The following is a 144,179-nucleotide window of genomic DNA, read 5'->3' as shown; positions in this document are numbered from 1 at the left end:
GTGAGGAGAATACACAATGATATCAGTGATTACAGGTGACGTCTTCTCTATAGTCTTTCCTTATCTAATTCAGATGGTACATACCACCGGGACTTGTTTCAGCTAAATGCTCTCTCTGCAGAACTTGATGCCCAGACGTCTCCTCACTATGTCAGCGGATTCTGATCCTCTATATAAAAACAATAATTATTATAATACTGCCAAACACTGTATTCTTCGAATATAATACTGGCACATACCTTCTGAATATAATTCTGACACACTGTACCTCCTGAATATACAACACACTGCACCCTCTGAATATAATACCGCCACACACCGTACCCTCTGAATATAATACTATCACACACCGTACCCTCTGAATATAATACTACCACACACTGCGCCATCTAAATATAATACTACCACACACTGTGCCCTCTGAATATAACACTACCACACACTGTGCCCTCTAAATTTAATACTAACAAACACTGCACTCTCTGAATATAACTTGCTGTGCAGTGCACCCTCTGAATAAAATACCCAAATGTATTGTGGCCCATAAAAAAATGTACAACCCCAGAAATTCCTCATAATCTACAATATACTTCTGAAATGCAGAACACTCTGTGCCTTCACATATAGTAATAATGCCCCATCTTGTGCCCCTACATTTAATAATTATGACCCGTCCTGTTCCCCCCACATAATAATGCCCTGTGCCCCTAACATATATTGCCCCCTGTGCTGTGCCCTTCACATATAATTCCCCGTTCTTTGCCCCTCACATATAATGCCCCCATCATGCGTCCCTCACATATAATGCCCCCTGTGCTGTGCCCCTCCCATATAATGCCCCCCGTGCTGTGCCCTTCACATATAATGTTCCCTGTGCTGTTCCCCTCACATATAATGCCCCCTGTGCTGTGCCTCTCACATATAATGCCCCCCATGCTGTGCCCCTCACATATAATGCTCCTGTCATATGCCCCACACATATAATGCCCCCTGTGCTGTGCCCTTCACATATAATGCCCCCGTTCTTTGCCCCTCACATATAATGCCCTCATCATGCGCCCCTCACATATAATGCCCCCTGTCCTGTCCAGTCAGGGGGCATTATATGTGAGGGGCACAGCACAGGGGGCATTATATGTTTGGGGCACATGACAGAAGCATTATATGTGAGGGGCACAGGACAGGGGGCATTATATGTGAGGGGCGCATGATGGCGCATTATATATGAGGGGCACAGGATGGGGGCATTATATATGAGGGGCGCATGATGGGGGCATTATTTGTGAGGGGCACAGCACAGGGGGCATTATATGTGTGGGGCACAGCACAGGGGGCATTATATGTGATGGGCACAGAACAAGGGGCATTATATGTGTGGGGCACAGCACGGGCATTATATGTGAGGAGAACAGCACAGGGGACATTATGTGTGGGGCACAGCACAAGGGGCATTATATGTGTGGGGCACAGCACAGGGGGCATTATATGTGTGGGGCACAGCACAGGGGGCATTATGTGTGGGGCACAGCACAGGGGGCATTATATGATATAATGCCCCCTGTGCTGTGCCCCACACATAATGCCCCCTGTACTGTGCCCCACACATATAATGCTGTGCTGTGCCCCTCACATATAATGCCCCCTGTGCTGTGCCCACACATATAAATTATATGTGTGTGGGGCACAGCACAGGGGGCATTATATGTGTGGGGCACAGCACAGGGGGTATTATATGTGTGGGGTACAGCACAGGGGGCAATATATCATTTAATGCCCCCTGTGCTGTGCCCCACACATATAATACCCCCTGTGCTGTGCCCCACACATATAATGCCCCCTGTGCTGTGCCCCCCACACATATAATTTATATGTGTGGGCACAGCACAGGGGGCATTATATGTGAGGGGCACAGCACAGGGGGCCCCCCTGTCATGTGCTCTTAACATATAGTGCCCCCAGTGCTTTGCCCTGCAGCACCTCACATTAAAAATTCCCCTTTCTCTCCCCCCCCCCCCCCCCTAAGTTTTTAAATCCCCCTCCCCCTCCGATACAGTGCCCTTAGCAGTGGCACATATCCCAAATCCCCTGGGCCCTGAGCATACTCTTCTTACTTACTGTATGCTGGCCGCGGGGACGGGATTTCAGGGCGCCGGCGCGATGATGTGACGTCATCGCGCCGGCCTGCAGAGGATCGCGTCCCCGCAACTCACACGCTGTGTACTCACAGCGTGTGACTGCCTAGGTTAGTGAATGGTGGAGCGGAAGCTTACAGCTTCGGCTCCACCATTCTAGGGGGCGGGGGACAGCAATCTCGGGGGGGGGGGGCAATTGCCCTGTTGCCCCCCCCCCCCCCCCTGGATTCGCCACTGATTAGTGGTGTACCCCAAGGTTCAGTACTGGGCCCGCTGTTGTTTAATTTATTTATCAATGATATAGAGGATGGCATTAACAGCTCTGTTTCTATCTTTGCAGATGACACCAAGCTTTGTAGCACGGTACAGTCTATAGAGGATGTGTATAGGTTACAAGATGACTTGGATAGACTAAGTGTCTGGGCATCCACTTGGCAAATGAGGTTCAATGTGGATAAATGTGAAGTTATGCATCTGGGGACTAATAACCTGCATGCATCGTATGTCTTAGGGGGGATTAAACTGGCAGAGTCACTGGTAGAGAAGGATCTGGGTGTACTTGTAGATCACAGAATAGCATGCAATGTCAGGTTGCTGCTTCCAAGGCCGGCAGGATATTGTCATGTATAAAAAGAGGCATGGACTCGAGGGACAGGGACATAATAATCCCCCTTTATGAAGAATTGGTACGGCCTCATCTGGAATATGCTGTTCAGTTTTGGGCACTAGTCCATAAAAGGGACACTGTGGAGCTGGAAAGGGTGCAGAGACGCGCGACTAAACTAATAAGGGGCATGGAACATCTTAGCTATGAGGAGCGATTAACCTCTTAAGGACCCAGCCATTTTACACCTTAGGACCCGGCCATTTTTTGAACATCTGACCACTGTCACTTTAAACATTAATAACTCTGGAATACTTTTAGTTATCATTCTGATTCCGAGATAGTTTTTTCGTGACATATTCTACTTTAACATAGTGGTAAAACAATTTTGTAACTTGCATCCTTTCTTGGTGAAAAATTTGAAAATTTTATGAAAAATTTGAAAATGTTGCATTTTTCTAACTTTGAAGCTCTCTGTTTGTAAGGAAAATGGATATTCAAAATATTTTAATTTTTTTTTCACATATACAATATGTCTACTTTATGTTTGCATCATAAAATTGACAAGTTTTTACTTTTGGAAGACACCAGAGGGCTTCAAAGTTCAGCAGCAATTTTCCAATTTTTCACAAAATTTCCAAACTCACTATTTTTCAGGGACCAGTTCAGGTTTGAACTGGATTTGAAGGGTCTTCATCTTAGAAATACCCCACAAATGACCCCATTATAAAAACTGCACCCCCCAAAGTATACAAAATGATATTCGGTCAGCCTTTTTCCATAGCAGGAAAGTGAAAGAGAAAATTCACAATCTTCATTTTTTACACTCGCATGTTCTTGTAGACCCAATTTTAGAATTTTTACGAGGGGTAAAAGGAGAAAATGTATACTTATATTTGTAGCCCAATTTCTCTCGAGTAAGCACATACCTCATATGTCTATGTAAAGTGTTCGGTGGGCGCAGTAGAGGGCTCAGAACCGAAGGAGTGACAAGGGGATTTTGGAGAGTACGTTTTTCTGAAATGGTTTTTGGGGGGCATGTTGCATTTAGGAAGCCCCTATGGTGCCAGAACAGCAAAAAAAAAACACATGGCATACCATTTTGGAAACAAGACCCCTTGAGGAACGTAACAAGGAATTAAGTGACCCTTAATACCCCACATGTGTTTCACGACTTTTGCATATGTAAAAAAATAAAATAAAATTTCACTAAAATGTGTGATTCCCCCCAAATTTCACATTTTTGAAAGGGTTAATAGCAGAAAATACCCCCCAAAATTTGTAACCCCATCTCTTCTGAGTATGGAGGTACCCCATAAGTTGACCTGAAGTGCACTACGGGCGAACTACAATGCTCAGAAGAGAAGGAGTCATATTTGGCTTTTTGAGAGCAAATTTTGCTCGGGGGCATGTCCCATATAGGAAGCCTCTATGGTTCCAGGACAGCAAAAAATACCCACATGGCATACCATTTTGGAAACTAGACCCCTTGAGGAACGTAACAAGGAATAAAGTGAGCCTTAATACCCCACACGGGTTTCACGACTTTTGCATACGTAAAAAAAAAAAAATTTCATTAAAATGGGTGTTTCCCCCCAAATTTCAAATTTTTGCAAGGGTTAATAGCAAAAAATACCCCCCAAAATTTGAAACCCCATCTCTTCTGAGTATGGAGGTACCCTATAAGTTGACCTGAAGTGCACTACGAGCGAACTACAATGCTCAGAAGAGAAGGAGTCATATTTGGCTTTTTGAGAGCAAATTTTGCTCGGGGGGCATGTCGCATTTAGGAAGCCCCTATGGTGCAAGGACAGCAAAATAACCCCCACATGGCATACCATTTTGGAAACTAGACCCCTTGAGGAACGTAACAAGGGGTACAGTGAGTGGTCTGTACAACATTTTTAATTTGCACAGCCCACTGTTCCAAAGATCTGTCAGACACCTGTGGGGTGTAAATTCTCACTGCACCCCTCATTACATTCCATGAGGGGTGTAGTTTCCGAAATGGGGTCACATGTGGGGTTTAGTTTTTTTTGCGTTTGTCAAAACCGCTGTAACAATCAGCCACCCCTGTGCAAATCACCTCAAATGTACATGGTGCACTCTCCCTTCTGGGCCTTGTTGTGCGCCCCCAGAGCACTTTACGCCCACATATGGGGTATCTCCGTAGTCGGGAGAAATTGCATTACAAATTTTGGGGGGCTTTTTTCCCTTTTACCTCTTGTCAAAATGAAAAGTATAGGGCAACACCAGCATGTTAGTGTAAAAAATTTATTTTTTACACTAACATGCTGGTGTAGACCCCAACTTCACATTTTCAAGAGGTGAAAGGAGAAAAAGCCCCCCAAAATTTGTTAGGCAATTTCTCCCGAGTACGGCGATATCCCATATGTGACCCTAAACTGTTGCCTTGAAATACGACAGGGCTCCAAAGTGAGAGCGCCATGCGCATTTGAGGCCTAAATTAGGGATTTGCATAGGAGTGAACATAGGGTTATTCTACGCCAGTGATTCCCAAACAGGGTGCCTCAAGCTGTTGCAAAACTCCCAGCATGCTTGGACAGTCAATTGCTGTCCAGAAATGCTGGGAGTTGTTTTGCAACAGCTGGAGGCTCCATTTTGGAAACAGTGGCGTACCAGACATTTTTCATTTTTATTGAGGGGGGAGGGGGGCTGTGTAGGGGTATGTGTATATGTAGAGTTTTTTACTTTTTATTTTATTTTGTGTTAGTGTAGTGTAGTGTAGTGTTTTTAGGGTACAGTCACATGGGCGGGGGGGTTACAGCGAGTTTGAGCTGCCGCGCAAAATTTGCTGCATCGCAAACTTGCAGCCTGATACTCACTGTAAGCCCCCTGCCCATGTGAATGTATCCTGTACATTCACAGGGGGGGGGGGGACCTCCAGCTGTTGCAAAACTACAACTCCCAGCATGCACAGTCTATCAGTGCATGCTGGTAGTTATAGTTTTGCAACAGCTGGAGGCACACGGGTTGGGAAACACTGAGTTAGGAAACAGACAATGTTTCCCAACCAGTGTGCCTCCAGTTGTTGCAAAACCACAACTCTCAGCATTCTCAGGCATGCTGGGAGTAGTAGTTCGGCAACATCTTTAGAGCCAGATGTTGCCGAACTACAACTCCCAGCATGCTTGGAGTTGTAGTTTTGCAACATCTGGAGGACTACAGTTTGCAGACCACTAATGCAGTGGTTCCCAATCTGTGCCCTTCCAGATGTTGTAAAACTACAACTCCCAGTATGCCAAAACTGTCCAGGCATGCTGGGAGTTGTAGTTCTGCAACATCTGAAGGGCCAGATGTTACAGAACTTCAACTCCCAGCATGCCTGGACAGTAAGGGCATGCTGAGGATGTGTAGTTTTGTAACATCTGGAAGGGCACAGTGGTCTCCAAACTGTGGACCTCCAGATGTTGCAAAACTGCAACTCCCAGCATGCCCAGACGCCAAGGGCTGTCTGGGCATGCTGGGAGTTGTAGTTTACAGGGTCCCATTACAGCAATGCATGTCGCTTTACGGCGACGTGCATTGCTGTAAAGGGCCCGACCGCGGCTGAAGATCCACTCACCTGTTGCCGCCGCCGCTGCCGTCTTCATTGCAGGGATCCGGGTCTTCAGGGACAAGGTAAGTACCGGGGCCGGTCCCCAGCACTCCCCCGTCCCCCGCCGCGTCCTCTGGTCTTCCTCCCGTCCTCTCCGGACTTCAAGGGGCCGGGCAGGACGGGAGGAAGTAACCGCCCCCCCTCCTGCGATTGGTCGGTTAACTAACCGACAGATCGCAGGGGATCGGAGGAGGTGGCAGGCTTGCCACCTCGCTCCTAGTCTTCAGCATGGTCCTGGCTGTCTGTGACAGCCGAGATCATGCGAAATTACCGGGCGGTCGGGTCCCAGAGACCCGATCAGCCCGGTATCGCCGCAGATCGCAAGGGCGATTTCCCTTGCGATTTGCGGCGATCGCTGACATGGGGGGCCTACATGGCCCCCCTCGGCGTTTGCCCTGGATGCCTGCTGAAGGATTTCAGCAGGCATCCAGTTCCGATCTCTGCCCGGTGCGCGGCAGAGACCGGAAAACGCCAGGGCGTATGGATACGCCCTGGGTCCTTAAGGCCCAGGGTGTGAGGGCGTATCCATACGCCCTGGGTCCTTAAGAGGTTAAAGGAGTTACAATTGTTTAGTCTTGAGAAGAGACGTTTAAGGGAGGATATGATAAATGTATATAAGTATATTAATGGCCCATACAAAAAATATGGAGAAAAACTGTTCCAGGTTAGACCCCCCCCAAAGGACGAGGGGGCACTCCCTCTGTTAATAAAAGGTTTAGTCTCAAGGGGCAACACGCCTTCTTTGCCATAAGAACTGTGAATTTATGGAACAGTCTACCTCAGTAACTGGTCACAGCAGAAAAAAATAACAGCTTTAAAACAGGGTTAGATACATTCCTGGAACAAAATAACATTAATGCTTATGAAGAAATATAAAATCCCATCCCTTCCCCAATATCTCGCCACACCCCTACCCATCAATCCACTGGTTGAACTTGATGGACGTATGTCTTTTTTCACCGTACTAACTATGTAACTATGTAGAACAGACAGTGTTGAATCTCCTTTCACAACCACATGAAGCTGCAAAAAAACGCTGCTGGGAAGAATCTTATATAGTGAAAGGGTGGGCAACTTTCCTATTGGTTGCTAGGGATTTTGATAACCTCTAACAACTGTATTTGCATCCTTCTCATTGGCCCACAAGCTAAAAGAAGGAAGGGATCAGTGTCCTCTGGAAGTGTCGATATTCACGAATGTTTGCATATTTGCATATACGAAATATTCCCGCTCCACACCGACTCACACAGTAAATAATATTGGAGCCTTCTTTGGACCACAAGCTGGAAGCAGGGAGGGATCATCACTTTATTTTTTACACAGTACACATCATTCTTGTGATGTGTACTGTGGGGAAAAAAAAAATAGCACTATATTCTAAATACTCGTGAAATCGCGTATGCTGTGAAGCCACATGGATTCTGTGGACTGAAGCCATGGGCAATTAAGTGTTCAATGATCGTAATTATTTATCAGTATTCCTGTAATGTTTCTTTTTTGAAGTGTGTTACTAATCTTTTTCCTTTTTCAGATTACATTATTTTTGTTATTTCTTATTGATTTCATAGTACCTACTTGTTACCCGCCTTGATTCCACTCTTTCAAGAATGGGATGCATATCTGTGATTTCTTCTACCTTGTTGTTGGAATGCTTTTATTCTACTAAAGTTTTTACAGGTGTAGTAGCCCTTTGGGGGGGGGGGATATAATACAGTGGGGGTGTTGCGTCGGTATATGAGGGGTTCATTTAACCCCTGTCACTCGTGACGCCAGGGTGAGGGTTAATATGCTGAGGTAAATCTTTGGCCTATCGCCACCCTTCCCAGAAATGATAGGTGCATGCTTAAATGAATGAAGGTCCACAATAGGGATGAACTTGAACTTGCATAAACTTTACTGAAGTACTTGCGGTACATCCAATTAACGGCAACAGTCTTAGTAATACAGTCTCTATACAGCTTACCAATGATTGACAGATGCTGCGGACCATTGACTTATCCAAGGATTAATAGAATTAGGATTTGTGCAGAGATCCGTCCGGAGTTAGGGGTCTGTTTCGGTCCGGTGATCTTGCGAAGTTAACAGGGATTGAGATAATTCACAGTTTTGTATGAATGGCAGTTGCCGCAAGGCTTGGGCATAGTCACTGCGGAAGTTAGCTGCGCAGATCCGTCCTCATCAGCAGCGCAGGAACAAGAGCTGCTGCCTGCTTGACAGCACAGGAACAAGAGCGTGATTAATTGCCGCCGCTCCCTTATATGGGCAGGGGCAGGGCCGTTTTGGATTGGTCCGTGTCAGCTGTCACTCACCGTTACAAGGCATGGTGGGTGAACACGTCACTGGGACCTCCTAAGATCCTAAAGCAAAACCATAGAGTTTTCCACCTTATCACATGACCTGCAGGTCCTGTTACGCTACAAACAGGTAGACAATTCAATATACAAATTTTTTTATACTTATAACTTTATAAATATCAGATAGAACTACTATACATTTAGTGGCTGAGAGGTGACAAGGGGAAGACTAGAAAAGAGGGACCCCGACGTCCTAGGGACTCTGACTATGGGGACCTCTACATAGGTAACGTATAAAATACGGTACCGGGATACCACACAGGTATGTCACAAGAAGATGCCCATAAAGTAGGAGCATGTTTGTGACATCAGCATTTTGAACAAGCGCCAAACTAGATGGGAAACAGCAGTCCCTCCATGTCTACCAAACCTGTTTGGCTTTTTCAAATGACAGAAAATAAAGACTAGAAGTTTTAAACATACTGTGGCGGTAAGTGTTCTCTCCACTTGTTTCTTCATGCTGGTTTCTTTGTTGCTACTACAGATATTATAAAGATATGTTCTCACTAAGTGTTTTGAGCCTCATCTTGAGCCTCAAAAAATTAGCATTTGTGTTTGGTCCTTAACCAGCCTCATGGAGAGTTTGCCATTCTAGACATTTTTTTTCATTTGGAAAATCCTTCCATGTACTCTGTTTTTATATTAGTATTTTTGAAAAATAATGGACCAGCATCCACAACCAAAAGAAGTGGTTGTGCAGATGCACAGACAGCATTTGCCACGCCTATTGCAGATGGTTTTAACCCCTTAAGGACCAAGCTCATTTTCACCTTAAGGACCAGAGCGTTTTTTGCCCATCTGACCACTGTCACTTTAAGCATTATTAACTCTGGGATGCTTTTACATTTAATTCTGATTCTGAGATTGTTTTTTTGTGACATATTCTACTTTATATTAGTGGTAAATTTTTCTCAATACTTGCATCATTTCTTTTAAAAAAAAAAAATCCAAAATGTTATGAAAAAATTGAAAATTTAGCATTTTTCTAACTTTGAAGCTCTCTGCTTGTAAGGAAAATAGGCATTCCAAATAAATTATATATTGATTCACATAAACAATATGTCTACTTTATGTTGGCATCATAAAGTTGACATGTCTTTACTTTTGGAAGACATCAGAGGGCTTCAAAGTTCAGCAGCAATTTTCCAATTTTTCACAAAATTTTCAAAATCTGAATTTTTCAGGGACCAGTTCAGGTTTGAAGTGTATTTGAAGCAGGGACGTTGCTATGCCTCCAAAAGATCCGGGGCAAGGGCCATGGGCATGGCCGAGGGCGGAGCCAAAAAAGGAGGGGCAATGGAACGGGTCCGCTCAGTGGGTGGGGCCACTCTGGAGTATAATACAGGATATAACTCAGGATCAGTACAGGATAAGTAATGTAATGTATGTACACAGTGACCTCACCAGCAGAATAGTGAGTACAACTCTGGAGTATAATACAGGATATAACTCAGGATCAGTACAGGATAAGTAATGTAATGTATGTACACAGTGACCTCACCAGCAGAATAGTGAGTACAGCTCTGGAGTATAATACAGGATATAACTTACGATCAGTACAGGATAAGTAATGTAATGTATGTACTGAGTGACCTCACTAGCAGAATAGTGAGTATAGTGAGTGGGGTCACTGTATGAAATTACATTACTTACCCTGTACATGGGTTTACATTATTAGTGTCTATACTGTATACCAGTATTTCCTAACTAAAGTGCTTCCAGCTGTTGAAAAACTACTGCTTTTGCAACAGCTGGAGGCACCCTGGTTGCCCCCTCTTTCTATTACATAGTTAGTATGGTTGAAAAAAGACATACGTCCATCAAGTCCAACCAGGGAATTGAAGGGAAGGGTGTAAGGGGATAAGGGAAAGGGATATAGTTTTATAATTCTGCATAAGCATTAATGTTATTTTGTTCCAGGAATGTATTGTATCAGTGCCTCTATTATACAGTAGCCCGACCCCCCCCCCCCCCCCCCCCCGTGTTACATACACTTTGTACAGATACACACTCACACACATGCACTTTATATATTCATACACAAGCACATTACATAGACACACAGATATACACACATACATATATATCTACACACACATGCTCACACACATATGTACATGTAGGGACACTTGCTGTAAAAAAAAAAAAAAAAATCCTCTATTCAGTCACCATCTTCCTTGTAGATCTTTCCCCTGTGCACAGGCAGCCAGGGCCGGACTGAGACCAGAAATAGGCCCGAGCATACTAGAATATGCCACCCATTTATTTTTTGGTGGGGGTCCCAGCAGTCAGACCCCACCAAAATAAAATGGGCTGCATACTCTAAAACCCCCGGGTGGATCTCCAGCTGTTGTAAAGCTGCAACTCCCATCATGTCTGGAGCCTCAGGCATTATGGGAGTTGTAGTTTTGTATCAGCTGGAGACCACAGATTGGAGTAGTGTCACCCATCATCACTGCAGGACTTAAAAGTGACTACAGCAGTGATGGGACAGTTAGGAGAATACACAAGGATATCACTGACCTGAGTGACGTCTTCTCTGTTGGTCCAGATATCAGGTCTACTTCCAGCTCCATCTTCTCTGTAGAGTCTGACGCCTGGCCATCATTGGTTCCTCACTATGTCAGCAGATCTACATCCTCTGTATGAAGACAATGATTATTATAACTCTACCAAATACTATGACATCTGAAAATTATTCTGCCATACACCGTACCCCCGAATATAAAACAACCTTCCACTGTACCCCTGAATATAATACGGCCACACACTTTACCCTCTGAATATAATACAGCCAACCACTGTACCCCTGAATAACATACAGCCAACCACTGTACCCCTGAATATAATACTGCCAACCACTGTACCCCTGAATATAATAATGCCAACCACTGTACCCCTGAATATAGTACTGCCAACCACTGTACCCCTGAATAATATACAGCCAACCACTGTACCCCTGAATATAATACTGCCAACCACTGTACCCCTGAATAATATACAGCCAACCACTGTACCATTGAGTAATATACAGCCAACCACTGTACCCCTGAATAATATACAGCCAACCACTGTACCCCTGAATATAATACTGCCAACCACTGTACCCCTGAATAATATACAGCCAACCACTGTACCCCTAAATATAATACAGCCCACCACTGTACCCCTGAATAATATACAGCCAACCACTGTACCCCGGAATATAATACTGCCAATCACTGTACCCCTGAATAATATACAGCCAACCACTGTACCCCTAAATATAATACTGCCAACCACTGTACCCCTGAATAATATACAGCCTACCACTGTACCCCTGAATATAATACAGCCCACCACTGTACCCCTGAATAATATACAGCCAACCACTGTACCCCTGAATATAATACTGCCAATCACTGTACCCCTGAATATAATACTGCCAACCACTGTACCCCTGAATATAATACTGCCAACCACTGTACCCCTGAATAATATACAGCCAACCACTGTACCCCTGAATATAATACAGCCCACCACTGTACCCCTGAATAATATACAGCCAACCACTGTACCATTGAGTAATATACAGCCAACCATTTAACCCAAGAATGTAATACGACCAACCACTATACCTCTGAATATAATACTGCCAACAACGGTACCCCTGAATATAATACAGCCAACCGCTGTACCCCTGAATGTAATACGACCAACCACTGTACCCCTAAATTTAATATGACCACACATTGTACGCCTAAATATAATACTGCCAACCACTTTACCCCTGAATATAATACGGCCACACACTGTACCCCTGAACTTAATATGGCTACACACTGTACCCCTGAACATAATATGGCCACACACTGTTTCTTCTGTATGGCAGAATCCCCCCCCCCCCCCCTGTACTTTCCTCACCCAGACTCCAAAGTCCCCCAAGACCCATCTTTCCCCTCCTCCTTCAGATCCCTAAGGGCTCGTCCACACTGCAGACATTCAACCGGTGGAATGTCTGCCTTCTGAAGGCGCTGCTGGCAATGCATTCTGGGTGAATTCTGCCCACAGAATGAACATTCTAATGGTTGGACGTCCATTCCAATGGCAGAATTGCCCTGTAGTAATTCCGCAATGTGCACAATGCATTAGTATCCCGGAATTTCACTGGCAGAATGTCCACAGTGTGGATGAGCCCTAAGTCCCCCCCAGACCCATATCTACCCTTTTCTTTCAGACACTTAAATCCCCCAGACACATCTGCCTCCTCCAGACCCCTAAGTCCTCATTTAGACCCCTCTGCTGTCCAGACCCCTAAGTCCCCCTTTAGAAAAGGGTCGCCACCTTTCTTGCAAAAAAAATACCAGCCATACTGTTTAGCATAATTAATTTTATATGCGTGACATCACAGGATACACATATGCAGGGAAATTTTGTTCTATTCTGACCCCTATAACTTTTTTATTTCTCCTTATACATCCTGTATAAGGTAATTTTTTTTGCACCCCGATCTGTAGTTTTTAACGGTTCCATTTTTGTTTTGATGTGGCCTTTTGATCACCTTCTTTTGTCTTTTTGATTCAATTCTGGAGTTGCAGTTAGTTACTAACTACAATCCCCAGCATGCCCTGATACAGCCTGTGGCTCAGCAGCTGCCCCAAACAAAAACTACAACTCCCAGCATGTTGGACTATATAGTAGAATACAGTATGGGTCAGTGTTTCCCAACCAGGCGTGCCTCCAGCTGTTGCAAAACTACAACTCCCAGCATGTTGGACTATAAAGTAGTATATAGTATGGGTCAGTGTTTCTCAACCAGGGGTGCCTCCAGCTGTTGCAAAACTGCAACTCCCAGCATGCCCAGACAGCCAACAGCTGTCCGGGCATGCTGGGAATTGTAGTTTTGCAACAGCTGGAGGCACTCTGGTTGGGAAACAATGGTATAGTATATGGTGCAACATGCAGGGAGTTATAGGATTGGTTGGATAAATATCGGCCAGATGGCAACCCTACTTTAGACCCCTAAGTTCCCCCCAGACCCCTCTGCTCCCTGCCCCCTCCTCCTGTACATTCCTTTGCCCCTTTCTAGACCCCTTTGCCACCACTCCTTTGCACTGTTCTGTCCCTCCACAGACCCCCTCCTCCACAATCTTTTGACCCCTGACCCCTCTGTGTTAACCCCCCCCCCCCCCCCCCCCCGTTTGCCTTTCCGGGCTGCAGGTGACACAAGGCAGGCTGTATATCATGTCGGGGTGGGCCGCTGGTCACGCCTGGCTGCTCCTGTAGTGATTACAGCTCCGAGCTTCCGTCCTGCTCGGAGCGAACAGCCGGGGCCGGGAGCACGCCTGCGCACAGACTTCTGCTACTCTTAAAGTAGCAGTGTCTCGACTCCCTGCCCGGGCCTAATAAACTGAGGTCCCCTTCTGCGCACCTTGGGTGCAGAGGACAGATCGGCCCCACTGTTTAATAAATATATATTTAAAAAATTTAAAGATTCAAAAGAAAAAAGTCCAGGGCAGCTGACATTCGGGGCCTGTGTGCTAACATCCGGGGCCCCGGCCCCGGATGAAATGACCTAGTGACGCCCCTGATTTGAAGGGCCTTCATATTAGAAATACCCCACAAATGATCCCATTATAAAAACTGCACCCCTCAAAGTATTCAAAATGACATTCAGAAAGTGTGTTAACCCTTTAGGTGTTTCATAGGAATAGCAGCAAAGTGAAGGAGAAAATGCAAAATCTTCATTTTTTACACTCGCATGTTCTTATAGACCCAGTTTTTTAATTTTTACACGGGGTAATAGTAGAAAAATCCCCCCAAAATGTGTAACCCAATTTCTCTTGAGTAAGGAAATACCTCATATGTGTATGTCAAGTGTTTATTTATTTTTTTGCATTTATGTCAGAACCGCAGAAAAATCAGCCACCCCTTTGAAAATCACTAATTTGGGCCTCAAATGTACATGGTGCACTCTCCGCAGAGAATTTTACGCCCACATATGGGGTATTTCCGAGAAATTGCGTTACAAATCTTGGGGGTCTTTTTTTCCTTTTACCTCTTAATAAAATAAAAAGTATGGGGCAAACCAGAATGTTATTGTAAACATTTTTATTTATTTACACTAACAGGCTGGTGTAGCCCTGAACTTTTCCTTTTCATAAGGGGTAAAAGGAGAAAAAGACCCCCAAAATTTTTAGTGCAATTTCTCCCGAGTACGGAAATACCCCATATGTGGCCCTAAACTGTTTCCTTGAAATACGACAGGCCTCCAAAGTGAGAGAGTGCCATGCACATTTGAGGACTAAATTAGGGATTGTATAGGGGTGGAAATAGGGGTATGCTACGCCAGTGATTCCCAAACAGGGTGCCTCCAGCTGTTGCTAAACTTCCAGGATTCCTGGGCAGTCAGTGGCTGTTCAGAAATGCTGGGAGTTGTTTTTTGCAACAGCTGGAGGCTCCGTTTTGTTAACACTGCCGTACGATAGGTTTTTCATTTTTATTGGGGGGGGGCAGTTTAAGGGGGTGTATATGTAGTGTTTTACCCTTTATTATGTGTTAGTGAAGTGTAGTGTTTTTAGGGTACATTCGCACTGGCGGGTTATGGTGAGTATCCCGCTAGGTGTTTGCGCTGCGGCGAAATATTTGCCGCAGCTCAAACTTGACACAGGAAACTCACTGTAAACCCGCCCGTGTGCATGTACCCTGTACATTCACATGGGGGGGGGGGGCAAACCTCCAGCTGTATCAAAACTACAACTCCGAGCATGTAATGGCAGACCGTGCATGCTGGGAGTTGTAGTTTTGCCACAGCTGGAGGCACACAGGTTGGAAAACCTTCATTTAGGTTCTGTAACCTAACTCAGTATTTTCCAACCAGTGTTCCTCCAGCTGTTGCAAAACTACAACTCCCAGCATGTACTGATCGCTGACGGGCATGCTGTGAGACATAGTTATGAAACAGCTGGAGGTACACAACTACAACTCCCAGCATACCGAGACAGCTGTTTGGGCATGCTGGGATTTACAGTTTTGCAACATTTGGAGGGCTACAGTTTAGAGACCACTGCACAGTGATCTTCAAACTGTGGCCATCCAGATGTTGCAAAACTACAAATCCCAGCATGCCCAGACAGCAACCTGCTGTGTGGGCATGCTAGGAGTTGTTGTTTTGCAAGATCTAGAGGGCCACAGTTTAGAGATCACTGCACAGTGATCTTCAAACTGTGACCCTCCAGCTGTTGCAAAGCTACAAATCCCAGCATGCCCAAACAGCTGTCTGGGCATGCTGGGACTTGTAGTTTTACAACATCTGGAGGGCTACAATTTAGAGACCACTGTATAGTGGTCCCAAACTGTAGCCCTCCTGATATTGCTAGGCAACTCACCGGCTTCCGTAGGATCCAGGGAGCCACATCGCCGTCCTCTTCTGCCACCGATCCCCGCCGACGATCGCCACCCGCTGCAGCCGCCGATGTGTAAGTGGACCTTTGGCGCCGGTCCTCGTCAGTTTCTCGTTCTGCCCGGCCTTTTGTGGGTGGGCAGAACAGGGAAACCGAAAGTTAACCCCCCCGCCCCCGATCTGCTATTGGTCGTTGCTTCTAGATGACCAATAGCAGGGATAGAAGGGGTGGCACCCCTACCACCTCACTCCTATCCTCTGTTTTTCAATTCTTGGACAACCCCGATCCCCCTTATTTTCCGGGTCACTGAGTAACCGGAGACCCGTATGACCCGGAATAGCTGCAAATCGCCGGTCACCACGAAAACAGCAGTCACCCGGGTCCCCGGGTACGCCCTTGGTCCTTAAGTACCAGAGGTCGTCAAGAGGTTAAAGGGGTTATGCAGGAATCGAAAAACAGTGATAATTTCTTCTAAAGATCTCTCCCTGTCTGTCTCCAGTTTGGGTGTGGTTCTGCAGCTCAGTTCCATTGAAGTGAATGGAGCCAAGTTGTAATACCACACCCAAAGTGGAGACAGACATGGAGACGTTTTGAAAGAAAATAGGTCTGTCTTTCAATTCCTGCATAACCCCTTTCAATATGATAAGATGCCGGTACCTGCGGAGGGTAGGTATTTTATTTTCGATGTCTCTGCAAAGTCACCATCTTTCAAAATTAGATAATTGTACAAATCTATTGTCAATTATGCTTCTTGTGTTTTCACTGATTCATGCATGTTATCAAGAGGGGTCATATACTGTATGTTATCATTAAAGGGGTATTCCAGCCAAATACATCCTATCCAAAGGATAGGGGATAAGACGTCTGATCGCAGGGGACCCGCCATTGGGAGCACCTGCATTCTATGTGGGGCTTCTTCTCCAATCTCAGAAACCTCTGTGTTTCCGGGACTGGAGATGTGATGTCATGCCATGCCCCCTCCATCCATGTCTATGTCTAGTCTAGTTTAATTTAGTATAAATGCTGCCTATGTCAGTTCACAGTCTAATGTAAATGCTGCTCCTGGTCAGTCCACAGTCTAGTGTAAACACTGCCCTTGGTAAGTCCAGTCCACCACAAACATTGACACAGTCCACTGTAAATGCTAAATGCAGTCAGTCCTCATTCTATTTTAAATACTTCCCCTGGTCTGTCCACAGTCTAATGTAAATGCTGCCCCAGGTCTTTTTGCAGTCTAATGTAAAATTTACCCCTGGTCTGTCCATGGTCTGATGGAAACACTGCCCCTGGTCAGTGCACAGTCTAGTGTAAATGCTGCCCCTGGTCAGTGCACAGTCTAGTGTAAATGCTGCCCCTGGTCAGTGCACAGTCAAGTGTAAATGCTGCCCCTGGTCAGTGCAGAGTCTAGTGTAAATGCTGCCCCATGTCAGTGCACAGTCTAGTGTAAATGCTGCCCCTGGTCAGTGTAAAGTCTAGTGTAGCGGGTCAAGTTTCTAGGAAAGTGGATGGAGGAAATAAAAAGGGGTAACACAAACTAATTTCCTGGAACAGACATACTCCAGGGCTCAGGGGTTAAAGTTCTTGCTTGCTTATACAATACTAACATAACATCACTGTGAGATGCAGCTACCTACTGATCATATCATAACATTATCCTCTGAAACAAGGGAAAGATCATAATTCTAGGTCCCTGTACCGCCAGAGCTATGTCTCCATCTATAGCTGCTTTTCTCCACTATTTATGGCTTTATTTTTTAGCCTCCAGTGCTCTGTTAATGCCTGACTGTGGAGGACTCTGCCAACTTCAAAGTGTAAAAGGTTCTGGTACATGTGCCCTGGGTGCCCTTCCTTTAATCCGGCCCTGATTGTGCAGGATTTGGGCTGAATGATAACCCAACCCTGCAATAGTCACCATGTATCACCCAGGAACACTTCAAGCTCCTTTTCTATTAAAGGCAATACCTTAAAAGGGTACTCCGGTGCTTAGACATCTTATCCCCTATCCAAAGGATAGGGGATAAGATGCCTGATCGGGGGAGTCCCGCCGCTGTGGACCCTCGTGACCTTGCACGCAGCACCCGGTTTATAATCAGTCCCCGGAGCGCGTTCACTCCGGGTCTGATTATCGGCGACTACAGGGCGGGCGGCGTGTGACGTCACGCCTCTGCCCCTCAATGCAAGCCTATGGGAGGGGGCGTGTGAGCTCTCACGCCCCCTCCCATAGACTTGCATTGAGGGGCGGAGCGTGACATCACATGGGGACGGAGGCATGACGTCACACGCCACCCACCCTGTAGTCGCCGGTAATCAGACCCGGAGCGAACACAATCCGGGGACTGATTACAAATGGGGTGCCGCGTGCAAGATCACGTGGGTCCCCAGCGACGGGACTCCCGCGATCAGGCATCTTATCCCCTATCCTTTGGATAGGGGATAAGATGTCTAAGCACCGGAGTACCCCTTTAAACATAGGTCCTAATACCAGGCATCTTTATTGGTCCAAAACCACCATTTGCTAAAATAAACCCCTGTCAGTGGCCCATGGATCCTTGATTTGGAAAGACTGCTCTAGACACATGTATGCTACTTTCTCTTAACCCTTTGAGGACCAGGCTGTGTTCTAATAATACAACAGGAAATATAATCAAACAACCCTGGGCTCCTTTAATCACCCTGGGCTGTCTGCCAATACTAAGTGTAGGCAGGGCCAGTGTTAGGGAGGGCAGGGCAACACAGACAGTTGCCCAGGGCCCCCTTCCAAAGGAAGGCCCCTGAAAAGCTTTAGGGCAATACTAACAATACTGCATTCTGCTACAATTTGCACAAAATTGTGGTAAAATTGCAGCGTTTTGCCGCGATTTTGAGCAAATTGCGGCAAAACACAGTAGTGTTAGTATTTCCCTAAAGCTGTCTGGGCTGCAAAGAGCCCATAGACAGCACTAACAGACTTACTATTGATCTAACAACCTTATACTGTCACTTTGTTTTTTATACAGTAATAGTCACCACACACAGATAAACAGTGATCTTCTCAATAATACCTACCAGTAATAGCTCCCACATATACTATAAGGCTATGTTTACATGACAGAATGTCCACACGGAGAATCTCTGTGCAATGACTCCTATAGGCTAGGACTCCTGACTATCGCAGGTCTTGGAAGATCCATAGTAAGTCTGTGCTGTGTATGAGCTATGTGCAATGGATAAAGAAAGGAGAAGGTAATAGGGGAAAGTATGGAGAGGGGGGTTAAAGGGGTATTCCAGGCAAAACCTTTTTTTATATATATCAACTGGCTCCAGAAAGTTAAACAGAATTGTAAATTACTTCTATTAAAAAATATTTTTCATATAGTTATTAGCTTCTGTAGTTTTCTGTCTAACTGCTCAATGATGATGTCACGGCCCGGGAGCTGTGCATGATGGGAGAATATCCCCATAGGAACTGCACAGCTCCCGGGACATGAGTCACCAGAGAGAAGTTAGACAGAAAACAACAACTCAACTTCAGAAGCTAATAACTATTGGAAGGATTAAGATTTTTTTATAGAAGTAATTTACAAATCTGTTTAACTTTCGGAGCCAGTTGATATATAAAAAAAAAATTTTTTGGCCTGGAATACCCCTTTAACTATTTAATTACAGCGCATATATTGCTGCCTACACAGTATAAAACAAGTAACAGGGAGGGGTGATTTCAGATTTTACCCCGTGAATAAAATGAGTGCTTTTACTGACAGGCAGCACTAAGAAGATCACTGTTACAGTATATGTGGGCGCTATTACTGACAGGCTGCACTGAGGACATCACTTTTATAGTATATGTGGGCTCTATTACTGACAGGCAGCACTAAGAAGATCACTGTTACAGTATATGTGGGCCCTATTACAGACAGGCAGCACTGAGGACATCACTGTTATAGTATATGTGGGCTCTATTACTGACAGGCAGCACTGAGAAGATCACTGTTACAGTATATGTGGGCCCTATTACAGACAGGCAGCACTGAGGACATCACTGTTATAGTATATGTGGGCTCTATTACTGACAGGCAGCACTGAGAAGATCACTGTTACAGTATATGTGGGACCTATTACAGACAGGCAGCACTGAGGACATCACTGTTATAGTATATGTGGGCGCTATTACAGACAGGCTGCACTGAGGACATCACTGTTATAGTATATGTGGGCTCTATTACTGACAGGCAGCACTGAGAAGATCACTGTTACAGTATATGTGGGCGCTATTACTGACAGGCTGCACTGAGGACATCACTGTTATAGTATATGTGGGCTCTATTACTGACAGGCAGCACTAAGAAGATCACTGTTACAGTATATGTGGGCGCTATTACTGACAGGCTGCACTGAGGACATCACTGTTATAGTATATGTGGGCTCTATTACTGACAGGCAGCACTAAGAAGATCACTGTTACAGTATGTGTGGGCGCTATTACTGACAGGCAGCACTGAGAAGATCACTGTTAGGTCATGTTCACACGTCAGAATTTCCACGCCGGATTCAGCATTGCAGCAGCAGAGTCCTGTTGAATTCAACAGGATTCTGCTGCTCTGTGCACATGGCAGAATTTCCATGCCAGATGTTTCTGGCACAGAAATAAAATTTTCTGTGTTTGCACAAAAAATTTACACGTTCACTCTTTGTACGGAGTCCACACAGAATGCTTAGCTGGCTATGAGACGGCGCATTCCTGTGTGGTCCTGTGTGGTCATTCCTGTGTGCCCGCAGTTTGCGAAATTTCCACACAGAGATTCTCCATGTGGACATTCCGTTGTGTGAACATAGCCTTATAGTATATGTGGGTGCTATTACTGATAGGTAGCATTGAGAATATCACTGTTTATCTGTGTGTGGTGACTATTACTGTATAAAAAAACAATGTGACAGTATTAGGTTAGGGTTACATGGCAAAAACGGGTCGCACATTCAAAGATCACCATGTTGTTCTCCTTAAATCGTGCTGAATCTCAGCTAATCTAAGTAAATGTAGACACACGTAGATACATCCAGCACAAATCAGTTCTTGCTCTTTAGGTGGTTTATTAAACCCTTAAAACAGCATCATAAAATATATGGCTTTCTGTGACCCTGTTGTTTCCTGTGACCCTGAGTTTTCCTGTAACCATACATTTTATGATGCTGTTTTGCTCTTGATTTCTCTTTGTGTGTCTTTACAAGTTGCTGTTGCTCCACAGCTGTACGTGCACTTTGTTCTTGCAAAGGGAGGAGCTGAGCTGATTTGCACTAAATGGGGTCACGTTGCAACCCCCAAATTACCATAGTTACAAATTCATCCTAGATGGAATTATTACGTTTGTCATGTTGTAGTCACAGCCATTTGGGGTTTGCAGCACAATTTATCACATTAGATGAGATGCAGCACAATTCAGGGAGGGCAACATAGAGATATTTACATGCAATCTGGGGGCCCCATTTTTTATTTTTGCCTAGGGCCAAACTTAGTCTAAAACCGGCCCTGATTGTAGGTCTTGATTGCGTCACAATGATGCAATAAATGCTTTTTCCTTTTGTACACTACAATGAGATTATTCTGATCTCATCCATTAGAGTAAGGCAGCGTCTTACAGCTGCTGCTGCACTTCTTATCATACAGGCACACTTTCAACGTGATCAGCTCGTCATGATGCAGCAACTGCCTGCCATTCCCGACAAGTATATTCACTAAACATCATGAAGGGGTTAAAGTAAAGAAATATAATGATGGTGTCTAAGGTCTTGTCATGTTGACAGGCCATGTCTGTAACAGCTGAGTCATGGAGCTCATTTGAATACATTGTGTCCTACAATTGCCATACATGATCAATTCTTCTGAAAAGCGATTTCGTGAATGAAGATAGTGCACACACCTTATACATGTAATACCTTATACAGGTTTTGTGCTGACAAAGACAATTATTAATTAGGCCAAACAAGGACTTTAACCCACCGGCTGAAATATCCCCCTCCCTCCCTCTTCTCTGACTGGAAAAAGGTTTATGTGACGCAGAGAAAAAATATTTCAATGGATTTAATATTATTATCAGAACATTTCCTCAGGATTATTGCAGTACATCAAAAGCAAACAACATCCATACACATAAAGTAAAAAAAAGTGTATTTTGTCTGCTTGTCTCTCTCTTGTATATATATTTGTATGTATGACTAGCATGGGATGTCGAACTATAGTAATGACCAGATCCCGGACGAAATGTCCCAGGCTGTCTCATTATGCTAATACTATAAGAGAATGCAGCTAAATGTACAGCGATAAAAGGCTGAAGTCAACGAAAAGAGAGAAAAAGCTTCCATTTCCTTGTATGAATGAAGGGATTCTCCTTAGAGTAGCTTTAAAGTGCATCTGTGGCCACAGCCATTCCCCAGGCAGCATCTTCTGACGCCACGCCTTAAGAATCCATCCCTGGAATGCTCAGCACCACTCTGGGGTTCCAATCACAGTCTGCACCATGTTCTGGAATAAACCACCGTGCACATCATCAACGTGGGGAGAGGTACCTCCCATGGGGTGGTATCACATACCAGAGCATCTTTGGTTCCTCCCATTCAGCCCCCCTGCAATTCTTGAGAAATGGCAGCGTCCACTGTCTTACAAATTCCCCCTCCCACGTGCTGCTTGTGCTCTGTGTGCCTGGGTGTAGCAAGTGCATGGGCAGCAGCATCCTGCCTTGTCCTGACTGATGCTGCATCTATCCGCACAGCTTCTGCTAGAACATCATGCCAAGCTCTTCTCCGCAGTCACAAGGTGAGCCCAAAGCTGGATGCCCTGACCTTCCCTCCTCTTCTATGTCTTCTCCCTTATTGTTACTTTCTTTGCAGAGTACACATCCAGCTGTGAGATGACAATTCTATCTAAATTAATCCCGTCATCCAGCAAAGCACTTTTCCCACTGCAAAGCAATTCTTTGTTATGTCACATTCTGCTGTTCCCACCCTAATGGATATTTTTAGCCTGGATCTGGATCCCACCTCTTGCTTATTAATTGGCTACATAATCTTATGCTTGTGGAAAACAAAAGAATCCCCCATTTCAGGGTTTTTAAGGACCAAGCTTGATAATAAAGAAAAAAGAAAATATAATTCAGTGACAAAAATTTACATTTTGTCATATTTGTTTAATTTATGTAAAAGTAATAGAAAAAATGTTGTTACTGTATTCAACTTCTCCAACATATTTTAAGTTAGCTGATATTGATTGTTTCGTGCAGTGCCTATAGATGTAAACAGAAATATGCGTCATCTCAGGTGTTTTGGTATTAGTCATATATGATATGTTAATATATTGGCTATGTTTGATATATTTTGGTGTTTATAAGTGTTCTTCAAGAAAATGACAGTGGCAAGGCAAGGCTCTGGTGTCAGTAAAGGCAGATGAAGTGGCTTGTGTGGGAGCTGTCATGCCCACAGACCATGATTCTACAGCAGACTAGAGAGATTGTGAAGTGAGTAGTTGGTGATCTGGGCGTGCCTAGAAGACATCGGAGAGGACCTGCTCATGTATGTGGTGGTGGTGGCACTGTCTGGACTAAACGTCTGCTGACTGTAAAATGAAGTTAGGCGTAGGCAGGGAGGATGTCTTTTACCTAGCAGTGTTCAGCAACCTAAAGCTACATGAAATGCACACTGCCCACATGTGACATTGTGTATGGTATGTGCAATGCTGGCTGTATATCACACTGGGAAAAGTACTCAAAGACCAGCGTGATGCTGTATATCCTAACTGATACTGTATGTATGCATTGTATCATCATGTCATCCGTGCCCTGTTATGTGCGGAGACGTTTATATAATTGTATTGGAGCAAAATAAATGGGCACCAATAAAAATGACCATAAATTATATAGATTTTAAACAAACGTAATCATGTATATTCATAGATTAAAATTACATATAATTTGTGAACAGAGATTTCTATTCCCACCCCTACACTCCCTACTGAATGTTTAGCAAACATGCAAGTGTAGCTTTCTACTGTTACAACCTTGCAAGGGGAACTGGATTTAGGGCCTAATTATCAAGAGTCAATTTGTGGTTTTAACATTGAAACTAAGGAAGACATAGACTGATCATTATATATAGGTAAATATCATGAATAAAACTTCATGTTTAAAGAGGCCTTTAGTTTAAGGTGGAACAACAGTGATGATATTGAAGCGATAAAGCTGACTTGATGCATGTTGCACAGCACTGGTACTAGTGTGACTATGGCGTAGAGGAAAAATTTTCATTTTAAGAATTTTCCAGAGTGGCACCCCCTCGTGTCTATCAGTATGAATATGTGCAGAACATTCCAGAACATACGCAGGAGTATATTTTACAGGATAAACAAATAGCTTGTTAAGTGCTGGAAATAAAGCATGGACAATTGAACTGACTTATTCAGGTTTCTCGCCAAGGTATTGTTTTGTGTGCTAGACTATCTATAGCTTTACGTGATCAAGCTTGTATTTGGCTAATATTGTTACAGTTCAGTTACAATCCTAAATGACCTTCAGAGTTATTGGAAAGTCTATAAGAATACAAAAGGCGTAGGCACCTAGTTGGTTGACAGCCCAATATGGCTGCCATACTGGTGATTAGAAGTGGTGGTGTAATTGTTGCATGACTTAGCAGCTTAGATAACAGAGAAATGGAAAATCATTGCCAAGATTTAAAAAAAAAAGAGAAAATATTTGTCAAATGATGTTTCGTCCATGATTTGTAAAGAATACGCATTATTAATACATTCAGTTGATGCTTGCATCTAGTTTCTAAATAGTGAGCCACTCCCTAGTGCTCCATGTGTCAGGAAATCCAGTTGGCCTGTGTCTGGATACAGTAATTTTAATTTGATCACAATACAAGAAATTATTATTATAATTAATATATATATATATATATATATATATATATATATATATATATATATACAGATATAGATATATATATATATATATATATATATATATATATATATATATACTATATATTTTTTTCTCTCCTAATGTTTTATGTACCAGTTCACCCCAGCATCTCATATACGTTATAGGCATTGTAAAGAAAAACGGAGTCAATTGGCATTTACAGATTTACATGTTGATAAATCGTAAGTGGATTGTTAGCTTTTTCTGGTTCTTTATTCACTATTAAGCTTGCTTTATGAGCTTTCCTTATATATTTAATATTAAGGTAGATATTGAGGCAGATATATAGCATGTGTCACTTCTTTTTTCCTCCTGTGCAGACATTGTGGTTACATAAATGTGTTTGTATTGATCTTGCAGCATCTGAAGATATGTGCCTGAGGATTGAACAATGGCCCCTTCAGTCTTTGCTCATTTAGTTTTTCTTGTTTGCAGTGATAACCATGTACTGTATTCTGGGTGTGAACCATCACTAGGCACAAGTAAAAGCATTATTCTTAAAAATTGCTATTCCAGCATTTCAGGATTATCTGAGAAAAGGAACATTAAGAACTGTGTGTTGAAATATATTCCTTTATATATCCCTTTGCCCTCCTACTATCTTAAAGGAGTGGTTTGTCCAAGAGGAATTGATTCTATAATAGTTGTGGATTGATGCTCATGCACTGCAGTTGGAAGTTGACCTTTACCCACTTATATATTGTTTTTATTTGAATTGGAATCAATGTGTCCTTGTCCACCAGGTACCCACATTTGTAATCGAGATATCTGATTTTTTGGTATTACTAAATCTCTGTTGCATATGTAGTCTGTATTTATAGCCTGATGGTGATAATGCATTAACGTACATTCTTCCATTTGACGTCAGTATCGAACCTCACCTGCTTGTGTGGGAGACACGTAATGAGCAATGCAGTACAAGGCTGGAAAGAACTAGAAGACATTTAAAAGCATCTCTATTTGACCACATGAAATTATTGTACATTTGGTCTGTAATGAAGCTAAAGGACAGAGATATAGAAGTGTTGCATGAAACACAGAAATCGTGTTTGTGTTCAGTTTTGTAACATTTGGTTAGCATATGACTTCATCCTTAGTTATGATTAAGTGACATATTTTAAAGTTTCTTGGAAGGAATATATCCATTTACAATTACTGTTTAACCAGTATTGCTTTACCTGATATTGGTTAGGTGAAATTGGTACTGAAAATTCTTAAAATGGAAAGTTCATGTAGGCTTGGGGCCTTTTTATTTCTGACGGTATCCCGTTCAGACGTAGATAATGCAACAAGTCAAGCTTTATTCTAATAGTCAAGATACTGTCTCTGTCATACAGAACATGTACAAAAGGTACAATGTTGGTAAGGTTATGCAACTACAGAATTTTTATCACATTTTGGTTCAGTCAGGGTTTTGTGCATAAAAAAGAAAAAGAAAGAAAGATAGCTATTGATTGCTTTAGCCAGTTAGTATAAGGAACATAGCAACATTTCTCTATGACCATTTCTACATGAAAGTCAAATCAACGATAGACATAAAGCAAAGAGAATTCTAGGATTCTATAATGCTCAGGCCTTTTGTAAAGTGTGTGTCGATGTATAAGCTTAAATGTGTGATATTTGGGTTGAAGATTTACTTCATTATTTTTTATGTTCACTTTGCCTTCGAGTCAAAAATAATTTATTGCTTTAAAAAAAATGGAAAAACTGATTATATATATATATATATATATATATATATATATATATATAGCCTATGAGATGAAATCTGCATTTGCCATTAGTAATACAATGCAGATGTAGTTCTACTGTGGAAAATGAAATATTAACATATTTGGTTTTGAAGATGCTTCATTGCCCTAGTGATGATCATTCTGCAAAGTCATTCAGTTTTATATGACAAAGCGGAGTTTTATCTAGCAACAGGTTTCCTATTCTTATCATATAATATGAAAAATACATAGCTGTATGTTACAATCATCAGTCTGTAAATGGATGATTTATACTGGATAAGGAGTTTTGCTATTTGCTTTAGCACAGTGAAAATACATGCAGCGTCTAGGGTGGGGCTCATTGCAGTATTCAACTGTGTGATCTGCTGGCAAAGAAGGGTGAAACGGACTAAAGCTGTTTAAGCATTGCTATCTATGTTAACCTTTTATAGGCACATCCTGTAACAAATCTTATCATAATCTGAAAAAAACTATAATAATATATATATACAAAATTTTCAGTCCTTCTTTACTAATTTATTAGTGCAACAACAATGGCTGTTTCTAGCCTACTGAGTGTTTAAACTCAGCTATATCTGGGTAAAATATTAGAAGATGTAGAAACTATACGTGTGAATTCTTTGAATCATTTTAAAAGTATAAATCACGTTTTACAATATATATTTTCATATCTTTTTAAAGGTATTATCATATTAACAGAAGTCAATTTAATACTGATATTCCTTTAGAAAATAATATTCTGGAATGGTAAAATGATAAAAAAAAAATAAGTTCTGTCTTTTATTGACTTGTTGGGTCTTTTTTATCAGTATTTTCAGAATGAAAATAAGTTATTTATTGTGTTTATAAGTGACTTTATATTCATTACAGATATTGTCCCTATATAATATTATTTATTAATATTCTTTTCTTTTGTTACTAAAAACAATAACCTGTACAAATCAATCTTGTAAAATGTGTTTCATTCATTTAATTAATTGGTCTAGTTCGAACTGAACCAGTTAGGGTTTTTTTTAAACAAAACCTGGTTTTGCAAAAACATGTTAAATATATTTTTATATAAAATGTAAGTTTTAGTGTTTTTTTTAACAAACTAAATCTTGTCTTTCATGGGGGAGTCCCAGAAAGCTTAAAGTTACACTGCTAAATTCACCAAGTTTTAACCAAGTTTTCTTTTATTATAAATATGAACATAGGTAGATAAAAGAACAATTAATTGCAGGAGTTTATATAGATACATATGTATGATATGTAGGCACATTACATGAACTTTATATTATATCACATAAACAAAAAATGTAAAGTTGAATTTAAACTTTTGAAGTTTCTGCTTAAAAACTTGTTGCAGTGTTCAACCCCAAAAATGATATCGAAATGATGGTCAAATAAAAAAAATTTAAGCTTAATAAATGAACTCTGCAAACATTGACAGATATGTATCTTGGCTTTAATAAAAGCTGTTAAATATAGGGTAAGACTAAAAACTTTACTATTTGTATATTACTACTATTAAAAATGAAGTATCTAGTAACATGAGTACCACACGTGTACCAGTAAATCTTATTTAAAAGGAGTTGTTATATTTTATGTATCATTATGTCTTAGAGTGGGATTTTGCTTTTTTCAGATAAAAAAAAAACAGTTATTCATGTAACAAAACAGTTTTCAGTTATACCTGACAATAATTTTCTCCAAAAAATGAACTATTAGTTAAAGTTCAGAATCAAAATAGAAATTCAGATTTTAAAAGAAAGATTATTGCGATTACAAGTTTTAAATAGCAGATCTTGTTTGTATGTAGCAGTGACTGCCATATGTAAAGAAAATGCAAAAAATACAGAATCATATTCTCTACAATTAATAATGTATCGCATATGGGAATGTAAAATTTCAGTGATGTCAAAATGCTTGATAGGGTGTGGCCTGCTGAATAGAAACTAGCGATGAGAGAAAAGCATGTCTTTGTTCATACACTCTGCAATACAGGTAAACCTATACATGTATACGTACTTATATGATATCTATATCAGCCAACACTGGTTATTCCTCTAGTAACCTCTGAATAAACAGTCATTGCTTGGGATTCTGACTTACTGATGTTCATGATAATAGATACTAACAGGAATTTGCCAATACAATAGATATTTTATTAGTAATATCTTTATGACTTCTCAAATTTCCCTTTAGTCGGAAAAACACTGCCAACCTGTATAGTTCCAGCAAAATGTCACTTTGATACTGTAAATCCACATATGCTTGTTATATCCAAACCTGTAGTATAAGCATGGTTATATAAATAGCAGAGGAATGGTAAACAGAGAAATACACCATAATGAACTGTGATGTAACATAGTAACATAGTTCACAAGGTTCAAAAAAGACCATCGAGTTCAACCTATAACCCTAATGAGTCCCTACTGAGTTGATCCAGAGGAAGGTAAAAAGAAAAAAAAACATATTAGAGGTAAAAATTCCTTCCGGACTCCAAATATCGCACTCAGAATAGATCCCTGGATCAATGTTCTGTCCCTATAAATCTAGATGTATAGTGCTACATTACATTTGTGCACCTGGATGGCAAAGCCTGTGTCAGTATGACAAACAGGATTGTTGCACTGCAGTTGTATTATACAATTTGTGATTCTGTCCTATAGAGCGTTGTTTGTGTTGTCAGACACTGCAAGTGCTTGGCTGTTCAGACAGTAGCTAGGCAAATTCATATGCTTTCAATTGCTCCCCTGCTGTGCAGGTTTCCTTATAATATCAGAGTGAAGCCTGATACCAGGACCAGATTACACATCTCTAGTGGTTGTGTTAGAAAGCTGAGGAAAAGGTTCTGTACACCTTACAAGAATGACGGCAATGCACACGACTGCAAGTTTTCCTTTCCATTCTTTTATTCTCTAGGAAGACAAAAAAAATCCCTTTCAGCTCTGTTACCTCCTGGAGAGAACTAATTTTCCAGTAGTCAAGCTCAATCTGGATAAATAATTAGACAGAAAGAAGGACAAAGACTGATGTTTTTTAATTTATTATAGTCAAAGCATTCGATTTAGAAGGATAGAACTGCATAGACAGACATACAGTAAGTATATATGGATGCAGTGCTGTAGAAGAGGCCTACTTGCATGACTTGCAGTGATGTACAGAGAAGACCCATTCATCCCCAGAGACCAGGTGCAGCTTAAGGTCCTTTCATATGGTTAATTGTACAAGATGAAAAGGAAAAAAAAAGGGCAGTATACATTATTAAAGAGAGGAGTGTGTTGTTAATGTGATATCTACATATTGTTCCCAGTGCCGTACTGCAAAGTATGACAAAATGCATATTTTCTAGCTGACTAAATAATGATAATAGAAATGCATTACTATACAGTAAAAAGGACAAACAATACCATATCCAGCAATTAGATAATTTTTTATAGAATATAGAATGTGCTCCTATAATACAATACATAGAGGGTATGTATTTCATGCATTTTATTTAAATGTAAATGCCATATAAAGCTTTAGACAGCATGCTTGGCAGTCTTTGACAGTCTGATAACACATTACTCCCTAGAGATTCTCTCTGGTTTCTCTCTTGAGAATGTATGATAATTCAGGGGCTGACATACCATATGTGTGACTTGTGAAGCTATACAGAGGCCAGTAGCTAAGTATGCACCCTGTCACCTAAAAACAGCATCCTACTGTCTAAGAGACTGTATGTAGGGGGCTGATCTCAAGAATTGTATAGCCCAGAATGAATGGTGGATTGTTAGAGACATACCTTGGTGCAATATGATGAGCTATTGAAGAACATGGGGCCCATATACTGTTCTAGCACAGGGGCCCTTTGCTGTCTATTATTATCACATACTGTACCATATAGAATATGCAAATGCCTAAATCCTCTACACAGTGACATAGATCATCTTCTATTTAGTCATTCTATGTGTAAAATTACCACCACCTTTACAGCACTAGGAATTCCTACTATATACATTGTGAAGGCAAGAACAAGGCTGGTGGTGCATACATTCTTCTTTGTGCATGAGTAATGGCAGGCGAACATGCATATGAAAAAAGACAAAGCAGTGAAAAAAATTAACACACAATAGCTGATGTCTGAGCCCCCAATCAAACCTAGCTCGGTGTTTTTTTTCCTGTAACAGGCCATGCAAGAGTTAATGCAAGGATGCAGTTCATCTCATTCCCACCAGTACCTGCACAACACCCACATAGGGATCAGATAAAAATAGGTCAGCGTCTCAAACGGTGGGTCTCCAAACACATGATGCTTGACTGGTCTACACCTACCAAGTCTGAATGTCCCCCGGGGAATTCCTGAATTAAAAAAAAAAAAAGAAAGAAAGAAAAAAAAATAAGGAGGGTGGGAAGGATGGTAAGCATCATAAGAACGATTCTTCGACATTCTTCATTCCCAGGCTCTCTTCTTGAGGTGAACTGCAGTCTGAATCTCAGCAGACAGGGAGTCAGCCGTGTGTGCGATTTAGAACAAATTGCTGCGAGGATTCACCATTCTAGCCATCTATCTTGCCTTTTGCCTTGATTTCCCAGTCAAATAATCAGCGTTTTAACTTCTTATCAGCCTTGTGCATGCTGCTATGCATGTCACACCATCCTCGCATTGCTGCATCTTTAAATAAAGAGTCTGGTTCCTCTACCCCACCCTTATATGATCTTGCCGTCTTCAATATCCTATATGTGCGGTGGCAGCTTTAATGGAAAGGAGCCTTTGTCTGCCTCGCTGCTTTAATGCAGATGTTTACTGCCTTGCATTGATTTCTTATTGGCTGGCAAATCTATACAGCAAGGTTGATGCAGTTTCTTATTACAGCTGGCAAGACTGATCCAGACATATATATGTGTGTATATATATATATATATATATATATATATATATATGAATAATCTTCAATTTTTCACTTGTTCTATATTCAATAAAGGAAAGGAGAAAAAAAAGGGTCAGTTTTGTTGTAATGAAGCCATTAACATGTATTAATAATGCAGACAGGGTAAGTAGCTGGTACTGGTTCTTCTCCCAGAGGGAAAGAGGAGGGAGGAGGATTGAACGTAAAACAGATGTGCACTAAATCATCCTTGATCCGGGATGACACTGTCCATGGGAGGTGTCCCAGTGACTCTTCAGTTTATTTTATGCAGCAAACTGATCACTGTACTGTAAGCCAATGAATATGGTGGTAGCCAGCCATAATGCAGAGGAGAAGGGAGTAAGGGGAGCAGTGATGAGGCCTGCCATATTAACCAACTGAACTTGTAGGTTCTAAATTCAGTGCTGAAGAGGTTAAGAATTATTTTCCATGCTTTGGATAGGTGAGCTATAGAAAAGTGGTTATGCTTTCACATTCACTCAGCTATCAAGTGTTCTGCATAGGGTGGATACATCGCTGATCTATTTGCTTATATAGACGTTTAGCTGTATAAAGGTAAGGATTTGTGTTACATTTCTGCTATTGTTCTGAGAATTGAATATTGTATGCATTGTTCTCCGAGCGCTATATATAGAACAAAAATAATCGCATGCATTTCTATTGAAATTTATTAAATTGACTTATTTTTCAACCATGACCATTGAAGGAATAAGCTTATGACCGTACACTCATAGTGGTTTCCTTAGATCAGCTTTGGAAAATGTAAATAGGAAAAACTGACGTCTATCATTTTATTTTTAGAGAATTCATTGCTCTGTTTTGTAAAGTAATTCTTCAGGTTAAGGAAAGGGAATGATAAATCTTAAGGCTAGCGAATAGTTAAAAATAATTGACTGTGGAATATAGTTCATGTTTGTCATGTGTTCATCAAAGTTGTGGATTCTTCCCATTCTCAATAATGGGTTCTAAACATGAAACAATTAGTATTTTATTTTGATTCCTACTGTACAATATGTCAGACAAGGAATATTATACTAATCTAGCTGAAATATATGCATACTGCATTTTGAATATAGTTAGAAATACCTAGTCTGATATCGAATGGTGACTTTAGAAACACACAGTTTTGGAAACCATAGCAAGTGGCTTAGTGCTACAGTTTTTTAAGGGTTAGCTTCTGGCATATAGATATTAATTGAGTTACTTGTAAAATTAAAGAATTACCCATGTGATTAACTGGCACATCCATCCATTAACACACTGGATTGCTGAAGCTTACTTTTATTCACAGTCATTTTCTCCACCGCCTCAATTTCATACATTCGACAGGATGATGGTGGAATGTGTGAATTTTCATCTAGGACAAGTTATGTTTACGGTACCTTCTATATCGCATTTATATTTCATCAGGATAAGACTGATCCTTTTTTGTCATGTAATGAAAGCATTGATGTTTCAGTACTGTATTAGATGGAGAAATGGAATCGCACAGACGTATAAGGATAAAGAATGAATTCTGAAAACAAATACTTTGTATCACGCCACCTATAATTATGTATGGATATACGAATACCATCATGGGGCTGTATAGAAGAGACATACAGACATTAATGAGCAAACAGGTGGAGTAGATTGTAGTTTATCAATAGTTAAATAGTCACGAATACTGAAGTTAAGGTTTCACTTGATACGCCATCTTTATATGATTGAAAGAGTGCGATCATTGAATGTATAGGACACCAAATCAGTTTAACCTCACAGTATTAACAGTAAAGATGGGATTGGAGTGTTGTTTTTAGAAGAAGATACGATAAGTCAGCACGTTCTACTGAAATTATCATTTGTTAGCTGCAGTGCATAGGACTAGATAGTAAAAAAAAGAAATGCAATAACCCAACCCTTTTTTTTTTCAAGTATTCTTCTATGAGGTCAGCATTATTTTCCAATTCTTAGCAATTTAGCAATCATTTTTGTCTATATAGTACACTAGGCTATTATTATACAATGATGTAGGGGCTGAAGTGTATGCCTATTATATACCTATTTTGGTTGATGTGACATATATTGGGTGTCCGCCATCTTGCTTCCTTTTCAGAGGAAGAGGGAGTGGTGTCTCTCCACACTGCACTTGTTCTGCTCGAAGTCCTATCTAAATGTAGCAAGTGATAGATCAGTGATATAGAACTTATGTTTCCTGCCTCACATTGGGCAGTCTCAGGGCACTTCTATGTGATGCAGCTTTAGACTGTCTCTCCTTCCTATATGTGATAGGTTCTCCCTGTTAGCTCTTACATAGAGGATACAAGGGAGAGCAGTGTGGTGCTGAATCTCCTAGTATACACTTAAGATCCTACACACAACATAACACACAGTTAAGTCAATCAATATGTGAGGGAGCTTATACTGTAGATTTGTAGTTTATCATTTTAACCCCTTCAGGACCAAGCCCATTTTGGCCTTAAGGACCAGAGCGTTTTTTGCACATCTGACCACTGTCACTTTAAACATTAACGTGACATATTCTACTTTAACATAGTGGTAAATTTTTGTGGTAACTTGCATCCTTTCTTGGTGAAAAATCCGTAAATTTGATGAAAAATTTGAAAATTTTGCATTTTTCTAACTTTGAAGCTTTCTGCTTGTAAGGAAAATGGATATTATGAATAATTATTTTTTTTTGATTCACATATACAATATGTCTACTTTATGTTTGCATCATAAAATTGACAAGTTTTTACTTTTGGAAGACACCAGAGGGCTTCAAAGTTCAGCAGCAATTTTCCAATTTTTCACAGAATTTTCAAACTCGATATTTTTCAGGGACCAGTTCAGTTTTGAAGTGGATTTGAAAGGTCTTCATATTAGAAATACCCCATAAAAAAACCCATTATAAAAACTGCACCCCCCCCCACAAAGTATTCAAAATGACATTCAGTCAGTGTTTTAACCCTTTAGGTGTTTCACAGGAATAGCAGCAAAGTGAAGGAGAAAATTCTAAATCTTCATTTTTTACACTCACATGTTCTTGTAGACCCAATTTTTGAATTTTTGCAAGTGGTAAAAGGAGAAAATGTTTACTTGTATTTGTAGCATGGGATAAAGTGAGCCTTAATACCCCACAGGTGTTTCATGACTTGCAAATGTAAAAAAAAAAAATTTTTTTACCTAAAATGCTTGTTTTCCCAAAAATTTTACATTTTTAAAAAGGGTAATAGCAGAAAATACCCCTCAAAATTTGAAGCCCAATTTCTCCCGATTCAGAAAACACCCCATATGGGGGTGAAAAGTGCTCTGCTGGCGCACTGCAGGTCTCAGAAGAGGAGTAGTCACATTTGGCTTTTTGGAAGTAAATTTTGCTCTGGGGGCATGCCACATTTAGGAAGCCCCAATGGTGCCAGGACAGCAAAAAAAAACACATGGCATACCATTTTGGAAACTAGACCCCTCGGGGAATATAACAAGGGGTTAAGTGTACCTTTATACCCCACAGGTGTTTCACGACTTTTGCATATGTAAAAAAAAAAATTATAATTTTTACCTAAAATGCTTGTTTTCCCAAAAATTTTACATTTTTAAAAAGGGTAAAAGCAGAAAATACCCCCCAAAATTTGTAACACAATTTCTCCCGAGTACGGCGATACCCCATATGTGACCCTAAACTGTTGCCTTGAAATACGACGGGGCTCCAAAGTGAGATCGCCATGCGCATTTGAGGCCTAAATTAGGGACTTGCAAAGGGGTGGACATAGGGGTATTCTACGCCAGTGATTCCCAAACAGGGTGCCTCCAGCTGTTGCAAAACTCCCAGCATGCCTGGACAGTCAACGGCTGTCCGACAATACTGGGAGTAGTTGTTTTGAAACAGCTGGAGGCTCCGTTTTGGAAACAGTGGGGTACCAGATGTTTTTCATTTTTATTGGGGAGGGGAGCTGTGTATGGGTATGTGTATATGTAGTGTTTTTTACTTTTTATTTTATTTTGTGTTAGTGTAGTGTTTTTAGGGTACAGTTGCACAGGCGGGGGTTCACAGTAGTTTCTCGCTGGCAGTTTGAGCTGCGGCAGAAAATTTGCCGCAGCTCAAACTTGCAGCCGGATACTTACTGTAAAACTCCGACCATGTGAGTGTACCCTGTACGTTCCCATTGGGGGGGGGGACATCCAGCTGTTGCAAAACTACAACTCCCAGCATGCGCTGACAGACTGTACATGCTGAGAGTTTTAGTTTTGCAACAGCTGTAGGCACACTGGTTATGTATCACTGAGTTTGTGACCTAACTCAGTGTTTCACAACCAGTGTGCCTCCAGCTGTTGCAAAACTACAACTCCCAGCATGTACGGTGCATGGTGTACAGTGACTGCTGAGAGTTGTAGTTTGCAACAGCTGGAGGAACACCGGTCATGAAACACTGAGTTAGGTAAAAAAAAAACTCTGAGTTCCACAACCATTGTGCCTTCAGCTGTTGCAAAACTACAACTCTCAGCAGTCACCGACAGCCAACGGGCATGCTGGGAGTTGTAGTTATGCAACCAGCAGATGCACCACTACAACTCCCAGCATGCACTTTAGCTGTTTGTGCAAGCTGGGAGTTGTAGTTATACAACAGCTGAAGGTACACTTTTCCATAGAGAAAATGTGCCTCCAGCTGTTGCAAAACTATAAGTCCCAGCATGCCCTTTTTGCATGCTAGGAGCTGTTGCTAAGCAACAGCAGGAGGCTGTCACTCACCTCCTGCTGCTGCTCCGGGACACAGGTCAGTCCCTCGCCGCTGCTGCCGCCGCTCCTGGGGCCCCGATCCCAACATTGACGCCGGGGATCGGGGTCCCCATCTCCCTGGGTCCACGTCCCGTACCCGCTCATGTCCTCCGGAAGAGGGGCGGAGCGGGTTGCGGGAGTGACACCAGCAGCAGGCGCCCTGATTGGTCGGCCGGTAAACCGGCCGATGAATCAGGGCGATCATGAGGTGGCACCAGTGCCACCTCACCCCTGCAGGCTATGGCTGTTCGGGGCCGTCAGAGACGGCCCCAATCAGCCAGTAATTCCGGGTCACCGGGTCACTGGAGACCCGATTAACCTGGAATCGCTGCAGATCGCTGGACTGAATTGTCCTGCGATCTGCGGCCATCGCCGACATGGGGGGCATAATGACCCCCCTGGGCGATATGCCGGGATGTCTGCTGAACGATTTCAGCAGGCATCCGGCTCCGGTCCCCAACCGGCTAGCGGTGGGGACCGGAATTCCCACGGGCGTATGGATACGCCCTCAGTCCTTAAGGACTCGGAATGCAGGGCGTTCTGTCCTGAAGAGGTTAAAGACTTGCCTACTATATTACTGCACTGCTGGTGTTTTGGCTATGACAGAAATTATATCTTTATTAGCACTAGAGAACAAGGAGCTAGGAACATGAAGGTCGGAGCTTGGTGGTGATGAAAGGTATTTGACAGCTGCCAGGAGGGATTTGATAGATCATAACGTAATAAAGTAATTTACAGGAAGTCAGTCACTCACTCTCACAAGGCAGACTGACTTACTTTCCACACAGAAGAGCAAGATCTGTATTGGTGGACACACTGGGGATGAAATGACACATGCCGTTTCCTAAAGGGTTTAAAGAGAGCTATTTTAAAGAGTTTGTCTTGTTTTAAAAAATTCTGCTTAGGATGGAGGTGGAGTCTTACCTCAGGGACTGCCATGTTGGACATGGCTATTGTCTTTACAGGGGAAACCTGAGAAGAAGACCAGAAGACATCTCTCTGCGTTCCAATTTCAGTATTACAGCCATTACTACCTATAAAAACCTCTACATTACAATTATCATTTTAAAGTAATATATACTGATAATACAATGTGATGGTACCAGTACAACCAGTACACTGATTCCCTCACTAGCTACAGCAAACATAGTCAGAGATAAAGTTTTAGAACTACAGCTCTTCAGCTCTATAACATTCAAATGTGTCCTACTTGGTTTAAAAAAATTGGATTTGTGAATTGGCATTTTTTTATTGATGTAAGGTGTGAGGGAGGGGGCATAAAAAAATCAAACCTTACACATACAACCCCCCTGGTCACATTAAGCACAGAAGAATTTTTTTTATGTTAATTTTCAAACTTGTGGCTCAAGTAAAAAAAAAAAAGAAAATACTTGGTGCAAAAGGTTCCTCAGGTGTATTTACCCCTTATTGACATAACTTATTTTAGTCCTATATGGGGTATTGTCTGGTGGCAAAAGGTATTCAAGTATTTTTATTAAAAGAAATAAGGCATGTGTGACAATGAATTCACCTTTATTAGAAGCTGTGTAGCCTGTGTAGGTGCTTTTGGAAACATTTTGGGGTACATATGACTTACTGAATATTTTTATTTCTGTTGTTGTAATGCAAAGTGCTCATAAAATAGCTATTGTGGCATCTACTATGTGAGATAAATAACATAAATGTTATAGTACAGGTTGTTACAGTTATACCAATAATGTATCACTTATTCTTTTTATTTATTTTGAAGTTGTTGTTTCTTTTTTATTTCAGTTAATCCATTTTGGTGCCACAGTCAGCTTTGGCTGAGGCATCACAGGAGTTGAACTTCCAGCTAGTGGAGTCAATAAACAACCTATTTAGGTTTGTAGTAATTACTAGATTAGCAAAACCTCATCTTATTACTCTTTTTCTTAAAAGAAAAAAAAAACACCAACTTTGAAGGCAAGTACACTTTGTGATTGCTAAGGGGGGTAATAACATGAACAAGAGTTTATAATACCACTCCCCCAGGGATCATCTGAAGCCATGCAGAAGGAGAATCACAGATCTTCCTACTTTCCATGCATGCTACTAGCTTGTCTATGCTTTTTATTGAGGTTGAACCTGCCCAAATTTGGGCTTAACCGCAGATTAAACAAGATCAAGCACTGCTCTAGCCCGAGCTAGAGACTTTAGTGTAGCAGCTCCCTCTGCCAACATACTGCCCCGATCATGCTCCAGTTGAATAAGCTCAGCTTGGGATGGTCAATAGGGGGTGTTTCCCACTATTAAGAGTTATCAGCTCTCCACAGAGTAGGCACTACTTAATGGAATGATAATGTCCAACAGGCTCATACTGTATGATCTCTAGAAGGTGGAATTGCTATCACCTGTTTACTTCTCTTTGTATTTGGTTATTATCATTATTTATGCTGTCATTACATACAGTACTGTGTAGTACTACTAGGATGAGTACATGTAATGTGTAGTAATCTTAGTGATGTGGAAAAAAGCAATCTGACTTATCTCCTTTTATCTCAGTATAGTCTGGTGACCCTCCATACACTTAAAGTCAATAAAATTCAGAAAAAAATTATTTTAGCCACATCTACTGTATAGTTATTAAACATTTTTTCTAAGGGTTATCTTAGCTACTTTACCAACTTTTGGGTCCAAATACTTGAAGTGAATTATATTTTTTTATGGAAAGCAGTCAGTCCATGATAATGTTTTTTTGTTTTCCCAGAGGCAAGCAATATGGCCCTATTGTAAGGAAACAGTGTTAAACAATGTACCGCTATAGTGTGCATTCTATCACTGCATGCTTATTGTCAGTGTCACTCTTGCTTTTCTGATCATCAGGTATTAATACAAAGTTAAAAGCTGCAAATATCATTAACCAAAAAAACCTCCTCAATCACATTCATGTCCACGGTAGTAGTGTCCATCTGGACTGAGCTCTGGAAAATGGATATTTTGTATCACAGGCAGCAGACTGAGGCTATTACAGTCAGAGACAATCGCGAACAGCTAGATATCTACTAGTAGTAGAAAACAAATTTCTTGTAACGATTAACTGAAATATTTCTAAAACAATACAAAGCTATTACAAAGTTATTACAGTATTACTGTGGCTTTAAAAAATCTTGGCATCATATGTGGTCCCATATTTCTGAAAAAAAAGTGGGGGGGGGCAGAACAAATAATAGGATATTAATTATGTGCAGATTCAGATGGGAGCACTGTTCATTATTGGATTTGGAGAGCATATACAGTATATGTGTATAAGCCATACAACTGTCACTTAAAAAGATTATCTGATGTACCATGCCATTGTCAAAAACAATTATTCTGCTTCAGTAATGTCTCATACTTCTCGAATTATTTTTGTTTTACAAATGTCATTATATAAATGTTAAAGATCTGATGAAAAGGCATGTTTTATCCAAAATAAAATAGTTTCTTGGGGTATGTAATTCATAATGAACACGTCTTGTATCTGTAGGTTCTTTATAAAAAAAAAAAAAAACAATCATTGCTACAATAGGCATAATGAATATACAGCTATACAGCCCAACAATAAAATCAAAGAGAACCCACTTAATAATGCATCACTTTATTTATATCATATATATATATAAAAAAAAAAAAAAGATCTGTGTGTGGAAATATGCATTTAAAGTGGTATTCCAGGCAAAAACATTGTATCCTCTATCCAATGCTGAGACCCCCCCCGCGATCTCCCTGCAGCACGTGCTTTCAATACGGGTGCTGAATCTCCAGTTTCGGAAACCTCCGAGTTTCCGGGACTGGGGACGTGACGTAACGCCACGCCCCCTCTATTCATGTCTATGGATGTTTCAAGATTAGGTATTTTTATTTATTAACAATTGGTTAAATAAAAAATACCCATTCTTGAAACATACATTGCCTGATTCCATCCGGAGAAGTTAGAGGGGGAATTTTTTATCATTCTTTTGCCTTATCATTTGGGGATGGACTACGGCCCATGCCCACATCCCCACGGCTCTGCAGCACTCCTAGGTACACACAAGACATTTCTACCCACTATGTTAGGTTACATGCACATTTATTTTGCGCTCTAGGTGAGCATACTACAGCCCTCTAATTTTTACCGGATTTTCGGAGATAATGCACTAGGCGCCCCGTGTGGTCTTGTTTTCTATTTTTTGTACTCACTTGACAGGGCATGGATTAACATGTGACATACTGCAGCAAAACTTAGTTGTAGATTTTGTTTAAGAAGTAAACTTCCAATTGGCACATCAGCATTCCCCTTATTATCCACACAGTTTTTTTTTTTTTTGCAATGGCGTTTTCCTGACATTTGTTCCTCCTTGACTTCTTACAACCAAAACATTTCCATCAACACAGCCAAAAGGGTCTTTTTTTTATTGAGGGACAACTTGTAATTTTAATGATTCTCTTCATTTTGCCATATAATGTATTGTGAAAATGAAACTTATTTAGGAAATAAAAAGGGATCAACCTTCAAATTAGCCATTTTGTGTAGGGTTTGTTTTTACAGCACAACATGCTTACTTTATTGTGCATATCAGCACAGTAACTGCTATTCAAAACCCTATTTTTTTTTTCCCACCTACTGAGGTTTGTGAGGGAAGGGTGAGCTGTAGTGGTTGTTAAAGGGGTACTCCGGTAGAAAACATTTTTATTTTTATATTTTTAAATCAACTGGCCCCAGAAAGTTAAACAGATTTGTAAATTACTTCTATTTAAAAATCTTAATCCTTCCAGTACTTATTGACTGCCATATAATACAGAGGAAGTTCTTTTCTTTTTGAATTTTTTTTTTGTCTGTCCACAGTGCTCTCTGCTGACACCTCTGTCCATGTTAGGAACTGTCCAGAGCAGGATAGGTTTGCTATAGGGAATTGTTCCTGCTATGGACAGTTCCTGACATGGACAGGGTTGTTAGCACAGAGCACTGAGGACAGACAGAAAAAAAATCAAAAAGAAAAATCTTTCTCTGTATTATACAGAAGCTGATAAGTACTGGAAGGATTAAGATTTTTAAATAGAAGTAATTTACAAATCTGCTTAACTTTCTGGCACCAGTTCCACCAGAGTACCCCTTTAATACCATTTTGGGGTATGTGTGAAGCCTCAACAGCGTGGCGCAATTGAGCACCGATAACACTGATCAATGAATGCTATGCTATGGCATAGCATTGAACAGTGTATGCAACTTGAAGAATGCATGTAATAGTCCCCTATGGGGACTTAAAAAAAAGTTTTAAAAAAGTTTAAGAAATTGTGATTTCACCCCTTCCCTAATAAAAGTTTGAATAACCCCCTTTTGCCATAAAAAAACAAACAAATAAATATGTAAACAAAAATAAACATAAATATATGTGGTATCTCCATGTGTGTAAATGTCTGAACTATAAAAAGATAATGTTAATTAAACCATTAATTAAACCGTGCAGTCAATGGCATGCAGTCATATGGGTCTGTAAGTGGAAAATTGAAAGCGTTATGATTTTTAAAGGTGTGGTGGAAAAAAAAGTGCAAAAATGGAAAAAACTGATGTCTAAATAGTTTTTTAATGCAATTTGGGGGGGCTAGGGTCAGGATGTAGGTGGCCAAAAATCTGCAATTCCATTATTGGATATAGTTTCTTCTCTGAAGGCATTAACAGTAAAGGATAAATAACATTATATTTTAATTGTTCAGGCATTTCTAAATGAAGCAATTCCGAATGTGTTTTTTTTTTTTTTTTTTCATATAATAAATAAGAAAATTGGTTGTTTGGTCTTTTTTTTTCTTCAGTAGGATGTACTGAGTATTAAGATGGCAGGCCTTGGGGCTTTTACTAGATACCTGGCCGCTATCTAAACCACTCTGCACTGCCAAATGATGTCATATGGAGCCATTAGAGTAGAGAGGGGACTGACATCCGGTGCTTGACCCACCTTTTCACGTTATAAATGTCAGGATGTGGTTAATTCACCAGATTTATACACTTCCAGTGTATACTGTGTTTGCTCACAATACTTTTTGTGTCATTTTGGGTAATAGGTGAGGGGGATAGGTCCTTACAAAGGGCAGTATAGTGTTATAACTATAACTTGATGATAGTAGAAAACTGTCTTTACATCTTTGGTTTCATCGGGCAAATATTGTAATGCTGTATTTGTTATCTAACTGTTGGTGTCAATTCAAGTGTATGTCTACCTATAGTTACCCATCAAGCATTTTTAACATGTTTCTGGTTTGGGCTTAGTAATGTTGTGTAACTGTATCCTACACTTACACTGAATGTAAATTTCAGCAGTCATGAAATCATTTACACCATTTCCTAACCTAGATCACATTGTTGCTATGTAACAGCCCCAGGCACATTCTTCATGATATGTTACTATTCAGAAACCTAAGAAAGAATGCAGTGATATTAGACACAAAGTAGGCACAAAGTCACTTGATTTTTTTTATTTTTTTTTGCCAAGTTCCTGCTTTAAGGAAGGAAATTCCGGGGCATTTAGCATTGTTTTGGCACCCTTTTTTGTGTCTTTTAAATGGTTTCCTGACTTGGTAGGCTGGGCATCTTATTATTGTTTTTGTGCTTCTTTTTTTTTCTTTGCAATTTGCGCTTGCTTCATAATTTTTGTTTTTGCACTTTGAGGGGTAGTGGCTTAGTGGGCACAGATAGATATGTGGCATTTATTATCTGTAAAAATATTTTTTTTTTAATAAACAAAATGTGCAAGTATACTTTATTCCCTAGACAAAGTAGGATGTGGAAAGTTGGATGTTGCTTGTTTTTTCCCCTTGTTGCACATGCTTTTTAAAATGTATTTATGTTGTGTGCGTAATTTCTTAAATTAGACATAGAAATGAAAAAAAGGTCCCAATTTTCAAAAAAATGTATCAATACGTAGACCTGTGTCTTTCATAATCCTAGGAAATTGGTGGATTTTATGTATATCTATAAAGTTTAGCAATTGAAATACTGTTAATATTATTTTTTAAGAGGCCTATTCTGTAGGTCAGTTTTCTGAAACTGTGGCCCTCCACATGTTCCAAAACTTCAACTCCTAGTTTTGAACCATCTGGAGGGCCACAGTTGGAGACCGCTGATGTAGATTTGCCTAGTCAGTCAGTTGGTCCAGTAAATATTCTGGTCAATAACAATTCTATTGAAACCCATGCCATGCCAGTCAAACTTTTGTTAGACCAGCCATAACAGTAGCATGTTAGGTCACCAACATTACAAGGCAATCTCTATTTATACTCCAGGGATACTATACTAAGAATTAATATGATACACAAGCAATATCTTCATGAAGTATAGAGCTACTTCTACCGCCACAGCATGACTTGTCTCTCAACCTGACTTTTTATATGGTCAGTCACACAGGACTCACACAGCTTGCTCTGTGAGAATAGCCTCCTGTCAGTTGTACTTGATGGTGTAACTTGTGAGATCATAGCAATAAATACTGTTGTTTTGTTAGAGTTTTGGGCTCTAATATGATAGTAGGAACTCATATGATTCCTAGATGTCACAATATGTCTATGGAACAACAGCAGGCCCAGCAGAAAGGGGTACTCCCCTTGTAACTTACTTCCATTTATAAAAAAAAAAACTTAAACCTTATCAGCTGCTGTATGCTCTACAGGAAGTTCTTTTCTTTTTGAATTTCCTTTCTGTCACAGTGCTCTCTACTGACAGCTCTGTCTATGTCAGGAATTGTCCAGATCAGGAGCAATATGATACCATTTGTCTTCTCTTTAAAAACATATCCTTCTACAAGTTATGCGGCTTTTCTCTTTAGCTGTCAATGATTTTACCTATATTGGTTGCTAGATATCCAGTACAGTACATGCAGTACACCCAACGTCTATGGTCAAAACAAAATATGACTGTGTGTAGCACATACAATACATTATAACTTTGACATGACGTTGCAAATTATGCCATTTCACTTGGCGAACAATTCTGCAGATAGGAAGAAAACAAGCCAGATGAAAAAATACCTATTACAGCAAATCCTCTATGTCATGGTAGAGCTCGATTTTAACTCTATTTACAACTGTACAAAACTGAAGAAATCAGAAGAGAAGATTTAAAGGGGATTTTATTCTGGTGGCCCAGTATGGGAGTTGTTACACCATTACCTTGCTGCCCTGTCAGGCAGCCTCCATGCAGTGTCCCCTGCATCTGTTCTACTGTAATTGTATATTATCCCCTATGTTATGTAAATAAGAATGTTGTATCTTTAAGAAAGGTTAACATGTGATCACCAGTTGTCATGTGAAGTCAAGGGTGACCAATGGGACCCCACAGTCTGGGGCAGTCTCCCCCATAAAAGCCCTGGGAGGAGTCTCTTCTCTCTCTTATTTCCTGAGTCTTTACTGAGGTGCAGTGTGTCTGGAGCCATAGGAGGCTTCAAGTCAAGTCTGAAGCCACAAGTTACAAGTCTACAAGTAAGCGAAAGTCACAGCTTTGTCTGTCTCCAGTCAAGTCAAATCAGTCACTGTCATCTATTGTCAAGTCAACGTGGCCTGCACTAAATTGTCCAAAACTACAGCAAGTCCCAGCAAGCCCTTAAGGCCTCTGAAGTCACTGGTCACTTCCGTGGGCCCTGCTGCACTGTATAGACTGTACCATCTGTCACTCAGTAAAGCTACCATTGTCCATAACTTGGCGTCAAGAGTCATTATTGCTCCCGTACCTAACCCAGCATCCAGCGGTATACCTTCAGGTGGTATTGAGGGTAAACCGCGCCCTGGCAACCTGAATACAAGGGGTTAATGCCTTCTGCCCCTAGGGTAATTCCATCTGCCCTGCATCACACCCCATACCACATTATGTTATTGTGTTTGATAGGAAAATCTAAAAGCAATTTGATGGATAGAAAATTAGATAGATGATTGGGGTAGGTCAAATTGTATCAGATCAATAGAGCATTTTATAGACTCTAATTTATAGATGGAGCATTTAGCAATCTTTTTAGAGGAGCGACATGAAATGTTGTCATGATGTTGGGAAAAGTGTATCAGAAAGCCAGTAGCAGCAATAATATAATTTGTGTTAGTCCTCATTACCACTAAACTTTTTTTTTATGATGGTGCATGTGAACAATTCCTTAAAGGAGCCCTTTAGACAAAATGCTGTGTTATGTCTAGAGTGGGCCCAAGGAAGCAGTGCAAGAACACCAATGACAAAGAAGCCATAAGTCATGTACTGGGCATAGCACAGTGTATTAGTTTTGTTTTTAATACACATAATGTGTCATGGTTTTTGTTGTGAACAGAAGTCATGATACAGTGATCCCTCAACTTACAATGGCCTCAACATAAAATAGTTTCAACATACAGTGGTCTTTTCTGGACCATTGTAACTTGAAACCAGACTCAACATACAATGCTATGGACAGTCCAGATCTGCGAAACGTGTCAATGGCTGGAAGAACTGACCAATCAGAATGAGCATTTCACTAGTAAAACCCCTGTATTACTGAAGTGCATGCACTGACTGGCTGTCTGGTAGCGCCCCCTACAGTATAGGGAGGTACTACATGTTCTGTACTACTCCTAACCTATGCCACAGTTAGCTGCTCCTTTGGACACCAAGTAAAGACGGCTCCATTTTTTTTTTTAGGACTGTGTGTACTGTACAGGACCCTGAAGAAGCGCCTGTCCTCTTCATAGACAGTGATTTACAGCTCCCAGCAGATCTTTCTTACTTTTATATGCAAGGACTTGCTTTTATCTGTATTAGTTATCTGTTTATTTTAGTTTAATCCTCACTTTTTCCTATTTTTGGATGACATTTGGTGGCTTCAGAACCAATTACCAGGTTTCCATAGAGTTATGGTCTCAACATACAATGATTTCAACATACAATGGTTGTCCTGGAAGCAATTAATATTGTAACTTGAGGGACCACTCTACAGTGCTTGATCCATCCTGTGACATTGACTTATAGGGTCTGTGTGGTGCTGCATGGTTCACTAGTTATCCCATAAAACATAAGAATCTGTGACCGAAGCTCCTCATGGAGCTTCAAATACAAATGTAAGCCAGTACTAAGTGTGCCAAATAATGTTTAAACCAGCACTAAGGAAATGCAACTGATCGAGCTTCTAAGTCAAAAGGTGGAAACATGTAAGAGTCCACCTCCGACAGCTCAGCTCTGACATCACACCTGTATGACCGCTGCTCATTCAGCAAGCAAAAGACCTAAATGCAGGTAACACAAAATGTAAATGTCAGCTACTATCAGTAACCAGACACTCACTGTTAATGACAGGCAGCGAGGATTCCAGCGAATCATTAACCCTTTAGACGCCATGATCAATGCCGATCATGGGGTATAAAGTGAAACTAACAATCTCCGGTAACGCAGAGGGGCTCATGGGAACCCTGCAACACGATCGCCGGGGTTTCATGAGATAAAACAGCGGAGGAGGATCCCCTTACCTGCCTCCTACCACCGATTGCAGATTCACTGATGTAGCCTGACTTAGCCAGGCTATTTTATTGGATCGCTGATCACACTGTATAATGCTATGCCATAGGCATAGCATTATGCTGTAAATACAATCTAATGCTTGCATATTAAAGTCTTAAAGACTTAATAGTTAAAAAAAAAATTATGTAAAAACCCCTCTCCTAAAAAAAATTCAATTACATTTATTTTCGCATTTTACAAAAAAAAGGAAAAAAAGAAAAAGTAAAAAGTTTACATATTTGGTATCGCCACATGGGTACATGTCCAAACTTTTAAAATGTAAAAATTACATGTAAAAATTCAAACATCAAAAACACTGATTTTTATTCACATCATATATCAGAAAAAAAATTATAAGAAGTGAAAAAAAAATCCCATCAAAGCAAAAATGGTACAGATGATCATGAAGCAAAAATTAGCCCTCATACATTCCCGTGTACGGAAAACTAAAAAAAGTTATAGGGGTCAGAAAAGGACAATTTTATGCATATGAATTTTGTTGAAAAAAGTTAGCATTTTTTTAGTAGTACAATAATAGAAAAAATATATAAATTGGGTATTTGTTTTTAATTGCATTGACCTACAAAATAAAGATAATGTATATTTTTTTACCATAAAGTGCACTGCGTAAAAACCAAACCCCCAAAAGTTGCAAAGTTGCAGTTTTCTTATAAATTTCCGCCCGCAAATATAATTTTTTTTTTGTTTCATGGTACATCTTATGGTAAAATGAAGAGGTCTTCCAAAAAACAAGCCCTCATATGGATCTGTAGGTGAAAAATTTATGGATTATGAATTTTTAAAGGAGAGGAGGAAAAAAAACTAAAACGCAAAAATGAAAATTGGCCTGGTCCTTAAGGTCAAATGGGCTTCGTCCTTAAAGGGGTACTCCAATGGAAAAAAAATGTTTTTAATCAACTGGTGCCAGAAAGTTAAACAGATTTGTATATTACTGCTATTAAAAGATCTTAATCCTTCCAGTACTTATTAGCCTCTGTATGATCCACAGGAAGTTGTTTTCTTTTTGAATTTCCTTTCTGCCTGGCCACAGTGCTCTCTGCTGACACCTCTGTCCATTTTAGAAACTGTCCAGAGTAGAAGCAAAGGCCCATAGAAAACCAATACTGCTCTGGACAGTTCCTAAAACGGTAAGAGGTGTCAGCAGAGAGCACTGTGGTCAGACAGACAGAAAGGAAATTCAAAGAGAAAAGAACTTCATGTGGAGCATACAGCAGCTAATAAGTACTGGAAGGATTAAGATTTTTTTGATAGAAGTAATTTACAAATCTGTTTAATTTTCTGGCACCAGTTGATTAATTTTTTTTTCCAGTGTAGTACCCCTTTAAGGTGTTAAGGCTACTTTCACACTGCCCTGTAAAACCCACAAAATATATGCTAAATGTATCCATACGCCCCTATATACTGTAAGACTGGTAAACCACTGGTACAGTCCACTGCACTTTTTCCATACCATAAAACAACACTTTCAAAACAGCTTTACAAGGATGTTATTGTGTACTACACAGTGTTGTGAATCCTATAAAGCAGCCGAGGGCAGCGGACTTAAAGGGGTTCACCCTTTGGGATCCTATGATATCTTGAGAACAGAAGTCTTAGGTCCAACAAGCGCACTGCTGCTCCATTCATTGTCTATGAGCCAAGCGCTGTGCTGACATAAGTGTTCCTGATGGGTCAGTATTTGTACAAGCTTACATCTTATTTGTTACTAATACTTTTTCATATATATTTTTTTTATGTCAATGCACATGTTCTTGGCATTATAATCTATAAGGATTTTTTTCTTTTCATACATCTTGTGCATCTTTATTACAAATGTCTTTACTAAGCTTTAGGTGTCAAGGTATTTTGATACCTTTCTTTTTGTGTTTTCAAATTTCCATGTCAAAGGTGATGAAGGTCCAAATAGAGCCAATAAGTAAATGCATCATAATTGCTTTGATTAGGATATTAGCTTGCAGCAGGATTGATTGTGACAGCAGACGTGACATTTCTGAATACAGATTACCTCTATTTTTAGACAGCATGCTGATATTTACTTATTCTGTGTACCCAGGGAAGCAGCACTAAGAGAATAGCATGGACCAGTCAGACTAATGCTTCCCCATATTTTATTGCAGTAGAAAACACTTGTATTCTCTGAGATTACAATACAGTAAGAGAACAAACAAATTTTGGGCAATTTCAATAAAAAAGTTGTAAAGCAAAATGGCAATTTAGTTATATTTGTGTAATCATTTAAATATCAAACCCATGACAAGGAATCAAATATTTTGGGGTAACAAAAAAAAAAAAAAAAAAAAGCTTCATCTTGTGGAGATGTGATTTGCCATCCCAGCCAACAGAAACCCTTGACAATAAACCTACTCCCAGTAGACTCCTACTGATAATTATAAATTAGTTCAGCTTTCAGGTGCTCCGGTGGGCTGGAAAAGGTGGATACAGTCCTAGGAGAATCTTTCCTAGGACTGTATCCACCTTTTCCTGCCCACCGGAGCACCTGAAAGCTGAACTAATTCATGCAGGATAAGTCATCAACTGCCGAGCCGAGAAGTTCGTGACGAATCGAATTTACTGTAAGTTCGCTCATCTCTACTGATAATCTATAGCTCTATAGTGTGGAAACAACTGTACTTCATACTATGGTATCATTACAACAATATCCTGATATACTATAATTACTGAAAGTCCTCCATTAAATAAGAAGCAAAATACCTAACTAAAATTCAAAAATATCCGTATCCTTGTGGTCATTTTTGAATTATCTGATGACCACATTTTGTTTGTCAGTATGGTCAATAAATAATGCAACACTTTAGCATCAATTGCTGAGAAAATTATTCAAAGATGGCAACCTATATGGCAGCAAATACTGTTGCCATTTTAACAAAAAATGGGGTATTTAATTTGAAAAGTTATAGTAATGAAATGTCCCCAGCTGTGTACCTTTACCGTATGCGACAGGAATAGTTTCCAGCATATGCATTAACTTATCCTCAGATGGCCATTACCTGATGTGGGATGGAATAGAGCAGAATTATGTTCTGTTGCATTGAGGTGGATCCAGTAAAAAATGTATACTGTCCAGGATAATATTTTTTTAACACAAGAAGCTATATTTGATATTTTTGATGGGTATTTCTAAGGGATATCCCTTTATTGTGTCCTTGATACTCTACACAAGAGCTCCCCAACCTTATGTAATGTATGAGCCACATCCAGGTTTCAGACATGGTCAGAAGCAATGGTGTAGTGTGGGGTGCCAGCCCCCATAGCAAGGCAGGTATTGCTCTTCCTAACCTAGTCTGGGCTCACCACATTAAGTGTACAGTTACCAGCCCAGGTGCTCAGAATCCCAGCATAGCAATTGTAAAGTACTGTAAAAGAATAGATAGTCCCTGTTCCTGAACTTACATTCGGTGGCTCACTACACCATCAACAAACAAAGCCTCATACAAAAAACAACTGAAATTTAGACCAAAAACAAAAATAATAAAATATATTATATGTTCCATTGTTGTCAATGGAAAATTGTCTGTTCATGTACACAAAAACTGCCCACATAATAAAAATCAGCTGTAAAAATTTAAAAAAATTGCCCGAAAAACAATAACAACTTGACAGACTTTTTAAGCAATTCGTATAAAATTGCAATATGCTAAAATATATATGATTTTTAATGGCTACAAAAACAGCCTAAAAACAGCATGTGCACTTAGCCTAAATGTGCCTGGGAGATCCTCTCATGGCTATGTAAGTAATGTATACATAACGTATATGCGTACTCAGGTCAAGAATAGCTTGCTGTAATTCCAAATACAATATATTTCCCCTGACTGGTTAGGGTATTTAAAGGGGCTTTTCACTGTAAAAAAAAATTGATATGTTGCTGGAGCTGGTGTAAAAATAGAAAAAGAGATACTTACCTAACTTGGTCCCCTCAGCTCTCATTCCAGAGCCTTCTGGCCCCCCGCTTCTCACCATGTATCCATGCTTCCAAGAGAAGCTGTCTTAGCAGAATATTCCCACTCAGCCAATCACTGGTCAAGATAGGACATCATGATAAGCTGAGGAAGCAACCTCTCTGAAGTCTTGTGTCAGAAGCAGAGGGAAGCACTGAGCAGTGGGGGACACGAAGGCACTGGAACGGGAGCTGCAAAGGATCAGGGTAGGTAAGTATCACTTTTTTTTTTACCAGTCCCAGCAACATATTAAACATTTGATCATACTGAAACTCTTCTTTGATGTTGACTTCTTTATTTTGTATGCCATAATCTACATCAATATTTTTCTCTTCTTTTCTTTTACAGTTATAACTTGACGGTTAGTGAAAAGAGAAGACATTTGCAGCTCTGAATTGTAAGATATTTTGAAGGTATGTGCACTTAACACTTTAGGGGAGATTTATCGAAATCTGTCTAGAGGGAAAGTTTCTGAGTTGCCCATAGCAACCAATCAGATTGCTTCTTTCATTTCTAAGAAGGCCTCTGAAAATGGAAATAAGCGATCTGATTGGTTGCTATGGGAAACTCAGCAACTTTTCCTCTGGACAGGTTTTGATAAATCTCCCCCTTAATTTCTTTTGGTTAGAAGAAGCACTTTTCAAGTTCATTTCAGTGGCTTTAATACATTTCATAGACTTCAGCTTTGTTTTTATCACTTTTAGTATTAATATTTTAATTGTATATTCTAGATGATCAGTGTAAATAAGTTATAAATTGAAACAGCTTTTTCCTGAAAAGAAAAGCAAAAAAATTGACACGTGATGCTTCTATAACATTTAAATAAGTAGAACATTTTTTTTCTGATGGCTATATTAACCCCTTAAGGACCACGGGTTTTTCCGTTTTTGCACTTTTGTTTTTTTCTCATCACCTTCTAAAAATCATAACGCTTTCAATTTTGCACCTACAGACTCATATGAGGGCTTATTTTTTGCACCACAATTGTATTTTGTAATGACATCAATGATTTCACCACAAAATTTATGGCGAACCCAGAAAAAAAATATTTGCGGGGCAAAATTGGGAAAAAAAATTTCATTTTGTAAATTTTGGGGTCTTCCAATTCTACTCAGTGCACTTTTCGGTAAAAATGACACCATATATTTATTCTGTAGATCCATACGGTTACAATGATACCCTTATGACTTGATAAAGGGAGGAATCCCGAAAGCTTGTCTCTACAAAATCTTGTTAGTCCAATAAAAAAGGTATTACAAGATACTGCAACTACCGATGATTTTGCTTTTTGCATCACTGGACTAATACGGCTACTCCTAACTAATCTATATATATATATATATATATATATATATATATATATTTTTTTTTTTTTTTTTTTTCTTCTTTATTTCACTACATTAAAAAAATTATAACTACATGCACCAAATTTAGTATGTTTAAAATTGTCCTCTTCTGACCCCTATAACTTTTTTTATTTTTCTGTATACGGGGTGATATGAGGACTAATTTTTGGCGCCATGATCTGTAGTTTTTATCGGTACCATTTTTGTTTTGATGGGACTTTTTGATCGCTTTTTATAATTTTTTTAGAGTGTACAAAGGGACCAAAAACACGTGTACACCATTGACCATGCGGTTTAATTAATTATATATTTTTATAGTTCGGGCATTTACGCACACGGTGATACCACATATGTTTATTTTTTATTATGTTTATATATTTTTTATATGGAATTTGGGAAAAGGGGGGTGTTTTAAACTTTTAGTAAGGAAGGGGTTTATGTGTTTTTTTTTACTTTTATTAAACTTTTTAGGAGGAATCATTAGATTCCTCATACAGATCAATGTGGTTCCATAGAACCACATTGATCTGTGTGATCTGTGCTCCATTGATAAAACCTGGCTCTGCCGGGCATATGGTTTTTACGTTGTTCTGTGCATTTGTTCACTACAATGACACGGTGTGTACATCTAGGAGCTCTCATACACGGCATATGTTTGCAGATTATTCTGTTCATAAACTTAGTGCATTTACACTGTTCATACATCCACAGCTTGTATGCAGTACATACATGCAGAGCATTAATACAGTGTATTTGTTATTATTATCATAACTTGCATGCATCACCTTCTTAGCTTTATTGTGGTATTATTGCTTCACGCTTACGTAAGTTAGAGTTTCCATTTATACGCTACAACGCTACTAACAGTTTGTGTCATCAACACGCATGACAAGGTTGTTTGCATGCATTCTCATTTAGGGGTATATCTGTCATGCCTGCCATGTTTGCATGGGAACACACCGAGCAGTTATTGTTACTGGCACCACTTCAGTTTTATAGCCGTCAGGCCTGCCACATCTGCAGGGGGGGGGGGTGCACCGCGCAGTTATTGTTACTGACACGTCTTCAGAGAAATAACATCACACCATACAGGTGGTTGTTCGGGGGGGGGGGGGGTAGATGCACTACTCTGGTTGTTGTTACTGACATGTTTTCAGAGCAGTAACCTTTTGACACATAGGCGGTGTACACCCGGCATACCTGCCATGTCTGCAGGGGGAAGCACTGCGTCACTACGTCTACAGGTACATTTCATTTCCACAGGTTACGATTCCAGATTGACGCGTTAGTTAGGTTCTCCACTCAGGTTTTGTAATTTCTTGTAATTTCTTGTCCTTAGGCATCAATCTCCTAGTTATGTTCATTTACGTGCTATACTTGTAACGCCTGCCACGTCTGCAGGAGGGGGGCATGTACTACATGATTGTTGTTACTGACACTTATTCAGACCAAAAACCTCCCATTGCATTGGGGGCTTGTATGCTGGTGCCTGCCATGGTTTCAGGGAGATGCGTTGTATAGTTGATGTGAATTGACACGGGTTAAGTACATTCAATTAGTCATTTAGGGGATTGTATATTTGGGCCTGCCATGGTTGCAGGGGGTTGTGCTGTACAGAGCATTGTTACTAATACATTTCAGATTATTTGGCAGATGCATATAATAGTTACTTTCAGGGGAAGTATTCACATTACATTGTCTAGCCTATAGGCACTTGCCATACTCCACACAGGTAAGCCTGTTAATTGTACACATCAGCTTGGACCGATTTCTGTATCGGGGCATCCTTCTGAGTGGGAGTGTTCAGCAGTGTCTCAGATCCAGGTACTAACTCAAATATTGCATAATTCTGTCATTCTAACATAGTTCAACATATGGCATGGGATGGTTAATGCTGCAGTCGTGGTATTGTTATGAGAGTCATGCACTTGTCTTTCACCCTATCTGGGATATTTTTGCCCTCTATAGGTGTGCCCTTGGACGTGTTTAATGGCACACCTCTGAACGCTTTTACTAGGTTAATGTTAGTTATATAGGTGTATGTATGTATGTGTATGTATACATATATGTGTATGTGCTTGTGTACATACGTGTGTACATATATGTATATATGTAAATAGGTAGGTTCGCTACGTTGCAGCCACAAGCTCGAGTATTAGCCACGAGCACAAGTGTTAAGCCTGTAAAGGCTGTATTTGTGCGAGGCGCTGGAGTTCTATGCTCCTACCCTGCACCTAGAGGTTCAGGTCTGGGCCAGGCAGCGTGGGTATATAATGCCCCCTGCGCCTCTAGGCGGGGCATTCATATTTTTTGGATCCCTCCCACCCTCCCTTGTCATATATATATATATATATATATATATATATATACTGTATGCTCTCTCCTCCTCTCTCTTCTCTTAGTGATACAATAACCACAGGGATCATTAACTGCTCCTCAACTATGACTGCATATGGCCCTCTATGACTCTTGGGCCCCATAACTGCTGCTATGCCCTCCATTCCAAAATCTATGTAATTACTTGAGATGAAACAATATTTTTGGATCTCCCAGATATTGGCCATTTATAGGTCTAATCCGACCATTAACCACTTCTCACTTGAGTGGAGATAGAGCTCTTTACTCTGTAGCACCCCATAACAGCTGCTATGAACAGTGCTGTATGCACCATTAGACACTCATAGGCCTGTGCCTAGGGCAGCAGTGTTGAGGGGGGGGGGGCAGCATTTCAGTGAGTTTAAAAAAAAAAAACGACAAATAGACAAATATTTTTTATGTAGCTGCTCCTGCCATGTTGTGGCCTGGAGAAGAAATATCAATTTCCCCCCTTTGGATGAATCACAAGGGGTCGCAACTGCTGCAAATTTTCCCTGAAGATATCAGACACAGGTTATAAGTATGCTGTGGAACTGCCTGTGTATAGAAATGGGATCCACAGTAGATCTGCAAATCTCCATGTATAACGTGCGGTCTTTGCTGCATATTTGGACAGATCTGCATATAAAAAAAAATTTGGAATCCCCCTAATGGAGTATATTGACTCCAAAAGCCTTGAGCAGAATGACCCTAAATACGGTCCAAGCCATAAATGCTAACCTGGTGTTTATTAGTGTTGCTTGCGAATATTAGCAATGCAAATTTTATTCGCGAATATCGCATATTCGTGAATTCGCGAATTTTCGCGAATATAGCACTATATATTCGTAATTATGAATATTCGTTTTATTTTTTTTTTATTTTCACAGTACTCATCACAGTGATCACCCTTCTCTTCTTCCAGCTTGTGTGGTGTAAAGAAGGCTCTAATACTACTGTGTGAGACTGGTGTGTGAATTTTCGCATATGCGAAAATAAAATGCGAATATTAAGAATATGAAAATTTTGCGAATATATGACGAATATTCGTCCATATATTCGCGAAATATTGCAAATTCGAATATGGCTTATGCCGCTCAACACTAGTGTTTATGTCGCTTCTGCAATCAAACCATAAAGCTCAGAGCTTGTTGTAGCTCTCAGATATGGACTGTTATAGGCCCAGTCCTTGTATTTGGCAAAATAACTAAACCATGGATGGCTGCCAACAGAGGCATCACATAGCTTTGAATTTGTGAAGGGACAGCTACATCTGCTGCTTTAAACAGTCCTACATATAAACTCCATCTTACATAACCAGGACAAAATGCATGTGCTAGTATATAGTTGCTGGAAAAGTGCAGTGGCCGGCATTTATCATTGTAGGTGTAAGTGAAGCATTTATCATTGTAGGTGTAAGTGAAGCATTTTTCTACACCTTTTTTTTTTGTGAGCTGGTAATGTGAAGGAGCACCACATTTACTAAATGGTCGCAGGGCATTTGATAAATTTTCAGAAATTTCTCTCTTCACTAACACCAAAAAGCTAAGTCTGGGCTGGTGTAGTTTTTGAGACTTTTCAGTGGCTTTGCACCTTTTCACAAAAAGGCGCAGTTGATAAAAACCCTTCCATATCATGTGTATTGCCAAAATCTGTGGATTGGAACTCAAAATCAGCAGAAATGTGTAAACCAAAAGGCGCGAAAAAGGCCCAAATAAACCCTTTTCTAAAAGCGCCTTTTCTAGACACAAAAAAACAGTCTAAAGTCAATGAGAAATGTCAGCAAATATGTTTAAACTTTATATCTAAATATGTTAACTTACAATTTAGCAACAAATGTCTTAATATACTTCTAAGTGTGATATTCTTATAGTACGGCAATTTTGCAATCATGAAACTGCATAGTTGAACAGTTGGAACATACGCGTTATCTATTCATATGTTGCTTTGTATAACATGTTCTTCGCTATAGTTTCTAATATCCATGGCAACAAAAGCAGAACAATATGCTCATTTTCACCTTATAAAAAGTGTTTTGACTGCGCTCTTCTATCCCCATATAAATTGTTTCAGATTTTCTAAAGGGCCATATAATTGATAGATGCAGATACATATTATGTCAGTGGTTTTCAATGCAGGACTGCAGGATGTACTGTACTTAGTCTTTCTCTTCTATCCATGTGCTAAACTGTGCCATTTAAGTTGTTATAAGTTTTAATAGAAATAATATAAAAGCCTGAGCACAATGTATTTACCCTTATAGTGAAAACAAAAGATTTTCTTTCCCTCAAAGCTTCTCCATTGATTTTTCCTTCTTTATCTAAGTTGTGACTTATTTCCTTGTGCATTTTTCTAAAAATGGGCACTATCAGAATCAAAAACATTTTATATGTTGTACATCTTGGCGAAACATTAACCTATCTAATTAATGTCATAAAAAAAACTATTTTCTCCTTTTTATAGAAATCAGGGCTTACAAAAAAGACCATAAGGGGTCAAGTGCTCACTCCTGTCCTATCAGATTCCTGTCTGAAAACAAAAGGGAGGGGGTTATAGAGCAGCCGTCACTGATTGAATTAGGAGACACAGCACAACATACAAAGGGTGGATGAGAATGCTTGGTAAATGAGGGCAAGCTCAGTGTTGGCCTCGGACACACCCCTTCCTGAGCAGTAGATTTTAAATTGAGTAAGCAGCAGAACAGCACAATACAAAAGCTAGACACATGAAAAAAAAGACATGTAAAGCATCTGCATAACCTAGTGAGCAACATATATAAGCATTATTTTTTTCTGTGATATGACAGGTACGCTTTAAGGCAAATACAGCTGGTCCATAATAATACTCTTGGTTTGTGTAGGATTGACACCAGACAGATACCTAACAGACCCTCATTAAAGTCAGGGGATCCATCTGGCTTTACTGGTGTCTGATATGCATAGAACCAGCCGAATACATTTTCCTGCCCCAAACTGAGCCTCAAAGCAGATGTGAACCTAGTCTTTCTTAAGTAAACTGAAGAAAAAATCTAAGAGAACCAAAACCGATGTACCTCTTCTATCCTCCATGGGTTGGATTACATTTCCTTTTGAGATAAAAAAAACAAACATTTTAAATATTTTGTGTCCAAATCCTAGCCCCTGTATATTAGTACCCTTGCCAAGGTAAGATGACTTGGTACATCAAGGGCAAGTGCCCGCAAGTCCCCTACAGTTCTGCTGTGCCCTGCAAACGGCCATGATAGGAACGCTGCTGTGGCACTCATTAATATAATTAGCCATTTTAACTCCTGTGCAGGGTGGACATTTTAGAGGGAACATTACCCCCTCCCCCTCAAAAAGACATATTTAAAGTTTTGATTGGTCAGGGATTGGGTGTTTAGACTCTGACCGATCAGTAAATTCAGCCGGGAGAAGTCGGGTGACCGAGAGAGTCCATAATGTAAGTCTATGGCACCATCTCGATCTCCAAGACACAGAGTGGGAAAAGAAGCGTGAGGCTGCAGTCTTTAATCCCTATTCTTTCTACAGGTCGGTTGAATCATGACCAGTAAAACGTTTTGACATGTCCCTAGAACATGTAGATTTTTTTTTTATAATGACAGGTGCACTTTAAAGGGGTATTCCGGCCGAAGTATAGGATTGTGGAGGGCCTGCTGCTGAGACCCATGGTGATCTCCATGCAGCACCTGCCTTCTCTGGGGCAGCAGCCCCGCATTGAATTCGTGAGATGCTCAGAGATCACTGGGGTCCCAGCAGTGGGCCCCCCCCCCCCATGATCAAACATCTTATCTTTGGATAGGGGATAAGATGTCTTTGGCCAGAATACCCCTTTAAGGACCTGTAAAGAGTTGTTAAAATGGCAAGAAAGTGCCTTTTGATGTATTTATTTGAAAACTACTAATACATTTACTACAGTTAACATTTAACTAAGCTTTAATAATTTACTAGATGATTAAAATAGTTATACTATGATAATGTGAGGTAGGAAAAGAAACGAATCACACATAAAGAACGTCTTTCATTACCATTGTCTTTCTCACGCTTTGAAGTTTCCATGACGACTCCTAGGCCTCTTCCTTGCTGCCTGTATGGTGTATTAGAGAGTACACCAAGCAGATGAAGATAAATGAGGCTTACATCCCTTAACAGAAGCATACCCACTACTAACTACATATAGCAATTAACATAAATTACTGACTGTTAGTCTGCAGGGAAGTTAATTAATGGCTCCCATAATCTGCATTTACTGTGCTGCAACGCTTGCCTGTGCCATAATAATGATAAGGGCTTAGTCCTATTCTGTAAGCCACTTGACAGATATTTTGATGAAAATTCTTTTGCTTTAGATACTTTGTTTTTGTAGGGCCATTGTCTGCCCAGTTGAGAATTAAGCTAAAGGCTGTTCTTATTTACAGAAGACAACTGATGCTAAATTACACCACGCTCTCAGAATTACACGATTTATTAAGATGTTCTGTTTAATGTATCATAAATCACAAATGTTTCATTGTTTAGAAAAAATATCATCTTTACAGTGTCATACATAGGTACCCAATGCATATGTAATCTAAAGAAGAACAACCAGACATATATTCAGACCCCAATATCCATTATGATATTAATTTTTAAATAGATTTTTAGTATTTCCTTCATGTGTTTGTCAGAAACTTACCTGACCACACTTCTGTGAGGTGTCCTCTCTGGTCCCTATGCGTGGCTCATCTCTTCTGCCATATGGCCACATGAACAAGCGTTGTGTGGTGTTGTGCTGCCCATCTTGGTGATACAGTGGCAGGTACAGTGGTCAGGATCCATAAAAAGCTGAATAATTTGGCATCCTAATTGGCCCAATTGCCTGTTGCCTGACTCTGACTCTTTTTGGTGCCGATTTGGTCTCCCATATGTTATGATATGTCGTTACATCCTTGTATGTTTTGGTGATGCAACCTCTGTAATTTTATATTGTTTGTCACCATCTTAACCAGAATGGTCCTGATTTACTAATGGAGTGGTGTGTAGTTTTCTTTGTGGGTTTTAATTCCCTACAATTTTTTTCCACGTTATTTACTAAGGTTTCCCTACATTTTGCACTTTTCCCTACATTTTGCTTTTTTTTACACATACTCTGATCTGTCGGGTTTTCCTCAGCTAAAATCCACTACGTTTTCTGTGGAAACCTTAGTAAATATGTTGGGTGTTTGTGAAAAAGTTGCGGAGACACGCCCCTTTCTGTCAATCACGCCCACTTTCCCCACAGGCCATGCCCCTTTTTTGTGTTTTCTCAGTAAAATGGAGAGTCAGTTTTTTTTTTTTTTATTCTGGCGCAGACAGACAGACAGACCCAGGGTTAATTCCAGACATTGCCGATTGGGCCGATGATCGGCATTAACCCTTTTGCGATCAAAGTTGATTGCGGCATCTATAATGTTACAAAAAAAAAGATCTCGGCAGCTCAGCGGAGCTGATCAGGACCATTGCGGTGAAAACGGGATGTCCCGATCAGCTGAGAGGTCGGCTGGAGGGCCCTTACCTGCCTCCTCACAATCCGATTGGTGCTCTGATGATCCCAGTCAGCCATGACAGGCTGGAACAGCAGAGCACCAATAACACTGAACAATGCTGAGCCAAAGTACAGCATTGAACAGTGTATGCAGTCGAATGATTGCATGTTATAGTCTCCAAGGGACTAAAAATAGTAAAAAGTTTTAAGGAAAACTGTCAGATATTTTCTCCCGCACTGTCCACAGTACTGGTGGATAGTGCGGGAGACGCTGATTAAAACGAGCCCTACCTTACCCGGATCCACCTGGCCGTTCGCCTGCAATTGTAGTTTTATTCTATGTGTATATCTTGCTGTAACTGGCACGGGCGGGGCTTCTGCTTACTGGCACTGACGACAGCGCCGCTTATGAATATTCATCCCCCCTCCCTCCAGTTAGGAGCGGCGAAGAGAGGGAGAGCTGGAGGGAGGGGGGATGAATATTCATAAGCGGCGCTGACGTCAGCTGTAGAAGCCCCGCCCATGCCAGTTAAAGCAAGATATACACATAGAATAAAACTTTAATTGCGGGCGAACGGCAGGGCGGAGGTAGGGCTCATTTTAATCAGCGTCTCCCGCACTATCCACCAGTACTGTGGATAGTGCGGGAGAAAATATCTGACAGTTTTCCTTTAAAAAAAAAAGTTAAATGTGAATAAGCCCCCATTTCCCATTTTTTAAATAAAATAATGTAATAAAAATAAACATTTGGGGTATCGCCGAATGCATAAATGTCCGAACTATTAAAGTATAAGGTTAGTTAAACTGCACGGTCGATGGATGGAGTACAGGTAAAAAAATACCAAACTTCAAATTTGTGCATTTTTGATCACTTCATATACCATAAAATTATTAACAAAAAGCGATAAAAATATCCCATGAAAACAAAAATGGTACTGATAAAAACTACAGATCACAACGCAAAAAATGAGCTCTCATATAGCCCCATTAAAAGTTATAGGGGTCAGGAGATGACAATTAAGCATACTAATTTTGGTGCATGTAGTTATAATTTATTAAAATAAAACTTACATAAATTGGGTATCCTTGTAACCTTATGGACCTACAGAATAAAGATAAGGTGTCATTTTTACTGAAAAGTGCACTGCGTAGGAACAAAAGTCCCAAAAGTTACAAAATTTTTTTATTTTTATTTTATTTCACCCCACAAATAAGTTTTTTTTTTTTTTTTGTTTCACCACATATTATGTTAGAAAATAAGTGATGCCATTACAAAGTAAAATTGGTGACGCAAAACACAAGCCCTTGTATAGGTCTGTAGGTGCAATATTGAAAGCGTTATGATTTTTAGAAGGGGAGGAGTAAAAAAAACTAAAGTACAATAACGAAAATTGCCCGGGACCTTATGGCCACAATGGGCCTAAAGGGGTTAATATCATGTTTTTTTCTAAGATTATATATATATTTATTGGTGAGCCATAATACAGGGCCTGCTTTTCCAGAGAATTTGCTATTTTACCAGAAAGTCTGTTTGTGTATATAGGGATCTGCTGCCTTTCTTCTTCTCCCTTCTTACATTATGTACTGTATCAGGATACACTGTGTGGCTTTCGGTCTTTGTTACCTACTGAGAAGATTAATTCATGAGGCACTAAATACAAATAATTATTTAATTTCTGAGTCTATTACACTTAAAAAAAGAAAATTCTATAGAAATACATAGACATTCAGTCTATTATCCTTACTGTATATACACACAAAATGTAAAATATCACTCTTTATCACTAATGTAAATTGTATTAACAAATCAGCCAATGTGTTTAGATAGGGAAGATGCATTTGCAGCTTTCTTAGCAGACCTCTAATTGCTTAATACAGTTAAATTTTGATGTGTTTTATGCAAATGTGGTAAATCCTATCACAGCAAATGTCATTGTGTATAAAAATAAATTGGCTGGCAGTTTGCTTTCAGAGGTTGAAAGCAGATTGTATGTCTTTGCAGATTATCTTATATGATAGAATGTCATCTTTCTGCACTATTCTACATATATTAATAAACATGTTTTCTGTTAATTGTCTTGTTGGATGGCAACCTTCCATTGACAGTAGCATAGCCTATTTGCACTGTTATAGGGCAATCACTAATTTCATAGTAGAAATCTTAATGCCCAAGTGTCCCTGCCATGCCATAGAGTATAAAGTCACACAGTGCTAGTGCAGAGATGTGATTGTTGAGCACCAATAGCTGCTAATTATTGGGCCTTGTTCACATGTGCCACAATAATTTTAGGAAGCTTTATTTAGATACTTTAGATCACACAGGAAATGGCAGAAAGATTGTATATAATTATGGCCAACCAATCAATATCCACAAAATGCACTGCTTACTTTCCTGTCCCTATCTCACTTTTCTAGATAGTATTTTCCAGCAGACTAGAATGAAGTAGGAAGGGGGGGGGGGGGGGCAAAAGAGTGAAAATCCATTAATCCAATTGCCCCCCGAAACAAACCCAGGACATGTTGGTAGCACAGAGGTTAAGAAGTGACAAGCTCAGAGTCCTGTCTATAAATGCCCGCAGTTTAGGTAATAAAATCAATGAACTTGGGTCAATAATGGTGTCTGAGAATGTAGATTTAGTTGCTGTTATTGAAACATGGTTTAATGAAAGTAATGACTGGGACATATCCATACCAGGGAACTCTTTATACAGAAGAGACAGAGAAGGCAAGAAAGGAGGAGGAGTGGCCCTATATGTGAAAGATAGCATAAAATCTAACCTAATACATGTTAGAGAGGCCAACATAGAGTAAGTTTGGGTTATGTTGCAGTTTGCTAATCATGCAGTAACAAATATAGACCACCTGGCCAAGTTAAAGAATTAGATGATCTACTAGTTGAAGAAATAGCTAAAATGACAATGAAAGGAGAAGTTATCATTATGGGAGACTTTAATCTTCTGGATATAAACTGGAAAACCAAAATACCTAGTTCTGCCAGGAGTACAGATATTCTAAATTCCCTACTGGGATTATCTCTACAACAAGTGGTTGAGGAGCCAATCCGGAGGGAGGCCATTTTGGATTTGGTATTCACAAATGGGGATTGGGTATATGATGTTATTGTAGGCGAAAACTTGGGATCTAGTGATCACCACACAAAAACAAAAGTTTTTGATTTTAGAAAAACAGACTTTTCAAAAATGAGATTGATCATAAATCCCTATCAGACTGGAACGGATTACATGGAGTCCAGGAGAAATGGGACTACTTAAAAGACGCATTATTGAAGGCAACAGAAAATTGCATTAGACTTGTCAGTAAAAGCAGAAAAAGGAAGAGATCACTGTAGTACAGAAGTGGCCAAAATCATAAAAAACCAAAAGCTAGCTTTTAGTCATTATATAACAACCCAGAGCAATAAAGATAGGGAAATCTACAAGACTATGCAGAAAGAGGCCAAGCAAGTTATAAGAACTTCCAAAGTGCAGGCAGAAGAAAAACTAGCTCAGTCTGTGAAAAAAGGGGATAAGACATTCTTCAGATATATAAATGAAAAAAGGAAATTGAAACAAGGAATAACTAAATTAAAAACAAAGGTGGAAGGTATGTAGAAGAGAATAAAGGGCTAGCCGGCTGCCTTAATAAATACTTCTGTTCAGTTTTTACTGAAAAAAAAGAAGGAAAAGGACCTCCATTAGAGAGGAAGACTAATGAATCGTATGATGCATGTGTCTTTACAGAGGAAGAGGTTCTACGTTTGCTGTCTAAAGTGAAGACAAAGAAGTCACAGCGGCCTAAAGGGATACACCCAAAATTATTAAAAGAGCTTAGTGGTGAGCTAGCAAAATGGTTAACAGATTTAATTAACCAATCACTGGTAACAGGAGTCGTCCCGGAAGATTGGAAATTAGCAAATGTCGTGCCCATTCACAAGAAAGGTAGTGGGGAGGAATCAAGCAACTATAGGCCAGTATGTCTGACATCAATAGTGGGGAAATTTATGGAAACCCTACTAAAGGATAGGATTGTTGGACATTTAAAACCCATGGATTGCAAGATGAAAAACAACATGGGTTTACTTCAGGGAGATCAACTCTTATTGATTTTTTCATTATTTTTTTTTTTTTTACTGGGTGACTAAAATAATAGATGGCGGAGGGGCAGTAGACATCGCATATCTGGATTTTAGTAAGGCTTTTGTCCCTGTCCCACATAGAAGACTTATCAATAAACTACAGTCATTGAGCTCCCATATTGTTGAGTGGATTAGGCAGTGGCTGAGTGACAGACAACAGAGGGTTGTATTCAATGGAGTATATTCAGAGCAAGGTCTTGTTACCAGTGGGGTACCTCAGGGATCTTTACTGGGACCAATTTTGTTTAATATCTTAATTAGTGATATTGCAAAAGGTATAGATTTGTCTTTTTGCTGATGACACAATGATATGTAACAGGGTTGATGTTCCTGGAGGGATACGCCAAATGGAAAAGGATTTAGGAAAAGTAGAAGAATGGTCAAAACTCTGGCAACTGAAATTTTATGTGGATAAGTGCAAGATAATGCACCTGGGGAGTAAAAATCCTTGGGCAGAATATAGAATATATTATACAGTCCTGACCTCAGTATCTGAGGAAAGGGATTTAGGAGTAATTATTTCAGAAGACTTAAAGGTAGAAAGACAATGTAATAGAGCAGCATGAGACGCTAGCAGAATGCTTGGATGTATAGGGAGAGGTATAAGCAGTAGAAAGAGAGAAGTGCTCATACCACTGTACAGAACACTGGTGAGACCTCACTTGGAGTATTGTGCGCAGTACTGGAGGCCGTATCTCCAAAAGGATATAGATACTCTAGAGAGAGTTCAGAGAAGAGCTACTAAATTAGTACATGGATTGCAGGATAAAGCTTACCAGGAAAGGTTAAATGGGCACTGTCATGAAAATTTTTGGGATATGTTGTAGTTCTTAAGTATTACAACATATCTCTAATATACTTTTATAAAAAAAAAAAAGCTTTTAAAACATTTTAAAAGCAATTTGAAATTCGGCCACTAGGGGTCGCCCTCCTAGTTGCCGAATGCAGTGCGGAGTGACGTCCCTGCAAAATTCCGACTGATTCCGGCAGGGCATCAGTCGAAATTTTGTGCAGGCGCAGTAACATCCTGGGCTGCGCATCGGCTCCCCGCACTCGCCGACGGCCCTGCTGCAAGGTACGGGGGGGCTGCTGCAAGGTGCGGGGCTGCTGCAAGGTACAGGGGGCACGGGGGGCTGCTGCAAGGTGCGGGGGGGGCTGCTGTAAGGTACGGGGGGCGCGGGGCTGCTGCGGGGGGGGGCTGCTGCAAGGTACAGGGGGTTCGGGTGTTTGGGTGTTACTCACCGAGCGGCAGGAAGAGGCTCCCCCGCACCCGTTCCTCCCGCATCGGCTCCCGGCTCACTCCTTCCCCCATGAAGCTCCTGTCCTGGGTGCCTCCAGTTGTTTTACCACTACAATTACAATTGTTTTACCACTCCAATTGTTTTACCACTACATTGTTTTACCACTGACAACTGCTCTAAGAACATTTCTACCACAGCCATTCAGTCATTTTACCCCGAGTTCAATATGTCTACAACAATTAGTTGTTGGGCTTTAACCTGAAACACATGCAACAGCTATTATAAAAACAGGAGAAGCACACTCAAACCACAGTGTACTGTATATGCAAGTTGACCAACTCACTGGGGGTATAAGAAAGATTGAGTGACCCCAACAACCTGCCACCACACCTTCTAGCCATGTCACCATGTAAATAAACTTCCAATCCTCATGTACATCCAGACGTATGTAAGGAGAGTTCTAGCTTTTAATCCCAGATCCACCGCCTCCATGTCCAGGCCATCACAACAATAAAGCAAAGTATAAAAGACAGCCAGCGTTTGGAAGGTGGGCAGTGGGTGTTTTATCAAACACTTAGTAAGGCCACCATAGGATGCACTATACTCTTTACAATTTTGCCAGAAACAAACAATTCTGCTTTTGCATCTAACCAAAAGTTGTCAGCAAGAAACTTTATGGAATGCAAACTGCATTCCAATGGGTATTGCTGATGTTATACCATAACCGGTTATATAATAACATTTTTGATTGAGGCCTCTCAAGGTGGAGCATTTCACTGTGTGGTCTGATCTACTTTTTACCTAATAAATAGTAGAGGTCTTTTTTTAGAAATGTTTTTCTAATAAAATATTGAAGGGTTTCAAGGAGCTATCTCTAGCTCTCCCATAGAGATACATTTAGGGGGCATGTCGGGTGCTGCTTCATGTGGGGGTCGACATGCTTCATTCCCGGGTCCCATGTGCAGGAGATTGTGGGGGATCCCAGAAGTCGGACCCCCCTTGATCTATCCTTTGGGATCACATACCTAAAAAAAACTTTATGTGTATTTAGGTGGCCAAAACATTGAAAAATAATCTTGCCCCATTTTTAACATTTACCATTTAAACAGGACTAAGAAAAAAGGGAATAAAGGTTAAGGAAATATACAAATATGGGTTGATTCAACATAAATGTTTTAACAAATTCACAACAACCAAACACACAAGTGCATGTCACTATGGCAAATACAAAATACACAAAAAGAAGTTAGCAGCATCACTCTATTTCATCACAAAAATAAAATTATGGCTCTTAGCACTCTTTTTGATCAAACCGTGTCCATAGTGCCGTGTACCCATGTGTTTGGTTGTTGAGCTGGCTATGTATGTGTTTTATTACATGTGAGGTAGAGTGACAACCCCTAAGACTTTAACTTGAGGACAATAACATAGAAGTGAACAGAACAGGACATTTTGTATTAAATAGGATTAGTTAAGGCTCTAATCTACACTGCTGTTACATTCAGTTGTATCCTCACTATCACTAACATCATTGCACAAGTGGTCAGATTGACAAATTAACTAGAAGAGCACAATCATCTCTTATAGTCAGTGGCGTCTCCAGCATTCAAATTTAGGGGGGGCACATGGGGGGCCAGTGACAAAAGTGGGGGGGCAATTTTAAAACGTGTGTGCGTGTATGTGCATATATATATATATATATATATATACACACACACACACACATATATATATATATATATATATACATATAAACACACAATGATTTTTTTTCCGTTTTTGCCATAGATTTTTGGGTAAATGACTGATGTCATTATAAAGTAGAATTGGTGGCGCAAAAATAAGCCATCATATGGACTTTTAGGTGCAAAAGTGAAAGGGTTATGATTTTTAAAAGGTAAGGAGGAAAAAACAAAAGTGCAAAAACGGAAAAGCGCTCGGACCTTAAGGCGTTAAAACTTTTGGACACTACCATCAACTTTGATAGCGGCATCTAAAGTGTTAATGTCGGACATCAGCCTGATTGGTGATCTGGCATTAGCCGAGGGTTCTAGCTAATGATTTATACAACACAGTGGGAGCAGGCACCATGCGTACATATACGCCTTGTGTCCTTAGGGCTCATTTACACGGAGGGATCCCCAGCATATTTTACACTGCGGATCCCCCGACAATGCACACATCGCGGCTGCTCTCGGCCTAGTTCAGAGAGCAGGAGGAGCAGCCATGATGTGGGCGAGTATACACATCAAAGTGTGTCTGCTCGTAGCGGAGGATTGCCGTTATGAGCAGGAACAGATGGAGGCAGCACTGTAGGGTCCATTGTCGGTGGATCTGCAGCATAAAATACACGGTGGATCCACCCCTGAATGAGCCCTTAGGGTACGTTCAGATGTACAGGATCTGCTGTATATTTTCTGCAGCTGATTTTGCTACCTATTGAAGCTAATGGGTTGCAAAATCAGCTGCACAAAATATGCAGCAAAAATATGCAGCAGATCCTGTACATGTGAATGTACCCTTGAGGGGTTAATGAGGGGTTAATGTGTTCACATGTTGTCCTTCCAGTGGGGTCACTTTTCCCTCCTCCAGTGTCCACAGGTCTCCAACAGGTCACATTACCAGAACAATTTATGGAAAAATCGCGGCAAAAATTGCGCTGTTTTACCGCGATTTACGAAAAATCGCGGTAAAAGCGCGCAATTTTTGGCGCGATTTTTCCCCCCAAATTTTTTGATAATGTGGCCTGTTGGTGACCCTCTGGACTGCTATCATACACATTACTCAGCCCCGGGTTATACTGCTGATCAGAGGGAGAGAGGCAGGACACGGGACATCACTCACCTCACATGAAGCGGCTGCTCTGCTGTGTGACCTGTCACCTCTCGGCCCGTCCTCTCCTGTGCTGGGGGCGGAGCCATCAATGTATCAGGACATCCCTATTAATTTTAAATTGGGGGGGCCCAAGGGGGGGCACGGCCCGATCTAGGGGGGGCCATGGCCCCCTCTGGCCCCCCCCCCTAGCGACGTCACTGCTTGTAGTTGGGATCTTTTGTGGTTATAGTTTGTTCTGTCGTCACCCACTTGGTATACAAAAGCTAGGATGAGAATTAGTAACAAAGAATTACTAACATCAAAGGAAAATATTGCTTGTAAAGGTCAATAGATGGTAAGCTAAGGTCCCCAGAGATCTTTCACTAAGTTTATAACATGCTATTCTGAAATCTCTTTGTTGTACCCCTACTATATAACTATTGTCTCAATCTAGGAGATTTGTTGATCAATTGAGCTTCTGATTCTGGTTTTGCCTTGAGGTCTCTAATGAATGTAAAGTGTAAGACCTCAAATGAATCCTGGATATGGTCATGTACATAAGCACTTAAGGCCCTAATACACTAGGTGATTATCTATTGAACAGGTCAATGTCACCCTCTAATTTGGCCAGTGTTCAACCAGCAAACAAGCCTGTTCCTCTGCTAATCTGGTCACATTTCCTTTTGCAATAAAGGATGTGTGGCCCAAGAATGATGGCAGCCCCCTGCCTGATTAACAAGCCGTGTAATAGACTCATTTACCGAGCTGCTTGGGCCATCTAATAAGGACCTTAAATATTGTCTGTACTTCACCTGTACAATGGTTGTCTCATGAAGATATCTCCTGTAAATTTGCCTAGTTGGGGAGATGGATGTCACTGATGGAAACCCCTCCTTGGGACCTACCTCTATAAGTGAGAGCAGAAAGAATATAGCCAGGTACATTAATCCTAACTAAAACATTTATGACAATTTGACATCAGAATTTAGTGTGAACACATATTTTTGAAGTATAAAAATGATATAAAAGAAGAGGATAAGACACATATGAGTTGAGGACTGTAAAGGTTACATCATATATACTAGATTTTCCTTGAACTTGCACACATAGCTGGAGATGGCATTAAATCTGAAATCTGGTGAGTATTAATGCTGGTCGAAATGTTGGCCCAGATTCATCAATGTGTCTGATTTGCCTGTAGTGACCAATCTGCGCTCAGCTCTCATTTTACTAGAGCAATTTGAGGAATGGAAGCTGAGCTGTGATTGGTGACTATGAGAAAACCAGACACAGATTTGTGTGTCAGGCAGACATTTTTTTCCCTAGCTTGCATTAATAGCAAAGCTGGTGTGAACATTGTCTTCCCCATTAGTCAGTGATAATCAGCTGCTTGAAATGTCATGAGGACTTCTGAAGGAGCTGCATGAGCCCCAGAATGTGATATCTTTTCTCATCTGGAAATCCCCATGCTTTCCTAATTGTACCTAGAAGCTGTACTTCCTGCCACTAAAAAGATGTGTCTGTATTCATCCGTCACAAAAAGACCAGCTTTGATAATAGATTTTTTTTCTTTCTTATTATCTTTCTACTTTATACATTTCATTCCATTGTCTCCTGCCTTCGGGCAGCGATAAAAGATGCCTCCCCTTTTTCTTGTTAGACCTAATCACTTTTTATTATAAAGTGCCTCATGTACTACATACTCCAATAACCATCCAATATTGTCAGAAGGACATAGTGACTTTCCTTCATTATACTGTATGCACGTGTTAGGGATTATGTATTAGATACCAAGGGAAAGCTTCCACCTACACAGACTTACATAATCATAGCTAACAGTAACAGGCTCAATGTGGCATCTTGGTAACTATCTTCCGTAAAATATTTTATTCTGCTTTTTATTGGTTCATATGGGCTTGACTATAAGGCCTTCCAAGCAGTTGGTGAATCACAGTTTAGCTAAAGACACAGCATAGCTTGAAGCACTTAGTAGTTTTTTAAGGTGATCCAACAATACAAAAAATACTGTAGATTTAAGTATACTCGTTTCCCTCCTATAAATTATCAAATATATTCCATATATTACTGTTAAGTTTATCCTTGGTGTCCTTTGTTCTAGTCACAGATTATATTGTGCTGAAAAAGGTTGCCATAGAGAGCATGCATAATAATGATGGTCATTGCTAACTCCCTAAATCGGGGATGAACAGTGGCGTACCAAGGGGGGGGGCCTGCCCCGGGTGCCGCTCACAAGAGAGGTGCCATGGCGGAGTCACCCCCCCAATCCAGTGACGTAGTGGCTGGAGTGCAGACCGAACCGGGTGACACCAGCCTGATGGGGTGACACCATGCCGCTCAGTGACTGGGGTGCCCCCCTCGTCTTCAGCTGCGCTAGCTCCCGTCTGATAGCACCCCATTACCTTGCTCCGCCGATCCCCGTTTGCAGCTGTGCTGGCGGCCGGCCCGGGTCTGATGAGGGACGTCACGCATGTGACGTCCCTCCGCAGAGCCGCGCAGGAGGACGTCAGTGACGCCACTCGTCAGGCCGCCGCCGGAAGGAAGAAATGCTGCCAGGTCAGTGTGTCTGTGTGTGTGTCTGTCTATGTGTGTGTGTATGTATGTGTGTGTGTGTGTGTGTCTGCCTATGTGTGTGTGTCTATGTGTGTGTCTGTGTCTGTCTATGTGTGTGTGTGTCTGTCTGTCTATGTGTGTCTTTGTCTGTCTATGTGTGTGTGTGTGTCTGTCTATGTGTGTGTCTGTGTCTGTCTATGTGTGTGTGTGTGTCTGTCTGTCTATGTGTGTGTGTGTGTCTGTCTATGTGTGTCTGTGTCTATGTGTGTCCGTCTATGTGTGTGTCTGTGTCTGTCTATGCGTGTATGTGTGTGTGTGTGTATCTGCGTCTGTCTATGTGTGTGTCTCTCTGTGTGTGTGTGTGTGTGTGTCTGTGTGTGTGTCTGTCTATGTATGTGTGTGTGTTTGTCGGGAGGGGGGGGGGGGGCAACGACGACTATGCTTCCTAATGTGGGGAAACTGTGCTTCCCTAATAATGTGGGGAATCTATGCTACCTAATGTCGGGAAACTGTGCTTTCTAATGTGGGGAGTCTATGCAACCTAATGTGGAAAACTATGCCACCTAATGTGGGGAATCTATTCTACCTAATGTGGGGAAATTGCATTTCCTAATGTGGGGAATCTATGCTACCTAATGTGGGGAATCTATTCTACCTAATGTGGGGAAACTGAGTTTCCTAATGTGGAGAATCTATGCTACCTAATGTGGGGAATCTATGCTTCCTAATGTGGGGAATCTATGCTACCTAATGTGGGGAATCTATGCTACCTAATGTGGGGAATCTATGCTACCTAATGTGGGGAATCTATGCTTCCTAATGTGGAATACTATGCTACCTAATGTGGGGAATCTATGCAACCTAATGTGGGGAATCTATGCTACCTTATGTGGGGAATCTATGCTACCTAATGTGGGGAATCTAAGATACCTAATGTGGGGAAACTGCGCTTCCTAATGGGGAGAATCTATGCTACCTAATGTGGGGAATCTATGCTTCCTAATCTGGAAAACTATGCTACCTAATGTGGGGAATCTAATGTGGTGTAATTAAAGGGGAGTGCAGGTGGGGGTGTAATTAAGGAGGGGTGCGAGTGGGGGGGTGCCAAACAAAGAGTCCGTCCCTGGTGCCAAATTCTCTAGGTACGCCCATGGGGATGAATAAACTTTTCTATTCCACAAGCCATATGGATATTTATGGGATCATTTGTGGGGGAAAAATATCAACTTAAAACATAGCCAGCTATATTTGGTCAATCATTTAATTAACTCACTCTTCTTTAGTTAGGGGAACTCTGGTATATAATATCTATTATAGGATCTGATTGCAAGGGGTCTGACCGCTGGGACTCCCCCCAATCTCCTGTCAAACACCCCAGTGTTCTCAACACAGCTCTTCTTTTGCTTGGAGTAGCTGTGGTTGACATGGCCCTCTATGCATCTCTATGGAAGAGACAGAGATTTGGCCACAGTCTCCTTGCACAAGGACAGCTGGGGCACTGGGCAGGAGATGGCAGGGGGGTCTTAGGGGTCAGACCTCCTACGATCAGACACTCATTCCATATTCCTGTGCATAGGAGATAAGATATTATATACCAAAGTTCCCCTTTAAAGGAGTACTCCACTGGGAAAAAAATGTTTCTTAATCAACTGGTGCCAGAAAGTTATACAAATTTGTAAATTACTTCTATTTAAAAGTATTAACCCTTCCAGTACTTATAAGTTGCTGTATGCTCCAGAGGAAGTTATTTTCTTTTTAAATTTCCTTTCTGTCTGACGACAGTGCTCTCTGCTAACACCTCTGTCCATTTTAGGAACTGTCCAGAGCAGGATTGGTTTGCTATGGGGATTTGCTCCTACTCTGGACAGTTCCTAACATGGACAGAGGTGTCAGCATAGAGCACTGTGATCAGACAGAAATGAAATTCAAAAAGAAAATAACTTCCTGTGGAGCATACAGCAGCTGATAAGTACTGGAAGGATAAATATTTTTAAATAGAAGTAATTTACAAATTTGTTTAACTTTCTGGCACCAGTTGATTTAGAAAGAAATGTTTTCCAGTGGAGTACCCCTTTAATGTGATGGCTGGAACTGCTTCTCTTTGGTGAGCTTTGTGATGTTAGCTAGAATTGATGAAGTTGTTAATCATAACTGCTTTTTAAGGTCTGCAGGTAGCCCTCTTCACATAAGGTAGCAGGTAGCCCTCTGTGCAGGTAGCCCTCTTCACATAAGACCATAAGGGTAGGTATTTTTCCCCCTGTACAAAGGACCACCTTGTATGTAGGAACTCCCTATAGGTAGTTGGCCTCCTGTACAAAGGCCCACCTGTAGTTTACACACCTCAGCTCCCCCATAGATACCACTGTCGTCTCCTGCTTCTAAACTCTCTACCTTTGGGAAATGATGACATCACTCTGTGCCTGTCCCAGAGAAAGAGATGCCTCCGGCCACAAGTGGCCATGCACAGCATCATTATAGGCCAGTGTTGATTCTGTGGCAGTGCTATATAAAATTATTCAAGATAAAATTCCTCATTATTATGACTCCAAGTACCTTGTCTTTGTAATTCTCTTCTGGCTTGAAAAAAAAAAAAACTATATCATCCAAAACGTTGCAATGGTATTTTGCCAATTTTTTTTATAGATTTGTAATAAAGAGGAATTTTATCTTATTAACATACCAGGACCATCCTTCAACCATTATTGTCATTTGAAAAAACTTTTTTCAATCATACATGTCAAAAGTTTTGATCAATCGGCATCTGGGTGTTAAGACCCCCACCCCCACTCAGGCTGGAGGAGGTACACTACATTAGTCCCCTTTTCTAGAGGTAGATACATAAGAGGCATCCACATCTGTGTATATACCATTTTATCATCCCCATAACAATGTCTAACCTATTCTTAAGTTACTGGCTTTTTTTCATGTTTGTGAAATGTATACGCAAATAAATTTGGATATTTAATGTGCCAGCAGCATGAGGAGACCACATTGCAGTACAGTGACACAGCCTGGAGGTGGCGGAAGCATGAGGAGACCATATAGTGGCTGAATGACACAGCCTGGAGTTGGTTGCAGCAAGAAGAGACCATTTAGTGGCTGAATGACACAGCCTGGAGTTGGCCGCAGCAAGAGGAGACCATATAGTGGCTGAATGACACAGCCTGGAGGTGGCGGAATCATGAGGAGACCATATAATGGCTGGATGGCACAGCCGGGAGTTGGCAGAAGCAAGAGGAGACCATATAGTGGCTGAATGGCACAGCCTGGAGTTGGCGGCAGAAATAGGAAACCATATAGTGGCTGAAGGACACAGAATGACACACCATATAGTGGCTGAATGACCATTTTATCATCCCCATAACAATGTCTGGGTATATACTAACCTATACTTAAGTTACTGGCTTTTTTTCATGTTTGTGAAATGTATATGCAAACAAATTAGGATATTTAATGTGCCAGCATTGCAGTACCACATGGCAGTACAGTGACACAGCCTGGAGGTGGCGGAAGCATGAGTAGACCAGCCTGGAGGTGGCGGAAGCATGAGTAGACCATATAGTGGCTGAATGGCACAGCCTGATGTTGGCGGCAGCAAGAGGAGACCATATAGTGGCTTAATGGCACAGCCTAGCCTGGAGGTGGCGGAAGCATGAGTAGACCATATAGTGGCTGAATGGCACAGCCTGGAGTTGGCGGCAGCAATAGGAGACCATATAGTGGCTGAATGACACAGCCTGGAGTTGGCGGCAGCAAGAGGAGACCATATAGTGGCTGAATGACACAGTGTGGATGTGGCGGAATCATGAGGAGACCATATAGTGGCTGAATGACACAGCCTGGAGTTTACAGCAGCATGAGGAGAGCATGTAGTGGCTGAATGACACAGCCTGGAGTTTACAGCAGCATGAGGAGACTATGTAGTGGCTGAATGACACACCCTGGAGTTGGCGGCAGCAAAAGGAGACAATATAGTGGCTGAATGACACAGTCTGGAGGTGGTGGAAGCATGAGGAGACCATATAGTGGCTGAATGACACAGCCTGGAGTTGGTTGCAGCAAGAGGAGACCATATAGTGGCTGAATGACACAGCCTGGAGTTGGCCGCAGTAAGAGGAGACCATATAGTGGCTGAATGACACAGCCTGGAGGTGGCGGAATCATGAGGAGACCATATAGTGGCTGAATGGCACAGCCGGGAGTTGGCAGAAGCAAGAGGAGACCATATAGTGGCTTAATGGCACAGCCTGGAGTTGGCGGCAGCAATAGGAGACCATATAGTGGCTGAATGACACAGCCTGGAGTTGGCAGCAGCAAGAGGAGACCATATAGTGGCTGAATGACACAGCCTGGAGGTGGCAGAATCATGAGGAGACCATATAGTGGCTGAATGACACAGCCTGGAGTTTACAGCAGCATGAGGAGACCATATAGTGGCTGAATGACACAGCCTGGAGTTGGTGGTAGAAAGAGGAGATGATATAGTGGCTGAATGACACAGTCTGGAGGTGGCGGAAGCATGAGGAGACCATATAGTGGCAGGATGAGTTCAGGCCTCTTGCTGCGACTCCTGCTGCCACTCGCCCCTTGTCTGCTGCAACCTCTGCCTTCACCTGATGAATTTAGGCCTATGCCACTCCATTAGGCCTCTACGCTCCATTAGGCTTAAAACGGTATTTGTCCTACAGTATTTGTCCTACAACACCAGCAGGTATGTACTTTTGAAAGGATAAAGGAGAAAGTTACTGTTCTCAAGCTAGATTCTGTGTGTGAGGAGTGTAGGAATTTAAATAACAATGGGTACTGAGAGAGAGAAATATTTGAATATTGGTTGTGTTTATTAATAAAATGTATACATATTGATAAAATTGTGCTATATGTGTGGTATGTGCAGGGCCCATGCATACCACCCATAAATCACTAATATGGTTTTATACACTTTTTTTTAAACATTAATAGAGTAAACATTAAGAAAATAAAACAGTACAAATGTTCATGCCACTGGCTTGTTAGCTTATACACTATGGAGTTATATGCATCTACCGCAAAAGAAAATACATATGCTGCTTGGTAGCAGTAGGTATATATGTTTAAGGCAGACAATATTGCAAATTGTGCATTTATATATAATATATCTTATTTTGTCCACATGAGAAAAAATGTCTGTCAATGGGGTAAAGTCATATGGCGCTGTGCACCATCCTGGAGGTCCTATACAATGAGAATTAGGTATATGCCTTCTGTGAAGGCTAATGCTATAGGGTATCGACGCTATGTGCCGTTCTTTGTTGCTATAGGAAAAGCAGTGTTAATTGCAGTTTGTAGGTGTGTGCTGCAAGTGCTGCTCACCAGGAGTATGGATCCCACGTAGCTCTCACTTACCCGTCATAGGCCAGTCCATCCCTTGTTGTCTGGCTAGCGGGAGTACGGTCATGGCGGACCTGGGGAGGGAGAGGTCAGATGATGCAGGTCAGATGGTGCACATCCGTCGCTGAAGCTGGAAGTTGGTAGTTGGTGATGACATAATGATTGGCGGTTTTCCCACTGGCTTGCGGAGCGCATTCGATATGATATCGTATATGTGGCTAAGATGCTTGATGTGGTAATGTATTCTCAATACTGTCCAGACGCGTTTCGAGACCCTCTTGGTCTCTTTTTCAATAGCTAAGGTGTGTACTTTTGGCTGGCCTTTCATAGTAACTAGGCCCTTAAGACTTAAACCAGAACAAAATGGTACACCACTTAGATGTACATATGTGGTATACACTTATGAGTGGAGTACAATGCGCTCCAGTACACTTAAAACAGTATTTGTCTACAACACCAGCAGGTGTGTATTTTGGCTGGCCTTTCACAGTATCAAGGCCCTTAAGACTTTAACAGGAACCAAATGGTACACCACTTAGATGTACGTATGTGGTATGTACTTGTGAGTGGAGTACAATGCACTCCAATAAACTTAAAACAGTATTTGTCTGCAACACCAGCAGGTGTGTACTTTTGGCTGGCCTTTCACAGTAACTAGGCCCTTGAGACTTTAAGAGGAACAAAATGGTACACCCCTTAGATGTACGCATAGGTAACACTTAATAGAGGATAATACGCTTTTAGTGCTCTGCTCACCCTAACTGGCTGGCTACTGTTAGCTTTTTAGTTGTTGTACACACCAGTGCTGCAGCACACATTCACTGTTTAATATATCCATAATTGCACTTTCTCTCTCAATCTCTCTCCCTTCCCTATCAGTGCTTCTAAGCTGGATTTGGGCTTGAGGTGAATCACTGCTGTAATACACCCACAATTGCACTTTCTCTCTCAATCCCTCTCCCTTCCCTATCAGTTCTCCTAGGCTGGATTTGGGCTTGAGGTGAATCGCTGCTGTAATACACCCACAATTGCACTTTCTCTCTCAATCTCTCTTCCTTCACTATCAGTGCTTCTACGCTTGATTTGGGCTTGAGGTGAATCGCTGCTGTAAAAATGCTTTTCTGTGCAACACACTGTCTCTGTCCCCCTCTCTCTCTCTCTCTCTGCAATAGAACGCTGATGTGAGTGGCCGCAAGATGGCTGCAGATTTTATGGGGCTGTGACATCATAGGTGTGGCTAGATGCTGATAGGTGGCATGCTGCATGGGATTCAGGGTCATCCCGCCTACCCGTTCTGCCTTCCCAGAGTTCCTTGCCCCATGTCCTCACACGTGGATCCGCCATTTTAGATGCCCTGGAGCCTGGACCGCAGTAAATGGAGTTTAATTAAGCGAATCGCAGCGATATTCGCATTCGTTGCGAATTGAATTTTTTTTTAACTCGTAACTAATTCGTATTCGGCAGATATGATTTGCTCATCCCTAGTGATAGCTTACTGATGTAATTCAGAAATAAATCTGCTGGGTTTCCATTACCCTTTGGATGTGTTCTAAGTTTCACATGTGGTACCCTGATCTTTGTTTGAAATTATAGGGTTTTCATTCAGTATATTAAAATGTATGTTTTAGCCAGTCTTTCTTATCAGTGACATTTCCCTAGGTGGCTTTAGAAAATTGCTTCAATTATAAGCAATATGATTGTTGCAAACTGCATGCTTCTATTTGCCATGTTATGCTGCGATTATGAGTTATAAATCAGTGAAGTGCGCGGCAGCACATGCCTCACTCCCCGTCTATCAAATTTGACCACATGTCTATACAGAGAAAAGGTAGGATCCTCAGGCTGGGGAGTGAGGCATGCCTCACAATTCACCTGCTATAACTCGTGATCACAGCAGGAGTGAGACCTGGTGCAATCTCAACTTTTGAAATGCCTGGAAACGTGTAAAAAGTTGTTCTAAATGACTCTAACGCTTTAGGGGTTCTAGGGCTTGGAGCTGTAACAGGAGTTAACAGGAGAGTCCAGTGTGGATTTAGACTAGGGTTACACAGCTACTTTAGTTGTGCTACACAAAGATCATAAGAAGTTGTACATAATGATAGTGAAATGTGTTGCATGCAATATGCAAATGCGACAGTCGCAAAAATTCCATCTATAATGGGTTTTTGGTTTCAGGAAACAAGCCGCACACGACTTTACTACCATTGACCTCGATGCAAGTCATGTGCTCTTACAGCTTAATATAGATACTTCTTTGATTTGGCTATTTTGTTAACAGCCAAGTCACAACTGTAATAAGGTTGTGCAACAACAAATTGCACAGAAGTATTATGTGACATATTTTGGTTGCGTCTTAAAGACTTGCTGTTGCGCAACATGCCACAGCTTTAAACCTGTACTAGTTATATGTAATATAGTAATTTAACTAGTCTATGACATTCATTCGACAGATTCTCAAGCCATTTTAACATTCTGCTTTTGCCTTTTAAATCCATCTGCATAAAATGTTCAGGGATTCTGCCCCCAATTTCCAACAATTTCATTAGCAGCACTTGACATGAACTACAAAATGTCAAGTATATTTGGAAAAGTTTTATATAATGTTCCTCTTAGAATTGCAGTTACATGTTTAGGAATAATTATAACGGTATAATTGCAACTTAAAAAGTATTTGGCATTAATATTTATCAAAGGCTGCACATTACTGAGCCAAATAATCCTCAAGGAATGACTGCTGAGCTCCTACCTTATGACTAAATGTGTCCATCATGCTGTCTTTTACCTTTCTAAATCAGGTTCCTAGCAGGAAGCACAGTTCTGTCTAAACAGCCAGGCAGCAACTGACAGAGACACTGACGTGTTGTGTATAAATGTACTGTCGGTATTATGATCTCTTTTATTGCTCAAATAAATTCTACAGGGCTGTAAAGTCATTGATTCTATACAACAGCAACATATGGAGGTTAGCAAAATTGGAGTATTGGAGTATAATACATATTTGCCAGGGAAATATATAGCATAGTACAAATTTAATTCTGGTATCTATATTTAGTTATGTATTAGTGTAAAAAAATTCCCCTTATGGTATAAAAAATTATTATATACCATACATGCATTTATGCACTGTGAACAAGAGCCAAGCTCATAGACTGGCATTCAATTGAAGAGCCTACTACAAGGCTAGAACAGTGTGCAGGAAGGTCTGCACAAACAATGACTGAATCATTCATGCGGCCCTCTGCTGTCATTAATCTTGGCCGCACATTCCTAAATACATGGGGAGATATGCAGCCAATGAACAAGGACTTCTTACCAAGGAAAAATAAAGTGATCAGTCAACGAATGTTTGTTTACTTGTTTGTCCGCTGATCGCTGGCCCCATTACACAGACAGTATCTGTTTATTTAGCTGTCAATTGCCATATGTAATAAGTAGGGATGTAAGAAAAAATCTATTTGCGCGATTATCGCGATTTTTCACTTGGCGATACTGAATCGATTCAAAATATTTTTGAATCGATTCTTTTAGGGATGTGGAATTTGTATCTCCTGACGCCCGGCATGTCCCAGGCATCAGGAGATACAAGTTCCACATTTGTGGAGCCGGGCAGGCCGGATCTGACGCAGCAGCGCTCTGGGTGTACGGAGCGGGCTCCGACTCGTGCCCGCTCCATACTCTGCAGCCCCCGGCTGTTCTCAGTCGCCGGGGGTCGCTGCTAATAGCCAGCATGCAGCGATCGCCGCAGCTGGCTATTAAAGGAGTACTCCGGCGCGCACTTTTCTCATTTTTATCCCGTCCGGGCTGCAAAATAAAAGAAAACGCACTTTCTCTTACCTGCCAACGAGCCCCCGGAGCTCCGGTACAGGTGTTCGGTCCCCGGGCTGTATTCTTCTTACTTCCTGTTAGCCCGAAACGTCTCACACGGAGCTTCACCCTATCACCGGCCGCAGCGATGTCCCGCCTCTGCTGGTGATAGGCTGAAGCTCCGTGTGACGTGCCGGGCTAACAGGAAGTAAGAAGAATACAGCCCGGGGACTGAACACCTGTACCGCAGCTCCGGGGGCTCGTTGGCAGGTAAGATAAAGTGCGTTTTCTTTTATTTTGCAGCCCGGACGGGATAAAATGAGAAAAGTGCACGCCGAACTACTAGATCGCCGCTGTCAAAGCTGACAGCGGCGTCTAAAGGGATGTGTGAATGCTCCCTGAGGGGCGATTTATCGGGATATATCGCGATGTATCGTCACCTAAACGGTATCGCAATATATCGTGATATATCGAATCGCCACACTGGTATCACGATTCGAATCGGATCGCCAAATTCTTGGCGATTCACACCCCTAGTAATAAGGTCCTTAGTTTATAAACTGAGTCCTCTTCTCAGGATCTTCACCTCTTGGGCAAGGTGAAAAATGTTTACAAAGAATAAATTCTGGTCACCTGTTCTCACTTCTTAGCCCTGTTACCTCTTGACAAAGCCGTGTGTACGGCGAAACATGTCGAGGGGGGCTACAAATTGATTTTAAAACACAGTGGTGTCCTTTCCCTCAGTATGGCACACTGCAGGTGCATACTGTATTACTATTGAGTCCTGGCAGTACTCTTTGTACAAAACAATTCTGGAAAGAGAGACACCCTGATTTTTTGATTTTTTAATCTTTCTTGTGTGTGAACTAATATGAAATAATAAACATTTTTTTCTTAATATATGGTAAATTTAGGGAATTAGTGGATCACTACGGTGATCTTTTGGTATACTGTTCTCACTAAACAGGCAACACGTTGGTTTGACTGGGCAATATGTAATGCTAAAAAGATATCTTATTTAACAAACATAAAACACATTGACATGTCCCAGAAATATTTTGTTTGGTCAGATCTGATCGATCACTTGAATGAGGGGGAGAAGCCAAACAGCCAGAGAGCTAGATGACAGATAGATTCTGACCAGTAAAAATGTCTGATATGTCCCTAGGACATGTGAAGAGTTTTCTGAAACCTCAATGGGGGAATTTATCAAAACCTGTGCAGAGGAAAAGTAAAGTAGTTACCCATAGCAACCAATCAGATCGCTTCTTGTATCTTTCAGATTTAAATATTAAAGAAGTGAGCTGGGTGCTATGGACAAGTGACCAGCTTTTTCTCTGGTTTTGATAAGTTCCCCCCAATGTCCTAGTAATTTCCCCTCTTTTGGTGCTGCAGGGAAATTGAAGTAGTGATAGTATATAGTTGAGAACTCTAATAAAGGCACTTGGTGTCCATTCACAACATCTATCCTACTCAACATTCTGAAATAGACTAGGATCTGCCATGAGGCATATGCAGGTGTTGCTTTGCAAACTGGTGGCCAAATGTTTACCTGCTAATTATTGGTACTTATATTACACGAACATTACACGCAACACTGATATGCTGCCTTATATTAATCAATCTCACTAGATGAGATTTCGCCCATAGCAACCAATCACAGCTCAGCTTTCATTTTACCAGAGCTGCTTACCTTTTTTTCCTACGTGACCCTATACCCGAGTTATTCCCGAAAATCATGCAAATTAAGTGCTTTGGTGCATTGGGGGTTGTTCCCAACATGGTTGACTTGGATTGAGGTTGATGATGGCAAAGTCATGTCCAACTTGTGACCTGCAACCAGAAAATCTGTCAAAGATTTTTTTTTTGCGTCTGTCACGTTGCAGTCGTGCTATGTCATATGCAATGCAATTCACTAACACGACATATATATCCCATTATTCTGTCAGTAGCCTGGTATCAGGAGCAAAGTAAAGTGAAACTCCCTCTTTCCCACATCTGTCTTCTTAGCATACAGAAATAAATTTGTTCTTGTGAAATCTATTTTAAAAGTGTTTCTCAGGGAATATATAAATATAGCTCTAATAGGAGATGTGCCCTAATTTCCTAGAATGCTTTCTGTTAGAAAAGAGCGTTAGAAAACACATCAAGTGTGGTGATCACTAGGGCTATGATGTGGGTTATGCTGGGTATAGTAGTCCCTGGTATCTGTTTCATATAGCGATGCTAACCTGATGTTCCTCTGGAACCACAACCTTTTTTCTAAATAAAATTGTTCACACATGCAAAGCACAGGAATGAAACTTCTGACTCTAGGATTCTGTGTAACATCTTGTAGACTCTACTTAAAGGGGCTCTCCACCATAAGGGGATTTTAGTACATACCTGGCAGACAGTAATGGACATGCTTAGGAAGGATTTGCGCTTGTCTTGGGGCTAAATGGCTATGTCATGAGATTACCATAACACTGTGGCTAGCTTTTTGTGAACTTGTATTTCCTGTTTGACTTATGTTTTTTTAATACAAATCCCACAATGCCATTTTCCTCCCTCTCACACATCAGCCACCCCACCCATTGAAACAAAAGACCTGTGGTTTTCAATCAGGGTGCCTACAGCTGTTGCATTAGTTGCAGATTGATCCCTCCACCCATTGAAGCAGACAGGCTCCCTGTCATCAGCTGACTAGTGAGTCAGATCTGAGCCTCATTTTGTATGCTGGTAAAAATAAATAGTGGGGTAAAAATCACAGAAGAATTGTGAGAAAACCGTCACACAGAGGTACACACACTATATTATGAATTACACTAACTTCACAGCCCCTGTAGCATAGTCAAATAGAAAAAAATCCTGGAATACCCCTTAACTCCTTTTGTAAATCCAGAAAAACGCAGACTCACGGCTTAAACTTATACAGCTTAGGAGTCAACACAAAGTCTATTAGGCCTAACTGCCCGTTAAAATTGTAGTTTATAGCAGCTAAGCTGAATTTTAGGAAACTTTAAGGGCAGGGTTACAGGGGCTTCCTCCGCAGTGTAATTCACACTGTGGATGCGCCGACAGCAGTAACAGAGGGACTGTAGAGCGAGCTCCCAGTGCAAAGCAGCTCTGTGTGTTTACTCGTAGCAGTGTATTGTGGTGACGGGGAGGATGTTGTTACTCTAGGGGCAGATGGTATTTACCCCTTGTATTGGTGATGCCAGGGGCGTGGTTTAGCCTATAACCACCCGAAGATATACTGCTGGATCCTGGGCTAGGCACGGGGGCAATAAAGACTCCAACGCCAAGTTACGGACAACGGTAGTTTTACTGAGGGTAGACAGTTGGCAACGTCTATACAGATTAGCCAGGGCCCAAGGAGGTGACCAGTGACACAGAGACCTTAAAAGCCTGCTGGGACTTGTAGTTGGACTGGGCACTTGAATGCAGACCATGCTGACTTGACAGATGACAGGGACTGACTTGACTCATAAAGCTGTGACTTTAGCTTACTTCACTTGATGGTGGCTGCAGGACAGGAGTTTGAGGTCTCCAACACTCTGGACACACACACTAGGCACGACTGCACTGGACCTCAGCTTAGCAGAAGAGCAGAGCTCAAAGGAAGAGAAGCTAGCTCCACCCAGGGCTTAAATGGTGGAGACTAGCAGTGAGCCCATAGGTCACTCTTGGGGTCACCTGGTCACTGGTACCACCTGAGTAACAATCAAATGACATATCACATGGTATAACTCTTAACCCCTTAAGGACTCATCCCATTTGGCCCTTAAAGGAGTACTCTGATCTAAAAAAAATATGGCAGCATAGCGAAGTGTACTTGATTACCTTTCATTAGAGGTCCTGCTCGCCAAAATCGGTCCAGCCGTTCTCCTGCAATCATCCCCGGTATTTTAGCATACTTCCGGGTACTGTAAGCATGGCCGTGACGTCATGAATGACATTTTCCCAGCATGCTTACTCCTCTTCTTCCGCTCCCAACCCCTCCCTCACTCCGGTTCCCAACCCCACAAATTATGCATGCACGCTTCAATCTCCCTTTACTCCCTTTACTCCGACTGCTAGCGTAACTAGCTATGTGAATATAACTTAGAGTTACTGCGGCGTAACTCTAAGTTATATTATAGGACGGGAGAGATCACATGTCCGGTACGGTCAGGCTGCTGAGTGCGCAGGCGCGCCTCACGCATGCTGATAGGAGGATAGAGGGAGAGGAGTTTACTCAGCAGAGCGAATAGCTGCTGAGTAAACCAGGGGGTTTATGAATATTCAGAGGTGGGAGTGAACGAGCCGTACTAGTGGGGGCTGGCATAACTCGGGGAGGAACAACACCATGATGACGATTCATTCAAAAGATGGCCGCGGGCGGCCGGAGAGCGTGGAACGAGTGTCATAATTGGCAAAGACATGCTGCACTTACGGAATCGCTATAAAACATTGATGGCTACATGTAATGCTACTGAGGTAATTTACTAAGTTACATATCTCAGATAAAGCTTGCTAATGGTGGGTAAAAGTTTTGATTCAGAGTACTCCTTTAAGGACTCAGACAATTTTATTTTTACGTTTTCATTTTTTACTCCTCACCTTCTAAAAAGCATAACTCTTTTATATTTTCACCCACAGACTAATATGAGGGATTGTTTTTTGCGCAACCAGTTGTCCTTTGTGATATTATCACTCATTTTACCAAAAAATTTATGGCGCAACCAAAAAAAATACTATTTGTGTAGGGAAATTGATAAGAAAACCACAATTTAGCAAATTTTGGTTTCGTTTTCATGCTGTTCACTCTACGGAAAAAAAGACATGTTTTCTTTATTCTGTGGGTCAATACAATTAAAATGATACCCATGTTTGCATACTTTTCTATTATAGTACCGCTTAAAAAAATCGCAAACTTTTTAACCAGAGTAGTGAGTTTACAATCCCTCTATTTTTCTGACTTTTAACTTTTTCATTTTTCCGTATAAGCGGCGGTATGAGAGCTAATTTTTTGCGCTGTGATCTGTACTTTTTTTATACCAAATTTGCATAAATAAAACATTCAATAAATTTTTTATAAATTTTTTGGGGAATAAAATCTTATAAAAAAGCAGCAATTTTTGAATTTTTTTTTTTTTACGTTGACGCCGTGCACCGTACTTTTTTTACGTTGACGCCGTGCACCGTACAGGATAATTAACATTATATTTTAATACTTCGGATATTTACACACGTGGCGATACCAAATATGTTTATTTTTTTTAAAAATTACACTTTTTGGGGGTAAAATGGGGAAAAAGGGATAATTTACATTTTTATTGGGCGAGGTGATTTTTTTACATTTATTTTTTTACTTTTCTGTTTACACTTTAATAGTCCCCATAGGGGACTATGTATAGCAATCATTTGATTGCTAATAGTGTTGCATAGGGCATAGCACTGATCAGTGTTATCGGCTATCTTCTGCTCTGGTCTACTCGACGCCAAGAGACGGACGGAGGCAGGTGAGGGGACCTCCATCCTCCATTACAGATGATCGGATCGCCTTGGGGACACTGAAGGAGGCTGCCTGACAGGACAGCAGGAGCAGAGCTCCTGTACTGGGCTACCACAAACTCCCCCTCTTAATTGAGGCCTAGTAACAGTTTCTGGGGCATTTATGCACAATGTCCTTCTCAGGTCTGGATTATCAAACAAAATAAGGATGAGTCCATGTTTCATGGTGAATGTCCATACATGCTCTTTAAACATATAAGGTTAATTTGACTTTGTTACTGCTTTCTGAAGACACTCAAGACAACAATATACAAATCAATATACATAGGTTCACTGATTGGGCTTGGCTGCTAGGGCCCCTCGGTTCCCAACTCTTCTCCCAAGAACTCAACACATTGTCCAACAGTGTTACCTTTACATTTATTAATTCTGTCGCTCTACGTGCATTATCTAGATATCAGGTGAACCCTCTGGCCAGTAGAGTACGCTGTACACGTGGACAGGAGAGAAAATGTGGTAGCCCTTGGGGGTGTATAGTAGTGGGGATGTTGTATCGGTATATGAGAGGTTAATGTTAACCCTATAGTTCGTGACGCCAGGCTGGGGGCTAGTATGCTGAGGTAATTCTCCGGCCTATATACAACTATATTTACATAAACCTTGCAATAGTTACTGGTTTACTAGATGGAATAGAGGTGACAAGGGGTAGACAATACAACATGGACCCCTACGTCCTAGGGACTCTGGCTATGGGGACCCATACACATAAAGGGACCGCATAGGATGTGGTACCGGGACACCGCAAACCCCCTTACTTAAGATAAGTCGACCTCGACATCTGTCCCCTGAGACAGAGGGACTAGGACTAGAACAGGATGCTATAAAACAGGACGATCTATACATCTGGTGTACATCCTAATTAAACTAAACACATTTACATTCTTTTGATACCTTTCCTAGTATCTGGATTAGACAATAGAAATCTATCTAGACATTTCAATGCTATCTAGAAATTTTAATGCTATCTAGACATTTTAATGCTATCTAGACATTAATGAAGCTAGTTATCCTTTAGTTTCTAGCTTCCTATACAACCTTATTAGACCTATTATACATTTTGAAGTTTACTAGACAATTAGGCTGCTATCTGACATGTAGTTGCTAGCTCCTAAAACATTTTATTAGCTCTCCAAACTATTTTTATGAGGTTAAACTGAAAATTAGCACAACTCTCTACACATTTAGTTTCAAGCTGACTAAACATTTGTCACACATTTTATTTGCCAAACAATAGTTACTTGTTAGTACACAAAAGGTATACTGGCTAGCATGAAGCTAGGTCACAGTAAGATTGGCTGCTAGGGTCGGCTACACGCTACTTACCCCGAGAGCACTTTCAAAACAACCTATCTAGGTTATTCTTAGAATTACGTGTTTAATTCTATATTAGTAAGAGCACCTAGTGGCCAGGCAGAGCATCTCACACACGCAATGTAAGAGAAGAAGAAGTGTACCTTAATGTGTCAGGAACTGGGTATCAATATGTTACAATTCCTTAAGTGTTTTCTTAAGTGAGATATTTATTTTGGTGTATGTACTAGAAAATTTTGAGGTAGTACATTTAAGTTAGTAATCTAGGGTACTATGTGTACAGGTACTATTTTAAGGGGAATCCTCCCTACTGTTTTTGTTGAGACAGGTGCCAGCGATCGGCGACAGCAATAATACTACCCTCGGAGGAGCCGAGGTGTCCCCTATTGAGTTACCTACTAAACATCTTTAGCATTTTATACATTTATATGTATAATTAGTTATGTTTTTAGTGTTGAGTGTACACGTGCAGTACGTCGATATTTTCTGTGTACAGCTCTAACTTACTTTTTATGTACTTAGACATTAGACTATTTTTTATGTACATCCTTTACTTACTACTTATGTACACAGACACGAGGATACCTTCCCGTTTACAGAACCATATACTTATTCACTATACATTTATCAACACTCGAACATGTTTCCGGTGCATTCACCCGATAAGTGCAACATTCAGCATAAGAGTTCTTATGAAGCTGCGGGTATATACATACAGCAGACGTGTAAGGATCAGCAGTCCACCTACACTAAGAGTTCATAGGAAGGGAAAGGTAAACACGGCCTTAACCGCAACTCAGCCAGGTACAGTCCTTAATGAATCTCCTACAGGCTAGGAGTCTCTTGACTTAATAGTCAGGCACAAGCTTCATGGTTACGTTGCTGAACTTTGAACTGAAACAACTTAGCACAGTGCTGCTAGGCACAATTCTTGAACTTGGTTGCTTTAAGACAAAATGGTTAGACAGAAAACAATATGACATTACTTTAGAGTCTCTTCAGAAGATGTTCTTCTTTACTCTTGTAGTGCCTCTCTTGGTTCCTCTGTATCTGCCAACATCAGGGGCAGGATTAGACTTAACATAGCTTTGCCACGCCACATTGGTGAGGATGGAGTTGTGGAAAGCAGCTTAAGAAGGAGTTATAGGCTTACTAGCCGGGATCACAGTGGGGCAATAGGGCTTGAGCACCATCTCCAAATTAGGAGCAACCCATGACTCTTTCGTTGGTACCCTGGAAGCAGGCAAACTCTCCATGTCAGAAGAGGGCCTTGGTACATACGTTGGTACCTGTGCAGGAGGCAAACTCTCATTGCTCCAAGAGGGCCTAGGTACGTGCGTTGGTACCTCTGGAACAGACAAACTCTCATTGCTCCGAGAGGGTCTAGGTACGGTCTTTGGTGCCCGCAATTTGGGCTTACTTTCCTGAACTTGAGCAGGACTTGACTCTCGACAATATGTAGAAAATGAAGAACTTGGCTCTTTGCTGTACATAGAAGATGATGAACTTGACTCTTTGCTGTACATAGAAGATGATGAACTTGACTCTTGAAGCTCCTCCTCCTTGGGTACGCTGATGGAGGCTTTAGGAGCAGACCTTGTCGGCCTCAAGTTGAAGGGATCGGACTCCCAATCCTTTGACGGGAAATATTTGAAAGGAAGCTGTGTTGGGGCTGTTGGTCTGGTGACCGCTGCAGCCCATTCTCCACGAAGGCTTTGGACGGGGGTGTACTCCACAATTTCACACACCTCCAAGGTGTAGAATTTCTTATGGCGATATGACCTTTGCACTGCTCGCCGGTTTACGAGGATGGTCTGCCCAGTGTGGCAGTCAAGGAGTGTCCCATAACCTCTGACCTTGTCGAACTTGGCCACAGTTGCTTTTCTTCTTTCTAATGGCTCCTCCCCTTCTCGGGGGTGATCCCATTTACGGATGTACAATGCCTCCATTTCTTTGGTATTTTCTTGATACCGCACTCTTTCTTCATAAGGCAAATGCACATGCTTGGGAGCATAGAGTTCTTTGTATCGGGCCTTTAGCTTTTCCATCAATGCGGCCAGCTCGGCTTCTTGACGGGCCCTTTCCCTTTCTGCAGTTGGGATTGGTGGGAGTGGCTTCCCAGGTAACGGTTGAAGTACTCTGTGAATGTACTCGATCAGCTTCGGCTCATTTCCGAACACCCATTGCGGCAATTTTGGTGAGCACGGTCGTGCACTTGGCAAGCTTGATCGAGGAATAACCTCAGGGCTGGAGGAGGAAGAATACGTGTGCAGGAACTTAAGGTTCTCTAGCTCTGTAGTTCTAAAGTCCAAATTAATGCAACCACTGGATAAGGCTCTTCACGGGAGGTTATCCGCGGTGTATGGTGCAATATAAGATTCAACTTTACTTACTCAAAAAGGCCTATCCAGGGAAGTCTCCCTGACTTGACAGACAAGCTCTAGAAGTAGAAAAACAAGCGCTCCATAGGGTAATATTGTTAAGTCCCAGTGTGAGGTAAAAAACAAATGACTGCTCACCCTGGGTGGTTGTGTAGCTTCATACACAACAATGATGATAGCATACTAATAGTAGGTCGTCTGCTGCCCTCCGGTCACTGGTATATGCAATGGACAGCTCCAGAAGTAGAAAAACAAGCGCTCCATAGGGTAATATTGTTAAGTCCCAGTGTGAGGTAAAAAAACGAATGACTACTCACCCTGGGTGGTTGTGTAGCTTTATACACAACAATGATGATAGCATACAAATAGTATGTTGTCTGCTTCTTTCTGGTCACTGGTATATGCAATGGACAGGAATGGCTTCGAGGAGGGACCCGGCTGAAACGGCGCTGACCGACCATGACATAGTATGGAGGATAAAAGAGGATTTTATTGACCAAGATGCAACACGTTTCACTGCGCTTGCGCAGCTTCCTCAGGCATCATAGGAGGAAGCTGCCCAAGCGCAGTGAAACGCGTTTCATGTTGGTCAAAAAAATCCTCTTTTATCCTCCAATCCTTGTCGTGGTCGCTCAGGGCTGTTTGAGCCTGGTCCCTCCTCAAAGCCATCCCTTTCCATTGGCAGACAAGCTGGCACTGACCCAATATGCTGTCAGCTCCCCGACTAATACCTAATAATTACAATGAGTCTCAGTAGTGAGACCAGATGCCATTAACACTTTTAACATGTCAAAAGTTGTTTTTCATGACAGTGATGCTTTAAGGACAGTGCCTTTAACCCCTTCCCGCAGAATGTCATATATAAACGCCGGGTTGTGCAGTGCGTTCGCGCATCCCGGCGTTTATAAATGACATGCAGTTAACCCGGCGATGCGCAGCATCGCACGGGTTAACTGGCAGAAGTCCCGCTGTTTCCAGCAGGGGACAACTTCTGCTTCACCCCCAGGACCATCAATTGATGGTCCTGGTCAGCGATCACTGTGATTGGTCCTTGTGGACCAATCACAGTGATCTGGGGTGAAAGTTCAGATCCCCCGCACTGCCCGCCCCTGGAAGTCGGGCAGAACGGGGGACGAAGGCTGCAGGGGCTCGCGGGGACCTGCGGCACACGGGGGGAACACGTGGGGACCGGCGGACTTACCTGGAGCAGCGGCAGGACCGAGGAGCAGCGGCAGGACCGGCCACGTGGACGAGCAGCGACGGGACCGGCAGGTGAGTATGTGGTCCTCAGAAGCAGCAGTGAAGATCTTCACTGCTGCTTCTAGGAGTCTGAAAACTACAACTCCCAGCATGCCTAGACAGCCTTTGGCTGTCTGGGCATGCTGGGAGTTGTAGTTTTGCAACATCTGGAGGGCCCCAGTTTGGAGACCATTGTATAATGGTCTCCAATCTGTGCTCTTCCAGCTGTTGCAAAACTACAACTCCCAGCATGCACTGACTGTCCAGGCATGCTGGGAGTTTTAGTTAAGCAACATCTGGCCCTTCAGATGTTGCCGAACTACAACTCCCAGCATGCCCTTCAGCTGTCTGGGCATGCTGGGAGTTGTAGTTTTGCAACAGCTGGAGACACACTGGTTGGGAAACATTGTTTCTAACTCAGTGTTTCCTAACCTGTGTGCCTCCAGCTGTTGCAAAACTATAACTCCCAGCATGCACTAAAAGACCATGCATGCTGGGAGTTGTAGTTTTGCAACATCTGGAGGGCCCCAGTTTGGAGACCATTGTATAATGGTCTCCAATCTGTGCTCTTCCAGCTGTTGCAAAACTACAACTCCCAGTATGCACTGACTGTCCAGGCATGCTGGGAGTTTTAGTTCAGCAACATCTGGCCCTTCAGATGTTGCCGAACTACAACTCCCAGCATGCCCTTCAGCTGTCTGGGCATGCTGGGAGTTGTAGTTTTGCAACAACTGGAGACACACTGGTTGGGAAACATTGTCTGTTTCTAACTCAGTGTTTCCTAACCTGTGTGCCTCCAGCTGTTGCAAAACTATGACTCCCAGCATGCACTAACAGACCATGCATGCTGGGAGTTGTGGTTTTGCAACAGCTGATGCAAGCCCCCCCCCCCCCCCCCCCGCCCTGCCACCCCCGTGAATGTACAGGGTACATTCACATGGGCGAGGCTTTTACAGTGGGTTTCTCGCATCTTGAGATGCAGCAAATTTTGCGCCGGGAAACTCGCTGTAACCCCCTGCCCGTGTGACTGTACCCTAAAAACTCTACACTACACTAACACAAAATAAAATAAAAAGTTAAAAACACTACATATACACATACCCTTACACAGCCCCCCTCCCCCAATAAGAACGTCCGGTACACCACTGTTTCCAAAGCAGAGCCTCCAGCTGTTGAAAAACAACAACTCCCAGTATTGTCGGACAGCCGTTGACTGTCCAGGCATGCTGGGAGTTTTGCAACAGCTGGAGGCACCCTGTTTGGGAATCACTGGCGTAGAATACCCCTATGTCCACCCCTATGCAAATCCCTAATTTAGGCCTCAAATGCACATGGCGCTCTCACTTTGGAGCACTGTCGTATTTCAGGGCAACAGTTTAGGGCGACATATGGGGTATCGCTGTACTCGGGAGAAATTGCGTTACAAGGTTTGGGGGGCTTTTTCTTCTTTAACCCTTCATGAAAAGGAAATGTTGGGGTCTACACCAGAATGTTAGTGTAAAAATGTTTTATTTTTTACACTAACATGCTGATGTTGCCCTATACTTTACATTTTCACAAGAGGTAAAAGGGAAAAAAGCCCCCCAAAATTTGTAACGCAATTTCTCCCGACTACAGAGATACCCCATATGTGAGCGCAAAGTGCTCTGGGGGCGCACAACAAGGCCCAGAAGGGAGAGCGCACCATGTACATTTGAGGTGATTTGCACAGGGGTGGCTGATTGTTACAGCGGTTTTGACAAACGCAAAAAAAAAAAAAAAACACATGTGACCCCATTTCGGAAACGACACCCCTCACGGAATGTAATGAGGGGTGCAGTGAGAATTTACCCCCCACAGGTGTCTGACGGATCTTTGGAACAGTGGTCCATGAAAATGAAAACTTGTACAGCCCACTGTTCCAAAGATCTGTCAGACACCAGTGGGGGGCAAATGCTCACTGTACCCCTTGTTACGTTCCTCAAGGGGTCTAGTTTCCAAAATGGTATGCCATGTGTGGTTTTTTTTTGCTGTTCTGGCACCTTACGGGCTTCCTAAATGCGACATGCTCCCCGAGCAAAATTTGCTCTCAAAAAGCCAAATATGACTCCTTCTCTTCTGAGCATTGTAGTTCGCCCATAGTGCACTTCAGGTCAACTTATGGGGTACCTCCATACTCAGAAGAGATGGGGTTACAAATTTTGGGGGGTATTTTCTGCTATTAACCCTTGCAAAAAGGTGAAATTAGGGGGGAAACACACATTTTAGTGGAAATTTTTTATTTTTTTTTTACATATGCAAAAGTCGTGAAACACCTGTGGGGTAATAAGGCTCACTTTATTCCTTATTACATTCCTCAAGGGGTCTAGTTTCCAAAATGGTATGCCATGTGGGTATTTTTTGCTGTTCTGGCACCATAGGGGCTTCCTAAATGCGACATGCCCCCCGAGCAAAATTTGCTCTCAAAAAGCCAAATATGACTCCTTCTCTTCTGAGCATTGTAGTTCACCCATAGTGCACTTCAGGTCAACTTATGGGGTACCGCCATACTCAGAAGGGATGGGGTTACAAATATTGGGGGGTATTTCCTGCTATTAACCCTTGGAAAAATGTGAAATTTGGGGGGAAACACACATTTTAGTGAAAAAAAAAATTTTTTTTTTACATATGCAAAAGTCGTGAAACACCTGTGGGGTATTAAGGCTCACTTTATTCCTTGTTACGTACCTCAAGGGGTCTAGTTTCCAAAATGGTATGCCATGTGAGGGTTTTTTGCTGTTCTGGCACCATAAGGGCTTCCTAAATGCAACATGCCCCCAAAAACCATTTCAGAAAAACGTACTCTCCAAAATCCCCTTATCGCTCTTTCCCTTCTGAGCCCTCTACTGCGCCCGCCGAACAATTTACATAGACATATGAGGTATGTGCTTACTCGAGAGAAATCAGGCTACAAATAGAAGTATACATTTTCTCCTTTTACCCCTTGTAAAAATTTAAAAATTGGGTCTACAAGAACATGCGAGTGTAAAAAATGAAGATTGTGAATTTTCTCCTTCACTTTGCTTCTATTCCTGTGAAACACCTAAAGGGTTAAAACACTTACTGAATGTCATTTTGAATACTTTGGGGGGTGCAGTTTTTATAATGGGGTCTTTTGTGGGGTATTTCTAATAAGAAGACCCTTCAAATCCACTTCAAACCTGAACTGGTCCCTGAAAAATAGTGAGTTTGAAAATTTTGTGAAAAATTGGAAAATTGCTGCTGAACTTTGAAGCCCTATGGTGTCTTCCAAAAGTAAAAACTCGTCACTTTTATGATGCAGACATAAAGTAGACATATTGTATATGTGAATAAAAATTTTTTTTTAGGGGTTAAGGACAACTATAGGAGTCTGCTGCACTATATTTTGCAACCGGAATTCTGGTGCGGAATGTCATTAGGAAAATACATAGTGTGAATGGCTTATAATATAATATATTATAAATTATAAATAAAATAATATATATATAATAATAATGAATCACTTAGCTGGCACAACTGTACTAGGATACCACACATGATTGTTCAGGAGAAGAATTTATGTAAACGTGGACATATCTACAGTAAACCCCTATCCCTCAGCTAAAGTCTGTAGACTGCATGTTGAAACATTCCTACTGATCTGATATTTTACTTAATTATATTTTTTATGTATATATTCTCTATAAAACTGTTTAACCCCTTAAAAGCATTTCATGTACATATACATTGGTCCCTCAAGTTACAATATTCATTGGTTTCTAGGATGAATGTTGAAACCATTATATTTCGAGACCATAACTCTATGGAAATCCGGTAATTGGTTCTGAAGTCCCAAAGTGTCATCCAAAAATAGAAAAAGTCAAGATAAAAGAAAAATAAGTAGATAACTAATACAGACAAAGCAGGTCCTTACATATAAAAGTAAGAAAGAGCTATGGAAGCTGTAAATCACTGTCTATGTAGAGGACAGAAGTTTCTTCAGGGTCCTGTATAGTACACACAGCTAGTGATGAGCGGCATATGCCATATTTTAATTTGCGATATTTCGCGAATATATGGACGAATATTTGTCCTATATTCCCGAAATTTGCATATTCGATATATTCACAGTTATTTTCGCTTTGCATATATGTGCATGCGCGTATGTGCATGCGGATAACTATCTACCTATATTATCTATCTATCTATCCATCTATCTATCTCCTAATATTCTTGGTCTATGCAGAAGTGATAATGGGTCTATGACATTTTTCATTTTGAATATTGCCATGTCATATTCGCGAATATCATCACTATCTATCTATCTATCTATCTAATTTTAGTGACGATATTCGCGAATATTTGCTCTCCAATCTAATACAGTAAATAGTATAGGAGCCTTCTTTAGACCACAAGCTGGAAGCAGGGAGGGATGAGATCACTGTGATGTGTTCTGTGGGAAAAAAAAATTCAGAATATTCCTAATTGTGAATATATACCGCTATATTCGCCATATTCGCGAATATGCGAAATTTGCGCTAAAGATTCAAATTATGAATATTCGCACCTAACACTACACATAGTATCCCAAAGAAGTAAAATATAGCTGTCCTCACTTGGTATCTAAAGTACTTATGCAGTATGGATTGGCCGGAGATGCTGAGCACACTCCATACATAGCAGATGAAAACGGTTACCTACAGCTGATACCTGCTAAGCATGGTTGGGATCATAGATAAGTCTGATTCTGATCATTTAACCCCCTAGATGACATGGCAAGCAGTGACCCCTGAATCTAGGCAGTTAATCTGCACCCCTTCTGTCACATACTAAAAGTATAGGTAAAAAACAAGTTGTTTCCTAATTGTCAATCTTGCATATAAAAAAGAAAAAAGACTGTTCCGAACTTTTCATCACCGAACTGTTTATCACCAAATGGTGCTAAAAAAAATATTGGTCCCCGGGTCTCCCAAGAAAACACTGATTAACATGTGATCAAACAGTCACATTAACCCAAAAGGGCACATATATAAAAGTTATTGCTCATTAGGCAAAAATAACCCTTAACAACTCTTAATAGACCAAAACATTAATAAGTTGCATACATTTTGTACTGCAAAAAATAACCATGCTTATCCATAGCATAATGTTAGCTCATGGTGAACCCCATAAAAATAGAACCTAAAAAACAGCACTATTGAATTTATTTCCCATTCCACAAATAAATATATATATATATATATATATATATATATATATATATATATTTCTTTTTTTTAATTCCCAATACATTATATGAAACATTAAATGGTACCAATATAATATATAACACATCTTGCAAAAACGAGCCCTTATACTGCTATGTTGGCTGGGAATGTATGAAATAAAAATGCCATTGCCAAAAGGCAAGGTTTTTATGTTTGTTTGTTTGTTTGTTTTTGCTTTTTATTAACTAATGTTCTTGGGAAAATAAATCCATTTATACTCTACTATTAGCTAACCCCCCCCACATAAAGAAAGGAGCTGGAAGATTGGATTCATTACATGCTGTATTGTGCAGTGGTAACCGTCACTGCCTGTACCTTTTTAGTGACTTGTGTGTCCCTGGGCAGTCATTGATTGTGATTTTCTCATTTTCTCCAGAACAGGAAGCTCTGTCCAGAGTTCTGCGGGATGCAGGAAATGAATGCATAAACAATGAGATGGTTTGACGTACGCTTGTCCTGATGACACAGCAGACAGGAGACATAGAGCCTCAGTTGGGAATTGCAAGCAATGGTGGGTAATTCACGACCATAAAACTGAAGCTTGTATACATGTTTTTTAATGCTAATTATCTATGGTTAGAATATTCAGTCCACGGCGTGCCTATGCATACAAAAAAGAGATTGTCAGTTACAAATAAACATTATAAGGGATATGAAAAGGTCTTGATAATATTCATTAAGATGTAGTAATATATTCATTAAAGGGGTATTCTGGTGAAAACCTTTTTTCTTTTAAATCAACTGGTGGCAGAAAGTTAAACATAGTTGTAAATTACTTCTATTAAAATAATCTTAATCCTTCCAGTACTTATTAGCTGCTGAATGCTACAGAGGAAATTCCTTTCTTTTTGGAACACTGATGACATCACGAGCACAGTGCTCTCTGCTGACATCTCAGTCCATTTTAGCAACTATGCATAGCAGATGTATGCTAAGGGCAGCATGGTGGCTCAGTGGTTAGCACTGCTGCCTTGCAGTGCTGGAGATCTGGGTTCAAATCCCATTAAGGACAACAATAAATAAAGTGTTATTATTATTATAATAACGTCAGCAGAGAGAACTGTGGTTGTGAGGTCATCAGAGAGCATTCCAAAAAGAAAAGAATTTCCTCTGTAGTATTCAGCAGCTAATAAGTACAGGAAGGATTAAGATTTTTTAATAGAAGTAATTTACAAATATGTTTAACTTTCTGCCACCAGTTGATTTGAAAGAAAAAAGGTTTACCCCTTTAAGATGTAGTAATAATTATATTAACCTCTTCAGGACATAGGGCGTATGGATACGCCCTGCATCCCGAGTCCTTAAGGACCGAGGGCGTATCCATACGCCCGTGGGAATTCCGGCCCCCACCCCTAGCCGGTTGGGGACCGGAGCCGGATGCCTGCTGAAATCGTTCAGCAGGCATCCCGGCATATCGCCCAGGGGGGTCATTATGTCCCCCCATGTCGGCGATCGCCGCAGATCGCTGGACAATTCAGTCCAGCGATCTGCGGCGATTCCGGGTCAATCGGGTCTCCAGTGACCCGGTGACCCGGAATTACTGGCTGTTCGGGGCCGTCTCTGACGGGCCCGAACAGCCAGAGCCTGAAGGGGTGAGGTGGCACTGGTGCCACCTCACGATCGCCCTGATTCGTCGGCCGGATTACCGGCCGACCAATCAGGGCGCCTGCTGCGGGTGTCACTCCCGCACCCGCTCCGCCCCTCTTCTGGAGGACGTGAGCGGGTGCGGGACGTGCACCCCGGGTGCTGGGGACCCCGATCCCCGGCGCCCCTGTTGGGATCGGGGCCCCAGGAGCAGCTGCGGCGGCGGGACTGACCTGCAGCGTCTGGATCGTTGGAGGTGAGTGACAGCCTCCTGCTGTTGCTTAGCAACAGCTCCCAGCATGCAAAAAGGGCATGCTGGGAGCTGTAGTTATGCAACAGCAGGAGGCAGACCACCACAACTCCCAGCATTCCCTTATGGGCATGCTGGGACTTATGGTTTTGCAACAGCTGGAGGCACATTCTTTCTATGGAAAAGTGTACCTTCAGCTGTTGTATAACTACAACTCCCAGCTTGCACAAACAGCTAAAGTGCATGCTGGGAGTTGTAGTGGTGCATCTGCTGGTTGCATAACTACAACTCCCAGCATGCCCGTTGGCTGTCGGTGACTGCTGAGAGTTGTAGTTTTGCAACAGCTGAAGGCACACTGGTTGTGAAACTCAGAGGTTTTTTTTTACCTAACTCAGTGATTCACGACCGGTGTGCCTCCAGCTGTTGCAAACTACAACTCTCAGCAGTCACCGTACACCATGCACCGTACATGCTGGGAGTTGTAGTTTTGCAACAGCTGGAGGCACACTGGTTGTGAAACACTGAGTTAGGTCACAAACTCAGTGATACATAACCAGTGTGCCTACAGTTGTTGCAAAACTGCAACTCTCAGCAGTCACCGACAGCCAGCGGGCATGCTGGGAGTTGTAATTATGCAACAGCTGGATGTCCCCCCCAATGTGAACGTACAGGGTACACTCACATGGGCGGAGGATTACAGTAAGTATCTGGCTGCAAGTTTGAGCTGCCGCAAACTTTCTGCTGCAGCTCAAATTGCCAGCGAGAAACTACTGTGAACCCCCGTCCGTGTGACTGTACCCTAAAAACACTACACTACACTAACACAAAAAATAAAATAAAAAGTAAAAAACACTACGTATACACATACCCCTACACAGCCCCCCTCCCCTCCCCAATAAAAATGAAAAACGTCTGGTACGCCACTGTTTCCAGAACGGAGCCTCCAGCTGTTGCAAAACAACTCCCAGTATTGTCGGACAGCCGTTGACTGTCCAGGCATGCTGGGAGTTTTGCAACAGCTGGAGACACCCTGTTTGGGAATCACTGGCGTAGAATACCCCTATGTCCACCCCTATGCAATCCCTAATTTAGGCCTCAAATGCGCATGGCGCTCTCACTTTGGAGCCCTGTCGTATTTCAAGGCAACAGTTTAGGGCCACATATGGGGTATCGCCGTACTCGGGAGAAATTGTGTTACAAATTTTGGGGGGTATTTTCTGCTTTTACCCTTTTTAAAAATGTAAAATTTTTGGGAAAACAAGCATTTTAGGTAAAAAAAAAATTTTTTTTTTTACATATGCAAAAGTCGTGAAACACCTGTGGGGTATAAAGGTTCACTTAACCCCTTGTTACGTTCCCCGAGGGGTCTAGTTTCCAAAATGGTATGTTATGTGGGGGGTTTTTTGCTGTCCTGGCACCATAGGGGCTTCCTAAATGCGGCATGCCCCCAGAGAAAAATTTGCGTTCAAAAAGCCAAATGTGACTCCTTCTCTTCCGAGACCTGTAGTGCGCCAGCAGAGCACTTTTCACCCCCATATGGGGTGTTTTCTGAATCGGGAGAAATTGGGCTTCAAATTTTTAGGGGTATTTTCTGCTATTACCCTTTTTAAAAATAAAAAATTTTTGGGAAAACAAGCATTTTAGGTAAAATTTTTTTTTTTTTTTTTACATTTGCAAAAGTCGTGAAACACCTGTGGGGTATTAAGGTTCACTTTATCCCATGTTACATTCCCCGAGGGGTCTAGTTTCCAAAATGGTATGCCATGTGTTTTTTTTTGCTGTTCTGGCACCATAAGGGCTTCCTAAAGGTAACATGCCCCCCAAAAACCATTTCAGAAAAACGTACTCTCCAAAATCCCCTTGTCGCTCCTTCCCTTCTGAGCCCTCTACTGCGCCCGCCGAACACTTTACATAGACATATGAGGTATGTCCTTACTCAAGAGAAATTGGGCTACAAATACAAGTAAAAATGTTGTCCTTTTACCCCTTGTAAAAATTCAAAAATTGGGTCTGCAAGAACATGTGAGTGTAAAAAATGAAGATTGTGAATTTTCTCCTTCACTTTGCTTCTATTCCTGTGAAACACCTAAAGGGTTAAAACGCTGACTGAATGTCATTTTGAATACTTTTGGGGGTGTAGTTTTTATAATGGGGTCATTTATGGGGTATTTCTAATATGAAGACCCTTCAAATCCACTTCAAACCTGAACTGGTCCCTGAAAAATACTGAGTTTGAAAATTTTGTGAAAAATCGGAAAATTGCTGCTGACCGTTGAAGCCCTCTGGTGCCTTCCAAAAGTAAAAACACGTCAATTTTATGATGCAAACATAAATTAGACATATTGTATATGTGAACCAAAAAAAATGTATTCGTAATATCCATTTTCCTTACAAGCAGAGAGCTTCAAAGTTAGAAAAATGCAAAATTTTCAAATTTTTCATCAAATTTACGGATTTTTCACCAAGAAATGATGCAAGTATCGACAAAAATTTACCACTATGTTAAAGTAGAATGTGTCACGAAAAAACAATCTCGGAATCAGAATGATAACTAAAAGCATTCCAGAGTAATTAATGTTTAAAGTGACAGTGGTCAGATGTGCAAAAAACGCTCCGGTCCTTAAGGCCAAAATGGGCTCCGTCCTGAAGGGGTTAAAAGGGGTTATCAAGGATTGGAAAAACCGAGCTGATTGCTTAAAAAAAAACCAGTACCACACCTGTCCTCAGGTTATGTGTGGTATTGCAGCTCAGTTTCATTGAAGTAAATGGAGCATAGTTGTAATACCGCACACAGCCTGAGGACAGGTATTATGCTGTTTTTGGAAGAAATTAGCTCTGTTTTACTATTCATGCATAATCCCAAAAGGCCATGTTTACAAAGCAGATTTTTTTGCAAAATGTCCTCCTGGAAAATTTCCAGTGGGCATTCCGCAAACAGCGTGCGCTAGCAGGACAGCAATAGAACTACTCAGAAATGCAATGTCTCTATTGATGCCAATGCATTTCTGAGCAGATTCTGCAGAAAGAATTGACATGTCAGTTCTTCCTGCAGAGGCTGGAATCTGGATATTTTTACCATGGACATTCCCTGTGTGCACGGTGCAGCAGAAATACATTAAAACAATACATGGACTTTCCAAGCTGATTTTTCCACTGAATTCTGCTAGGAAATTCCATAATGTGAAAATGGCATAAAGAGAACCGGTTGGGTTTCTGGTGATTTAAAGGGGTATTCCAGGAAAAAACTTTTTTTTTTTTTTTTTAGATCAACTGGCTCCAGAAAGTTAAACAGATTTGTAAATTACTTCTATAAAAAAAGCTTAATCTTTCCAATAATTATCAACTGCTGAAGTTGAGTTATTTTCTGTCTAAGTGCTCACTGATGACACGTGTCTCGGGAGCTGTCCAGCAAATTCCCATAGCAAACCTATTCTGCTCCGTGCAGTTCCTATGGGAATTTGCTTCTACTCTGGACAGCTCCCGAGACACATGTCATCAGAGAGCACTTAGACAGAAAAGAACAATTCAACTTCATAAGTACTGAAAGGATTAAGATTTTTTAATAGAAGTAATTTACAAATCTGTTTAACTTTCTGGAACCAGTTGATATATATATAATAAAAAAAAAAAAAGTTTTTTCCTGAAATACCCCTTTAAACTCTGGCCCATTGATTGACAGGTGAGAACAGTGTTCTTGTGTGTTTCCAGTCACACTCACCTCTCCCACCCAGAAAGTGTCAATCAAGCCTGAACGGAAGGAGTAGGGTATGGCAAGCGTGACTGGAAGCCACCTCACTCCCTCTCTTGTGACTGAATAGTAGGCATATGCATAGTAATAGTTATTTTTTGTCTGACCACAAGAGCATTGTTTTTCTCACCTGTCAGTTCCTGTGGCCAGTGTGTAAAGCACCAAGGATCTAAAAGGTTTGCTTTAATCCTTTACCATCAACCATACAACAACATTACATGCTGCACACTTTGATGCAAAAAAGGAAGCCCAAATATTTTTAGTTGTTAGACCAGTATACGGAGGGTTAAATTACGTAATACATACCTATAGATTACCCCTTTGGGTCACCCAAAGGGATGATCTATAGGTGTAGCTACTATTTTGTAGCTACTAATAAGGATTATTTGGGTAAGGAGCTTTGGCCTAGCACAAGGATATCATCCTGCTTTATACAAGGTATAATTATTCCACATGGTTGACAGCTTGTTGTCTAGGTTACAGACCCCCACACCAGCCCGACCACTGCCCATCCACTTTTGGCGGATCCGCTCAGAAATGCTTGTAACTGGAATAGCAGTTGCTTTGTGGCTCAATAATTGATATGACACACACCAAATGACTAGCCAATTTATTCTGTACCGACTCAGCTCTGCTACTTTCTATAACCAGAGGTCTGTAAATTAAGCTGTGAATATGAAGCAGACCAGTGAATTTTTATTGTGTCAAGCATTAGTCAGACTGCAGATTGTCAAATTCTGAAATGGCAGATTGTTCTCTTTGTAAAACAGAATTTCACTCATTCTACTGTCATTATTCCTGCTAGATTTGGTTTAAGATATGCAGCTATTTGTCATTACATTCCACATTTTCTGCCCGCAGTTACAAAAACAACATATGATATGAATGCTGCTTAAAAAAAAATCATGCTTTTCAATGATAGTATCACACAAATGGTGCATTCATTTAAGATAAATCATCATCTTAATGCTATTATAGGAGATTAAATATTTAATAGCTTTCGCCTTTTGTTTAGGACAGGTTTTCGAAGGATGTATTTTCCATACATTATCATATTATATATATAAATAGTCTCGACAGGTAGACAGGAGGTTTCCAAATTCATTGACTAGATTGAAAAGTGATGATTAAAATTGGTGTGTGTATATAACATGGGAAACGTGAATATTTTCAAATTAGTTTTAGACGTTGCTCAGAGTTCAGGTAAGTGTTCAAAAATAGTGCCCCTAGTAGGTAGGCAGGCACACAAAATCAACTTGTTTTTTACCCATGCGTATAAATTCTTTATTTTTATTCTCATCCAGCAGATGAGATTTATGGTAAACATGTTCGGTTTAAAATCATTTACTTGAAATATGATCTGCTGAAAATATCCAAAAATACTTTATACAAAAGTAGGCATGTAGATAGTGTAGGTATGTAGATAGTGTACCCTATTAGTTGAACAAGTGTCCTCATTAGATAGGTAGGTTTTTCCCCTATTAGGTAAACAGGTGTACTCAGTAGATAGGTCGTTCCATCCATTATGTAGCCAGGTACCATTGGTAGGCAGGTAGGTAGATTGGGAGTTTTCTTCATTAGGTCAACATTTGTCAAAAAAAAAGGTAAATAAAACATATTCACCTTCTCCCAGCTCAAGCACAGTGCACCAGGCTCTTCTCTTTCTTCTCCACTCCGGTGCAGGGTGCACATAATAAGGGGAAACGCGTTTGCAGCCTCTTGTAGACCCCAGACATAAGAATATGTTTACACAGACTACAACTGCACCAAAAAGGATGGAAAAAAGAACATGACAAAAATGTGCACTTTTCATCCCTCATAGACTGCAAAAAAGCATATTGTTTGGAAAAATTTAAAAAATAAAATAAAAAAAAACGCAGCAATAAAAAAATTGCATGCAAAAAAAAACAACCTACAAGTTACAGAGCACAGAGCCAATTGGTGTTCGCTCCATTACAGTTTTCAACTGCATGAGTATCCAAAGGACGCCCTGGTAGCAAATTACAATGAAAAAATGTAAAGGGGAAAACATTTTTCTTTTTTTCTTTTTAATGAACTGGTGCCAGACAGTTAAACAGATTTGTAAACTTTTTGAATTTCTTTTTTGTCTTGTCCACTGTGCTCTCTGCTGACACCTCTGTCTGTGTCAGGAACTGTCCAGAGCAGCATAGGTTTGCTATGGGAATTTTCTCCTGCTCTGGATAGTTCCTGATACATGCATAAGGTGTCAGCAGAGAGCACTGTGGACAAGACAAAAAAGAAATTAAGAAAGAAAATAATTTCCTCTGTAGCACACAGTCACTAATAAGTACTGGAAGGGTAAAGATTTTTTAATAGAAGTAATTTACAAATGTGCTTAACTTTCTGGCACCAGTTGATTTAAACAAAAATGTTTTCTACCGGAGTACCCCTTTAATCTGTGCTCCTGGAGGAAAGTCCAGACCTATGAGACTCCCCACACTTATATGTCCACACACACACACACCCCTTATGAGTATCATTGTACCATGAAAGCAGTTTAAATAGGCACAACTCCTCAGATGAAATTACAACATGTAGAAAAAAAGGTAGCTAGGGCTTTTGGCTGCCTATGACATGGGACAATAGTCTAAGCAAGGGGTTGATCAGATTAAAGTTTATAAAAACGTATCCTCTATCCTAAGAATAGTGAATAAGTGTCAGATCACGGGGGTCCGACCCCTGGAACGCCCCACGGTCTCCCGCACTGCACCCCCGCTCTCTGCATGAAAAGAGCAGTATCAACCACAACATGAAGCTGTGGTCGACACGCCCCATCCATGCAGCTCTATGGCAAAGATTGTCAAGTGCAGCACTTCGACTCTCCCACAGAGATGTATAGAAGAGATGTGTTGGTCGCAGCTTCATGCTGTGCTTGACCCACCCCATTCAGAAGGAGAGCCGGGTTGTCCTTCAGGAGATTTCGGGGGATCCTTGAGGTCATACCCCCTGAACCCCCCCCCCGTGATCTGACACATGTAACCTTCTCAGCAGAGAGCACTGTGGTCAGACAGAAAAGAAATTAAAAAAGAAAAGAACTTACTCTGTAGTATACAGCAGCTGATAAGTACTGGATGGATTAAGATTTTTAAATAGAAGTAATTTACAATCTGTATAACTTTCTGGCACCAGATAATTAGAGAAAAAATTTTTTTCCACCAGAGTACCCCTTTAATGATAGTTCCTTAGGCTGTTACTTCATTCTGTCAAAAACAAATCAGGAATTTCTGTATCAGTCTTTGAATGATTTGTTATAGTTAGTGTATTGTTTACATTTTCATTACACATATATCTATATTTATGAATTTGTTCTATACATATAAGGTCAATTGTATTTTATTTCTAGTGGACCATTATTAAACGTCCATCCATGAAAAATATGTGTTCATCATCTGATATTCCTTAGTATGCTCTGGACATACAGTAATTATATCTTCGTAGAATGTGTACGTGTGATGCAATTTGTCCATATTTTTGTCAACATTTTCCATGTTTGCTTATTGAGTTACATTATCGAGTTGTACATTTTGCCCACAATGTCTTTGCAGACATCTTAAATAACCCATTAGGGCACACTTAGTAGTCATATCAAAATACAGCAGAAGAGCTTCATGTTAGGCACTCAATGGTTTATTCATAATGAGTTCAGAAAAGCTGCAGAAATGGAAAGATAACTGTATAATGGGAATAGTGTCCTTAGTGCTAAACACTGCTATAGCCAATTACATTTTATGTGAAAATGGCAAACATCCTTTTAGGAGAGCATTTGAAGTTGGCATCGATCCTATCTAAGTGTAAAGCTGTGAAGTTGTCCATTAAGATTGAAGCTATTCTGAAGATTAAATGATTTCACGCTTGCATGTCCGCAGAACGTGGAATAGCTTATTTAATCCAAGAGTCTTTTTTTTAGCACTTATGATTGTCACATTACCATAGCTAAAAATAGAATCCAAATTCTCAGAGAACTTCAAGCTGGTAGTCAGCCTTAAAGACTTCAGGAATTGATGTCAGAACAAAAGATTGAGCAAGTATTTGAACATTTCTGCATTTTATCTAATAAATAATTAGCAAATTTATAAAAAAAAAAAATGATTTACATGGACATAAATATATAGACTTTGCTATGACACCTGCTCTCTAGCTGTGGCAGCTTTCATTGCTCTTCATCATCCCTGAACTATTAAAATGTGGAGGGGGATATTCAGCATGGAAAGTGAGATATAGAGCTGGAAATGGACAGCCAGGACGGGGGGGGGCTCGCTAGGAAGGGGAGCAACAAGGTCAGTAAAGCGGCTTGTAAGAAATGGCCAGCAATAACTGTAAGGCAACTAATGGGAGGGGTGGCAAGAACAATAAGGCACGTAATGGAAGAGGGTAGCTTGGACATAACTGACAGAAGAGGGCAGTAGGTACAGAGGGGCATCTGACAGGTAGGGGGTCCATAAAGGACAGTGTGGCATCTGAAAAAAAGGGCGTAGCAATAGAGCCAGAAAGCATCTGATAAAAGGGTGACAGTAGGGAGAGGGAACCCCATGACAGGAGGAGTAGCCAGAGGGACTGTGAGGCATCAGACAGGTGGGGTAGCAGTAGGGACAGCGAAACATATCATATTTAAAAAGTTAAATATCCCCCCCCCCCCCCATAATGAGAATGTAAAAATAAAATTTAAAAAATATTAGCAAATTTATTAAATTGAGTAAATTCAGTTAATTTGTCAGGATATTAAAAGGCACAGCCCTGTCTATATGAGGCGTCACAGCTCAGCTCATGGCTTGGTTATTACTGTGATATGCATTGTCAGCTGTGACACCTTAGATAGGTTCAACAGAATTTACTCAATTGAATTCATTTGCAAACATTTCTGAAGTTCCATTTTTACATTTGTACAGCTCATAAACAGGATTGTGGGGGGAAACGTCCTGTCCGGAGAAAACAAAAAATAATATTCAGTACCTCCATCAATATGATGAAGACAAATGTGCGGTTGCACGCCACCGTGACAAGAACACAACCTACAATGATTGCAGCAGCCCCCTGCAAATGCTAAGGCAAAATAGCAATTGAAATGAGAATGCTGCTTTAATAACTATTCATGTAAATATGAGGCTTTTGATCAAATCATGTCCCCCCCCCCCCCCCCCCCATCCGCAACACAGAGGGGGCCTTATTTCAGATGGGACCCTAACATTATTTTTACTCACCTCTCCTGGGCCTAAGACCTCTAAACTGGGTGCATGTGTGATCCAGCTACCTATTTAACACCACTATGTGAATGGGGTGGAGTGCGCAGCTAATGGAGTTGTCACTATCCCATTCGTACAATACAAAAAACAGAAACATTCAGCACCTCCATGAAAACATGTGCAGGTGCATTCCCCCATGACAAGTACAAAACATACAAAAGAAGAGTTGCAGCAGTGTTTATATCCATATACTAAATATATTCCTACAAATTTGATATTTTTTTTACTTTTTTTTTCTGTTTTGGTTTTCGGTTTTTGACCACTAGTTATCTTGAATATATCCTGGATGATGAGGGGAAGTGAAGGCTGGATGATGAGGGGATGTACAAGCGCTTGTCAGCCTTCATGCAGCATTCAGGTCTCGGCAGCTGTCTACATGAGAAACAATAAAGATGTGAGTTACAGAAATAATTATGCGCATAAATCATCTGAGCCTGTGATCTTTCCAGCAGATGGATTATGGCCTTCCTATAAGGTGAACCTAACTTCATTTCTATCATTTCTATATAAAATGAAAACTGTAATAGTTATACCTTGATCTTATGATATTCCAACAACGTTATTCTGATCTCCTTTAACCTTTATAGTATGTGTGTTAGGAGTCACGCCGAGGTCAGACATGCTGGCCGCGGACGCACTCCTACTCCTTTGCCTGGCACTGCCCGTACTGTCTGTGCTGCGATGCATCCAGCCCTCAACTCCTCACCTTCCTCTTCGTCCCTGTGTGCTTACTGCATGCCGGCTCAGTGAAATTTAAAGGGATAGTATGTAATTAATTGGTTCTTGCTGCCCCAAGACCCTATAAGTACAGGCACTTCCTATTTACCCTTGTTGGATCTTTTGTGCCTTATCAGCCTAAGAGAAAGTGTTCAGTTTGTGTCTTGCCTTGCCGCGTATCTGACCCTATTGCTATGTATCCTCACCTTGCTCCTGTGCCGCCTGCCCTCTGACCTCTTGCTACGTGACCTGACCTTGCTACTGTGCCGCCTGTCCTGACTACGCCTTGCCATATCTTTCCAGTAGCACGTTTCACCTAGGCCGGCTCTGTGGACGAATCGTATCAGGGGTAGCGACCTGGGTGCCGCCTGCCGCAGCAAGTCCATCACGCTTTGGGGCGGGCTCTGGTGAAAACCAGCAGCACCTTAGACTCCGCTCCCTGGTACGGCCCACGTAATCATCCACACAAGTGCAGCGGATCCACTTCACCTCAGCCATAACAATATGTTTTTATTTTAAAAGAAAATGCATAAAATGCAGTAACGTAAAAACTAAACCAATCATCTCAGGGTAGCCCTTGCTTACTAACTCATGACACCCAAGTGTTCAGGATTCAATGGGACAGTTCTGGACTCCCGGCACTGGCCTGAGATATCATACATATGTGTTGATAGATGAAAGCTATCACTTCTGCCCAGAGACATAAATAGTGCAGGGAAGAGGAGGCAGCAGTCCTTGTGCTACTTTCAACTATATTGTGTCCTTAGGATGCAGATGAAGATAAATACCATCAGCCTCTTGCCCTACCATACATTTCAGGTCTTCTATATATGCTGAAGACTCGACGCATTCTGGCTCTATACAGGAATATCATCACTCCTATCTCCCTGCGGTGCTTACAGTGAAGCCCAAAAGAGGCCTATAGGCTGAACTGCTTCTCCCATCTTGGAAGTGGGGGCTAAGATAAGTTATTTTTTTGTTGTTTTTTGAGGGGGGGGGGAGAAACTGTATGGAGTCACTTTAGCTATAAGGGGACAGTATCAGTATGAAGTTAGGGGCACTATTAATCTGAGGAGGGGCACTATTGTTTTGAGAGTATACTAACGGGAAACTTTCACTGTGTGAAAACTATTCAAATGTTGAATGTTTGGATATATAATATAGTTGAAATGGTTACATGAAATGGGACATACTGTATATAGGTAACACTATTCATTTATGTACATATACGTACATATATATAAGATAAAGGGGTGGATTAGAGTAGCAAGAGTTATGTAATTCTACAGACAATTCAGACACAAGACTACAGGTGCATTTACACTGCTGAAAAACTTAAGGCATATATGTCAAATGTATCCATAGGCCACTATTCACCTGAAATAGGCCTATAGTATTATTTTAGTATACACAAGGCCAGCATACGTCAGTAAATCTTTTTGTGCTCTATAGAATAGTGTAGTCAACCATGCTATTCTATATGGTGAAACCCAGTAAAACATTTATATAATACAGTGGACCCTCAACATACGATGGTAATCAGTTCCAAATGGACCATCGCTTGTTGAAACCATCGTATGTTGAGCGATCCGTGCAATGTAAAGTATAGGACAGTGGTCTACAACCTGCGGACCTCCAGATGTTGCAAAACTACAACCCAGCATGGCTGTCCGGGCATGCTGGGAGTTGTAGTTTTTCAACATCTGGAGGTCCGCAGGTTGAAGACCACTGGTATTGGAGGTTATACTCACCTGTCCCCGCCGCTCCGGACTGTCACCGCTCGTCACTGCTGCCCTGGATGTCGCCTTCCATCGCTGTCGCCGCATCCCCGGGGTGTCCGCAACGCTCCAGCAAGGCCTCTGCTTCCCCGGCATCCTCGCTCTCCATCGCCGCCATCACGTCGCTACGCACGCTGCTCCTATTGGATGACGGGACGGCGTGCGCAGCGACGTGATGACGATGATGGAGAGCGCCGACGATGCAGGGGATCCTGAGTTGGACGCGCCAGAGCCCCGAGGACAGGTAAGTGATCGTCAGCAGACCTCACGGGGCACCGTAAACGGCTATCCGGTGGCAGCTGAAGCAGTCAGCGCTGCCGGATAGCCGTTTATGCGATGGCCCGACATACAAAAGCATCGTATGTTGATGCTGCCTTCAACATGGGATGGCCTCTGAGAGGCCATCGTATCTTGAAATGATCTTATGTCGGGGCCATCGTAGGTCGGGAGGTCACTATATAGTAAACTTTTTATTGGGCAGCTTATGGGGAACATATGCCACTGTATGCCTATCCTGTGGCATACATTAGAGGCATCCACCATGAAATTCTTCTGACATATACCTCTGATGTACACTGCATACACCATGTGAATTCATGCTAACAATTGTCATATAATGGCTTCAAATGTATCAGTTCATCGAATCACAACATTCAGAATATTCAGGGTTTGATGTAGGCCAGTATTTATATCGATGCTGATGCAGGGTCTTTGGCTGAACTTCATTCTATCACAGAATGTAGTTCCCACAAAATTCTCCAGTTTCATCTTGATGTCAGAAGAGATGTTGGCCTTGACATGAGGTTGATTTGCTAGGCTGTCATTCTCATACTGCTGAGTGCAGCCACTGTCACTGTAGATGTGCTGTGCAGAGAGAATTGCAAACTCAGGCTGAAAATTAGACAACAGGCTGATATTTCAATATAAAAAAAAGATGCAGATTATAAGGGAGTAATAAACCATGTAATCTTGACACTCTTGCAGTGGACAAATACAGTACAATATCTATATATATAAAACTCAATAGCCCTCATTTACTAAGAATGGAGTGTTTTACTTTGTGTACTTTTCACTCTGATTTACTAATCTGTCGCAATTCAATTTCATTTTGTGTCACACGGGTTGAAATTTGTGTCGGAAATTTTAGCAGAGAGCACTGTGCTCATGATGTCAGTAGACAGCTCTGTGTTTCAAAAAGAAAAGAATTTCCGCTGTAGTATTTAGCAGCTAATAAGTACAGGAAGGATTAAGATTTTTTAATAGAAGTAATTTACAAATCTGTTTAACTTTCTGGCACCAGTTGATTTAAAAATAAAAGTTTTTCACCAGAGTACCCCTTTAAAGACTAAGCTTTTAAAATTACATTTTTGTATATAGATCTGGATTATTAAAACAATTGCTGAATAATAAGGGGGGTTAGGTGGGAGGTGCGATGGATAAATGATATAATGATAAGAAATATTTTGGTAGCTGTGGGGTTGTCTGAGATCCTCTTTTTTCCCCCTGATAATCAGTACCACTCTTGTCCATTGTCTGTGTCTGGTATTGAAGATTATCCTTATTACCTTGAAGTAACAAAGCTTCAATAACAGAACACAATCCATGAACTAGACAGATTGAGACCACTCTGACCCCCCTGGGATCTCCAGAACGGGGTCTCTGGCTCTCTCTGCTGCATGAAGCATTGTGTTGGCATGTTCTCCATGCATTGTCAATGGGAGATAACTAAGTGCTGTACTCGTACCTGGAACTCCTGTAGACAATGCATGGGAACACACCGACACACCATGCAGCAGGGAGAGCCAGGGGCCAGTTCTGGAGACGGGCCCACCAGTAAGACCCGACATGGACTCACACATATTCCCTATTCTGTCGATAAGGGATATGTTTTCAAATGCTGGAATATCTCTTTAAGTGCAACTTTACACATTTTTTGTATAACCAACTAATATGAATTTTACAAGTACAGCAAGCTGTGTCCATCAGTGGCATATGTAGAAGATAGGGGGTTCCCACAGTAAATATCTAGATAATACTGTCTGATTTTGCCCCCTGGACAGAAAAACTTGGTGTTCATTTCCCCTTGCTTTCCATTACCATTGGTCATTTCCCCCATTCATTAAAATATCTAACAATATCTGACACTTTTTGTCGCTATAACGATTCTTGTCCTTGCAACCACCACTTCCCTGCAAGTAGTCTGAGATGCTTCCTCCAGGGTGCAGATACCTGGGCCTATGTGGTGATTTTGCATACCATACCTGCATACCATAGCCTAACACCCCCCAGAAAAAAATTAGCAAAAGGACAAAGGGAGAAGGGGAGAGGATTTTATTTGGCTTCCACTAATGTTTTATACAATATATCGGGGAGCCCCAAAAACTATCTTAAGACCTATGTCACTTTGACGTACTTAGAGTAGTAATATTTTTGGTGGTAGTACTACTGCCTAATTTGGATAAACTTTACAAATTACAGTTAAAAAAAAATTTTTTTATTCATATTTATCAACACTGTGCTTTTTGAAATCTCTACAGCAGATTTATTATTAAGTAAAATTACATTTATCTTCTTTCTCTCATGTATTATTTGTAATGATAATATTACTGCACCTTTTATCTGAGAAAAATGTATCTACAGTATGTAGTGTAGATCAAATGTAAATGTATTCAGCATTGTATTTGATAATTCTGCATTTTCAGGGACTTTGGAAATTGTGGCTTGTGCATATTAGCAGATTACTGGATCCGCTGAGGCCTTATTAACTCACTTGAGTTTTGTGTAATATTCCACACCCTCTTGGCACAGTATTAAGAGTATCAGTGTCTGCTCTAGAGAAGCCACTTACCAGATGCCAGAGGTTAGTTTAAGAAGCAATGTGCCAGAGATTCATGTCCATGAGTCCAGTAAATTGTACAGCACAGTCAATACCTGTGGGCCACAAAATATCTTGGCTGCAAAAGTCATTGTAAAAAGTCTTTAAATATTAATTATAATTAAGATTTGTTTTGTTGTCTTTTACTTGTTATATCACTTTGATATTGTAAATTTAGTAGAACTGCTAGGTGGGCTTCCTGAAAGGGTTTAAAGGCCTACGGTATGTAATTAAATGTCCTGGCATTGCGTCTGATGGACATTGGCAGATGTCCACATAGAATTTTCCACACTCAAGACATTTAATTGCAACCATAGGGAAGAAAAAAGGCTTTTGGCAAAAGAAAAAAAAGGAACCCACAGGCCGTTTTTTTCACCATTGGATATGAGCAGATAAGGCAACAAAGCTGAGAAAACAGGATTAGCAAAGCAGTTTATTTGGATGTCACACACTAGGTGACATTCTCTACTGAGATGGAGTTTGTAAGGATTAACTTATAGAGCATGTAGATGTAATAGACAACAAGTCTCTACTAAACCTTCTGATAGTAACAGTTGTAAAACAAAAATAGGGAAAAAGAATCTACTTGCTTCTCAGCATAAATTCAAACACTAATAGGTTGTTAGTATACATTTTGATCAAAAAGTACAAGCCCACCAGCCACGTCAAGGCCACCTATTTAGAGTGGGTCCCTAACCCAACATTGGCATAGCACAGGGCGGTGGCCACCACCACCGCAACACCATGCCCACAGGGGGAGCGACCCAGTGGCCAGGCAGCCCCACTGCTGCCCGACACAGCCCCTGGCTCCGGGCCACACCACGCCACAGACAAAGCATCACAGTAACAATGACCGCCGCAGTGCAACCACACCAATGAGAATACCTACCAAGTGCTCTCTGCCAGAGGGGGCGCCGCGCAGGCATGCACGTATGTCTACTCCAATCACCTGACCTGCCCATGCCTCTGTCCCTGCGCAATCCCGGGCAGAAGCAGTGGCACGAGTAGCCACTGATCTCCAGGAGGGTGAGTGTACTGATGGGGTGTGGAGAGGGGGGTGTATATGTATGCAGTGTGTGTGGGGGGGGGGGGTATATGTATGTAGCATTTGTGTGTGAAGGGAGCTGAGGAGACCAAGGATGGGGTGCAGTGGGTGGGTAGGGGAGCTGAGGAGAACAAGAATGGGGTGCAGGAATGGGGTAGGGGGAGCTGAGGAGCTCAAGGATGGGGTGCAGGGAGGGGAGCTGAGGAGACCAAGGATGGGGTGCAGGGGGGAGGGAGCTGAGTAGACCAAGGATGGGGTGCAGGGGGGGGGGGAGCTGAGGAGACCAAGGATGGGGTGCAGGGGGGGAACTGAGGAGACCAAGAATGGGGTGCAGGGGGGGAGCTGAGGAGACTAAGGATGGGGTGCAGTGGGAGAGCTGAGGAGACCAAGAATGGGGTGCAGGGAGGAGCTGAGGAGACCAAGGATGGGGTGCAGGGGGGGCAGAGGAGACCAAGGATGGGGTGCAGAGCCGGGAGCTGAGGAGACCAAGGATGGGGTGCAGGGGGGGAGCTGAGGAGACCAAGGATGGGGTGCACGGTGGGGAGCTAAGGAGACCAAGGATGTGGTGCAGGGGGGAGCTGAAGAGACCAAGGATAGGTTGCGGGGGGAGCAGAGGAGACCAGGGATGGGGTGCAGGGGGGGAGTTGAGGAGACCAAGGATGGGGTGCAGCAGGGACATGCACAGGCATTTTGGAGCAGGGGCTCAAGTAGAAAAATGGGCACTTCTCATACGAGAAAAAAGTTAGTAAAAAACTTACATATGTTACCACAACTTAATTCCTGAGATAAGGGAGCTCCAGCAGTCATGTGCAGCTGAATGGGACCCACATTACTCCACGGAGGTCCCAATCAATGAGGGCATCACAGTGCGGATGCATTAAATGAGCAGGGACTCAAGCCCTGTTTCGGTCCATGTGTGCACATCCCTGGGGTGCAGGGGGAGCTGAGGAGACCAAGGATAGGGTGTGGGGGGGGGGGGGGGGGAGATGAGCAGAAAAAGGATGGAGTGCAGGGGGGGGGGGGCTGATGAGACCAGGGATGGGGTGCAGGGGGGGGCTGAGGAGACCAATGATGGCGGTGATGAGGATACTAAGGATGAAGGTGGGGTATATTATGCATGTAACATGTGTGTGGGGTGGGGAATGGGGCAGAGAAGCATGGAGAGGAGTTAGTGGTCGGGGAGGTGAAACAGAAGAGTCTGGAGGAGGAGGACAGAGGAGCCTGGAGGAGGAAAAGGACACAGGGGTCTGGGTAAGGACAGTGCAAGTATTATAATCAGTGAGTACAGTGTGTGGCAGTATTATATTAAGGGCACAGTGAATGACAGTATTATATTCAGGGGGTACAGTATGTGGCAGGGTTATAATAATTATTGTCTTCATAGAGGATGAGGATCTGCTAAAAAAGTGAAGAACCAATGAACATCAGACTCTGCCGAGAAGATGAAGCTGGAAGAAGTTCTGGTGGACCAGATGAAGAAGAAAAGGAAAGGCAACAGAGAAGACATCACTCAGGTCACTGATATCATTGTGTATTTTCCTCACTATGTTCCCTCACTGTTGGAGTCACTTGTAAGTTCTGCTGTAATGATGAGTGAAACTGTCCCCCAATCTGTGACTCTCCAGCTGTTGCAAAACTATAATGGGAGTTGGAGCTTTGCAACAGCTGGAGAGCCACGTGAACCAAAGTGATCGATGGAGGTCCCAGCAGTCAGACCCCCACCATAAAATGGACATTATTCTAAAATGCCCAGGCCTATCTTAGTTCCCAGTCTGGCCCCCTGCATAGTCCGGCCCCCTGCATTTTTTTTTTGGCTAGGAGGAAGCCCAAATGCAGTCTCCTGCTCCTGCTAAAAATGCCTGGGCCGAATGGGTGGAGCAGAGTGCTGGCTATGAATGAGGGGAGAGACTTGTACAACAAAAATTGAGAAAAAGAAACACAGCCGCACATCCACAATTTGTATTTTGATCTACTTGCTTCTCAGCATAAATTCAAACACTAACAGGTTGTTAGTATACATTTTGATCAAAAAGTACAAGCCAACTCGCCACATCAAAGCCACCTATTTAGAGTGGGTCCTAAACCCAACATTGGCATAGCGCCGGGCGGCGGCCACCACCACCGCAGAAGCACCATGCGCACAGGGGGTGTGACCCAGTGGCCAGGTAGCCCCACTGCTGCCCGACCAAGCCCCTGGCTCCGGGCCACACCAGTCCACAGACAAAGCATCACAGTAATGTGTAATAGTGTTTGGACTACAAAGGCCACATGCAATGTGATTGACTGTCGTGTCATTGTATAATCGAATAATGGAGAACATTATTCACAAAGAACACAAAATGGTATAAAGCCAGATGTGTCTGTTTGTAAAATGAATTGCATGACAGCCAACCATGTAAAATAGCCAGGCACAAACTTACATGACATCAGAAAATGCAATGTCATCTCTAGACATGGGGTATACAAATAAATACCACAAATAAAGAGCTAATACTTTTCTTGACCATAAGATGTCTCATCTCCATTTTCTTTCCAAATTGTTACAAAGATAACAAAATAAGTATTTGACTGAGTACAATCCTTTTTTAAACTTATTTAAATAGTATACAAAATATACAGTATACGCTGACAACCTATATAAAGCATTCTCAAACCTTGGTTATTCATGTTCCTTTCCTCTTCGGATAGGAGCAAAAGAATCAGCGGTCTGAAAGAACATATAGCTGTCATAGATTTCATGCAGATGTCAAATTTGTATCTGCTATGTGTACACCAGCTGTAGTCAAAATAGTGCATGTCTATGTGGAAGTGAGTATCATCTTTTGTCACAGGGAGTCATCAGTTCCTTGGATTCTTTGCCTGGGTCCCCTGGTTGGATTTCAGCTGGATACCAACTGTCTCCCCTACTATCCTGTGAGCTGTTTGCCACAGTCTCTAACTTATGCTGATGCTGTTTCACTTGACACATCTAGGTGAAACACATCAAGATTTGAATTTGTGATGTGAAATTGGTGCGTTTTCTATTCACAATGGTGTAAAATATAACTGCATCGATGGCCAGTGCTTGTTTGCATTCATTTTCTACAGTGCAGCTGTTACCCTGTATTGCACTGCACCATGAAATAACGGCACAGAGAGTGCCATTGTGCTTTCTTTTTTCTACATATCTGCTGTGTGGAGTGGAAGCACTTTATGTCACAAGGATCAACAATCTCTGACAGCCTTATAATTCATTATTTTAAAGAAAATCTGTCAGCTCTATATGAGCTGCACACATGGGCAGATAGCTGATCTAGTAAAACAAATGAAACCTGTCTCTTAGCTGATGGTTGTTTTTACAGTTATAAAATCATTGTTTCAAGAAGCGTAGTGGCCGGGCTAAGCTGCAGCATGCATGCCTCCTCTCTCCCCCCACCCATTCCTGCTCTTTATGATTTATGTACTAAGTGCTGGAAGCTAAGCAGGGAGGAATGGGGTAGGGGAGATTCATACATGCTCAGTGGCGTTACTAGGGTTGGTTTCACCCGGTGTGGTAGAAAATGGTCACCCCAAACCTACCCTCCCCCAAGTAAGTTTTTAGCATGTGACACGCTACTGGTGTAGCGCATTGTGAAAAGTTCCAGTATAAAGCATTGGTACGGCCTCACCAGGAATATGCTGTTCAGTTTTGGGCGCCAGTCCATAAAAGGGACACTGTGGAGCTGAAAAGGGTGCAGAGACGCGCGACTAAACTAATATGGGGCATGGAACATCTTAGTTATGAGGAGCGATTAAAAGAGTTACAATTGTTTAGTATTGAGAAGAGATGTTTAAGGGGGATATGATAAATGTATATAAGTATATTAATGGCCCATACAAAAAATATGGAGAAAAACTGTTCCAGGTTAAACCCCCCAAAGGACGAGGGGGCACTCCCTCCATCTGGAGAAGAAAAGGTTTAGTCTCAAGGGGCGACACGCCTTCTTTACCATAAGAACTGTGAACTTATGGAACAGTCTACCTCAGGAACTGGTCACAGCAGGAAAATTTTACAGCTTTAAAACAGGGTTAGATACATTCCTGGAACAAAATAACATTAATGCTTATGAAGCACCTCTGTCCATGTCAGAAACTGTCCAGAGCAGGCGAGGTTTGCTATGGGGATTTGCTCCTACTATTGACTGCTCCTAAAATGGACAGAGGTGTCAGCAGAGAGCACTGTGGTCAGACAGAAAATAAATTAAAAAAGAAAAGAAGAGCATACAGCAGCTGATAAGTACTGGAAGGAATACAATTTTTAAATAAAAATAATTTACAAATCTGTTTAACATTCTAGCCCCAGTTGATTAAAAAAAAATGTTTACCAGCGGAGTACCCCTTTAAGCAGTGGTAAGTTTATAACTGTGGTTTCACTCATCATAACTGTAGAACTTAAGTGACTACAGCTCTGATAGGACATAGTGAGCAGAATACACAAAGATATCAGTGACTATAGGTCACGTCTTCTCTATAGTCATTCCTTATCTAATTCAAATGGAACATACCGCCATGACGTGTTCCAGCTAAATCTTCTCTCTGCAGAATGTGACGCCCAGATGGCTCCTCACTATGTCAGCGGATTGTGATCCTCTTTATGAAAACAATTATTATTATAAACCTGCCAGACACTGTATCCTCTAAATATAATACTACTATACACTGCACTCTTTGAATATAAACCTTCCACACACCGTACCCTCAATATAAGTCAGCCACATACTGTACCCTCTGAATATAAATCTACCACATACTGTACCCTCTAAATATAATACTGCCACATACTGTACCCTCTGAATATAAAACTACCACATACTGTACCCTCTAAATATAATACTGTGAAACACCATACCCGCTGAATATAATACTACCACAGACTGTACCCACTGAATATAATACTGCCACACACTGTACCCACTGAATATAATACTATGGCACACTGTACATTCTGAATATAATACTACCACACACTGTACATTCTGAATATAATACCAACACACACTGAACCCTCTGAATATAATACCAACACACACTGAACCCTCTGAATATACTACCACACACTGTACCCTCTGAATACAACCTTGCCTTAAAGTGCACCCTCTTAAAGGGGTATTCCAGGCAAAAACTTTTTTATATATATCATCTGGTTCCGGAAAGTTAAACAGATTTGTAAATTACTTTGATTAAAAAATCTTAATCCTTCCAATAGTTATTAGCTTCTGAAGTTTTCTGTCTAACTGCTCAATGATGATGTCATGTCCCGGGAGCTGTGCATGATGGGAAAATATCCCCATAGGAGCTGCACAGCTCCTGGGACGTGAGTCATCAGAAAGCAGTTAGACAGAAAACAGCAACTCAACTTCAGAAGCTAATAACTATTGGAAGGATTAAGATTTTTTTATAGAAGTAATTCACAAATCTGTTTAACTTTCCGGAGCCAGTTGATATATATAAAAAAAAGTTTTGGCCTGGAATACCCCTTTAATATAACCTTGCCATACAGTGCACCCTCTGAATAAGATACCACAACAGCAGTAGCACCACTCATCATTCTTTAGCTGATGCTATTACCACAGGAGGGGGGGATTGGTGGTGTTGCTGGTTGATAATGAGGGTGCTACTGGCCCACCAGCAGGATCTGCTGATGGGGGTGCTACTGCTGGTGGATGATGAAGGTGCTACTGCCGGGGGGGGGCAGAATTATTTAGGCAGCAGTTCCCCCACATTAGGTAGTAGTTTCCACACATTAGGTAGCATAGATTCCCCACATTATGTAGCAGTTTCCCCACATTGGGTATAAGATGCAATGTAGTCATTAAAGGGGTATTCCAGGAAAAAACTTTTTTTTTATATCAACTGGGTCCAGAAACGTAAACAGATTTGTAAATTAGTTCTATTAAAATCTTAATCCTTTCAATAATTATCAGCTGCTGAAGTTGAGTTGTTTTCTGTCTGGCAACCATGCTCTCTGCTTACATCTCTGCTTGTCTTGGGAACTGCACAGAGTAGAATAGGTTTGCTAAGGGGTTTTGCTTCTAAACTGGGCGGTTCCGGAGACACGTGTCATCAGAGAGCACTTAGACAGAAAAGAGCAACTCAACTTCAGAAGCTCATAAGTACTGAAAGGATGAATATTTTTAATAGAAGTAATTTACAAATCTGTTAAACTTTCTGGAGCCAGTTGATATATATATATATATATATATATATATATATATATATATATATAAAGTTTTTTTCCTGGATAACCCCTTTAAATATGAATAAAATCCAAACCATTGTATTGGTATGCATTAAAAATCAAACACATATATAATAAAGGAGGAAAAGGCATCAAAAAATGTTTGGATGCCTTTTCCTCCTCTATTATATATGTGTTTGGTTTTTAATGCATACCAATAAAATTGTTTGGATTTTATTCATATTTAATAACTCCATTGCATCATTTTGGGTTTATGGTTAGTTGGGAGTCTATATTTTACTAACAGGCGTTACCTATATAGGGGGTATATAGGGGGTATAGATACTGACTATCCGAATGATTTTTGTCTGCCTTTCTGGTTTATCCCCACATTAAGTAGCAGGTTCCCCACATTAGGTAGTAGGTTCCCCATATTAGATAGCAGGTTCCCCACATTAGATAGATAGTCCCCCCCCCCCTGGGGTGCTGAGCGGCATGGTGTCACCCCATCAGGCTGGTGTCACCCGGTGCGGCCTGCTCCCCCCCCCCCCCCCCCCCCAGCGCCCCAGCCGCTATGCCACTGTACATGCTATAGCTCAGCACAGCCTCTATGACACAGGAGCTTATAATAAGAACATCATTTTATAACTTTGCAAAAAGCCATCATCTAAGAGACAGTTGTCAATTGTTTGTAGATTCCCTTTTAAAGCAGTTAACGCATGGTAAAAATACTACTATCAATCACAATACTACTGTATATTTGACACTGTATTGAAACTTGTTTTAAATCCACTTTTGACATGTAATTGAACTCTTTTCTCCATTATGGGCATTGTTTCCCTGCAAGGTTATACTTAGAGAAATAACACTGCTTTAACCACTTCCATGTTACATAGATACAATTTAAAATGTTTTTTACTGCTTTATACATTTCTTATTCCAGCATAAAATGCAATGTTCTTCATCCTTTTTGATACATATGAAACAAAAAGGCAAGATCATAACAGAAGCTCAGTTCATGAAATTAATCTTTATGCAGTATTTATTGAAATTTAAAAAAAGACACTCCTGTGTCCAAGATTGTAAAGGGCTACATAATAAGATGCACAACTATAAATATGATCAATTTTAACATCATATTGCGGCTTTTGTTTTATTCATCAATGTTAAGCTGTTTCCTCCTTCTGTTATGAGCCATGCCACATTGTAAAGATTGTTCAGAAGGAAACAACTTGTCCTTTAGTTTATTACTTTTAAGGTGATAAATCATACTAAAAAAATGTATCCTCTATCTGCAGGATAGGGGATAAGTTTGAGATCGCAAGGGATCCGACTGCTGGGGCACTCGAGGCACGTCACGCCCCCTCCATATATCTCTATGGGAGAGCTATTTGGCTATCTTCAGGCTCTAAGGAGATAGTTAAGTTTTCTAACCCCCACCATATGTGACCACCTACTCCTTGTATTGCTCCTGTAGCCACCCCCTTCCTTCTAAGGGTAGAGCAAATTCATCCTAGAAACGTGCATTCCCACATATAATCTTTGCCCTATATCCAGGACCCTTTCTCTCCCTTTTTTTTCATGAAGCCCCTCTCTCATTTGCATCCTATATAAAGTCCCCTTTTCCCTAGTTCCCATGAAAACCCAATTCTAAGACTTTTTGAAAGCAAACTGCTTACCTTTTTAATCTCCTAGAAGGCCCTTTCCATACCTTAGCAATACCCATAACGGTCCCCTCCTTTTCTTCTCAGTCAGCATGGGAAAGTCAAAGCTAGAAAGTTGGGGGCAAATCACTGGTTGTGAGAAGGTGTGGTCTTAGCAAAGCAGCACTATAGATTAGGTTATATAGTCATGGCCATAAATGTTGGCACCCCTGAATGTTTTCAAGAAAATGAAGTATTTCTCACAGAAATGGATAAATATAACATGTTTTGCTATACACATGTTTATTCCCTTTGTGTGTAATGGAATTAAACCAAAAAAGGGAGGAAAAAAAGCAAATTGGACATAATGTCACACCAAACTCCAAAAATGGACTGGACAAAATTATTGGCACCCTTAAAGGGGTACTCCGCCCCTAGCATCTTATCCAAAGAATAGGGGATAAGATGTCAGATCGCTGGGGTCCCGCTACTGGGGACCCCCGGGATCTCTGCTGCGGTCCTCCGCTATGATTACTCTGTGCGTAATGACGGGCCCTCATGACATCACGGCCCACCTTTGTAGGTATACCTTTATTTGAAATAAAGAATGACATGAATGATAGATATTTTAACTGCATATAATATAATTATTGACCTTGATGTCCTCCCATTTACCTTTATATCTCATTCAAACACGGTTGATAGTGGTAGACAACACACAAAAAATGTATTATAAGCTGTACATGAAATTCTGAATATATGGTTATTCTTCCTAGTAAAGACATGAGGAAAGTAACCACAGCTCATTCCTAGACCTAAAACTGTAAACTGTAGCAACCTCTGAAAGTTTGTGGAATAAAATACATTTTATGGCGGTCACTGAAAGAAACAATCTTCGCTGTTGATTTTATTAGAAGCATTTAAAGGGGTACTCCGGTGGAAAACTTTTTTTTTTAAATCAACTGGTGCCAGAAAGTCAAACAGATTTGTAAATTACATCTATTAAAAATCTTAATCCTCCCAGAACTTATTAGCTGCTGAATACTACAGAGGAAATTATTTTCTTTTTGGAACACAGTGCTCTCTGCTGAATGACGAGCACAGTGCTCTCTGCTGACATCTCTGTCCATTTTAGGAACTGTCCAGAGCAGAATATGTTTGCTATGGGAATTTCTCCTACTCTGCACAGTTCTTAAAATGGACAGAGATGTCAGCAGAGAGCACTGTGCTTGTGATGTCAGTAGAGAGCTCTGTGTTCCAAAAAGAAAATCATTTCCTCTGTAGTATTCGGCAGCTAATAAGTACTGGAAGGAGTAAGATTTTTTTAATGGAAGTCATTTAAAAATCTGTTTAACTTTCTGGCACCAGTTGATTTAAAAAAAAAAATGTATCCCTTTAATGTATCAGTGACTCTTGAACGAAGTTAAATTAAATCATTGTCAAACTTATTTCCTCCAAAATGAGAAACACTTAGTCCTGTATTGGGAGGGGGCTGTAAAACTCTGTTAAAAAATCTATAAAATGATTAACCTAATCTCAATGGGCTGAGAAGCGATCATGTATTTATGTACCGTTCAGAACAGCTCATAAAATTTCATTCAGTTTTATTCTCAAGAGCAATATCTGAACTAAATTGGAACCAATGGATCAAAAAGCTTACAAATGAAATGTACGGATTATTGACAACAAACCTTCTTGTACAGTGACTTGGTTGCAGACTTTCATCTCGTAACTAAATCGAATTGTGCTGGCAAACATTTGTGCTGTTTTATACCCATGCAGAGCTATAGCTATAGTGGTTTTCGAGGTAGCAGTTGTACCAACACAGTCTTAGTGCTTGAGGGGGCCTAAATGTCCCTCTGCCATATTACATTATTTTTATAAATAATGCATGGTAGCGGAGGAACCAGGAGCTACCCCCACTGTAACCACAGCTATATCTTCTACAAAATATTTTATTTTGTGCATGGCAGTCTATGAAAACGTATCATACATGGTCATGCGTAATGTTTTGAAAATTTCATACGTTTTGTCAGTAAGGTGATGCTATAGGCAAAGTGAGAACTGTGAATAGTGAATACATCTTGTTCTGCACATTTCATTTTTGTCAACATAAAAAAGCTCTGAAAATATCTTCTTTTGTCCTAAGCCAAACCATAATAAAACAGCTAGACCAGACCCTCCCTCACATTATAATAGGTCATTTTATTCACAAAATCATTTACTGTTTAATTACTTTCTTATTAAAGTTGTTACACAAATTGTAGTTTTGTAACACAATTATTTCAACAATTTTTACCACAGTTTTGAAAAACACATATGAAGTTACAGCATATGAACACAACCTGTTCCACCAGACATCCAATGATGTGATGTCACTGATTGGGTTAAAGAAAATTGTCCCAGGCTACACATTAGCCCTCATTTACTAAGCTGATCCTGTCAATTTTTGTCGGGTTCTGCGACTGAAATTGTGTCGCACACCCCGAGACAGATTCTAGTATCATGACCCGACATCACTCGGAGAGTTTTGAAACACCTACAAAAGGGGCGTGGTTATTGAAAAAAGGGGTGTATACCCGACAAAACTCCCAAAACACTCTGAGTATGTGAGAAAATACTCCACAAAAAATGTGAAGAAGAAAACCCTACAGCTCTGGATAGTCGGGGAAAAAAGCAAAAATGGAGAGTTTATGTGGCAAAACATGTCCTATGCTGTTTTATATTAGTTAAACAAATGTTTCATACATTTATTTAATCCAATCTGAAAATTAAATTTAAATGTTATTTTAAATAAAATGTTATTATAATTTAATTAAATTTATTTATATATTTTTTTATTTTTATACATTTTATTCTTTTTGTCAAATTTTGTAGAGTATACCGTATTTATAGGGGTATACCACGCACCGGCCTATAACATGCACCCTCATTTTACCAAGGATATTTGGGTAAAAAAGTTTTTTACCCAAATATCCTTGGTAAAATGAGGGTGCGTGTGTGTGCATGCGTATACTCCGATACGCTCTTTCTGACCCTGCAGAAGCCCCCAGGAAAGGCAGGGGGAGAGAAGCCGTCGCTGCCCGCTTCTCTCCCCTGCCTTTCCTGGGGTCTAGAGCCCTGCTGCCACCGCTTCTCTCCCGCTGGCTATCTGCGCCACTGCCCGTTCTCTCCCCCTGACTATCGATTCTGGCGCCCCATTGCCGGCGCCGATAGCCAGGGGGAGAGAAGCGGCGCCGGCAATGGGGCAGTGGCGCCGATAGCCAGCGGGAGAGAAGGGGCAGCGGCACCCATTGCCGGCGCCGCTGCCCCGTTGCCTCCCCCATCCCCGGTTGTATAATTACCTGTTGCCGGGGTCGGGTCCGTGCTGCTTCAGGCCTCCGGTGTGTGTCCCCTGCGTCGTTGCTATGCACTGCACGGCGCGTTACAAACCAGTTACAACTGACTTCCTCTACCCGCCACAGCTTTACTCATCAGTTCATTTTATATTTGTTTAAGATTTGTAAAATGTTCTTTTTTCTGTTGTTTACACAGATGACCTGGACAACAAATGGATCTGCAAATCTTCTAACACAGAATATACCATCTTTACCAGAGATTATGGTACCGTGCAGCAGCTGGTGTTGTGAATCAGGCCGTGACCAGTCAATACCGGCTACTTCACAACACCAGGGTTGTACCACACCCTTGTCTTCACGTGTGAACATAAATGTCAGAGATATGCATCGAGGCTGAATCTTGAAGAGTATATGCAATTCCTACATCTGAATATAAATGTAAATATAAGTGTAAATATATATTTATATAAAAAAAATGATAGTATTATAACCTTTTTTGAGTGTTAAATATTTGAGGTCAATTATCACTATGATGAGATTGATGGCAACTTGAATAAACAATGAATAAAGGGAACAATTCAGATGGCCCCTGATTGATGGGCTGTCACTAGTGCACTCAACATAGAAGGGTGCCATGGTTTTGGTTATTTGGCTCAACACGATTAGCTAGACCACTTTATAATAATATATAATAATATATATAATACTATCTGGTGTACATGGGACTGGTGTATTGGTGCTTGCATTTTTTTTGTTTACAAAGTTCTCTCTTACAAGAGATTGGACATTTTCACATGGCAATAACAAGTATGTTACATTTTCTGTTACCTTAGATTTTTTTTTATAAAGGTGGTGATTTTTTATTATGGAGGTATTTTTAAAAACTCTATTATCTTTGTTTTGTTTTTTACTATTTTTTCAGTCCTCGCAGGGGACTTGACTATGGGATCATTTGATCATTTTTACTTTTATATTAAATCTTCCATTTTTACTAGGAGTCCTATCATGGCAGTCACAGAGGCCTTTGAAAGCTCAGCTGCCAGAGCAACCAAATGGCTTGCTCTGACTGTGCCACAGGAAAGTGATCAGAGGCCAGAAGAGACCAGAACACAATTTCTATCCCCCTAGATGGTCAACTGGTAGTTTTAGGGCATGGAGCAGGTTCAGCTCCTGAGTCCACTCGATACTTGCTCAACAAAACTCCAGAAACTTCCGACAATATAATATAAAGCTATACAGCCCAACAATAAAGTTAAAAAAAAAAACAATAATGCATCACTTTATTTATATCCTATATAAAAGAAATCTGTGTGTAGAAATATGCATTTAACTCTCCTGCTATGTTGTGAAAGCGGGGCCATGGAGGCTTTCAAATGACATCAAGCAGGTCCAAGCAGAACAAGCTAACAAGCAGTGACTCCTCTGTACCTGGCTAATACATTTGTTGAATTACAGCAAAATGTATACTCATACTTGGCAAAAAAAATGTTCAGAGTGTTTTTATTCGACTTTTAGGGCCACTTCATGACAGCTGAAAAAAAAATATGCACACATAACATAAAAGTTGGTTGCATCAGGCTCAACCAAACTCATCTGTCCTAGGTGGCAAATCCAGCACCATAAGGTTAGGTTTCCACATGTTTTTTGGGGGTTATGGGTCATAGGTTAGCTGAAAGTCAACACTTATCAAATGCCAAACCCACTTGGTGCTTTTTGTTTTGGTGTTTTTTTCACTTATCTTTGGCGTTTTGGTGCAGTTTTGGGCTCAGTGCCAATTTTCAAAAACCTCAGCATATTAATACTATGGAATCATAAAATTTTTAGCATTTGGCTTTTTCCCCCCCAGTTTTTCAATAAAAATCCTTAAGTTGCATGATAAAAGTATCACATTACTTGTTGTAATAAAAATATAAGGTTAAAAAACACCAAAGAAAAAAAAGACTAAAACAAAAAAATAAATGCCACAAAAATTGCATCTTGGGAGTGCAAAATTACAGGGCAGTTTTTTGTGGTGTTTTTTTTTTTCTTCTGTGTATGCCAATGATAAAGACAACAGACATAGCAATTGTTCGCAGTCATCAGAAATGTGCTTGCTTTAAAGGTCACCTAGGAAATTTTTCTATGGCTGTTGTTCACTGTTGTATATGGTGAGAAGACAAGGATAGATTCCTTTACGCAGTTTAGCACAACATCAATTATCTAGGTTTTAGCTTATACTCGGCAGAGGCATCTATGGACCAATATGCTTGAGAATGAAGCCTTCAAAAAACTAAGCTCTAAAAGCGTGCACTGTTCATACATTCATTAAGATCAGTCTCACTAGTGTTATGTACTGTACATGCCCTTGAAGTCCTTACCACTGAACTCAGAATGCCTGTAATAAAACATTTGAACATCATTTATGGTGCTTGGAGAGGATTAAGTGAAGGATAAAATGTGGGTTAAGGAAATTACAGGACTGCCTGGCACGCTCTGGAGAACGCCTGACAAGGAGGAGAATATGGGACAATGCTTTTAAAATTGGTTGCTATGACAACAGAATGAAGATGCAACATTCACTGGCAGCATTCCTCCACTGCATGCTGGGTTTTCCCAGCCTTATTTAATATCCACAGACATCTTTATACAAATACTATTTAGATTAATTTCAAATTGGCAAAGAAACTTGGGAAAATAGTATACTCTGTACACAACTAAGCATGAAAAACCTTGCCACCTCTTAAGATGCCAGTAGGCTTTATTTAATCTTTGTAACCATGAAGATGCATTATTATTACTATTACATCATTATTATTACATATTGCATAGTTTTTGTATTGTTTTTACTCTACATTGAAAGTGTTTTACCCATGTATTCCTTGAGGCTATGTTCACACCTTGGAATTTCTGTGCGGCAGCAGAGCCCCACTGAATTTAACAGGATTCTGCTGTGCTGTGCACACGGCAGAATTTCCATGCCAGATGATTCTGGCACAGAAATTCCGAATCCCGTACCACAGAAAGAATTAACCTGTTCGTTCTTTCTGCGGACTCACAAAATGCACAATGCATTCCCATGTGGTCCTAGCGCAAGCATATTATGCCGGGAATGTCCTTTTCATAGAGACTTATCAAAAGTTTTAATTGATGAGTGTTCAGACTAACTGGTCCCTAGAGTGCGGAGAAATGTGTGTTAAAGGGGGACTCCGGTGAAAATTATTTTTTTTTTTTAAATCAACTGGTGCCAGAAAGTTAAACAGATTTGTAAATTACTTCTATTAAAAAATCTTAATCCTTCCTGTACTTATTAGCTGTTGAATACTACAACGGAAATTCTTTTCTTTTTGAAACACAGAGCTGTCTGCTGACATCATGACCACAGTGCTCTCTGCTGACATCTCTGTCCATTTTAGGCACTGTCCAGAACAGCATATGTTTGCAATGGGGATTTCCTTTTATGCCGGCAGTTCCTAAAATGGACAGAGATGTCAGCAGAGAGCACTGTGGTCATGATGTCAGCAGACAGCTCTGTGTTTCAAACGGAAAAGAATTTCCACTGTAGTATTCAGCAGCTAATAAGTACAGGAAGGATTAAGATTTTTTCATAGAAGTAATTTACAAATCTGTTTAACTTTCTGGCACCAGTTGATTTAAAAAAAGAAGTTTTTCACCGGAGTACCCCTTTAAGTGCATTCTTTCCCAGCCTCTACTACATGACCAAGACAGTCACATAATCCAAGTATATGGGACAGTCTTGGGCCTCCTCAATTTTTTCATACTCTGAAACCAGCTCCAGGATCTCCATAAATGGCTCATATAAAAATGTATATATGTATATATGCAACACTTTATGTATTCAATAAGTTACATATACAATATAATTAATATATGTTTAATATTTTTAGTTTGAAGCCGTTGCTGGAGTCAGTACATTCCTACTTTTACTAAAAAATCACTCTGATTCTAATCCCACATCCCTTGTTTTAACAATACTGTTTAACTTAGTAAGTCTACCAATAAAACTATAAATCTATTTCTGCTTTGTGTCTCTCCATATTATAATATGCAATGTAAGAATACATTTTGTGAATACATTTTTCTACTACAGCATTGTGAATAAAGCTCAGTGTATTGGGCTCTGCTCCAGTTCAATAGCACACTGGAATTCCGATGCAGCAAGAAATGATCATGCAGGGTGGCACAGTGCAACAGAGGGATGGTAAAATGTGCCTGCCAGACTGGCATATTAGAGGGAGCAAGCTGTACAGCAGCCAACAGTGTTCTTACTGAATGACTCTGTTATTCCTGGCATCACTAAAGCGCCGACCTGGAAATTCACCATTCTTGATTGGCAGAAGACACAACCCAGGCATCTTGGCTATTGGATTTAGGCAACAGTCAGATAAATATGCTGAAAATTTCTGCTATGTCATTTCCCAGAACGCTGTGTGCTCTACAGAGCAGAAGAAGATTAATTTAGGTCTGTGGTACATTTTTATCAGATGAGTGCACAATGTAGATTATTTGTTATGCTCTAGTATTGATCTCTTCTTTTACAGAATTTTAATAAAGATTATAGAATAGCCATATGTGATATAATCAGACTATGAGGTAAAGGAATATTGCCACACCATCTTATAGTATAAAAGTAAATTAATAATGCTACAAGTAAGGGTGGGTTCACAAACGTCCGGCATAGGTGAACTCAGCCTAGATCTCGACGCAACTGATGCCACAACTGATGATAAGTTGTCACCAGTTGTATGGCATCCGGCATCCATTGTTTCTGGATAACGGACAGGGGAACAGAGCAAGCTGCGTTTCCCTGTCCAGTTCCCTCTGGCATGTCCAACCATCCGGCGTCAAAATTGAGATGCTGGATGATTGCGAACTGTCCCATTCAAATGAATGGGATCAGTTCTAGTATCAGTTTATCTCCGGTGCACGCCAGAGGGAAACTATGCCGGACGACTGTTGTATGTGAACCCAGTCTTACAAAGAAACTTAAAAGTGTTTTCCAAGCAATTGATTCTTTGTAAAATAAAAACATTGCAACTGCCTAATGTACTCAAATTCCTTTCCATTGTTATGAAGTCCTGTCAGTGAATGAAAATCTTGTGATTTAAGCCCAGATAATAAAACAGGTGTACATGGTGTGTCAACATTTGGAATTGCAGTAATGAAGTTAACATGTTAGGCTGGGTTCACACTACGTTTTCTCCCATACGGGAGCGCATACGGCAGGGGGGAGCTAAAACCTTGCGCTCCCGTATGCCTTCGTATGCGCTCCCGTGTGCGCTCCCGTGAAACGTTCGGTCCGGTCGGCTCATTTTTGCGCCGTATGCGCTTTTACGACCGGACCTCAAACCGTTGTTGACCACAGTTTTAGGTCCGGGGGAAAAGCGCATACGGCGCAAAAATGAGCCGACCGGACCGAACTTTTCACTCCGGCCAGCTCCTTGAAATGAATGACACACGGGAGCGCATACGAAGGCATACGGGAGCACAAGGTTTTAGCTCCCCCCTGCCGTATGCGCTCCTGTATGGGAGAAAACGTAGTGTGAACCCACCCTTAGTTGCAGTGCACAATTAGTATCATAAACACACCGTAGAACACAGTGATGAAGAATTAAAACATTTTAACTGTATATGCCTTCAAGGTCCAAAATAGCTTCATGCTAAAGAGCGTTAATCATGTAGTTTTTGTCGATTTTCATTTGTGTCCATTGACTCTTTCCTTCTTACCTTTTCTCAGCTATATCGCTTTCAATTCTTCATCTACAGAGCCATATAAAGGGCCTGTTTTATGCAGGACCAATTGTACTTTGCATTATGCAAATAAAAAATTGTTTGTGAGACAGAATTTGTGAGGATGTGATGTGTTAACTTTATTCTGTAGGTCCATAGGATTACAATAATAGGTTTTGCTTTATTTTAATACTTTTGAAAAAAGGCCCAGTTCTGACCCTTATAACTTATACAGGGCTGTTTGATGGCAGTTTTTGGTGACATAATCTGTCACCAAATTATTTTTGAAATATTTTATTAACAGTTTTTTAGTCCTTGTAGTATAGCACTGATCAGTGTTATCAGATATCTGCATAAACAGTTTGTTCAAGGCAGATTGTATAAGATCTACACAGAGCAGTACATACAGTGGGGATCAAAAGTTTGGGCACCCCAAGTAAAAATTTGTATTAATGTGCATAAAGAAGCCAAGGAAAGATGGAAAAATCTCCCAAAGGCATCAAATTACAGATTAGATATTCTTATAATATGTCAACAAAAGTTAGATTTTATTTCCATCATTTACACTTTCAAAATAACAGAAAACAAAATATATGGCGTATGCAAAAGTTTGGGCACCCTGCAGAGTTAATCTTGTACTGCCCCCTTTGGCAAGTATCACAGCTTGTAAATGCTTTTTGTAGCCAGCCAAGAGTCTTTCAATTCTTGTTTGAGGTATCTTTGTCCATTCTTCCTTATGGCTTACAGTTCTTTGAGATTTCTGGGCTGTCTGTCACACACTGCTCTTTTAAGGTCTAGCCATAGATTTTCAATTATGTTGAGGTCAGGAGATTGTGAAGGCAATGGCAAAACCTTCAGTTTAAGCCTCTTGATGTAATCCCCCGTGGATTTCGAGGTGTGCTTAGGATCATTATCCATTTGTAGAAGCCATCCTCTCTTTAACTTCAGCTTTTTCACAGATGGCATCAAGTTAGCATCCAAAATTTGCAGACATTTTATTGATTCCATCTTCCTTCTACTTGTGAGATGTTCCCTGTGCCACTGGCTGCAATACAATCCTAAAGCATGATTGATCCACCCCCATGCTTAACAGTTGGACAGAGGTTCTTTTCATTAAATTCTGTTCCCCTTCTTCTCCAACCGTACCTTTGCTCATTCCGGCCAAAAAGTTCAATTTTAACCTCATCGGTCCACAGAACTTGTTTCCAAAATGCATCAGGCTTGTCTATATGTTCATTTGCAAAGTTCAAACGCTGATTTTTGTGGTGAGGACATAGAAGAGGTTTTCTTCTGATGACTCTTCCATGAAGACCATATTTGTATAAGTATCTCTTTATAGTGGAATAGTGTACCACAACTCCAGTGTCTGCCAGATCTTTCTGGAGGGATTGTGCAGTCAAACGTGGGTTTTGAATAGTTTTTCTCACAATCCTGCGAGCTGTTCTGTCTGATATTTTTCTACGTATTCCTGATCTTCCTTTAACTTCCACTGCAGGCGCCATTTTTTTGTTTACTGTTATTTTGAAAGTGTAAATGATAGAAATAAAGTCTAACTTTTGTTGACATATAATAAGAATGTCTAATCTGTAATATGATACCTTTTGGATATTTTTCCATCTTTCCTTGGCTTCTTATGCACATTAATACAAATTTTTACCTGGGGTGCCCAAACTTTTGATCCCCACTGTAGTTATGCAAGGGGACTCTGGACAATATTTTAGCTAAATATAGTCATGCTGCGGATATCCCAATCAACCAACCGAACACGCTGGCACATGTATTTTTAGATTTTAGATGCACCTTAAAATATGGCATCTAAAAGGTTAACAAGCATGAACATTAGAGATGAGTGAATCGAAGCTGACGAACCCGAATTCGTTAAGAATTTCATGATAAATTTAATTCACAACAAATGCAAATATAGCCGTAATTCTATTGCGCAAATCGCTTTATTAAACTCTATTTAGTGCGGTCCAGGCTTCCGGGCATCTAAAATGGCGGATCCACTTGTCAGTACATAGGGAAAGGAACGCTGGGAAGGCAGGAAGGGAAGGCAGATAGGCAAGATGACCCTGAATCACATGCAGCATGCAGCCTATCAGCAGCCAGTCACCCCCGTGATGTCACAGCCCTATATAATCAGCAGCCATATTGCGACTCATCACTTCATTCATTACACTGCAAGGAGATAGGACGGACAGCCAGTGTGTGTGTTAAACAGAAAAGTTTTTTCCAGCAGCGTTTCACATCCTAGTCACAACAGCGTTCTGGTGGACAGAGCAGTGCTTTTTTCCACTGAAAAGGATTTTTGCTGCAGCCATTAACCTCCCAGTCACTTTCTACAGCATTATATTACAGAGAGAGGCAGAGAGCTTTGTGTTGCTTCATACATTTCAACAAGCTGCCTCAACTTCATAAACCTTAGCAGAGGAGGCAGGAATAATTCTTCAGCACAATTATGTGTCTTTGTTCCGCAACAAATCTGCTGGTTATACTTGTCTGTAGACAGTATAATACCCAGCAGTAAATTCCTAATAGTCTGTGAGAGAATGCAATTTTGCGTTTAATACACAGTAACTGTGTACTGCTGGTGTTGTGCAAAAATACGCATTTTTAAGCGTATTGGATGCATACCACATACCTGCATCTAAGTAGTGTACTATTTTGTACCTGTTAATCTGTCAAGGGCCTACATACTGTGTGTTACGCCGAGCGGCGTTCTCCTGCCTGCAGCGCTGCATTGTCACTGCCAGCGGGGATGCGATTCGCGTAGCGGGACGCGCTCGCCCGCGGGTCGCATCCCAATCCACTCACCTGTCACTTCCCGATACGCGCGGCCCCGCTCTCTAGGGTGTGCGCGTGCCGGCTCCCTGAAATTTAAAGGGCCAGTGCACCACTAATTGGTGCCTGGCCCAATCAGTTGTTAATCACTTCCCATTCCTATATAAACCCACTTCTCCTTCCTGTCCCTGCCAGATCTTGTTGCCTTAGTGCCCTGAGAAAGCGTTTTGTGTATCCCAAGCCTGTGTATCCAGACCCTTGCTGTTGCCCCTGACTACGATCCATTGCTGCCTGCCCTGACCTTCTGCTACGTCCGACCTTGCTCTTGCCTTGTCCCTGTGTACCGCGCCTGTCTCAGCTGTCAGTGGGGTTGAGTCGCTATCGGGTGGAACGACCTGGGGGTTACCTGTAACCCCTTAGATTCCGTTTCCCTGGTACGGCCCACGCCATCACCTCACTGACACAGAGGATCCACCTCCAGTGTCCTCGCTGCATACCAGTCCGGATCCTGACAGTAGATCCGGCCATGGATCCCGCTGAGGTCCCGCTGCCTAGTGTCCCTGACCTAACCACCGTGATCGCCCAGCAGTCACAGCAGATCGTGCAACAAGGACAGCAGCTGACTCAACTGACCGTTATGCTGCAACAGCTTCTGCCGCAGCTACAGCAATCATCTCCTCCGCCAGCTCCTGCATCTCCTCCGCAGCGAGTGGCTGCTCCCAGCTTCCGCCTGTCTCTACCGGACAAGTTTGATGTGGACTCTAAACAGTGCAGTGGATTCCTGTCCCAGTGTTCCCTACACCTGGAGATGATGTCGGACCAATTCCCTACTGAACGGTCTAAGGTGGCTTTCGTGGTCAGTCTCCTGTCTGGAAAGGCCTTGTCATGGGCCACACCGCTTTGGGACCACAACGATCCCGCCACCGCTCCTATCCAGTCCTTCTTCTCTGAAGTACGTAGTGTTTTTGAGGAGCCAGCCCGGGCTTCCTCAGCCGAGACTGCTTTGCTGAACCTTGTCCAAGGGAGTTCTTCTGTGGGTGAATACGCCATCCAGTTCCGCACCCTCGCCTCAGAGCTGTCCTGGAATAATGAGGCCCTCTGCGCAACCTTCAAGAAAGGCTTATCCAGTAACATCAAAGATGTCCTGGCCGCACGAGAAATTCCTGCTAATCTGGCTACCCGCATAATTCCTGCATAATTTGGCCACCCGCATCAACATGCGTTTCTCGGAAAGACGCCAGGAACTTCGACAGGAAAAGGATCTTGTTTGCATCAGGCGGTTTTTCTCCCCGGCTCCTCTCTTCCAACATCCTTTGCAATCTGTTCCTGTGCCTTCCGCCGAGGAGGCTATGCAAGTGGATCAGTCTCGCCTGACCCTACAAGAGAGGACTCGCCACCGAAATGAGAATTTGTGCCTGTACTGCGGTAGTACCAAACATTTCCTAAAAGACTGTCCTATCCGCCCTCCACGTCAGGAGAAACGCACGCACCTACTTCACAAGGGTGAAACGACACTTGGTGTGAATTCAGCCTCTCCACGTCTGACTGTACCTGTGCGGATTTCTCCTTCTGCCAACTCCTCCTTCTCAGCAGTGGCCTTCTTGGACTCAGGTTCTGCAGGAAACTTTATCTTGGCCTCTTTTGTTAATAGGCTCAGTATTCCAGTAACCCGTCTCGTCAAGCCACTCTTTATCTCTTCTTTAAACGGAGAGAAATTGGATTGCACTGTGCGCTACCGCACTGAACCCCTGCCCATGAGCATTGGACTTCACCATGAAAAAATAGAATTTTTAGTTCTGCCTAACTGCACCTCTGAAGTTCTTCTCGGCCTGCCGTGGCTCCAGCGTCATGCTCCTACCCTCGACTGGACCACCGGGGAGATCAAAAGTTGGGGTCACAAGCGATGCCTCACATCTGCTCCCACTTGTCAAACCCCTGAGGCTTCATCTTTACCGGGCCTTCCCAAGGCTTACCAGGACTTTTCAGATGTATTCTGCAAAAAGCAAGCAGAGATCTTACCTCCTCATAGACCTTATGATTGTCCCATTGACCTCCTTCCTGGTACCACTCTGCCCCGTGGCAGGATTTACTCTCTGTCAGCCCCAGAGATTCAAGCCATGACGGAGTATATCCAGGAGAACCTAAAGAGAGGTTTTATTCAGAAATGCTCATCCCCTGCTGGAACAGGGTTCTTCTTTGTTTCTAAGAAGGATGGATCCTTACGTCCATGTATTGACTACCGCGGTTTAAATAAGATTACCATCAAAAACCCCTATCCCCTGCCTTTGATCTCCGAACTCTTTGACCGTCTACGCGGAGCAAGAATCTTCACCAAACCGGACTTAAGGGGTGCGTATAATCTTATTCGCATCCGTAAAGGTGATGAGTGGAAAACCGCTTTCAATACCAGAGATGGACATTTTGAATATCTAGTTATGCCCTTTGGGCTCTGCAATGCCCCTGCTGCCTTCCAGGATTTTGTTAATGAGATCTTTCGGGACTTATTGTATACCTGTGTTGTGGTCTACTTGGATGACATCTTGATTTTTTCCTCTAACTTAGAGGAACACCGTCGTCATGTCCGTCAAGTGCTCCAAAGACTTAGAGAAAACCACCTGTAGGCTAAATTTTAAAAATGTCTCTTTGAATGCAACAGTCTTCCTTTCCTAGGTTACCTAGTCTCTGGCCAAGGGCTTCAAATGGATCTAGATAAACTGTTGGTGGTTTTGGATTGGCCACGCCCTTCTGGACTCCGTGCTATCCAACGCTTCCTGGGATTCGCCAACTATTATCGACAGTTTATTCCCCACTTCTCCACCATTGTGGCCCCTATTGTGGCTCTGACCAGGAAGAATGCTAATCCTAAGTCGTGGCCTCCACAAGCGGATGAGGCCTTCAATCGTCTAAAAGCTGCCTTCGCTTCTGCACCAGTTCTATCCAGACCTGATCCATTGAAACCATTCTTCCTGGAAGTTGACGCTTCCTCAGTCGGAGCCGGAGCCATACTTCTGCAAAAAAACACTACCGGACGTAACATTACTTGTGGTTTTTTCTCAAAGACTTTCTCTCCGGCAGAAAAGAACTACTCAATTGGAGATCGTGAACTGCTGGCCATCAAGTTAGCACTTGAGGAGTGGAGACATCTATTGGAGGCTTCCAAACACCCCATTGTCATTTATACTGACCACAAGAATTTGTCTTACCTCCAGTCTGCTCAGCGTCTGAATCCTCGCCAGGCTAGATGGTTGTTGTTTTTTGCCCGCTTCAACTTCGAGATACACTTTCGTCCCGCTGACAAGAATGTCAGCGCTGACGCCCTTTCTCGTTTCTCTGATGCCTCTGAGTCTGAAGCCCTTCTGCAGCATATTATACCACCTGAGTTCCTGGTCTCCTCTGCTCCAGCCTCACTGAGGAAAACCCCCCATGAAAGACTTTTTTTCCTCCACACCTTCGCCTCAAGATCCTCAAATGGGGGCATTCTTCCCACCTGGCTTGTCATGCTGGCATTAAAAAGTCCATTCAGCTAATCTCCCGTCTGTACTGGTGGCCTACACTAGAGGGTGACATTACTGATTTTGTTCGGGCCTGTACTGTTTGTGCCCGGGATAAAACTCCTCGCCAGAAGCCTGCTGGACTCCTCCATCCTTTGCCCGTCCCTGAGCAACCATGGTCCCAAATTGCCATGGATTTCATTACAAATCTTCCTGTATCCCATGGCAACACCGTCATCTGGGTGGTCGTTGATCGTTTTTCCAAAATGGCTCACTTCATTCCGCTTCCAGGCCTTCCTTCCGCGCCACAGTTGGCGAAGCAATTTTTTCTGCACATTTTTTGTCTTCACGGGCTTCCCACGCATATCGTCTCGGATAGAGGCGTTCAATTTGTGTCAAAATTTTGGAGAGCTCTCTGTAATCAATTAAAGATCAAATTAAATTTCTCGTCCTCCTATCACCCCAAGTGGACAAGTGGAAAGAGTAAACCAGATTCTTGAAGACTACTTGCGACATTTTGTCTCCTCCTGCCAAGATGATTGGGTCAACCTTCTGCCCTGGGCTGAATTCTCGTACAATTTCAAAAATTCTGAATCCTCCGCCAAATCCCCATTCTTTGTGGTGTACGGCCGTCACCCTCTGCCCCCCCTCCCCATTCCCACTTCTTCTGGAGTTCCTGCTGTGGATGAATTAACCCGGGACTTCTCCGTTATCTGGAAGGAGACTAAAAAGTCGCTTCTACTGGCCTCGTCTCAAATGAAGAGACATGCAGATAAAAAGAGAAGAACTCCTCCTGTCTTCGCTCCTGATGACAAAGTGTGGCTCTCTGCCAAATATATATGGTTTCGTGTTCCTAGCTACAAGCTGGGTCCACGTTACCTTGGACCATTTAAAGTCAAAAGTCAAATCAACTCTGTCTCCTACAAGCTTCATCTTCCTCCTTCTCTACGTATTCCTAACTCCTTTCATGTTTCCCTTCTCAAGCCTCTCGTTCTTAACCGCTTTTCCTCCAAGATCACCGTTCCTGCTCCTGTCTCTGGCTCCTCTGATGTCTTCGCTGTAAAAGAAATCCTCGCCTCCAAGGTTGTCAGAGGTAAAAAAAAAAATTCTTGTTGGCTGGGAGAATTGTGGCCCCGAAGAGAGGTCTTGGGAGCCCGAGGACAATATCCTCTACTAGGAGCTCATCCATAGGTTCCTGGGCTCCAAAAAGAGGGGGAGACCTAAGGGGGGGGGTACTGTTACGCCGAGCACTCCGGGTCTCTGCTCCTCCCCGGAGCGCTCGCGGCGTTCTCCTGCCTGCATCGCCCCGGTCAGACCTGCTGACCGGGAGCGCTGCATTGTCACTGCCCGCTGGTCGCATCCCAATCCACTCACCTGTCCCGTTCCCCGGCTGTCACGTCCCGGCGCACACGGCCCCGCTCTCTAGGGTGCGTGCGCGCGCCTGCTCCCTGAAATTTAAAGAGCCAGTGCACCACTAATTGGTGCCTGGCCCAATCAGTTGTTAATCACTTCCCATTCCTAAATAAACCCACTTCCCCTTCCTGTCCTCGCCGGATCTTGTTGCCTTAGTGCCCTGAGAAAGCGTTTTGTGTATCCCAAGCCTGTGTATCCAGACCCTTGCCGTTGCCCCTGACTACGATCCATTGCTGCCTGCCCTGACCTTCTGCTACGTCCGACCTTGCTCTTGCCTTGTCCCTGTGTACCGCGCCTGTCTCAGCTGTCAGTGGGGTTGAGTCGCTATCGGGTGGAACGACCTGGGGGTTACCTGCGCAGCAAGTCCATCCCGCTTTGCGGCGGGCTCTGATGAAAACCAGTAACCCCTTAGATTCTGTTCCCCTGGTACGGCCCACGCCATCACCTCACTGACACAGAGGATCCACCTCCAGTGTCCTCGCTGCATACCAGTCCGGATCCTGACACTGTGAAAGGACAGCCAAAAGTAATCACCAGCTGGTGATTTACTCAAATAATTTTTGAAGCATACAGTAGCGCATTTTTCTGCCCTCATAAGTGCATACCACATACCTACATCTAAGTGGTGTACTTTTTTGTACCTGTTAATCCGTCAAGGGGCTACATACTGTTAAAGGACAGCCAAAAGTAATCACCGGCTGGTGTTTTATTCAAATAATTATTGAAGCGTACAGTAGCACATTTTTCTACCCTCATAAGTGCATGCTACACCTAAGTGGTGTACTATTTAGCACCTGTCAATCTGTCAAAGGCCTACATATTGTGAAAGGACAGCCAAGAGTAATCACTGGCTACTCCAATACGTTTTTTAAGCGTACTGTAGCGCATTTTCTGCCCTCACAAGTGCATACCACATACCTACATTTAAGTAGTGTACTATTTTGTAACTGTTAATCTGTCAAGGGCCTAGATATTGTGAAAGGACAGCCAAAAGTAAGCACAGGCTGCTGTTCTAGACAAATACTATTTTAAGTGCAGTAAAGCGTATTGTACTCCCCTCATATACGCACTAATGTCAGGCAGAGAAGTGCCAGGACATGTACAGAGGAGTGGCAGAGGCCTAAATTCATCAGGTAGAGGTCGCAGCAGGCTAGGGGCAAGTGGCAGCAGGATTCGCAGTGAGATGCCTGAGCTCACGGTATCAGCTAGCGGTTGTGTCTCTACAAGCAACCCATCTGCCGTCATCGATTGGTTAACACGGTCACCCACTTCATCACAAGTGACATCTGATACCCCCAGTCAACAGTTGGTGGGATCCTCAGACACAACTCTCAGTTTGCATGGCCTGGGAGCAGTCCCTGTTCTTCCATTGTCTCTGTCCTATGCTGTTCCCTCCCCTAGAGAAGTATCTTATGCTGTGGGTTCAGCTCCACTATTCAGTGAGGACAATCTAATAGAGGACAGTCAGCAGCTACTGCCCAGCCAAGAAGTGGAGGAGACATCTGCCGCTTCCCCCGCTAGGCGGGCAAGTAGTGATGAGGAGAGAGACGTGGAAGGCGGTATTGCCATCATTCAGGGTCCTGAAGCAGACACTGTTGAGGAACCTGAGGAGGACATCAGTGACATGCAGACACTTGTTGATGATGATGATTAAGCCGATCGCAATTGGGAGCCGAGTGCAGAAGGGGCTTCATCATCATCAGGAGTGGCAGGTTGCCCGTGAGGCAGCAGCTGAGCCAGCAAGGTGGTAGGATGGTTGGTAGTCAGCATGGTGGCAGTAGTGGAAATTCTGGAGCCAAACGTGCCCGGGGGAAACCCTGGGCCATTTGAAGGAATTTGGGGGCCCCAAGCAAAATAGACATGGAGGCACTCCCTCCCCACCTTATGCACGCAAAGCTTCTGAAATGCAAAACACTCTGTGCCCCTCATATATAGTAATAATGCCCCTACATATAATAATTATAACACGTCCTGTTCCCCCCACATAATAATAATGCTCTCTGTCCTGTGCATCTCACATATAATGCCCCCTGTGCTGTGCCCCTCACATATGATGCCCCCGTCATGTTCTCCTTACATATAATGCCCCTGGCCTGCCCCCTCAGGGAGTATTATACGTGAGGGGCACAGGATATGGGGCATAATATGTGAGGGGCACAGGATAGGGGTTATTATAAGTGATGGGCACATGTCAGGGGGGCATTATATGTGAGGGGCACATCACAGGGGGCATTATAAGTCAGGGGCACATGTCAGAGGGGCATTATATGGGCACTGTCATGTGCCCCTCACATATAATATCCCCTGTCATGTGCCCCTCATATATAATACCCCCTGTTCTGTGCCTCCCACATATAATGCCCCATGTCCTGTTCCCCTCACATATAATTCCCCCTGTCTTGTGCCCCTCAGATATAAAGCCCCCCTGAAATGTGCCCCTGACTTATAATTCTTATAATCCCCCCCTGTTATGTGCCCCTCACTTATAATTTGCCCTTTTCTGTGCATGAGCCCCCTCTCCCCCATTGTTTATAATTCCCCTGTACCATAGCGCCTGAGCAGCTCTCTCAAGCTGTCACCTTTCTCACACGCTGCTCCGTTCCTGCAGTGTGAGCTGCAGGGATGTGATGGTGTGATGTCATCGCACCGGCCTGCTGTGGATGGCGTCCCTGCTGCTCACACTGGATGATTGGAGCAGCGTGTGAGAAAGGTGAGGAAATGGTGGAGCGGTGCAGCTGACAGCTCCTGCTCCACCATGCTATATGACAGGAGGGGCAACAATCTTGGGGGGGGGGGCAATGCAAGCGGCTTTAGTCTCTACCTCCCGTCCCGTTCCAGGCTCTCGCACTGCTAGCCCGACTGGCCGACAGGGCGAGCTGCTGAATCGGGATAGGGGCAGGAGGACAGCCCGGCAGAACAAGTACCGGCTCTGTTCAGGGCCCCGGGCCCCCAACAATTGCTTGGTTTGCCTGTCCTGTAGCGATGGGCCTGGGGAAACCACCTGCTTTGCAGTCAATTAGTGCGGACTGTTGGTGGGAAAATCAGCTAATCGGTGGTGTGAGAGTTTTTCATCAATCATCCGGAGAAGGTTAACATAGCCACATGCAAGATATGTCGGCAGAAGGTGAAGCGTGGCCAGGGTCCCAATGTTGGCACCACAGCCCTGTGTCAACATATGCTGTGCCAACATAAAGCAGCCTGGGAGAACCGTGGCTCCGATATATTGGTCCAGCCTGCTGCATCACCCAGTGGCATGCCGCTCCCTCTTTCAGCCAGCCAAGGCTCCACCACCTCAGCCGAAGGGAGCTGTATGTCATACCCTCCTTCTGTCGCTCCAGATGCTCCTGCTCCTCCTACTTTTAGTCAGCCATTACGCCAACATTCCGCCTAAATATTTTTTATGGTAGCACTAGCTACCCTAAATCTTCAATTTAAATTTCAAAATTTGTCTTTTAATCTTAGGTTCTTAGGTATTGTGAAGCCCTAATGTCTCCTCATGCTGCTGCTAACTCCAGGCTGTGCTATTCAGACACTATATGGTCTCCTGATACTTCGGACAACTCCAGGCTGTGTCATTCAGCTAACATATGGCTTACTGATGCTGCTGGGCCTGGGTCTAAACATTTTTTATGGTAGCGCTAGCTACCCTAAATCTTCTAATTAAATTCATCTTTTAATCTTAGGTACTGTGAAGCCCTCGTGTCTCCTCATCCTGCTGCCAACTCCAGGCTGTGCCATTCAGACACTATATGGTCTCCTGATGCTTCAGCCAACTCCAGGCTGTATCATTCAGCCAATAATTGCTTTAATGATGCTGCTGGGCCTGGGTCTGGGCCTAAATATTTTTTATGGTAGCACTAACTACTGTAACACTAAAGTTTCTGAAGACAGGAACTCCGGTGTATGTGGATCCGCTGGACCTGTGTGGCAGATGACTCGGAGCGTGCCAGGGAGCGAAGTCTAAGGTGCCGCTGGTCTTCACCAGAGCCCGCCACAAAGCAGGATGGGCTTGCAGCTGCAGGCGACACCCAGGTCACTACCCCCGACACGGCTCGACCACACAGGCGGCTGAGGAGATGCGAAGCACAGAAGGGATGAGATAACTCTTGGTCAGGATTAGTGTTGCTTGCGAATAATTGCAATGGAAATATTATTCGCGAATATCGCATATTCGCGAATATAGCACTATATTTTCGCAATTACGAATATTCATATTTTAATTATTATTATTTTTTTTTATCACAGTGATCATCCCTCTCTGCTTCCAGCTTGTGTGGTGTAAAGAAGGCTCTAATTCTACTGTGTGAGACTGGCGTACGAATATTCGCTTATGCTAATTTCCGCGTGTGCGAATTTTCTCTTATGCTAATTTTTGCATATGCTAATTTTCGCATATGCGAATTCTTGCGTATGCGAATTTCCGCATATGCAAAAATAAAACGCGAATATTACGAATATGCAAATTTAGCGAATATATGACGAATATTCGTCCATATATTCGCGAAATATCGCGAATTCGAATATGGCCTATGCCGCTCAACACTAGTCAGGATAATGTAGAAAGTGCCAAGGGGCAACTCAGCTCACTCACCACACCGTAATGTAGTCCTGGGCTTCATAGGGAGAGAGCAGTCTGGAGCACGAACATACGGGCCGCTTCCCGTTAATGGCATATGGAAAGAAGGTGAGAAGTTCAGCTCGCTGACCAGAAAATTAAAACGTAACCTTTACTGTGGACGGTTAAAATCCATGAGGACAAAAATAACTAAATGATGAATAAAAACATTGCGCCAATTGGCGCGATGTTTTTATTCATCATTTAGTTATTTTTGTCCTCATGGATTTTAACCGTCCACAGTAAAGGTTACGTTTTAATTTTCTGGTCAGCGAACTGAACTTCTCACCTTCTTTCCACTAGTCAGGATAGCTGTAGTCAGGGCAGGCGGCACAGTAGCGTAGTCGGGTCGTAGCAGAAGTTCAGTAGGCAGACGGCAGAGAAGCAAGGTCAAGGTCACAAGAGCAGGAGATCTTGACTATACTATGGAACGCTTTCACTAGGCACAAGGCAACAAAGATCCGACAGAGAACTGAGGAGGGTGGAGGAATTGATCAACAAGACACAGGTTGTTACACTAATGAGCATACAGCCCTTTAAATCTTAAAGCTCCGGCACGCGCACGCCCTAAGGGACAGGGACACGCGCGCCGGAGCAGAGATGCAGAAGCAAAGGCAGGGGAAACACCTGGAAAATGAGGGACTGAGGCGCGCATACGGGTACGTCCCGCAATGCGAGTCCCAGCCCCGTCGGCAGCAGAAGGTAAGGGGACCATGCGCTCACGGCCTGCGTGTAAGGCCGGAGCGCATAGCGTAACAGCTACCCTAAATCTTCAATTTCAATTTTTAAATTCATCTTTAATCTTAGGTATTGTGAAGCCTTAGTATCTACTCATGCTACTGCCAACTCCAGGCTGTGCCATTCAGACACTTTATGGTCTCCTGATGCTACAGCCAACTCCAGGCTGTGTCATTCAGCCAATATATGGTTTACTGATGCTGCTGGGCCTGGGTCTGGGCCTAAAAAATTTTTATGGTAGCACTAAATACCCTATATCTTCAATTTAAATGTCAAAATTCGTCTTTTAATCTTAGGGATTGTGAAGCCCTAGTATCTACTCATGCTGCTGCCAACTCCAGGCTGTGCCATTCAGACACTCTATGGTCTCCTCATGCTTCAGCCACATCCAAGCTGTGTCATTCAGCCACTATATGGTCTCCCATTGCTGCCAACACCTCTACGCAGTGTCATTTAGCCACTGTATGGTCTCCTCATGCTCCAGCCACATCCAAGCTTTTTCATTCAGCCACTATATGGTCTCCTCATGCTGGCAACACCGCCACACTGTATCATATAGCCACTGTATGGTCTCCTCATGCTGCCAACACCTCCAGGCCGTGTCATTCAGCCACTATATGGTCTCCTCATGCTTCAGCCACATCCAAGCTGTGTCAGTCAGCCACTATATGGTCTCCTCATGTTGCAAACACCTCCACACTGTGTCATTCAGCCACTATATGGTCTCCTCATATTGATGCCACTTCCAGGCTCTGTCATTATGCCACTCTGCAGCAGTAATTCTAAAAACGATGCCTGTAATCTGCATGTCATTCTGAATAACAGTATTATTTCACTACCCCAGCACACTCCATATGCGTGTTAGAACAAAGCAAAATGTTCTACACCCCTATTGAGGCTCTCTGTAGTCCAAAAATAGCCATTTTTAATAAAGATTCGCTGCAAATAAATTTGTATTGAACCAAATTTTTTCAAAAAAATTTGAAAAAGAACCCTAGAGACAGGGATCAGTCTGGACATGGTGCCAAGGTCAAGTTCAGCAGATAGAATTACAGGAAAGGTAGTAGAATAAAAAAAAATTCCTTTTTAACCCCAACTAGAATGACTCTTAAAAAACAATGATGCCAGCCAAGTTGGGGTCAGACTGGGTCTTTTTGACCCAACCTGAAAATCCTTTATTTCAAATCCTTGTATATACAACTTTGTTTCCAGAATGCAATCCCCCTTCTCAGCTGTTGATTATCATTTA

General features: G+C 41.8%; 2 long non-coding RNA genes across 2 annotated transcripts; one reads left to right on the top strand and one right to left on the bottom strand.

Moving 5' to 3' along the window:
* Nucleotides 1-50,961: 50,961 nt before the first annotated feature.
* LOC130273399 (uncharacterized) lies at nt 50,962-127,392 on the top strand. The gene is made up of 4 exons (XR_008843981.1): nt 50,962-51,090; nt 51,229-51,293; nt 96,107-96,241; nt 124,362-127,392. It is a non-coding gene; the product is annotated as an uncharacterized LOC130273399 (long non-coding RNA).
* Nucleotides 102,970-120,910, bottom strand: LOC130273400 (uncharacterized). Its single transcript, XR_008843982.1, has 4 exons — nt 120,864-120,910; nt 115,643-115,695; nt 104,374-104,533; nt 102,970-103,073 (listed from the first exon to the last, which is right to left on the bottom strand). It is a non-coding gene; the product is annotated as an uncharacterized LOC130273400 (long non-coding RNA).
* Nucleotides 127,393-144,179: the final 16,787 nt, after the last annotated feature.

Source organism: Hyla sarda, chromosome 5 (assembly GCF_029499605.1).
Source record: "Hyla sarda isolate aHylSar1 chromosome 5, aHylSar1.hap1, whole genome shotgun sequence".
NCBI lineage: Eukaryota > Metazoa > Chordata > Amphibia > Anura > Hylidae > Hyla > Hyla sarda.
This window is presented reverse-complemented; position numbering and strand designations above follow the sequence as displayed.